The 135,000-nt window shown below is 40.0% G+C and overlaps 6 protein-coding genes across 9 annotated transcripts in view; 3 read left to right on the top strand and 3 right to left on the bottom strand.

The window, feature by feature from the left end:
* Positions 1-53,215: 53,215 nt before the first annotated feature.
* efcab14 (EF-hand calcium binding domain 14) lies at positions 53,216-62,787 on the top strand. Its single transcript, XM_017713593.2, has 8 exons — positions 53,216-54,065; positions 57,692-57,837; positions 58,145-58,290; positions 58,520-58,618; positions 58,810-58,920; positions 59,900-59,975; positions 60,091-60,216; positions 60,610-62,787. The coding sequence occupies exons 1-8, from the start codon at positions 53,890-53,892 to the stop codon at positions 60,783-60,785; spliced, it is 1,056 nt and encodes a 351-aa protein (XP_017569082.1). The 5' UTR covers positions 53,216-53,889; the 3' UTR covers positions 60,786-62,787.
* Positions 62,788-66,984: 4,197 nt separating this feature from the next.
* On the bottom strand, positions 66,985-68,754 carry znf830 (zinc finger protein 830). Its single transcript, XM_017713595.1, has one exon. The coding sequence runs from the start codon at positions 68,609-68,611 to the stop codon at positions 67,601-67,603; it is 1,011 nt and encodes a 336-aa protein (XP_017569084.1). The 5' UTR covers positions 68,612-68,754; the 3' UTR covers positions 66,985-67,600.
* Positions 68,755-74,790: 6,036 nt separating this feature from the next.
* LOC108436872 (ankyrin repeat domain-containing protein 13C-like) lies at positions 74,791-93,343 on the top strand. The gene is made up of 13 exons (XM_017713596.2): positions 74,791-75,463; positions 77,073-77,114; positions 77,362-77,466; positions 82,087-82,172; positions 82,375-82,420; positions 83,465-83,531; positions 83,642-83,786; positions 84,951-85,082; positions 86,939-87,100; positions 88,146-88,225; positions 88,464-88,562; positions 89,730-89,830; positions 90,032-93,343. Exons 1-13 carry the CDS (start codon positions 75,172-75,174, stop codon positions 90,160-90,162), a joined length of 1,488 nt encoding a protein of 495 aa, XP_017569085.1. The 5' UTR covers positions 74,791-75,171; the 3' UTR covers positions 90,163-93,343.
* Positions 93,344-96,424: 3,081 nt separating this feature from the next.
* Positions 96,425-108,337, bottom strand: LOC108436873 (serine/arginine-rich splicing factor 11-like). 4 transcript variants are annotated; one of them, XM_017713597.2, is made up of 12 exons: positions 108,041-108,337; positions 106,444-106,577; positions 103,503-103,612; positions 102,994-103,080; positions 102,803-102,852; positions 102,510-102,631; positions 101,779-101,866; positions 100,833-100,952; positions 99,103-99,192; positions 98,375-98,452; positions 98,050-98,218; positions 96,425-97,314 (listed from the first exon to the last, which is right to left on the bottom strand). In XM_017713597.2, the coding sequence occupies exons 1-12, from the start codon at positions 108,160-108,162 to the stop codon at positions 97,123-97,125; spliced, it is 1,362 nt and encodes a 453-aa protein (XP_017569086.1). In that variant the 5' UTR covers positions 108,163-108,337; the 3' UTR covers positions 96,425-97,122. The 4 variants fall into 4 exon arrangements, with proteins under 4 accessions (XP_017569086.1, XP_017569087.1, XP_017569088.1 ...); XM_017713598.2 differs by having other exon boundaries at positions 98,062-98,218; XM_017713599.2 differs by having other exon boundaries at positions 102,994-103,062.
* Positions 108,338-112,802: 4,465 nt separating this feature from the next.
* rpe65a (retinoid isomerohydrolase RPE65 a) lies at positions 112,803-124,505 on the top strand. Its single transcript, XM_017713573.1, has 14 exons — positions 112,803-112,910; positions 113,764-113,846; positions 114,080-114,230; positions 116,065-116,172; positions 116,730-116,871; positions 117,302-117,449; positions 118,161-118,242; positions 118,388-118,520; positions 118,736-118,875; positions 119,825-119,954; positions 120,175-120,289; positions 122,038-122,132; positions 122,374-122,485; positions 123,999-124,505. The coding sequence occupies exons 1-14, from the start codon at positions 112,900-112,902 to the stop codon at positions 124,142-124,144; spliced, it is 1,596 nt and encodes a 531-aa protein (XP_017569062.1). The 5' UTR covers positions 112,803-112,899; the 3' UTR covers positions 124,145-124,505.
* A 3,488-nt stretch (positions 124,506-127,993) lies between these two features.
* Positions 127,994-135,000, bottom strand: part of LOC108436874 (RING finger protein 11-like) — a 7,324-nt gene continuing 317 nt past the window's right edge. Inside the window, exons 1-3 of the mRNA XM_017713601.2 lie at positions 134,717-135,000; positions 132,355-132,524; positions 127,994-131,150 (exon numbers count right to left, since the gene is read on the bottom strand). The exon at positions 134,717-135,000 is cut by the window's right edge and continues 317 nt beyond it. Of these exons, the coding sequence (XP_017569090.1) occupies positions 130,979-131,150; positions 132,355-132,524; positions 134,717-134,839 (465 nt within the window). The 5' untranslated portion in view covers positions 134,840-135,000 and the 3' untranslated portion in view covers positions 127,994-130,978. The remainder of the gene's footprint in view (positions 131,151-132,354; positions 132,525-134,716) is intronic.

Below are 135,000 nucleotides of genomic sequence, written 5' to 3'. Positions count from 1 at the left end.
CTGTTTCTTTTCACCGGAGGATGCTGCTGTGCTTCTCCAGGCTCCTTTTCCCTTTTCTCCTCTCGCCATGCTTTTTTCTCTCTCCTCCCCTCCGTTCCCTGTGTGGACCTTCTACTCTTGGAACCTATTATCCCATCCCTTTCAGACCTGACAAAAAAAAAAGTCCGCACGCCTTCTAGCACTCAGAGCTGGACTCAGACTGAGCCTGATCTCAACCACAGCAGCTCAGACACAGCACATAAAAACACTGTAACTCACCCAGGAATCTAATCACGATCAGGTGGGAACGTCGGCTCATCCTCTGCTCTTAATGATGGTGCAGAGCCATAATCATATTCTTTAAGCTCTGCGTTTATAACAGCTCCTTCTGTTAGTATCAGTATTATAACCATCATATAAATCCATATAAACTAAATCAAACTCAATTCTCTGTTTAATACAAGCTGAACTCAACTCAACAGAGACAGCACTAAACTCATCCCTCACCCTCAGCCACGCAGGCAGTACAGAAACCCTCCACGCTCTCTTTCCTTCCTTTCTTTTTCTTTCCTTCTTTTCATTATTTTTCTCTCTTTTCCCCTTTTCTATTTCTTTTTGTACTGTTTATTTAAAGTCGTTTTCTTTCTTGCTTGTTTTTCACTTTCCTTCAGTTTCCCTTTCCCCTCAATTCACATTCCTACATTCTTTCATTTTTTCTTCTCTTTGTCTTTCTTTCTTTCGCCTCCAATTTTCTTTCCTTTTCTATAGCCCTTCTCTTTCTTTCCTTCTTGTTTCCTTGTTTCTTCATTCATTATGTCCTATTTGCTCTGCCACTTTATTTCACTCTTCCTTCTTATTTTATTGCTTTATTTCCTTTTCTCTTTCTTTATTTCTTCCTTTCCTATTCCTTTCTTCATTTAATTTGGCCTTCTGATTTTTTTTTCTTTCTTCCTTTTTTCCTAATTTATTACTTTCCTCATCTTTTTTATCCCTATCTTATCTTTCTTTCTTTCTCTCCTTCTTTCTCTCTTTCCTCTTCCTTTCCCCTTCCTGTCCCTCTTTCATCCTTTCATTTACCTCCTTTACCCTTTCTTGTCCATCTTTTTACTTTTATCTTTTTGTTTCCTTTCATCTTTTTTCCTTTCATATACATCTTTCTTCCTTTCTTTTTTGTCCTCTTCCTTCCTTTCATGTCCCTCTTTTTTGCCTGTCTATTCCTTCTTTTTTGTTTGTTTCCTTTTCTCATCTTTTCCCTTTCCTGTCCTTTTTTTGTTCTTCTTTTTCCGTATCTTTCCTTCATTCCCTTTTCTTGTCCCTCATTCTTTCCTTTCTTTCTTTTTTCTTTTTGTTTCCTTTCCCTTTGCTGAACCTCTTTCTTTCTTTCTTTCTCTCTTTCTTTCTTTCTTTCTTTCCTTCTCGTTTCTTTTCGTGTCATTTCCTCTTCCTTTCCCTTTCTTGTCCATTTCTTTCTTTCTTTCTTTCTTTCTTTCTTTCTTTCTTTCTTTCTTTCTTTCTTTCTTTCTTTCTTTTCTGTCATCTTTCTTCTTTACACTTTCTTGTGACATTTTCCCTTGCTTTCTTTCCTCTCCTCCTCTTCCCCCTTTCATGTCCATCCTGCTTTCTTTCCTTCCCTTTTCTTGTCCCTCTTTCTTCCTCTCCTTCCTGTCTTTTGTTTGCTTTCCTCTTCTTTCCCCTTTCCTGTACCTCCTTCCTTCCTAGTTTTAAAGTTCATTTCAGGCTTTGGCTGAAAGTTTCTTCTCTTCTTCTTCTTGTTCTTCTTTCCATTACTCAGTTTCTCTCACTCTCAGTCTCACCTCATCTCTGTCTTGTTAATGGGCGTCGTCTGTCTGCTCTGCAGTGAGTTTCGGTCTTGAGGCGTCCCCTTAACACCTCATCCTCCACCTCAACCCGCACGCCGCACACCCGCCACTCTGACGCTCCCCACATTCAGCACTGCATATGGTTTGAATACTTCACCCAAAATCTTCATACACCAAAAATAATCCTCACTGATTCAAACTACACATCGTTCACTCCAAACTGTCAAAACTTTTCCTTTTCCGATCGAGTCGTGCAGCCAGTTTAATGAAGGTCAATCACTCAGCTGATGTTCTACAGTAATAGAGTAATAAGTAATAAGTAATAAGACAGACATGCGGGTAATGTTTACTCAGAAACAGTGGTAAATTACTGCATTTACTGGGAGATATTCATATGGAGCACTGTTTTTTTTGGCCGTTAGCGTCACTCCCTAACTCCTAAATCCCTTTCTGAAACTGTCCCAACAGCAAACCGCCTCAGACGAGTCGCACTGTTTCAGATGCAGTCCTGTTGTTTAACTCTGACGGATCATAAACCTACACAGGCATGAATTATAGAGCAGAGCGGGAGGGAGGCAGGATTTCCAGCTGCCACTCAAGTCTTTCCTACGGCAAAATGCATGTGACTCCAAGCGAGATTTCCAGCACGAAATTGGCAAAGACGTTTTTCAAAATAATAGTCAGTTTTGCAAAAGAAATTGCCGCTGTTGTTGAAGGTGACAATTTTGCTTAATTTCAGTGTTTGTCAGGACCAAAACTAGTGATGATTATAATAATAACAGAATATTCTTCTTACGATTATTATTTTATTTTTACTTTTTTATGATCAGTGATCATTATGGGTTATTTTTTTGTGTATTATTCTCTATTGCCCACATAGACACTTTTTTTTTTTAGGGACATCTGGACTTGGTGCTGTTTTACCATAAAACCGTGAAGCTCAGCAGACTGAAACTGGAAAATCTACTGACTATCTGCAGTCAATTCCACCTCCTCATGCCTCTCAGGCTATTAGAATTGTGAGGAGCACTTGAAACATTAATTCAGTGGTGTAAAAAGTCCAGGAGATGCACGAGGCTTCAGCTATCCGCTCCTTCACATGAGCCATCATAACTCATTTACTGAGTCCCTTCAGAGCCTGACAAGTTTGTCACTTTAGATGACCGAAGCACTCTTCACCCAGGTCGACATGCTGGCTTAGGGTCAGTGGAGGAAAACACTACTTTGGACCTTTATTATTTCACCTTCCTGTGGTTTTCAGTTGTGGTACATCTGTCCAATTTTCAGTAACATCATTTCCACATTTTCTGTTTTTTTATTCTAAAGTTCTATTTCTCAGCCTTTTTAATCATTTTCAGTTTTTAGAATTGCTCACATTTTTATATTCCCACCACTTTTCTTTAACCCAAAGAAGTCACCTAGGGTAGCAAAAGCACAGTGTAACTTTATACCAATTATTTCTCTGTCACAACTCATTGAAACAACCTGAGACATTTTATCAGAAGTGCGGATTCTAAGCTTCAATACCACAGCTGTGCTTGTAAGCAGAAGAGTATATATTTAATGACTTGAAATTGATGAAAATGTGCACAGTAATGTCCTGATATTAGGTTTCCACTTTTACTAGATTTTTCTCATCGACATCGAAGCAGAAAAAAGTTGATAGAGAATGTAAATGAAATGCAAATATCATTTTTGCTGAGCTCACTATGTGCTCATTAAACTATCAGGAAGGGGCCGATCATTTCAGATTAGTCTACATCGCGCTGTGCCATGCCTGCACTTTCCGAATTCACAATCAGTTTGGAGTTTGCTGTCTCTTGGCACCTAGTTAGAATTCCACTTATCCATGCCAGTTCCAGCTGTATCCTTAAGCATGGGGTTCATTCCTGCATCCACACAGCCTGACAAAAGTCACGGAAGAGAACCACTGCATAAAAAGTCTATACAGTCTAGCTAATTAAGATGCTATGACAAAATCTATAAAGGCTTTCACGGCTTAATACATCTTGCACGTGCTTTATAAATGTGCAGAGACAGACTGAAACAAGGCTTTTTAAATTTTAATGCAGTTGTTTCTAGAAATATAACTTTCAATACTGTTTACAGAAAAAAGCACTTTTAATGCTGCTTTCAGCTAAAATGGTCTTCAGAGAATCAATAATTATCATCACTCTTTTCATAAACTGTATTAACTCATTCTCAACGCTGTTTTCATAAACTGTATTAACTCGTTCTCATTGCTGTTTTCATAAACTGTATTAACTCATTCTCAACGCTGTTTTCATAAACTGTATTAACTCGTTCTCAACGCTGTTTTCATAAACTGTATTAACTCGTTCTCAACGCTGTTTTCATAAACTGTATTAACTCATTCTCAACGCTGTTTTCATAAACTGTATTAACTCATTCTCAACACTGTTTTCATAAACTGTATTAACTCATTCTCAACGCTGTTTTCATAAACTGTATTAACTCGTTCTCAACGCTGTTTTCATAAACTGTATTAACTCGTTCTCAACGCTGTTTTCATAAACTGTATTAACTCGTTCTCAACGCTGTTTTCATAAACTGTATTAACTCGTTCTCAACGCTGTTTTCATAAACTGTATTAACTCATTCTCAACGCTGTTTTCATAAACTGTATTAACTCATTCTCAACACTGTTTTCATAAACTGTATTAACTCGTTCTCATTGCTGTTTTCATAAACTGTATTAACTCGTTCTCATTGCTGTTTTCATAAACTGTATTAACTCGTTCTCAACGCTGTTTTCATAAACTGTATTAACTCGTTCTCAACGCTGTTTTCATAAACTGTATTAACTCATTCTCAACGCTGTTTTCATAAACTGTATTAACTCGTTCTCAACGCTGTTTTCATAAACTGTATTAACTCGTTCTCAACGCTGTTTTCATAAACTGTATTAACTCATTCTCAACGCTGTTTTCATAAACTGTATTAACTCGTTCTCAACGCTGTTTTCATAAACTGTATTAACTCGTTCTCATTGCTGTTTTCATAAACTGTATTAACTCATTCTCAACGCTGTTTTCATAAACTGTATTAACTCATTCTCAACGCTGTTTTCATAAACTGTATTAACTCGTTCTCAACGCTGTTTTCATAAACTGTATTAACTCGTTCTCATTGCTGTTTTCATAAACTGTATTAACTCGTTCTCAACGCTGTTTTCATAAACTGTATTAACTCGTTCTCAACGCTGTTTTCTGAAAAAATCTTTTCAATGCTGCTTTTAGGAACTACAGTTTTCAGAGCAGTTTTAGAAAAGATCATTTCAATACAGATTTTAGACGTCAGTTTTCAGCGCTGTTTTCAGAAAAGACCGTTTTCAGCGCTGCTTTCAGAAAAGACCGTTTTCAGCGCTGCTTTCAGAAAAGACCGTTTTCAGCGCTGCTTTCAGAAAAGACAGTTTTCAGCGCTGCTTTCAGAAAAGACCGTTTTCAGCGCTGTTTTCAAAAAAGACTATTTTCAATGCTGCTTTCAGAAAAGACCGTTTTCAGCACTGCTTTCAGAAAGACAGTTTTCAATGCTGCTTTCAGAAAAGACCGTTTTCAGCACTGCTTTCAGAAAAGACCGTTTTCAATGCTGCTTTCAGAAAAGACCGTTTTCAGCGCTGCTTTCAAAAAAGACCGTTTTCAATGCTGCTTTCAGAAAAGACCGTTTTCAGCGCTGCTTTCAGAAAAGACCATTTTCAATGCTGCTTTCAGAAAAGACCATTTTCAGCGCTGCTTTCAGAAAAGACCGTTTTCAATGCTGCTTTCAGAAAAGACCATTTTCAGCGCTGCTTTCAGAAAAGACCGTTTTCAGCGCTGCTTTCAGAAAAGACCGTTTTCAGCGCTGCTTTCAGAAAAGACCGTTTTCAGCGCTGCTTTCAGAAAAGACAGTTTTCAGCGCTGCTTTCAGAAAAGACCGTTTTCAATGCTGCTTTCAGAAAAGACCGTCTTCAGCGCTGCTTTCAGAAAAGACCGTCTTCAGCGCTGCTTTCAGAAAAGACCGTTTTCAATGCTGCTTTCAGAAAAGACCATCTTCAGCGCTGCTTTCAGAAAAGACCGTTTTCAGCACTGCTTTCAGAAAAGACCATTTTCAGCGCTGCTTTCAGAAAAGACCGTTTTCAGCGCTGCTTTCAGAAAAGACTGTGTTCAATGCTGCTTTCAGAAAAGACCGTTTTCAGCGCTGCTTTCAGAAAAGACTGTGTTCAATGCTGCTTTCAGAAAAGACCGTTTTCAGCGCTGCTTTCAGAAAAGACAGTTTTCAATGCTGCTTTCAGAAAAGACCGTTTTCAGCACTGCTTTCAAAACAGACCGTTTTCAGCACTGCTTTCAGAAAAGACCGTTTTCAATGCTGCTTTCAGAAAAGACTGTTTTCAGCGCTGCTTTCAGAAAAGACTGTTTTCAGCGCTGCTTTCAGAAAGACAGTTTTCAATGCTGCTTTCAGAAAAGACCGTTTTCAGCACTGCTTTCAAAACAGACCGTTTTCAGCACTGCTTTCAGAAAAGACCGTTTTCAATGCTGCTTTCAGAAAAGACCGTTTTCAGCACTGCTTTCAAAACAGACCGTTTTCAGCACTGCTTTCAGAAAAGACCGTTTTCAGCACTGCTTTCAGAAAAGACCGTTTTCAATGCTGCTTTCAGAAAAGACCGTTTTCAATGCTGCTTTCAGAAAAGACCGTCTTCAGCGCTGCTTTCAGAAAAGACCGTCTTCAGCGCTGCTTTCAGAAAAGACCGTCTTCAGCGCTGCTTTCAGAAAAGACCGTTTTCAATGCTGCTTTCAGAAAAGACCATCTTCAGCGCTGCTTTCAGAAAAGACCGTTTTCAGCGCTGCTTTCAGAAAAGACTGTGTTCAATGCTGCTTTCAGAAAAGACCGTTTTCAGCGCTGCTTTCAGAAAAGACAGTTTTCAATGCTGCTTTCAGAAAAGACTGTTTTCAATGCTGCTTTCAGAAAAGACCGTCTTCAGCACTGCTTTCAGAAAAGACCATTTTCAGCGCTGCTTTCAAAAAAGACCGTTTTCAGCGCTGCTTTCAGAAAAGACTGTGTTCAATGCTGCTTTCAGAAAAGACCGTTTTCAGCGCTGCTTTCAGAAAAGACAGTTTTCAATGCTGCTTTCAGAAAAGACCGTTTTCAGCACTGCTTTCAAAACAGACCGTTTTCAGCACTGCTTTCAGAAAAGACCGTTTTCAATGCTGCTTTCAGAAAAGACTGTTTTCAGCGCTGCTTTCAGAAAAGACTGTTTTCAGCGCTGCTTTCAGAAAGACAGTTTTCAATGCTGCTTTCAGAAAAGACCGTTTTCAGCACTGCTTTCAAAACAGACCGTTTTCAGCACTGCTTTCAGAAAAGACCGTTTTCAATGCTGCTTTCAGAAAAGACCGTTTTCAGCACTGCTTTCAAAACAGACCGTTTTCAGCACTGCTTTCAGAAAAGACCGTTTTCAGCACTGCTTTCAGAAAAGACCGTTTTCAATGCTGCTTTCAGAAAAGACTGTTTTCAGCGCTGCTTTCAGAAAGACAGTTTTCAATGCTGCTTTCAGAAAAGACCGTTTTCAGCACTGCTTTCAAAACAGACCGTTTTCAGCACTGCTTTCAGAAAAGACCATTTTCAATGCTGCTTTCAAAAAAGACCGTTTTCAGCGCTGCTTTCAGAAAAGACCGTTTTCAGCACTGCTTTCAGAAAAGACCGTCTTCAGTGCTGCTTTCAGAAAAGACTGTGTTCAATGCTGCTTTCAGAAAAGACCGTTTTCAGCGCTGCTTTCAGAAAAGACTGTTTTCAATGCTGCTTTCAGAAAAGACCGTCTTCAGCACTGCTTTCAGAAAAGACCATTTTCAGCGCTGCTTTCAAAAAAGACCGTTTTCAGCGCTGCTTTCAGAAAAGACTGTGTTCAATGCTGCTTTCAGAAAAGACCGTTTTCAGCGCTGCTTTCAGAAAAGACAGTTTTCAATGCTGCTTTCAGAAAAGACCGTTTTCAGCACTGCTTTCAAAACAGACCGTTTTCAGCACTGCTTTCAGAAAAGACCGTTTTCAATGCTGCTTTCAGAAAAGACTGTTTTCAGCGCTGCTTTCAGAAAGACAGTTTTCAATGCTGCTTTCAGAAAAGACCGTTTTCAGCACTGCTTTCAAAACAGACCGTTTTCAGCACTGCTTTCAGAAAAGACCGTTTTCAATGCTGCTTTCAGAAAGACAGTTTTCAATGCTGCTTTCAGAAAAGACCGTTTTCAGCACTGCTTTCAAAACAGACCGTTTTCAGCACTGCTTTCAGAAAAGACCGTTTTCAATGCTGCTTTCAGAAAAGACTGTTTTCAGCGCTGCTTTCAGAAAGACAGTTTTCAATGCTGCTTTCAGAAAAGACCGTTTTCAGCACTGCTTTCAAAACAGACCGTTTTCAGCACTGCTTTCAGAAAAGACCATTTTCAATGCTGCTTTCAAAAAAGACCGTTTTCAGCGCTGCTTTCAGAAAAGACCGTTTTCAGCACTGCTTTCTGAATTGATCATTCCGTGTTTTCAGCAAGACCATGTGCACAAAAGTGAAAAGATCCACAACTCAGATGGCCTTCAGAAAATAGTTCTCAAAAGGGCTACAATGGTAGGGAAGAAAAAAGGCAAACAAAAGTTGAAATCCCTGTGTGCTGGTGAAAAGGAAGTTACGGAGGATTCGTGTTATCTTACGGGTCGTCTCGCTTGGTCGCTGGACAATAAAAAAAGAAAAAAAAGCCTTGTCCACTCTGAGATGCAGCTGTGGACGGCGTGTAAAATGGGCTCTAAAGTTCTCCAAATCCGGAGCTTTGAGATATGCATTTGGGCTTTTGAAATAAATGTCACGCCGACATTTTAGGTGCGGCGTCGAGGTCCTGTGTGCTTTTGCTTCCACAAAATGGCGCCCGAAAAAAAAACTCCTGTCACTGCGGCAAGACATCTGCATGTGTGCAGCAGTCTGACAGGATTTGTTGGACTTTCTAAATCGCTCCTTTTCCCCACGCATTGTTATGCGAGCCCATCTCCCAAACAGACTTGACAGAGAGCTTGACGCTAATGTCAGTCAATTGGACGTTTTGTTTTGACATCCTCGCTGCGGTTGTTCTGTTTAGCATCCCGCTTACGTCTAGTCACTTCTCGTTTCTTGCCCTTGTTCACGCCGCTTGCCAAGTGTGCCTTGTGTTTGGAGCGATGTTGTGGTAAACTGCTGTTTTGCCAGCAATATCGTAATTGCGCTATTGACAGCTGTATTTACATGAAGCCCTGGTACTGCGAGTGTTTATCTAAAAACCCGTGGCGGGGCTGAGGAGCGCTGGGAGGTGGCAGGGCGCAAGCTGACAGGCAGATTACGTCTCTGAGAGGCGAGCGTAGTGGGGTGGGTGGTGGTGGTGGTGGTGGTGGTGCTGGGGAGGGCAACATTGCCTAAGCATGAGGGTGCAGGCAAATTACACAGCAGCCGGGCAGCGAGTGACAGGAACAAGCTGTGGAGGGACGCCTTCGATTCCCGGGCCAGTCCCCATACAAGACAGGATCAGTGTCAGGAAGAATTTGACTCACAATTATTGTGTTTTGGTCACCGTCTCCATGGCCCGCAGGCGTCTCCTCAGCCCAACATATGGAGCCATCTTATTGTGTATATGCAAATGTTTGGAGAGGGTAAATTCTGAAGCTGGCACCTAAATTTCTCAAGGAGCGCGAGAGCAGGTGTCACTTTGGCTCGTCGACACCCCATTAGCCTTGTCCTCCAGGTTTTACCCCCGTTTCCTAGTTTCGTACACTTACCGAGACGTGCATCCTCTGGGGCCCAAACTTGAAATGCGTTTCTGTTGTGAAAGTTGAAAACATTCCTTCATTAACTCAGTCAACAGAAACTTCTGTGAATATATTCCTGCAGTGCTTACTACGTTATAATGATTGAGGACTAAGTGCCGATAAAATAGTTAGATAAAAAAGTAGTTAGAATCAAAGATTATCATGTGCCAATGTTGAACACCCTGGTCAAATTTCTCATTATTTTTATTATGCATTGATTTTTTAAGTGAAAGTGTTACATACGTGAATAAAAGTGTTATTTTTTAGCTTTCGGTGTTAGATTTGTGAATAAATTGAAACGTGCCTGTTTACACCCGTTTGAGGGGTCATATCCTACCTACTATTCACTTTTTGACCACTTTAACTCACTGAACTCTACTTTCAGAGCAGCTGGGCTGTATTCAAGTCCATGTTGCCCACAGTAAAATGGATCAGTATGTGGAATTGGAGCTCTTGCTGCACTAGTATGTTTCCCATCACTGCGTAAAAGAAGCTCCATGCTGCCTTTAGTGGTGGATGCACTGCAAAAGTTTTTAAACTAGTTTGTGCACACATTCAGAACACATTCACATCAGTATGGAAAAGCATACTATTGATTTGTTTAATCTGCACAATAAAAGGTGATATTTCTACTCATGTTATTGTGCTCAAATATAAACTTACAAACGAAATAAAATGTAATGTCAAATAAATACGGTGCAAGCAATGAGAAATCACATCATTAAAGGAGAAGAGTCGATTAGACTGATAGTGGCTTTAAAAGTTCATCAGAGTAGCCTTGGCTTTGAATGGCTAAAGGAAAGATGACCTGTAGGTGACCAGATCACTGATTAACATCTTTACTTTTATATCTTGCCACAGGGCAGAGGATGCCAGCACTTTAGTCTACTAGTGGATTAGTACACTCTATATTCACGTTAGCATGCTTAATATGTTTGTGCTCAAAAATGACAAAGTAAAACAAAAATGAAAATGTTCACCTTTGAGAGAGTTTGTGTCCTTCAGATATAAAAAAAATAATTCAACACTGAACGCAAATGGACAAAGCGCTGGGAAATCACATTATTAAAGAAAAGTAGATTAAAAGGCAGAAACGGCTTTGTATATTAATATATTAGTACATTCCTGTTTATGTTAGCACTCTCAAACTTCACAAGCTCAAACAAAATAGAGATTTCCAGCATTATTAGATTTTTTTAGATAACAAAATAAACGCAACACTGAGAGCAAATAATGCAAAGCATTGAGAAATCACAGTGGAGAGTATTGGAAGCCAGAAACACCCACACAGCAATAAAGGAAATAGGCTTGGCATGAAAGGGCTAAAGGAAAGATGACCTGTAGGTGACCAGACAACTGATTAATGTCCTCTTCCTTTTTATCTCTTGCAGCAGAGTGGAGGATGCCAGTACTTCCGTCTGCTAGTATGTTTCACTCTTAGAAATAAAGGTACGAAACTGTCAGTGGGGCAGAACCTCTCTTCTCACTGTGGTGGTACCCTCAAGGGCACATCTCAGGACATATAAATGTACCATAATCTTTAGAAATTTTGTAGTTGTATTGACCCACACACCCCGTCTCGTCTCCAGGCTTTTTATTTTATTGTTCTGTTTTGAAACAATAGGTTATAAAAAATGCACGAATCCGTACTTTATACTGGGAAAGTTGCACCTTTGGACCTTAAAACCACGGTTGTACATTCGAGAGAACATGTTTGCACAAGAAACGCACCGGCACAGCACTTTTATTTCCAACACTCTTCTTCATACAGTATGTCAGAATGTTTGTGCTCAAAAATCGCAAAAGAAAATTAAAATTAAAATGTTCTGCTGTGAAAGATTACATTCTTTAGATATCAAAATCAATGCAACACTGGGAGCAAAAAAGAAAAAAAGAAAGCAGAAACAGCTTTGGCAGTTTTTTGTCTTGGCATTAAAGTGTGTCAGTATTTTTGTTTTGTTTGTATATTAATATATTCCCCTTCATGTGTTGGTGGGCTTAAAATCTCAAAAACAAAATAAAATAAACACCCTCTTTAGATCATGTCAAACAGATGAAAATAAATAAATAAGTGTACATAAATGCAAAGCAAAGAGAGATCGTGTTATTAAAGAATAAGCTTTTTTTGCCTTGGCAAGGTCCACTTGTGCCGGAAACAGCCATCATTTTTACATTGCCATTTTCCAGCCTGTCTTTATCCATTAGAATTAGACTGGAGGTTTTGTGTCTATGTCTTTAAGACCATGTCAACCTATGTAAAAGAGCTCTGCTCTGATTGGCTAACCTGCATTGTGCCTCATTCTAAAAACAGTCCAGGCTGAAATGCTTCTTATACATTCAGTGAGAATGGGTGGGGCTCAACAGCTGTACCCTGAATAGGCAGATGTTAGTAAATGCTTTGGAGTTTGTGACCTCACAAATACCGTAAATTCAAAGTTGGCTATTTTTATTCTTTGGTTTATGTAAAAGGACCACATGAACTCGAAAGAGAATATATTTTTACCTGGACAATATTTGCATACTTTATTTAACTCTTATTTTGGAAAAAAAAAAAAGTGAGGAAAATTCCATGTATATGTGGCGCAGAGCAGAGGGTGCCAGTGTTTCATGCTGTGTATACTGGCTCTCATACTACCCCAGCAGACCTCTCCTGACAGACAGTGCTTAGTGCCCACATCCATTATAATTTGCCTTTCACCAACATCAGCAGCTTGCTGGTCAGTTTGCGTCCAGTTTTGGCCTCAGAGCATTTGGCATCAGAGGGTTGAACAGTCAGAGGTAATTTATCAATAAATGATCTTCTCCAGACCCACGTAATTCACACAGATCCTATAATACTAAGTAGAAATTTGTTATTTAGACCTTTACAAGGTGTAGTCATCATCAAAAGCATATCGTAATTGTACATTCATTATTTCTGACTTGTAGCTCATCAAAACCATTTCTATTTAAGATATTCTGTTGAAAGTGCAGATTCTAAATGTTCATTCAGTATCATATTTGTGTTTGTATTAAGAAGAGGAGATACACTACATGTCCAAAAGTTTGTAGACACCTGCATGTCAGCTTTAAAAAAGCAAAAAGGTGCCCATAGACACCGCTACCCAAGCTCCATCTCTCCAGTGAACACGGTTCTACAGCCTAATGCTGGAGGGGCCTTATACCCCTCTAGCCAATGCTTGGCACTGGGCATGATGACCATAAGCTGCAGCTGCTCCAGAGCATCCCATTTCACTGACCAATGCTTTTTGTGTGTAGATGACATGACTGTGTGCACATTTAAGACACAGTGTTATCAGAGAGTGCATATTAAAGTGTGTCTCTATCTCTAGTGTCTCTATATCTCTATCTTTGCTGTTTTTCAGTTTTGACATAATTTGAAAATGCCTGCTGCCCTTTACATTGTGTATAAATTTCATGATGAATGGACCAAAAGAAACAGCCCAAACTGACCTGGAAGAAAGTCTGGTTCCATTGATTTACATTAAAAGTAAAGTGTGTTTTTTCCTTCTACTGTAAATTTATCACTTTGGAGACACAAGGTTTTGTTCCAGCAGCGGTATGTTGTTTTGAGTTTGATGAAGTTGTTCATCCATTAATATCTTCTGTTGTAGGAGGAAAACGTTTTATCACTTCATGTCAAATGTGTAGACTTGAACCTGTCAGTACAGAGTAAATCAAATATAAAAGTAATAATTACGGAATTATCTACATAATTCTGTAATTACATAATTGCAAATGTGACTCGAACGTGCAGGAAAACAACAGAAACACTTTAGAGGACCACTAAGGGTTAAGAACAGATTTGATATCCGCACCAGACACTCTTGCTCTGCCATCTCGTGTCATTTTAAACAGTTTCGAAATCTCTTTTCAAGATACACCAGTATAACGCCTTGCCCACTAATGAAGGGGGAGCGTGTCGTCCTGTCCCAGCGTGCAGGTTAGCGAGGAAATCTAAGTGCCATCTCATTCTCATTTTTAATCCTGTTCTCTCTCCTGCGGTGACTGCGAGAGGAACTCTTTAGTACTGCACACACAACTGTAGAGAATGTTAAGAAGCAGTAAATCTCTCTTCTGCATTCTGTTCCAGCCCAGCAAACCCTGGGCTCTGAAAGCTCAAGGCTTTGTTACGCTCATACTCACTGTTGACACAACTAAAGCCTGTGAAAATACCTGTTCCCGGCCTCATAATCCGCTGTTAGTACCGAGCCCCTACCCCTCCTTTTACACATAGAGACAATGTGCAGCGACACATTACTGAGCGCACAGTCATTATTGAATATCAGGAGTGGAAGTCCAGCCGAACACTAGTTTCTGTATTTGGAAGCTCAGAGTGCACTCAACCAGCTCAGTACAGAGCCTGAGCATGCAGAGTGCAAAAGTTCAGAGGGGAAAAAAAAAAACCAGCCTTCTGTTTCTGCTCTTCGCCTCTGGCCTAACAGGCCCGGAATAGGCCAGGAAATGGACAGTGAGGGTCAATAGAGATGCAGAAATTGCTTTTGAAATCATAAAAATATGGATAAAAGTGAAAGGTATAATTATATCCTAAAATAATAGAATTATCTCTAATATAAATGTAAATTATTTTTAGGACTGGCTCTAATAAATTGAATACTCACAAATTGCACATTTCATCAACCCCCTTAGACAGAATAGTTCTTGCTAATGTATGGAAAACATTACAAATAAATTACAGTGACAAAATGAATGTGTTCATAATGTGGTAATGTAATACATTGTTACAAATGCCACTAATTATTTTAATGCAATTACCAACATTTTCCTAGTTTAACCCTTCAAATCATCTGTAGCTCCAGCAGGATGCCCAGCCACTCATGCACTGCTGTGACAGATCTAGGGGCGCTGGCTCCAGATGAAATCTGATTGGCCCCTTAAGTGCCCCCCTCTAAGCACTCACCACCTCCAAGCATATCATTGAGAAACTCCGGTCTTTGAGTGAAATTCCTTATTTAAATGTTGCCACTCATTTGAATTGTGTAGACTGAAAGAGTTTCAGAGGTGCTGCTGAATAATATTAATTAAAAACACTGGAAATCAGGGCTTTAATTGTGCTGCTAATTGGAACATCTTTACTGCAACAGACATTCCTTGAGCAGTTTGTTACCTCTTTCTACAGTAGTTTTAGAATAGTGGGTCCAAAAAAAAGGCTGCTATGTGTAAATTATCATTGTTTGCAAACAAGACAATTAGTTACCACATCATTTTTGTCTGAAATTGATGTAGAACATTTCTATGCACTGTATTCTCAATGAGAGCTAAATCAATTATTTTCCGAGTGGCAATAATAGGGGTCCAAGCACTTTGTGCCTTAGGGAGCCCGTGTAGGTCTTTCAGCAGACAGAACAGAAAAGACAGTGAGTTTTCAGTTTTCAGAATGGTCTCTATTTATAATAACTTTTAAGGAAGGGTCACTAAAGGACATGTTTGCTACATTTCATGCACCCTGACATTAGCATGGTAAGAAATATGAAATTATATTTATATATTTAATTTATATATTTAAATGATATATAATAAATATATTAAATTATATTTATTATATAATATTTTAATTATTTTAAACAGAAAACTCAAAATACCTGGAAAATAATAGTTTCTGACTTGAATTGCCATAGCCGTTGAACTCAGTGAACTGAATCATCCTACATAAAGGACACCTAGTCCTGTTCCAAGAGATCTACTACCCTGCAGAGGTTAGCGGCAGCCCTAGAATCACCAGTGCCTGATTGAAATCATTCAATACAGCTCTTAAATGGCAAAATGTTCCATTGATGCCTCCTTTGAGGAAAGTTATTTGCCATGTTGTAAATTTATCACTCAAGCACACTGAGACTGAACTATCATTTACAAACAGAACACTGATGTGGCAATATCACTATCACTGCTAACATTAGCACTGAAGAACACCTACAGGAGACTATGCCGGACACAGTTTGTGGGAGGATGTTGGATAAATCAATAGTCAAGTTGAATTATTTAAAGTAATAAATTCATTCTGATTAAGATTATTTTGTCTACTTATATAGTTAAAGCAAAGTGCACTGCTTGCTTTTAAATGGAAAACTATTTCGAATTAGAGCAAACATGATGTGCAATTCCTTGTGATTAACTACACAAAGCCATGTGATTAATCATGATTATTATGATCATTTGACAGTTTAAAAAAAAAAAGAAATGATAGCTGTTTTCGCTGTATGCGTTCTATATTAATGCCAGCCATCCACATCTCCGCACCTCAGAGAGCAACAAACTACACCACTTGTCACACAGGTGTGTGGGAGCACTTTAAATGATAAAAATGTTCTCTGCGCAGAATCTGCAGCAAGAGGTGGGAGTACAGCTTTGATGAATCATCTCAAATATGGAAGTACAGACCTGTGCAAAAATAAATAAATAAAAATGGGGCAGGGCCAAAATTCTGATGGTTTTGGCCTGGTCAGAGTCCAGATTTAAACCCTATAGAGAATATTTGGTCTCACATGAAACACAAACTAGCTTGGTAGTGTTTTTCAACTGCCAACAGGGCTGAGTGGAACAATGTTAACTCTTCCTTCTGGCTACAGTCTGTCTACAAGTAAACATTTGCGAAATCAAAGTAAAAAATAACCCACACTAACTTTATCTATTAGTTTAATTATTGTTCATTTACTCACTACTGATCTGTTGTAAAGACTATCAAGTGCTTAATATTTTGCCATTTGGGCCCTTTTTTATACACAGTAGTGTCTAATGAGCCGAGGATCTAAGAACAGCTTGTGGTATTAAGACTATTAAAACATCATTGCTGTCTACTGGATACATTTTGAACTGCAGGAATAAACATGCTTAAAACTATTGTTAATAAAGAATAAATGAAGCGTAAACCTTTTTGTTTTTAAGGCGGGGTTTCGAGAATGAATATTTGAGCGCTCGTTCAGAAACACCAACAATTCAAAGCTTGTAAAAAAAATGCTGCTAAGTTCTTCTTGCTAGGGTCTTTCTTCCCTATTACTTATCCTTATTTGTTGTTGCCGTCTAATCAAAACGCTATCGTTTATGCCTTTTGTGAAAGAGACAGCTGAGCCAACAGAAATGGTCCAAAAATACTTTGAATAAAATTTGGTTTCATTAACATGAACATAAGATGTTTTTTTCTTTCCCATAAAGAGTCCCTGAAGCAGAGGAATAAGAGGTCCCTTAATGGTTTCCTTACCCCACATGCTCTGGCTCTCTGCATGACGAGCTGTGACCTCATCCCATTAAATAAATAAATAAATAAATAAAATAAAATAAACAAGCCCCGCACCACCACCACCACCTCCTCCAAAAAAAGAAAAATCTCCCCTTTCCTTTAGTGCCCCCTGGTGAACACCTATTTTCAATACAGTGGCAAGGACAGAAAGAAAGGAAGAAAGGAAAACATACTCACTGTAGAGCATAGCTGGAGCTCAGCTACAGCAGTGAGCGAAAGAGCCTGTCAGTCTGCCTGGAATGAAGCTACGGCTATAGCAGTACAAGTGAACAAGCTTTAAAGCATTCGAGCACATCCGGTGCCCTCTAAATACTCTTACTCTAAATATGCCCTTTTTCCAACATTGAGAAAATCCTCCTATATTTAGCAGACTGTACACTGATGGCCCGGAGCAGACTCAGTGAAAAGTCGACGGATTAAAAATCTGTCCAGAGTGCTGGAAAAGAACAGAGGAAAGTAGGCCAGCTTGATTAGCCCTACAGTGTACGTCTCCTGCTCTTGAATAAAGATTTCTCTCTCTCTCTCTCTCTCTCTCTCTTGCTCTACCTCTCCCCCTCTCTCTCTTTCTGCCACCTTTCAGAGATGGAAAGCTTTAAATGAAATATTAGAAACTCTGAATATGATGATAAAACCCAAAAAAGGAGATAAAGGGGAAAACACTCAAAAGAGAGTTGGAGACAGAAAAAAGCTCCGGCGGACCCCTTTAATCTCCACTCGACCCCGTCACGGTGGAGAGGGGTGCAGCATGCCGGTAAGGTGAGGACAAAAGGCTCTGCACACATCCAGACCCTTAGGTGCAGTAGATGCTCCGAATGATAATGTTGGTGCACAAACCTGAGAAAATGAGGCGTCACTTCTTTTTTCGGACACAGACACGCGTAATCGCAGGCGTTCACATTCCACCGTCCACAGGCCGTGAAATTGGACAAAACAAACAAGAGTTCAAACAATCAAGTGAGTAATTAGATTTGCAACACAAATGTGCAGAAAGGCGGCCAAGCAGAGAGCCGAGGCGGTAAAGCCCTACAATGCACCACATTCCTTTTCTATAAGTTCTGCAATGATATGTTCACACAAATAAAGAACGCATTTAAAAACATAACAGGAGAGGAATTTCTGCTCATATTCAGTACATTTTTCCTGATCTTTGTTTACTCTGCCTTTTGCTTCTCATGTGCAACGAATATGATCTCTATCTGCATCCCAGACACGCCATAATCTACGTTCCAAAAGCTGTTAGAGACCTAAAAGCTTGGAATCACAATCACAGTTCACAAGTTTGGAATCACTGTTTTCAGTTAAATGTTTAAAAAAAAAGTTGTTGCAGGTTTAAATATAACATGACAATAAACACTCACTGGACACTTTATTAGGTTCAATTGCTTGTTAACACAAACAGCTAATCAGCCAATCACACGGCCACAACTCAGTGCATTTAGGCATGTAGAGGTCGTCAAGACAACTTGCTGAAGTGCAGACCGAGCATCAGAACAGGGAAGAAAGGGGATTTAAGTGACTTTGAACGTGGCGTGGTTGTTGGAGCCAGACGGGCTGGTCTGAGTATTTCAGAAACTGCTGATCTGCTGGGATTTTCACTCAACCATCTCTAGGGTTTACAGAGAACGGTCCGAAAAATAGGAAATATCCAGTGAGCGGTCAGTTGTGTGGATGAAAACGCCTTGTTGATGTGAGAGGTCAGAGGAGAACGGGTAGACTGGTTCCAGATGATAGAAAGGCAACAGTAACTCAAATAACCAACCAAAATCTCTGAGGAACGTTTCCAACACCTTGTTGAAAGTCTGCCATGAAGATTTAAGGCAGTTCTGAAGGCAAAAGGGGGTCCAACCTTTTACTAATAAAGTGGCCAGTGAGTAGATTTCAAGTAATTTGTACAGATAAATAAATATCTAGGTAATCAAATCTCAAGATATTAGTGTAAGAAATGATTATAAGCAAATAATTACAGTTTAGCATTAATCACTGAATGAAGTCCTAGTGTTCCCAAACACCATGGAATATGGAAGATATTGACATATTGTATTTTATCTTATAGTATTTCAGTCTACATTCATGTGTGTAAAAGTTACTTTTTTGTTGAGTGAACATAAGTTAACACATTCTACACGGGGTACAAACTTAAAAATATGACATTTTTTGTTTTGCAAAATTTTGTGCTTCTATTTATTTTCCAACTTTAACATAAAATATAAATCGTGCAGTAACTTTTGCACTGGTCATATTTTATCTTTTATTCTTGTTCAGTATGTTAAATTCAGCTAAATTCAACAGTAATTGTGCATTAAAATGTGCAGAAGTGTGTCTCTGTAGAGGATGTGTAACTTATTTTCACTTAGAAAATCACCAAAACGTGTTATTTGACCAGAGGTGCCCAACCTTTTCCATACTATAAGCATGCTATAGAATTAGGACTGAATAAAATAAATAGGAATTATTCATATAATAAGTCATTCCAAACTTTTTAAATGGCTCTATATCAGTTGGTGGAACATATTTTGACATGAAAATCCCAAAGATTTCTCAGAATCTGCAACGTTTCTTTCAGTGAAGCATCCAGTCTTGTCAAATGAACATCTGAGATGACAAAAACTCTCTTCTTGCTGACCTGCAACTTTTCATAGAACCTGCTTACATGACAACCATCTTCTGCTCACTTCTGTTACACCAATAAACGCTGAACTGATAAACAAGAACATAAAGCACTATCATAGTGACTCTTATCAGTGTTATGGTTGGGTTTAGGATAAGTTACGTCTTTAGGTTTAGGACCAGGCTGAGGTTTAAGTTCTGGGTTAAAGTTAGTTCAAGATTTAGGGTAAATTTAAATAGGTAAATCAAATAGATAATTAGTAGAAGATATCAAGTTAAATGCAAGATAAGCATCTACATAGCATTTACAGTGGGCCGTCCAAATAAAGTGTTGCCACTAGAACATAGAAGATGCATGTGAACCTAACCTTTAGAATGAAGATAAAGTTGTAATACAAAACACTCTTCTTATATCAAGAGAACTAATTAAAAGAGTTTAAAAATAATTAAATGAGAGGTCATTAAACAGAATCCAAAAGTGCTAAGAACTCTTTGATCATTCAGAGTGTTTTTATGTTGCAATGTTTGATCGTTAATTGCTGAAAAACTTACCAGCTTTTTTACAGTGGTGGTGATATAAATTGATAAAGGTAAGAGTGTTAAATCTAAAAGGAAGGTCTATATATAAGGTCTATAAGGTATACCTTTCCTTAGAATGCTTTACATGATCCTCTCCACAATTATTGGTTGTAAAAAATACCTTTTAGGCCATTATAAAACGTGTCAGGCATAAGGCAGCATATTCACAGCCATTTAGCATAATGATGTTCTGTGAGGGAGCTTTTAAAGGCATTAAACTTTCTCAAGAACAGAGCATTTTACTTCAGACCACTAAATGATTGTTTACAGCTTAACCATTTAATTATGCAGAAATTTAAACAGTCAGTAGAATTTCACTTCAACACTTTCTGAATTGCTGACAGCTCTCGGTTTTGGAAATGTGTCCAGAGCTGATAATCTTATTTGAGAATTTATATTTGACAATTGAATATCAGCTCATTAACCTCTTATTCTCCAGGGTAAATTTTGTTGTTTCTATCTGAATTTACATGAATTTACATTTAGTAACTGCATGAAAAAAATTACTTTTTTATATTTATTATTCCCCTCAAATTGACAGAAAATATGTTTTATGACCATACACATATTGCTATGAGCTTCCAATTTACTGATGAAAGCCAAAAATCTTAGATTCTCTTTGTATTTTTTATAAAAATAATTTTTACAGAGTATAACACTGAAGAGACAGTTTATAGCTTATAGCCCAGATTTGTGGAAAAATGGTTTGACTTTCAGTAGAAAAAAAAGTGAGTTCAGTTTCTTTTAAAATTCCATTACATATCTATTTGACTGGAAAGAGGACAGTTACAGCCTCATACGACACCCACCTTTTGAATGCAGCTTATGAAATATGAACGTTATGAAGAATATGACTAAGTGCATTTTGAAACCACCAGTGGTCTCAAGAACTTAAAAAGTTTCCAAGGCACAAAGACGGGAAACCAGTAAGAACACTGGTAGTCTGGGATTCAAATGAATGGGTCATCAGTTCCCATAAAAGATGTACTAGTACTTCTGACATTTCACAGAACATGCTAGTTCTTTGCCTGTAATTTTAATTTCACATGTCACACAAGCAATATGAACTGGCATCAAGCCACAAAGCCAGTTTCTCCACAGGTGGGAAAGTGCTTTTACAGTTTTGTGAGCTCATAGTCACAATTTAATCAGAGCCCAAGCCGGATTGTTGGTCTCTTGGGGGGAAACACCAATATAAAATTTAAATTAAACTGAAAGATGTTAAAATGCTGTAAAGCCTTGCCTTGGCTGTAACCCCAACTATGTGTAACCTGAAGTGTTCATTGTACAATCTACATAATAGAAGATGCATATAGAAAAGTGATAAATGAGATCATGAAATGAGACTGTTATCATATTATTAGAAGGAATGGCCAGTAGGAGCAGTTCAGTGATAGATAATACTATAACTTCAGGAACTGGAGAGAAAATAAAGATCAACTTATTAAGAGAGACACATGTGCCTCTTGTGAGTCAATATACAATATATCTCATAATTGGGAATTGGTTTCTGGTCTCTTTGAGAAGCTCTCAAAGTTGTCTCCTTGCAGTAATATCTGCATTCTCCACTTCTGTCCTATTGGTTGGTAGATCATGTCGTGAATAGTTAACAGTTATCCCAGAGGGGAGCCTTGAAGGTTTTTGTATGCCGTCCTGTAACATCATAGCATCAAGCTGCAGCATAACAGTATAGTTGTCATTACGACTCTTAAAATGCTTCTGCCAACAAGATTGAGAGTATGTACACTAACAAGAAAGCCACATTTACATAAACCCAACCAACAGTGCAACACCCGTCTCTGTAAAGCATGCATCTGTTCACCTCAGGGTAAAGCATACTGCCACAGCAGGTATGAAAAAATGTGGACCCTTTAAATCTTACTTTTGTTGAATTTATGCTTGGAAGCAACTTTTTTAATACAAACTATTTTGTAAGTTTAGCCATGTAAATGGGGAGATAATAGCATACTCTATTCATTTGTGGCCCATGCACATCATCTGACCACAGCTAGGAGCTCTAAATTCAAAATGCATGACACACTGCTGCTCTGCTAAATAACTGAAGGCTTGACTGCAACAGTTCTTAAGCAGTGATTGTTGTACTAGTAGTATAAGTAGTAGTAGAAGATATGAATGTATTGGAAGTAGTAGTAGTAGCAGTCATGGTAGAAGTAGTAGTAATAATTATAGTGATAGGAATACTATTAGATGTATTACTTTTATTAGTAGTATTCATAGAAGTAAAAGAAGTAGTAGTAAAAGTAGCAGTAGTAGGAGTAGGAGAAGTAATAGTAATGGTAGTAATAGTAGAAATAGCAGTAGTAGAGGATTACTATCAGTAGTAGAAGAATGAGCAGTAGAAGTAGTTTCAGTAGTAGTAGGAGAGATAGTAGTAGAAATAGAAGCAATAGTAGTTGAAAAATAAAAACAGTAGTAGTACTAGTAATAGTATAAATAGTAGGAGTAGTAGTAATCATATTAGTAGTGGTAGTAGTGCACATAGAAGTAGTAGTAGAAGCACTACAATCATTAGAAAAAAAAGTAATAGTAGTTTTAGTAGTAGAAACAGAGCAAGTAGTAGGAATAGTACCAGTATTAGAAGTAGTAATAATAGGAAATAGAAGTTAGTAGTAGTAGAAGTACTAGTAGTAATAGTAAAAGAATAAGAAGTAGTGGTAGTACAAGTAAAAGTAGTAGTATTAGTAAACATAGTAGTAGTAGAAGCAGTATGAGCACGAGTATTAGCAGAGGTAGTAATTGTAGTACTAATAGTATTATAATTAGTAGTAGACGTAGATATAGTACATTGTACCACATTTACTCTCTTTTTCCTATTATACAAAAAGCTGTTTAACTTCTGATGCCCAAGCATTTTTGTCCTCCAAGAAAAAGCTTGCTTGAAAACATCTATACTATATTATCAACCATGCATTTTGTTGAATGCGCAGATGCAAATTGCAACTGCTAAGCAGTGAACTCAGTATATTGCTATAATCTCAACTATGCTATGAAAACAAGATGGTATATCAAGCAGCAGCATGAGAAAATCATATGCAGTTCGATTTACTCCCAAATTCCCCACCACTTTCAGATGCTCAACATCATTTTTTAAAATGACACTTGCCAGGGAGACCATTTCAAAGCTACGCACAATCATTGCATGGTTATACAGAGTTTTCCTCTGGATTTGCCAGCCTTTTTTTAAATTATTAATGTTGTGAATGTACTGCACCCCACTAAAACCAGCAATAGAACGAAAACAGATCCAGAGCACTGTAGATACGGGCCTTGTGATCAGGAAAAAAGGGGGCAACATCAAACTGTACAGCGTCTTTGAAAAGTATTCCAACTTCACTTTTTCTGCATTGTATTTTCTTTGGACATAAATAATAAAATAATAAAGTGAAACATTTTAAAAAGATCTATCCCCATCATGTCAAATACTTATGAAATAGTTATTTCCCTTCAATAATTATTAGAAGTGTTTTTAATACCATGACCCTGCAGACTGAGCTGCACTGCATTCAGTTTCATCTGATCGCCCTTGAGATCTTGATTGCAGTGTGCCTCGAGATCACGACCGCAGTCCACCTGTGGCAAATTCAACTGATTGAACATGAATCAGAAAGGTACACAACTGTCCGTAAATGGTCCCACAGTTCACAGTGCATGTCACAGCAAAACCAAGCAATAAAGTCCATAGAACTCTCTGCAGACCGCTGAGATAGAATTGTGTTGAGGCATGAGATCTGGGGAAGGGCTTAAAAAATTGTTAAAGCATTGATGGTTCCCAGGAGCAAACAGGGCTTCATCATTGTGAAACAGAAGAAGTTAGGAACAACCAACAGGCCACAGAGAGCAGGCCCTCTGGCCAAACTCAGTGACCAGACAAGAAAGGCCTCGGGCTACATTCACACTGCAAGTCTTATTGCTCAATTCTGATTTTTTTACTCAGCTCCAGTCCTTCTGCCTCAATGGTTTATATTCATGTAAGTGACCCACATCTGTCATTAGTGTTTAACACCTGAAAGGACCTGCACAAGTACATATTCTCAAGTTGAAGTCACTGCTGACAAACCGCAGGCACTGGATGGTGACAACAGCAGTGTAGCTGTTCTCATTGACGATGCATGGCCTTATATTAGACATGCATCCAAACTAGGGCTGTGTATGAAAGTGGCTCAAACCAGATTTTAAAAGGCTTTGAACTGGTCACATTCATATGAAATTTCAGACAGATAAACAATGTAATTTTTCATTCCTTGCAGCCCACTAGCCTATTATTTATGTCATACCAACAAAGTCCCAAATGTTTTCAGATCAACGTAATGTCTCACATGATTTCACTGACTGTGGGACTTTAGCCAGCTTGCCAGTCTATGTATTTTCAAATTGGGAATTTCCAACTCAGGGACACAGGTAGTTTGACCAGAGGAGGATGGGTCCCCCCTGGTGAGCCTGGTTCCTCCCAGGGATTCTTCCTCAGCTCTGAGGGAGTTTTTCCTTGCCACTGTTTGATTTGATTTGATTTGACACATATATGGACCAACAATGTAGGAGTGTGTAATAGAGTGGCCAGTGCGTGGACACAGTGTGTAAAACTCCAGCAGCATTACTGTGTCTTATCCACTCCAGCACAAAACACAGTAACACTACACCACCACATCAGTGTCAGTGCAGTGGTGGTGATGACCCACCACCCAGATAATACGTGTTCTGTGGTGGTTCTGTGTGGGTCCTAACCATTGATGAATGGGGCAAATATGTGTGTGTGTGTGTGTGTGTGTGTGTGTGTGTGTGTGTGTGTGTGTGTGTGTGTGTGTGTGTGTGTGCGCCCTGGATTTGTCTGTTCAGGATGATTTCTAGTCAAAGAAATTTGGACTTGTGCCAGTTCAAGCCTGCAATGCAGACTTGTTTAAGGAGGTAACCAAGAACCCAATGGCTGTTGGAGCTTGAGAGATCCTGTGCAGAGATGAAAGACCCTGCTAGAAGGATAACCATCTATGCAACAGTACATCAATCATGTCTTTATGGTAGAGTGGCTTAATAGAAAACGCTTAGGTAAAAGGTATATGACAGCCCACCTGGAGTTTACTAAATGACACTTACTCTGAAGACTCTTAAATACATTCTGTGGTCTGATGAGACAAACATTAAACACTCTAACCTGAACTGCTGTGTCTGGTAAAAGCCATGTGCCACTCATCACCTTGCTAATACATCACTGCTCCATATGGTGAAGCATCATGTTATTAGGATGCTTCTGTCCAGCAGAGACTGAAGACTGGTCAGGTTTTAGGGAATCATAATACAGAAAGCCTTTCAGAAAATGCAAATGACGAGGATTTCAGACTGGAGAAAACATTCACCTTTCAGTACAGAAATGACAAAGCACACAACGAAGGCAGCACAGAAAGGTCTGTGAATGTCCTTCAGTGGCCCAGGCAAAGCAACCCCCCACCCCTCCCTCCACAGTCTCTTGAGGCCACAGTCACTTCCCAAACAATCTAACAGAGCCTGAGAGGATCTGTGAGTCAGAATGGACAATACCTAATTCCAGATGTGCAAATGTGGTCAAGGCCTACCCAAGAAGACCCAAAGCTGTCATTTTTGCCAAAGGGAGTTAAATGAAGAGTTTGAATACTAAATGATTTTAATTAAGTCTATGACAAAACAAAGAAGTGGGAAGACATGAAGAGGTCTGAATACTTTCTGAAGCCACTGTCATCCTCCTTTTGTGATAACTAAGCCCCAAGGTAGAGTTCATGTTCCCCTGAGTATACTCAGTTTTGGCTCCTCTCTGAAAATAGAGGATTTTATATGCGGCATGATGAGTTCGTATTTGCTCAAGCTCTCATTTCTTTCCTTGCTCTCTTGCAAAGTCCCAGCCATAATCCATGCAAAGCCTTATTCTGTTCTGTACACGCAACGGCTGCCCTTCACGGCCAAAAGGAAGTTAATCTCTGTTTGATGGAGTTCAGCATCTCTGCAGTTTGTGCTCGCCAACGCAAAGCCCAGATGCCAAGCAGGGCTAACTGAGGTGATGCTAGCTGGAGATGTGTCCAAAAATGACAAAGACATCAAATAGACAATTAGGACTGCTATGTGGGAGTCGTACATTGCAGGTTGTACCAACACTTCTGGTGTCCCCGTTTGCACTCCCTTGACTGGCAAGCAAACAGAGTTATTTCCATGCTCTGTCACTTGGTGAACTCTAACTACGGTCAAAGTGGCTATGGGCTGGTTTCCCAGACACAGATTAAGCCTGGTCTTGCAGTGAATTGCAATGACAACGATGATGCTCCGTTAAAAATCCTTTTTAAGCGAGGACATGTGTTTAATCTGTGTGTGGGGAAAGAAAATGGCACATCACATTCGAACGCTATTCTAACGAGTCTACTGTGTTCAAAGCACAGCAGGATTCCTTGCTGGTCTATTTGATTCAAAACACCTTGTTCTCATGCATTCCCATCTGCTGAGGCATGCACCATGTGATTCATGTCTAAGATCATATTTATCATAAATTCTGGCTTGGCGATGGCTCCAAAGCAGATCTCACACTGACCTCAGGTGGATAACTCATCTGGTCTTGATAAAATTACTGACAAAGGCTTTCAGTGATCTCTGAAACATCCTTGTTTTTGATGACAGTGGGCTGGCGGGATGGACTGTTGTCTCTTACTAGCTAATTTTGTGGCTTTGATGACTAGGAGTTGGGCTATACGATACGGACATAAAATGTGATGTTCAGTAAAGCTGTGGCTTCACGATGACTATATGAGAAGCAATAAATTATTATTAAAATAATGTGTCTGACTGGATGGGACCCATGTACTGACATTCCTTTCTGGATGTGTTAACAGAAATACAGCCAACTTCTCTTTTAAGTAAATAGCAAAGAAACAAAATTACAAAAGCACCATTTACTACTGTGCACAATGAAACAATACTAATGCTAGAAATACTAACAGCTACTTATGTCATAACTGCAAGCACATTTTGTGCTCTAAAAAGGCAGAGAAACAGCAATACCTGAACAGCTTTTTCTCTAAAGGCTACAAAAACAAACATAGATTTGTATATAGATACACAAGAACAAATAATGTTTATTTATTTATTTATGTTTAGTTATTAACTATGTTGCGACAGTAGCCTCACTCACTTAAAACACAATGTTGGGCATGTTGACAATCCTATATTTGAAGTATTTTTAGAGGCTTGTAGTTCAGGATAGAGTAGTTTCGAGCTGTGCATGTGTGTTTTGTAATCAGCTGTTTAGCCTAATGGTTAAGTTGCTTGTCCCCCATAGAGGACAGCAGGATTCAGTCCCAGCGCACATGTTATGTCATGCAGCTCTTAATGATGTGTTTATTGCTGACGGGCATTTCATTCAAATTTATTTGAAATAATAAAAAGTATAAAATTATAGGACTCCTAAGGCTACAAGTTACTGCACACTGGACACAAGATGGAGTATCCTAAACTTCCGATTCAGCACCTCTCAGTTACTGTACTATAATAAATTAAAAAGCCATACAAAATATCCCCAGTAGATGAAGGCGACTTAAAATTTACCACGAGAAAGTCTTTAAACAGGCATGTTAAGTGTGTTTTGACCTTACACTGCATTTCACTTCCTAAATTTTACCCTAAGAAAAGTGAGATTTAGCTGATACCAAATGTGTTAAATTCAATAGATATTTGACCGAATGAGCAAACCAGTCTCCGTAGGTAAATTTATGTCCTTTCATATTTCCCCTTTATTTCAGTCCTGTTCTATCCCTGCTGTAGTCGTACAGTTCATACACATTCTCTCACCATTTTATCTGCTAATGCTACTGTTTACTTCTCACTGCAATCTCAGTGTTTGCTAGTTTGGTGCATAATCCCCTTTTACAGTTTAAGTAATGCTACTGGACTTTACATCATGATACTAGCAGCAGGATTATAACACACATTACTTACACGGGCTGCAATATGTCCTGGTCTGGGAAAAGGCCCAAGATTGGTTTGAGCTGGGATTCATACAGTCATCAATAATTAATAATTATTAGTAAGAATTAAGTAAACACGCTTGCACTGAATGTGCTATTGTGGTTTGCCATCGTTTTTCTTACAGCTCACAACCTGGTCAGAGCATATCTGACCAGGCAAGTTGTGACATTGGTGTTGAAAAATTTAATTCCATTAAATCTATACAAAAAGAATGCAAAATTAAGCTTAGCTTCTTGTTTATCGGCACTTTTCTGCAATGCTATGTGCTATAGCTTTGCTTTGTAATAGCTGCCACCTGCCAGAGACCCTCTGGTGTTGCGGCGCCATGCTTCTCTTGTGGTGTGCAGTAGCCTTTAGCCAGCGATGGCAGATTGCCAGCGCCGTGCTGTGGTGGTCTGCGTGAGTAGCAGCTTGCAGTTTTGGGAAGAGAAGAGCATCATCAAGCCAGACAGTTTTACTGGCAGCACATTTACATTTACAGCATTTAGCAGACGCTCTTATCCAGAGTGACTTACGAGAAGTGCTTTGTCTATCTAGAGAAAGAGTCTTTGCTAGTTACCAATAGCTTAGAGAAAAAGACCGTCCTGAGCTCAGATACTGCTAGAAACAAAGTCAGTGTAGATACAGAGAGAAAAAGCAACAGAGTTGAACGCAGAACTCTGTGCCATTCAATGCAATACAATTACAATACAATACAATACAATACAATAAACTACAATACAGAGTGGAATACAATAAAATATAATATATAAGTGCAGCTTATAATTCAATGCTCATTTAAGTGCTGTGTAAAGAGATGTCTTCAATCACCTCACGTGAGCCAGACAATCTCACAGCATTCACATATCAGATAGAACATTTCTTTGAAGAAAATATATTTGAATTTATACCCAGGGTCTACATCATTGGTGGCTCAGTTTCTAGCCAATTAAGTTCTGACATCAAGCTGTCAAGCTTGCGTTGGGTGATTACATTGTGTTGGGTGCCTGGCTCCAAAAATTTGCAATAATTGTTCTTTGGATAGCCACCAACTCAGGTGGTACTTGTTTTGCACAGTTTAATTAAATAAGCCCTGTTCTTTTGCTTCCTTTTCTGAAAAGGCCAAAACATAAGGCACAGGCTCTACACTGCCCTCTAGTGGAGCGCAGAGTTCAGACAGCTCATGGTTCTGAGACGAGAATTATTATTATCCCAATATATGAAAATTCTGACCCATCCCTACTGAGAATAGATATAGTCTGAAATCTTCTCATCTCTGCTCTGGTCATGGTGAGACAGCAAAGATTTCAATCTAAACACATGAATGTGAGCTACATCCAATCCAAGCGCAAACATTTGGCCAGACCTCTGACCAGCACTAACCTCATTACACATCTTCATCTCCGCTCACAATGTAGGTGATGAGTTTCCAAAAGTCCAAAAATAACAAGCACAGTAAAGGAACACTGAAGGGAGGGTTCTTTCTCCACACCTTTCGCTAGCTCAGGGCTAAACTGAAATGCTCTCTCTGCAGTGGGCCGCAGCCTGTCCGAGCGTTTGAAGTCTGAGGAGAGACCGCAGCATCTAGATTGATATGGCTGCAGAAGCTGTGAGGAGTCATGGCGAGGCCAGTTTTACAATTTCTTGGAATGATGATGTCACCGCATTTCCACTATAAAGTCTCACTCAGGCAGCCATAATGGATTTTCAGCCTCCACACTTAGCCCTCCATTCGTGTTTTTTTTTTTTTTTTTCATGATTTCTGGGCAGTGGGAAAGTGCGAGTGTGGTAGGCAGATTTTCTGATGCCGCTTTGAGTGCAATTGTGTATGGAAACGTGTGATTTCCCCTGGCAGTTTCACTGTTCACCATTGCGGCCGTGCTTTTTTTTTTTTTTCACAGGCCTTCTGGTCATTTGCATTGCTGGTCCTTTTGTACGGTCGCTCACAATGAGCTCTCAGAATTTTCTAAATCTTCCAAATCTTTTATGTCCATTACGAGCCAGTGAAGGGACTTAATCAAGCCGCTGATGATTGCAATTCTCTGGCAGTTGTGCAATGAGCCCCAACATTCATGGGAAACAGCCTCAACAGTGTGCAATAATGTGGATAAGGTAATGTTTGCAAGTTCAGTTCAGTTAAATGTCACTAAAGTGCTGTTTGTTCAACATCTCTCTGCCGCAACAGATACTGACACAAAGCCAAGAATGAGGCAAAATCAAAACCATGTCATTAGGAGTGCAACTGAGTGCATGAGCAGAGTTTTGCAAGGGACTTTAATGAACAATAAAATTAACAACATTTCATCAGCCAAAAGACCTACCTTTCCTCAAGAGAGTGTCGCTCTCTTTCTTTCTTCCTCTCCCTCTAATCACCATTTAGTTCATGCAAAGTGCTTGGTGGACCTAATTGTTATGAGGGATGGTGAAGCAGCAGAATGTTAATAAAGAGTGTAAAAATAAATAATAGGGCAGAGCCAGTTTTCTGAAAGAATTATTGGCCTAATTAAAGCGCAGCAAACAATCACTTTTACATTTTTCTCAACTCTGATTTATAGAGTCAGAGAAAGATGGTGGCTCATAAAGAGGTTTATATAGGAACTAAAGGGTTATAGTAACAGTTAAAGGGTTGGGTGTTTGTGACAGGGTGTCTCACTCACAGGACTTCATACAACAAGTCAATCTTCACCACTAGAGAAATAAACAGACATCAAACAAATACAAGTTTGGCGCACCTGGTCAAGTGACATGTTTTATTGATTTCCAAAGTGAAAACAAGTCATTTTAGCATATTGGAAAAATAACATATTGTTTTGTTTTTTTTTTCTAATATTCTCTGTGCACTGGGGTGGGACCCTCAAGGGTACATCTCAGTACCTTTAGTCAGGGAACATAATTGTACCATAATCCACTGAAATTATATATTTTTATATAAGTTGTGTTGAATCCACACCCTGTCTAATCTACAGTCTTTTTATTTTATTGTTAGATTTTAAAACATTAGGTTATGAAATGGTACAAATACAGACTTTTCACCTGGAAAAAATGTAATGTGCACAATTGGACCTTAAAACCACTGTTGTACCTTTAAAGGTACATTTACACTGGCTGTGACCCAATGAACAAGAAATGTAGCTGCGCAGAACCTTTACTTCTAACAGTGTAGAGATATTTCCACTTAGGAAATCAGCAAAACATGTAAATTGACATGTTGGAACTTACATATGACAAACAGAAAGATGTTATAATTATTGGCAGTTGTCTTTGTATTTGAAAAGAGGAATGACCTGTCAATTTTGATACTTGATATTTGTCAAAAATCAATAAAACTATGTTAAGGTGGCTGGTCATCAACGTTGTCAGACAGAAGACAAGCCAGGCCACTGATGTAGTGTAAGCATGGCTGAAAAGCCGCTAAAAAATTCCAAATAATTATGTAGATGTGTGTCACACATGCAGATATTATTTTTTTATTTGTTTACAACCCCCAGAAAATCTAATCATATATGTGTCGTGAAAGTATCGAGTATCATGATATGTTTCTTGTCATATTGGACACCGTTAATATATCGACAGCTAGATAAATGCACCTCAGTCTTACACCCGCTGTAAGCAGCCTGAAGTGCACGTGAAGTACTCTCCATGCAGGCCCAGTCATTGTGGATGTGGCTGGGCAGAAGCTTGAGGAGGGGTTCAGCTCTCCCCAGCTGGGTTTCTGGCTTTGTGTAGAATTGCCTTAGACAAGTCCAAAGCTCTAACTAATCTCTTACCCCCTGCCCTGCCAGCCACTCCGAAACCCTCGAACACGTCCGCCTCAGCGGGACAGCGCTAGCCGGCATCTATTTCTAATCCCCTCTTTATCTGTATCTTCCCCACGCGGCCTTGTATTATTGAATTATGCCAGGAGACCTTGTTGCAGCATTAGTCGGGAGGGCATGTGGTTGGCATATCTGTACATCTCCAGTGTCTTTCTGAGGATAGAAGTCATAGATTAAGTCAGGATTTTGGAGATTATGTCTTTTTATTATTGACCCTTTACACTTCTCTCAGATCAGCTCATTAGTGGTCGCAATGTTTTGCTGCATGATTGTGTTCATATTACGCTATATAATGATGCCAAACATAAGCCAGAAATATGTCATGCAAATAAGATGGTTTGGCTTCATGTTATACAACTTTATTAATCATTACTTTACACCCTGCATCACTGTAACAGCAACACTTGTGTTCTTTGGCTTGCAAAGCTTGAATTGGCTGCCATCCAGTTAACAAACAATAGCCAAGCCTATTGCAGAAAGCTAGGACAGCATCCCTGCAAAATTTTAGCATATTATTGTTCAAAGAAAAACATGTATGGGCATTTTCCTACGGCAGGTATGGGTATTTTTTCTACATCATTTGAACACAGACCAACTGAAATGCTCCAAAATGACTTGGAATAAAAACCTTTTACATTAATCTACATTAGAAATAAACAACATTTTGCCTTTTCCTGAAAAGTTGCCATTTTGGAGGATGTTGTTTTTTTTTAAACAGTGACAGTTTGCTTAATAATTCAATATTAATTAACACTTAATACAACAAAAATAAGCAAATGTGTGTTAGGCTAATTTAGACTTTGGCTAGTCAGTACTGACACCAACGGAAGATAAAATATCAACAGCACAAATAATGCAACCCATAACTTTAATACCTGAATTTTACCTCCACAATCAGGAAAACCAGAGGTTTTATACCAAAAGAGGCACGTCATGGAACATGCCTGCAATGCTTTCTCTTTTACACCAGTTGTAAGTGATAAATGTGTGAGCTTGGCGTAATAATAAACGTTAATTTTGATAGCACTTTTAATTTTAGTGGTAAAATCTTACACAGGGCTCTAAGTGAAGCATTGGAAATAAGTCATTACATTCTAAACAGGCAAAGTAAGTCACACTGCTCAAGTACAAACTAACCTAAAATGGCATAAATCTGGATTTGAAAACACCTTTCAAGCTTGCATTACTAAGATTCTCTACATGCCCAAAAAAAACCTTTCTTTAATAAAGGCAATGGTTCTATGTAGAGCCACAAATGAACCATTTCATCTATAAATGGTTATTTTCATGTTTTAATGGTTCTTCAGATTGATGGCGGATGCACTGTATATGGTTGTACATAGAACCTTTTTGAAAATGGGTTCTGCTACTGTTATGATGTCAAGCTTATAACAACACTTGCTACAGTTCTTGATGCATGTGGCTAGTATGTGGCTGAAAAGGTTACATCGATCAACATTGGAGCATGTTGCAAACATCTTGTACTGGCTGCCTTGTGAGAAGACAAATTAGCAGACAGACTTGCTGCTTTGACATTCCTTTGGTGATGTGCTGTAAGCTCATCTGTTGATGCTCTTCGTAATTTATGGCTCCTTTTGGGAAAAAAACCAGTGAGGGTCACTGCTCTAACATCAAATGATAGCTGCACTCATCTCTACAGACTGCAGACTGCAGTAATCCTGGCTAAACTATTTCGTATCTTGTGAGAAATCTTCCATTTAGGGTGTTTTCACATGAACTTCTGTTCCCTATTGTGCTTCCCCAGAGAGTTTAGAAAGATTTTACAGAATATGTATGTGTTTCACAATACCTCATCTGTTTCAAGGCTTGACTAGAAATATACATATTTCAAGGATGACTGCCAAGCATTTTAAGCTGGAAAACATACATATTTACTTATTTATGTGTTTATTCATTCATTTATTTGTTACTTCCCATAAATGTATTTTCTATTTGACCATTTTACGACCCCTGGTTGTAACATACCTTTTGTGTGCCTTGTGTTGGCATTTTGTGTTTTCCCTGTTGTGTGTCCCTTTATGTGCAGGTACATGATTGGCCAGACGTAGGCGCACAGGGGTACAAGAGGTCGCTGAGACAACATCTTGGGAGACATTTAGGGCTTTTCTGCCCTCTGACTTGACCTGGAAGAGCACCTGTCCAGACCAGCCCAGCACTCCTCACTTCTCACTTCTATCTGCTTCGCTTTCCTGCTATTGTTAAAATTGTGGCTGTTTGATTACGCTTTGAAAGCTGGGTGAACGTAGAGGACAGGTGCCATGGTGTTGTTATCTTTTCTCCTGTTTAAAGTAGGGAGTTAGGGAAGCCTGTATGCCTTTTGTTTCTTTTGTTTGTAGTTTAGTAAGTTTGAAATCATTCATTGTTTTGTTTATTTTGCCTAATGCTTGTCCCTGAAGCCATCAACCCAGCTTGTTTGAGCTTTTGAAGAAAATGAACCCATTTTCTGGTTTAAATGGTGTTCGGTGTCAGGTCTGGCAGCAGGTCTGGGGAGAGAGCCCGCTGTCATTGTCTGTTACGGCCTGACCCTAGACCGGGTCATATCAGACAATATGGGTGGAAATTGTATGGGATGTTTGGGTAATATTACAGGGTTTGTAAGGTGTGTTGCTGTCCTGATCCTGGGCAGAATGACAGAAATATGTAACACGTAAATTATCAGAGTCCATGGAGGTGATGATTTGCAAATAATTTGATCAGTGCAGAAACCCATGAAGCAAAAGGCATCTTACTGATTGGGAGGGGATTTGGTGAGATGAAATCTAAATAGACATGTGCAGATGTTAATTATGGTCTACCCTACATCATCTATCCTAATCACTTTAATAGAAACACATTTTGTACCATTTATTGGCCCCTTCATGAAATCCACCTACCTTATAGAAAAGGTGTATAGGTGTTCGATAACTGATTGTAGCCCATCTGTCTCATCTATTACCACACACCCCTCTCCCTCCCACACCACTGGTCAGTTTCTCAAAAAAAAGGCTAGTGAGTAATGAGCTTTAAAATGGACCTGAAATGTTGGAATGCAACCCAATAATTTTCTATTGTAATGCAACCCATCCCAACACGCAGCATGGCAATTTGAGCCCAAACACAGACCTGCCAAACAAGGGGAAATGTTTTGCTTAGCACAATAGTATAACACTAAAAAAACATTTATCACACAGTCATCTCCCCACTTACTGCTTTACCATCAAATTGGTTGTTTGAAAGATCTGCTGCTGTCTCCCCGTCAGTGTTATCCTTATCTGACACCATTTTAACTGTAAGGTATGCACACTCACATCTCTCAGTAACTTTTATTTCTATGGCAAGTGCACTCGCTTTTTAGTCATCCTGCAATGATTGGCTCATTATGGTTACAGGTTTGGCTGCAATAATTACGAATACAGTTCTGTGAAAAGTCTCGTTCAACAATCTGTGACACACAGACAATATACCTTAATGTTACTTTGCCAACTTAAATGCGTAAAACAAGCAAGATAACTAACATAATGTTAACTTAATGTTATTAACATTTAATATTCTCCCAAGGTTGGCAGGTCTGTGTTGAATTAGCTAACTCAATTCACAATTTCAACTTTCCACATCAACTACAGTCCATTTACCTTTGCAAAGGAGATCAAAGCTCCGTCCTCCCTGCGGAACCAGCTACCTGGAGTGAGGAAGCCGAACAAGAGGGATAAATACCATTTCATGTTGCTGTTGATTTGCAGTCTCTTGAATAGATTGAGATTATCCACTTGTCATGTTTGGTCGAGCTCTTCTTTTGTTTTCTGGATGGCTACCTGCTGCGCCCTCTTGCTGTTAGATTAGAGAACTGCACACGCACAATTGAACTTGCAGGCATCACCAGCTTTTTGCTTAGAGTGACAAATTGTATCAGCATACTTTGATGTTAAATGCGTACCTGCTACACAAAATATGCAACGGTTGGCAGGTCTGCAAACCTGACCAAAGCTCAACAAAGTTCTGTCTGAACCCAACTCGATCTGCAAGTTTTAGAGCAAAGTACCAAACAAGCTCATTATCACCAAAGTGCTATGTGAAACTTTATATTTCTAATGACAACATGGTTAAAATACTGTGTGACAACAGTAATAGCTGTCATTGGATGACAGACAAATACATATAACATATTTTATATCAAATAACAAATTCATTCATCAGACAATGCTTTTGAAAAATATCCCTAACATTTTTTGCCTAGATGAACTTTATATACTGCGCTGTTCTCTCCCAGTGCTGTGCTAACATCGCAAGATGACTTCACCACTTTAATCATTCATCTCTAACATATTGAACATACAGCATATAAAGTAATTTATAAACAACTACTTTAACGTCCTGTTGGCTGCACCAGTCTGTACTTCCTTGAACAGATTCACTGTGTTAATTTCCACATATCCACTCATTTGGACTATGATGTCTGAATTCGACCGAACCTGACGTGAGCAGTGGGGTCTTGTTGGGTTCTGGCAAACATTTTAAGCTAAACCACAGACTTTTTAGTTTTAAAGTTAGCAGTAATGAACAGTGATTGCAAAAATATTATATTATGCCGTACAGTAGTTAAACATGACATTTCAAAATACCATATGGACAGGAAACACTCGCCGGACCCTGTGAACAAAGTGCATGCCAAACAAGCTTCTACCCTAGAATGTCTGCTCTTGACAAAATGAGCTCAAGCTGCACAAAATGTACCCAGGTTTGACAGTATAAAACGGAGCAGGCCAAGGTTGCCAAGAGAGCTCAGGCTCAGTAATAATAGTCCGCAAACCGTTATAATTATTAATGAATATGAAAAGTGTAGATTACACTAGCAGCAGGGAGTTATTTGAACTTGTCATGTGGGGGAAAAAAAACTCCAAAAAGTGATTAAATGCAGCTGAATTTCAAAGGCCGTCGATGGGATTCTTCATTTATTTACGCTGTCCTATATCAGCGTTCGCTTTCTTTTGCAATTAAGTGCCCTGCATGAAACGACAGCGATGAGTGCCCTGAGTGACGTTTAAGAGAGAGAGAGAGAGACAGAGGGGAGAGAGAAATGCAATGCATTTCACCTTGGCACACTGTAACCCTTATCTCTTACACTACTTCTGTGTTTTTATGAGGCTAATGCCAGTGTGATCCAGCGTGCGGGCAAAAGGCTTTGAAGGTAATACCCAAATGTGCTGACGGCCTCCCCTGTGTATCCCCCCACATGCTCGCACTCATCCCCCGGCCTGTCAGGCAGCGAGCAGAAGAGACGCCTTTACAAAGAGAATCGCAGATCAGCCTCTGCATTAGCAAACAAGCGCACAGCACTCACCAGCCCAAAACCCTCCTCCCCATCCCTATCCAAGCCCCTAACCGTATGCCTCAACAACAACAACGAATCCAAGCCTTCCGATTGGCTGACTGCAGCTGAGAAAGTGACAAAAGGCTGATTGTGAAATCAGTTGTTCAAATCTGGTTAGAAGGGTCTGGGGTGGAGATTAAACAGAGTGGGACGTTCTGATGACAACATCTTCCAAACAGCCTCCTGAAGGGATTTCCAATTGGTTTGTCATTGATTATGAGACCTATCAAGGATTATCTCTTTGAAAGAATCAGTGGCCAAGGCAGCCCTGTGCTTTCGGGTAATAGAACAGCTATTATTCTCCAGGAATCTGCCCAGTAATTGCAGCCTTCTCCCTTGCGATTAGCAAGATGTTAAATGCTGTACATTTCATTAAGACTGAGTTTACTTTGTAAAAAAAAAGACCCTTGGTGCCTTTGTAACTTATTACATTAGAAAGGCTAGAGAAACTGTCAGTCATATCTGCCTCAGCCTATTAGCCAAGCGTATAAGGGGTCAATTAGGTTTTGGCTTGGCTGGTCTAATTAGCTGCCAGTCATTTTTCACATCTGCCAGTCATTTTGTCATTTTAAGTGACGCAAACATCAGGCATTAGACTTAAAATTGTAAGTTGTAGTCTTACATATTTTCCAGCATTTCCCCTACAATAATAAAGGCCGGGTGGCCCTTTCGGTCAAACTCATGTGCCACTTGTGTGAGAAACAGACAATAGAATATAACTGACAGGCTAATGTTTGCTTACTAGCGTTTGATTTAATGTGGTATTCATTTAATTTTGTTAATAAAATATTTTTGAAACTGCTTTGGATAATCTACTTTCAAATTTAAAGATGCACGACATTCAGATCCCGTGTACAGCATGGATCTGATTAGAGGTGAGCTGGTTTGTGCCAAGGGAGCAGCATAATCTTCTAGCATCTAGTCATCCATTATGAACCATGAACATTGACATTTACATTTACAGCATTTAGTAGGTGCTCTTATCCAGAGCAACTTACAAGAAGTGCTTTGTCTATCTAGAGAAAGTATCTTTGCTAGTTACCAATAGGTTAGAGAAAAAGCTAGTCCTGACCTCAGAAGAAACAAAAGAAACAAAAAGTCATTGTTGATACCCACAGAAAAGGAACAGAGTTGAACACAGAACAGTGCAATAAAATACAATACATCAGTGCAGTACAATGCATTACAATCAATACATAAAGCATTCAGTTATGCATGAACTCTTTGTGTATAAATTAAATTAATATAAATGAACTTCTACAATCGTGGTTGCATGTTTTGAAAATAAATGTGTACAGAATTGATAACAATGTAATCACATGTATAGTGTTTTAGAGAAACTACTTCTGCATGATAATACTACACCGTTCCCATGCAATGGATGACACTACATACTCTTGACAACACTGGCCACTGGCAGAGTCTACCACCCAGTCTGAAAAATATCTAGGAGAAACTATTTCCAATGATTATTTTTTCCATATGTTCCACAACTCATGCCATCCACAGAGTTGGCTAACCTCACTAAACTGGCAAGGCCTTGCCTTTCTTCTCTTAAACAAGCCCATCATACCCAATCAACAAGCACCACAATGGAAGGCTGCACTGTGTGGAGGTTTTGGCCGCCTCCAAATGCATCTGCATACACTATAGTCCAAGAGTCCAACTTCTTGTCCACTCTAGTTCATCGTAAAGTTTTAGACTTTTGTGGCTGAGCTGCGGTCACTGGAGAGAGGATGCAGCTTTGTGGGTAGAAGGCCTTCATATACTTACATTAAAGGAGTCCGCTGAGCTGATAAGAATGTTATGTTGAGACTTTGCAGGCAGATCCCAGGGACTCCCCTATTACTATTAGCTTATCAGGCTTTAGATTCACGACGATAGACTTCAAATGCTGTTTTGGGGGTTGAATTCAGTTTATCTTCCACATTCAAATTACATCTAATGAAATACAGATTGAACTTGAATGTGAAAGATAAACCTAATTCAACCCACAGACTTGAAACACAATCTCTGATTTATCTTTACGCTGCACTTATTTATTTATTTCACCCACCCTCCTCTAACCCCCAACCCCCCACCAGAACAGGGCTACTGAACAATCTCTTTTTTTTTTCCTTTGCCTCAGATTAAAGTCCATCTACCAGCTCAGAGACATAAAATACAATGCATTATGTGTGTATAAATAAGGTTTAATGCCTATACGTGTGGGGTGTGGGGTCAGATAGACCCATAAATATGGCTCCATAGGGAGAGTTCACAGTCTCTCAGTTGTGCCCTCAATTGCCAAGCCTCCATCAACAGAATAACCAAGAGTTCCCAGAGGTGCACTAAAGCCCATCCTCTAAACCCACTGCAACATTATGGACGATGCACTCGCAGGCGGTTTTCTGGAGGAAGCTCAGGCCTAGCCTGGTTGTGTAGCTCACATCTAACTCTCTACCTTCAGGGAACTAGCAGGTGAGAACCTGGCCTTAGCTCGTCTCAGTCTCCGACAACGCATACGATGATTGAATTTGATGTGTGTGTTCAGGGAGTTCACGGCCATGTTCAGCATGCATGTCAATTTGGATCAGGAACAATTCATCAAAGAGGAATTGCTGTAGGCTCTTACTCTTGACGCTGACATTGATGAATAAGGCATTATCGTGGGAGCAAAAATACTTTTCCTGCAAAAGGTCTAACCTAATCAGGCTGAACTGTGCAGGTCTGTTTGCCTGCAAGTCTCTTGAAGCTCCTGCCCAGAATCTTTGCAACTGGCAGGCCAGTTATTGAGTAGCATTACAACAAGTGTAACAAAATACTAGAAAACCAGCCACTAAGACACTAAGACTTTAGCGTTGTGTTGGTCATTTCTGTTTAGGGCTTATTTGTTTTTGACATGAGCTATCATTCAAACTAGGGATACGCTGATATGAGAAATGTGTGATATCTAATATTATTTGTGCATATATCTGCAGATACATAAACATTTATAAAATATCAACCTTATTTATAGAAAAATAACAAATATTTAGGGTTACAAATGCAGTAAAGTAAATAAAATGCAGCAACCCAGCGTCGCCTAGACACTCTGCTTTTACAGACACAGCCTTGCTAAAAAAATTCTACAAGCCATTAAAAGTTTCTGTTGGTCACTGATGCTGTCCAGTAATCATTAAAATGACTGGTATCTTGTGTTTTCCTGATGTGTTGCTATCACAGTGTATCGGTTTAACAGGTGTTCTGAAACCAATTCCAGACACATTTGATAGTTGATAGTAACGGAAACTAGTGATCTCTACTGATAATTATTAGGCCAAATCAACTATTACGCAAAATCCTCTGGTTTTAAACCTATTATTTCTAATAGTCTGTTTTCAGCAGGTGCTACAATGAATACATCACTAAATATCAGTTTTATAAATATCATATAGTTTTATTTTAAGCAAATAGCTTAAATTCCCATATGATTCCAAAATCATCGTGCCTCCTTAATTTGAACTAGGCATGTGCACGAGTATTCAGTTAAATTTCATGGTGCCAGCAGGCAAATACTGACGTCACCATTCAATACATGTTTCAGCACAGGAAGATGGAGAGGACATACAGGCTAAGTGTCAGTTTTAGGACTGTGAAATGACAGTGTTGTTTGTATTTGTGTGTATATTATACTTTGCTGCTATGAAAAGTGTTTTAACGTGGTCGTGTTGCCAAGGACGTGCTATTAAGGACGTGACTCGTCTAACACAAGATTCTCTTCGCTATGTATGAATAATAAAACGTGTTTTTAACTGTTTCCCACTGCGTGCTGATAAACCTTTGCGGTGCTCATTCTTTCCCTATTCTGAGGTTAAACAAATATCCATTCACTATTTATCAAACTGCATCAGACTGTGCATCCCTAATTTAACCAACACTGAAGGTTATTCAAAAGCAGCACGGAGCGTAAGGGGAAGCTAAGCAAGTAGACAGTCCAAAGAATTTGTTTGAATGTAGTCCTTCCAGGAATTTGAGATTCAAACTCATGCAAACTCAACCAACCCTCCCGATATTTGCAGAAGACTGTGATTTTTTTCCCAATGACCACATCAAATATCATGTAATGTGGAAATGATGTGTGAGGGTCGGTTGAATTTGCATGAATGTGTAATTGAAAACTGTTGAGTGTTTCACTAATAGACCACTGATTAATGTAAATATTAATTCCACGTCTTATATTTTTATGACATCATAAAAAAAAAAAAACAACAACCTAGGAAGATCAACATGTCTGTGTACTGTCAGCTGTGGAGGCATTTCATTCATCGACTCTGATCAGTGCTGTTTTATAATCATTTGATTTAATAACAGGGGGATCAGTGCTTATATTCTTTTAATTGAAATGTAACAGACCACAGTGTAATTGAATGCATGTTAACAGATGAGGCACTGAGCTGCTGGCAAGAGTGTGTACCATATTTTTCTTGCTTTCAATTTTGATTATTTAATATACATCAAATTAACGCTAAATTAATTACTCACATTGATGGTTATTTACACCCTCATCATGATGAGGCAGGTGTTATCTCACTATGCATTCCTCAAAACGTAGCAGCTGTTTAACATACAGCATTAGGCAGTTTGTCAGCACTGACACTATAGATATATAAACTGTTTAGTTTGGTTTTATTTTAACATGTGTTTTATTTTCATTGTCTAAGATTTAATAAGACCTTAATTAGTTGGATGAGTTGGAATAATCAAAAAAATAAATATAATAAAAATAAAATAAAATAAACTTCATAGAAATGGACTGACTCTGCATTCCTCCACTCTACTAATTCAATAAAGTGACTTAAAGAAACACAAACCTGATTTACACCCGCAGATATTATGATTTCAATAATTGATGCCTTGAAGTAATAACATCTCTTCAATTCAGGCATTTCGGAATGACGTTTTAGAGAATTCTATTGAGCCTACTCAGATGAGATGTGAAATTAAAATCCCCGCAGGACTTTTGATAAGAGCACCATTTATGTTTTAATTTTTCACTATGAAATGATTAAAAGGAGGCAGCGACTAGAACAATTTCAAGTGGCACATATATTTTTCATATCCATGTCCTGATTCACAGCGTCACTCTCGAGGCACAGCAGACAGAAGTTATCAGGAATCTTAACCTTTGAGAGAAAAATGAGCTCCCATTCATCTTCCTGTGGCACTCAATATCTATCTGCACTGACAGCTGAGTCAGGGAGGCGCAGTTGCTGATATCGTTTCACGTAAAGAGAGCGCCTCATGGTGGCCATCTGCAGTACTGTACCTCTCTGTGAAAGGGTGGTAGCACTTGAGGCCAGCCAAGCTGAAATGAAAGCAAAGTTTGAAGCTAATCTCAGAATCTTAGCTTCTACATTTTACTGAGACTGTAAAGATTCGGGTCAGTCAGGCATGGCTGGCTAGATTGACGAGGATAAAAGAACGCGCCCCTGAAATGTAGCCTAGGTAAACACAGGATATTGGTTTTGAAAGCATACAGTGTAGAAAAATGCAGGCAGAAGTTCTGGACTACAAAACAATGGAAGAAAAAGTCATTAAACCTGCTCCAAAACGTATAAATCATGTTTGAAAATCGACCCAAACACACAGTCCTAATGTTACTATTTAATCTTTGTTATAAAAATTCTTCGAATTAAAACAGTTTGACATTTTTCAGCAAAACAATACAATAAAAGGCCTGAAGACGAGGCAGCAGGTGTGGAGTCAATGCAACTTAAACAATGTAATCAAAATGAATTAACATAAACTTATGTTCCCCATCAAAGGTACTGAAAACCATTTAAAGTGACAGTGTAGTACTTTTTTCCTGAGAGTGTGCTCTAATCTTCATCTAGCCAGCAGATACAAAATAAAGACCTATAACACTTTTCTTCACTACTGCTATATCTCAACCAATACTGTGAAATGTCAATTTTTCCATTTGTTCTGTATCATTTATCAATTATTTATTAGTTAAGGCGTTCAGAGCAGTCTGAGAAATGTGCCATTTCATTTACTAAGTCAGAATTGTGTACGCTGGTGGTAAACCTTGTAGAATTTTCCTGCATTTTATAATATTTGCAGGATTTATATACAAAAACATGACACTAACATTTTCCAACCTCTACAGAGCCCCGCTAGTGACATGCTGTAGAAATTAAAAATAATGCATGGCCACGACTTAGTAAGGCGTGGGAATGAGATGATTAAGTCATGGCCACGACTCAGTAAAGCGTAGGAATGAGATCCTAATTGCGTGGCCATGACTAAGTAAGCCACAATCTCGTTCCCATGCCTTACTAAGTCATGGCCACGACTTAATCCTCTCATTCCCACCCCTTACTAAGTCATGGCCACACATTAGGATCACGTTCCCACATGTTAATAAGGCGTGGTCACGCATTAGTTTTATTTCTACTGGATGTCGCCAGAGGGGCTCCGTAAACCTCTCTTTTCCCTTAGTATTAAACAGGCTGTGTGTGTTACTTTAATACTGGTATATACCATGTAATTGAGTTCCATTCTCACTGCCTTGTATTGTGGCTCATTCAAAAAGCAGTCCAGGCTGAAACATTCCTTATAACGTCAGCATGAATGGGTGGAGCTAAACTACTGAACAGGTAGACATATGTGAATGCACTGATTTTCATGACAGAATTAATTAAAAATGGGCCGTTTTTGCAATGTAGTTTCCATGGGAATTCACTGAGCACTTCATTAAGTAAACCTACCTTGTGTCTACATTCATTGTCCATTTTACCAGCTCCACTTACCGTATTGGAGCGCTTTATAGTTCTACAATTACAGACTGCAGTCCATCTGTTTCTCTGCATACTTAGTTTCAATGTATTCTTCAGTGGTCAGAACCACCACAGGACCCCCACAGGACAGATATTATGTGGGCGGTGAATCGTTCTCATTCAGCACTGCAGTGACACTGATGTGGTGGTGGTGTGTTACTGTGTGTTGTGCTGACATCAGTGTCACTGCAGTGCTGAGAATAATCCACCACCCAATGTACCTGCTCTGTGGGGGTCAGAATTGTTTACACTGACCACTGAAGAACAGGGTAAAAGGGGGCTAACAAAGTATGCAGAGAAACAGATGGACCACAGTCTGTAACTGTAGAACTACAAAGTGAAAATAAGTGAAGTTGATCAAATTTTCAGATACAAGGTACCTAATGAAGTTATAGTGAATAAGTGAAGTTGATCAAATTTTCAGATACAAGGAACCTAATGAAGTTACTACTGAATATGTCAAACCTCTAAAAGCTACATCACAGAAAGCCACATACAATGGTTACAAATACATTTCATGATGCCTGAGACATTGTCTATCACCATTACTGTAAAGAAATCAGTCAAAACATTTGTCTACAATTAACCGTTTCACATCAAATCGATCTGAATGACTATTTTTACGTCTCAACCACTGAATTTTGAAAGTAACCTGTGCAAGTTATGTTAACCATCTGTGTGTCATGGGCATAAAATTGTATAAATAGCAATAAAGTCCAATGACGATGTTATGGGCCTCCCCGTGCTATGGGCCCCAGTACAGTTGCCCTGCCTGCACTGCCAGTAGTTATGCTAATGTGCTTAGAGCACTTCAAAAAGCAAAATAGCAAAGGTGACCACCCTCCAAAAGGCGGAGTCCCTGTAGGCTACTCCTGGAAAGAGGCCTCACACCACACTGGCCGCAGTAATCTGTATTCATATGACAGTGCACGTCAGATGAAAGTGTTCTAATTAGCAATCTGGTCCTCCAATTTCTATTCATCACACTGACACTCGCTCGCTTCCTCCCTCACAAGAAATGTCTGCCAACCAAAACCACAGGAATCAGTCCCGACGAGCCTAAGAGGACCCCCACAGCGAACAAAGTGTGAAAACAAGTGTTCCTGTCTAATCAGATGCCCCCGCCCCCTCACACACACAACCCCAGCCACCTTGTAGCAGGCTCGGACGAGGCAGCACTCCTTCACCCCGCCACAAATAGAACGAAGGGAAACGGTGGCAAACAGATGAAACATCATGGGTGTCTTTGAACAGGCGGAGTCCTGCTGTGGAGGCTTTGCCAGTGCCTGAAGCTTTGTTGGGTAAAATAAAAAAATAAAAAAAACATCTCAGTGAAGGCTGTCAAAGACTGGATTTGTAAAGGGCTTTCAGGAGCCATCGCCCCCACAGAGCTCTGACATATTTCAGGCAAGCCGAGATAAAGTGAGCCACTCCAGAAGCTCACAGTGGGGAGCGTTAGAGAGCACTGAACCCGAGTGAGAACGCCCGTTTAAAGGTGTATCACGAGTGTGTCACGTCCCTCCTGGCTGCATGAAAATGTCAAGTCAGGAAACTGCTGGTCATATTAAAATAAAAAGGGAACATTGGAGCAAATTCACAGCTACAGTTACAATAGGAAAGTTTTTATTAAATGCAAATGCAGTATAAAGTACAGCTCAGCAGCCTGAACCCGACCCGTACTTGCGAGTTTAAGGCCTAACCCAACCAGCCCCCATTGGTACTGCTAAATTTGAAGCTTGCGCCCGACTTGAACCCATTAACATGCACGAAAAGAGATTATTATGGAGACTGTAGTGACTGTATGAGACAGTTTACACTGTGATTACAGCAGACTTACACATTTACATAGATGTTGTTCCACGCCACTCTGGTTGTTTTAAAGGAGTGTCATAACGTGTGTCATATCTTTGGTTACACAGTGAGATTTTGGAACCAAATGTCTGACACGGCCTGAACCTCACCACAGGCAATCTTCGGTCACAGTGGTAGTAAACTGGTCACTGTGCAAAAGGTCGCACTAAAAGTTCAAAGACCACCTATTTTTACTTATGATCAAAGAATTCTTTCACAATTCACAATTTTCGTTAATAATCGTGTTGATTATCACACAGTGTAAACCTGCCTTAGTGACACTGACCAATGTTCTACATCAGGCCTGAGTGAAATCCAAAAGTAATTAGCACAATATTTTCTAGTGAAAAAAATCTCAATCGTCAGTTATACTGCTAGCCCCCAATCCCCCAAATAATGCATACAGTCTGCTGTGGCTTTCTATTGTATTCTTAACTTACACGCTTCTTTTAACATTGTTCTCATAAAAATCTTTAATAAAACTTATAAAATAATTACTACTGAAAAATCCAATATCTTGAGCTTTTTCTGTTGCAGAACCATGATGACGTGTTAATAGTGCTCCCTTCTGGAGGAACTTCAGACTGCAATAGACAATGATTTCCCCCACATGCCCATATATTTTATATATTAAAACATCTCACACCTGATGCAGCAGAGTGTTTATAATTTAACTACCAGGGCACTTAATCTGTGCAGAAAATAGTGCAAATTTTACTCAAACAGTAAATCACAGATGTTGGGGAATTTACTGTAAAGTTTTCTAATGGCTTTTAAAGGCTTTATAATAATACAATATTTTAATAGTGAACGTAAGACATTATGTTTATATTATATATATATATATATATATATATATATATATATATATATATACACACAGTGGAGGAAATAATTGTTTGATTTTGTAAATTTGCCCACTGACAAAGAAATGAACAGTCTTTAATTGTAAACAGTTTTAATGGTAAGTTTATTTTAACAGTGAGAGATAGAATATCGAAAAGAAAATCCAGAAAATCACATTATAGAAAATATGTAAATTGATTTGCATTACATTGATTGAAATAAGTATTTGATTGACTGGTTAGATACTCCTAATTTCAACTCGTCACCCGCATTAAAGACACCTGTCTCAACTTGTCACCTGTATAAAAGACACCTGTCCACAGAATCAATCAATCAATCAATCAGACTCCAACCTCTCCACCATGGGCAAGACCAAAGAACTGTCTAAAGACGTCAGGGACAAGATTGTAGACCTGCATGAGGCTGGAATGGGCTACAAAGCCATAAGCAAGAAGCTGGGTGAGAGGGAGACAACTGTTGGTGCAATTGTTTGAAAATGGAAGAAACACAAAATGACCATCAATCGACCTCAGTCTGGGGCTCAATGCAAGATCTCACCTCATGGGGTATCAATGATCATGAGAAAGGTGAGAAATCAGCCTACAACTACACGGGAGGAGCTTGTTCATGATCTCAAGGCAGCTGGGACCACAGTCACCAAGAAAACCATTGGTAACACACTACGGCGTAATGGATTAAAATCCTGCAGGGCACTCAAGAAGGCACATGTGCAGGCCTGTCTTAAGTCTGCCAGTGAACACCTGAATGATTCAGAGTGCTTGGGAGAAGGTGCTGTGGTCAGACTCGCCATGTTTGGAGGAAGAGAAAAGCTGACTGTGACCCCAGGAACACCATCCCCACCGTCAAGCATGGAGGTGGAAACGTTATGCTTTGAGGGTGTTTCTCTGCTAAGGACACAGGACAACATCACCACATCGACGGGAGGATGAACGGGGCCATGTACCATAAAGTCCTGAGTGAAAACCTCCTTCCTCACCCAGGACACTGAAAAATGGGTTGGGGATGGGTCTTCCAGCATGACAATAACCCAAAACATACAGCCACGGCAACAAAGGAGTGGCTCAAGAAGAAACACTTTAAGGTCGTGGAGTGGCCTAGCCAGTCTCTGGACTATAATCCCATAGAAAACCTGTGGAGGGAGCTGAAGGGTCGAGCTGCCAAGCGACAGCCTCGAAACCTTAAGGATTTAGAGATGATCTGTAAAAAGGAGTCGACCAAAATTCCTCCTGATATGTGTGCAAACCTGGTCATCAACTACAAGAAATGTCTGACCTCTATGCTTGCCAACAAGGGTTTTACCAGCAAGTAATAAGTCTGGTTTTGCTAGGGGATCAAATTCTCAATGAAATGCAAATCAATTTATATATTTTCTATAATGTGATTTTCTTTTTGATATTCTGTCTCTCACTGTTAAAATAAACCTACCATTAAAAGTTATAGACTGTTCATTTCTTTGCCAGTGGACAAACTTACAAAATCAGCGAGGGATGAAATGATGTCCCCCACTGTCTGTGTATATATAATATTATTTGTTATCTCTTTCTGACCCTGTTTTTTGGCCATAGACAGGGATCAGAGGGATTTCCTCTATATCTACCAGGTCCAGGTTATAGCTAACTGCTCTAGGGTAAATTTCACTTTATTTAAAAAGTCACTTTAGCTTGGTTATTTGACCCTGAGACAAGCTGGAGTTCCAAATCATGTCGTCATCTGTTTTCCATTACATACACTCAAGCTAAACTTAACATGCAGTAAGATAAGTAAAAGGTGAAGAGCCGTGGAGTAAAGCTAGCATCACAGTGCATAGCAGAAAGAGCTACCAGAGAGCTTCTTAACATCTCTCTTCACCACACAGAAAAAACTGACGCCCACACTACAGAACCTCTCTAGTTCTCTAAGAGTTTTCTTCCCCAACAGGGAGATTATCACCTTCGCCATTGGGTTACCTGACCATCACCGACAATATCTGATTACATCGCCCAGGGCTGTTCTACAGTGCAAGCAAATTGTTTGCATTCGCTCTTTCTTTTTTTAAAAATGCGACCCAAATTTAGTTTTGCACCCATTTATATTTACAGCATTTGGCTGACACGCTTATCCAGAGCGACTTACAATTTTGATCAGAGGTAGGCGAAGGCGGTGTTAGGAGTCTTGCCCAAGGACTCTTATTGGTATAGCGTAGGGTGTTTACCCAGGTGGGGATTGAACCCCAGTCTACGGCATAGAAGTTAACCACTACACTACACCAACCACTACATACACCCATATGAGAAGAGACCTGACTAGGCTACCACTTCATTATACATGATGCAGTTGTGTTCAGTGAGGCCTTGACTGCTAAATGATCACATTTACAGGGCATGATTGGGCTCATTGCACATCACAAGAAGCCTAACTACCTGCTAAATAACTAACCTGCAGAGCTGTGAAGCTTAGTTACGAACTACTGTAAGGCTCATGTCTTTTGCCTTTGCTGTGGTCTCTCAGCAGTCAATCTAAATCTCTTGGGTTAAATCTTTCAACATGTAGTGTGCAATGTGCAGAAAGGGCCTACGTCGGACCCAGCAACATATTTGCAGCGCGCTGCTCAGCGTTATTAGCTAATACAGCCCCATCTAATTAAAGCCAGGTGTGTTGATTTTCCATGCTGGCATTTAAACAGGCTACCAAAATAACCAGGAGCTAAATGGAGCTATTATGCACCAGAAAAATCTCTCAGATGGAGCATTTGATTTGATTGCATTTAGGAGTTAAAACTAGAGGGAAATGTGTTCCGTTCATAGCTGTGCTGTGAAGAATGCAGCATCAGGGCTGTTTGGAATTAAAATGCGATGGAGAGCAGCTACACACTAACACAGCTAATTATCCACGCTTGGCCCCTTTTAGTTAGTTGGATCAATTGAATCAGCTCACCAATAAGAACTGACGCTTTCAGTTTAAAAATGGCTTTTTATTGAGAAGCACTGACTTTTTTATTCCAAAATTAGCTCAGTTTGAAATATTGTCTCTCATTTCCTTTTCAACATGTCTTAGTCTGGGTTCTAATCATAAAGAATCTGCAAAAATGTTATAAAACACTTGTCAAGAAATATGAAACTGCCAAGACATTCCCAAGTAAGAAATCCTCCAGGATGCAGGACTGAAGGCCAAGCTTATAAGAACTGCTGGTACAAAGACAAACTATGTGTTGATTAGACAAGGACAGAAACAGAAGACAGAAAAACGGCAAGAGAAGAACAGAAGTCATAATAAATGAAGAGCACGACGAAGCCTTTGAGAGGATGTCTCCAGTGACAATAAGCAAAATGAAGATGTCTGGAAACAAAATGTGGTGTCTGGAATGGAGCTGAGGAAATCTCAAAGGCAAACAAATCGTACTGCAGGACTTCCTATGGAGTGCTTCAGTGCTTGCATGGCCCAGTGCTGTTCATTCTCAAGCACTAACATTTAGCAGTCAGGAGAACACACACACATTTTCCAAGCCGCTTCTCCCTCAGGGTCGCACGGGGTTGCTGGAGCCTATCCCAGCGGTCATCGGGCGGAAGGCAGGACACACCCTGGACAGCTCGCCAGTCCATCGCAGTCAGGAGAAAATAAATGAAAATCTTTTCATATTTCATGACAGTCAACAGCAGAACAGCTCAACATAAGTGCAGTAAGAATAGGGATAAGAAAATGGGCTTGGCTCAGGGCTCTAGAGGACAAAAACAACCAGAGGAATTTAATATGTGCAGTTCCGGCGTCTTATTTCTTCTTATGCATGGTCAGCATGTACAGCTGCGTTTGGTTTGACTGAGCAGCTCATGAATAAGGGAGCGTTTTGGTTGAAGGATCTGATATTTGACTGTCATTATTATTATGAAGTTCCTCCAGTTTTTAATATCGCTGAACTCTCTGCTGATTTAACAGTCGGGCAAAAAGCCAAGACATTGCTCCATCTTATGGCGGCCTTAAAAAAGGAAACAAAGGGCGGTGACCCATTTACAGTCGTGCTATTTGTGTTTAAGATTAAATGAAACTGTGATCAACAAATTAACAGATTGCTAAGAGGCCTCCATCTGCTACAGCCCAAAAAAATGTCCACAGTTCTAACTTTTCCTGCTTAAAATGGCTCTGTCTCTTCACAGGTCTCACGCAGGAATAAACCCTGCACAAAAGTGCAGTGAACAAGCAAACACAAGGTCCTCCTTTGCAGCTGTAACAGCTTAAACTCTTCTGGGAAGATTTCTACCAAGTTTCGAAGTATGTGTCTGCGGGAATTTTTGGCCTTTCATCCAGAAGAGCATTTGTGAGGTCAGACACTGATGTTGGATGAGAGGGCCTGGCTCACAATCTCTGTTCTAGTTCAAACCCAATGGGGTTGAGGTCAGGGCTCTTCTATGGGGGCCAGTCAAGTTCTTCCAATCCAAACTCACCCAGCCGTGCCTTTAAGGACCTTGCATTGTGCAGGGGCTCAGTCATGCTGGAACAGAAAAGGGTCTTCCCCCAACCTGTAACCACAAAGTTGGAGGCACAGAATTGTCCAAATTGTCTTAGTCTGCTGAAGTCTTTCCCTTCTCTGGAACTGAGGGACCTAGGCTACCTCTGAAAAACAACCCCATATCATCATCCCTCCTCTACCAAATTTTACAGTTGTCACAATGCAGTCAGACGGGTAGTGTTCTCCTGGCATTCACCAAACACAGACTTGTCCATCAGACTAAAAAAGCATAAAAGGGACAAAAATACATGTATAAAACTACATTTCAATGAATGAAAAATGTTTATTTTGATACAACAAGAATTACATTCCAGTGAAATCCAAATAATATGCAGTGAAGTGTTTCAACTTTTTCCATCGACAACTGAACTTCAGGTAACAAAGTCTGTGTATGCCAGTTGTACTCTACTATATTGAATGGAAAGGCGGTAAATACGTGGCATCATTGCATTAAGCTTATACAATGATTCATTTTTGAGTGTAAATGCCTAAAAAACACTATAAAATACAGACAACTTCATCTTGAAGCCTCAGTATGCGCTTTGAAAAGTCAAAACAGTTAAAATAAGTTATTTTATTTGAGGTTCCTTTTCAGAAACATGAAAGGAAAGACCTTAGTCTGAACTCAAAACCCAGGAGAGCTGCTGAGGGCTGGACTCATGCAGGATGTGTACTTTCAAACAAGCTTTTGAAAAATGAAGTTGCTTGGCTCCCACTGAGCGATTTAGCCAGCTGTGTTTATTCTCCTAAATGTGAGATGATGTATGCATTGAAAGATTTTTGAATAATTTAACATCTTAAGTTTTAAAAGTATTGTTTTTAATACAAAATGCTGTCTTTACGTTTCTCCTCTGCATTTTTGCACTTAAATATGCTTGTGGCCATATTTCTGAATAATGTAGTGAATTCGTCTATTTTAGCATCACCAAAGCAAGTTACTACACACTGTTACGTCCCATCTAGTTGTCCAGTTTGTCCAGTTTGTCCAGTTAATTCTGGTTGTGAGAAGAGCTTCATGATGTCACAGGTTGGGCTGAAATGCCACACACTGCTGATGTGTCAGTTACGTCACTAATTAGCTGAAACTGTGATGTTAGCAGTTTTGTTAGTTCTGCTATTTATTTAACTTCATTGGTTAGCACTGGTTTCAATGGTTCCTAATACCGGAGTCCTGGCCGCTCTTTGCTCTGCACATTTTTGTAGTTTCTGCATTCTGTCCACCTCACCCAGCCAACGAGATGCAAAGCAAAAATGTGCATAGTGTTGGGTCATCAGGAATGAGATTGGGAACACTTGGCCAAGTAGGAAAGTTGGTACGCTCAGTCCAGTTTTTGTATTGGATTTTGTAGTGACTGGTAACATTAGTTAACTATTTGATGTAACTGTCTGTGTCATACCCACAGATATAAATACAGAAAATTGTTTTGATTGTTTGAAAACACTGATGAAGGAAAAGTGTGAAAAACAAGAAAGCCCAAAGACCGGTCATTTTAGTTGACCGATTTTTATTGACTGACAAAGAACCTCAGCTACCTTTATCTTAGTTTATTTTTTTTTCCCTCTTAGCTTTTATTTTTCTGTTTACCATGGCAGTCTTTCAGCTACAGCGTATACCTTGTGTGTCTGTACACTTGCTGAGTAATAATAATAATAATAATAATAATAACACTAATAATAATAATAATAATAATAATAAAACTACTACTACTAATAATAATAATAATAACACAACTACTTCTACTACTACTACTTCTAATAATAATAATAATAACACTACTACTACTACTACTAATAATAATAATAATAATAATAATAACAATAATAATAATAATAACAATAATAATAATAATAATAATTTTCGTTTCGTTACCCGATAAGGGCTTTTATTTTAAAGCCCAGTGCCATCGTTTCAGAACGTTTTTGTGTTCCTGCGATATGTATGTCATGCGCACTCAGACTGTTGGCCGCGGTATGACTTGAAGATCAGCGAAAGTGCGACGGGTGTTTAAAATCTGCGCAGCTACTTCTGCGGCAGAAACCAAGCGCTCCTGGAGAGGAAGCGGTGCAGCAGGAGCCGATTCGCTAAGCTAACCATCTCCATTTAAGCGATTTTAATCCGTCTTCGACATGAAGGACGACTGAGGGGGTCTACAGTGAACTTCACTAAAACCCCCTTTACCGCTGAAACCTGCGGGCGGCGGACGTCATTCGGAAACGCGACGGAGTAATCCAGGCAGCCGTGCAGCTAAACTAGCTAGCGAGATTATAGCCACCGGAGCTGGTTGTGTTGTGGGAATTTAACCGAATAAGTCGGTCGTTTTGTTTGTTTTTCGGCACCTAGGTGTGAATTAGAGGTTCGTAAATGTTGACATGGCCGATAAACGTGGACTGAGGTCCGGGTTGTGTTGATAATCTGAGCGAGTTGGATCTGATTAGCTCAGTGAGCGAGATCGCCCTGAACTCTGGACCGGACTGTAAACACGCAGACGTGCCGGGCGGCCGCGCGGTCTCTGTCCGTGTAGCGGTCGGGAGTAACGCTGAACACTCAAACGCAGCGCGACCCCGTTTCGGCTCTGACTCTGACCACAACAAGCCGCCCGCCGCCCGTCAGTCAGCCCCACCAAACTGGATAAAACGTTGGATCTGGTCGGGCTTAAACCGGGGTCGGCTGGAGCGCTGACCCCTCAGAAGAAGATGAAGAAGCGCAAGGAGCTGAACGCCCTGATAGGACTGGGCGACAGCAAGAGGAAGAAGACAAAGAAAGGCTCTGGACACCGGCTGCTGCGGACCGAACCGCCCGGATCCGAGTCCGAGTCCAGCTCAGAGGACGACGAGTTCACCAGCCTCAGCGGCGCTGGAGCTTTCAGAAAGTTGGTGTCTCACTGTCGGAGACCTTCTCCACTGTGTTAGTCTGCACACTTTAAAGGGAGGTTCTTTAGTAAAGAAATTGTTCTATCTAGAACCATTCCGTGCTCAAATGGTTCTCTGCGTGGTGAAATCGTACATCAGACTGATGGGCAGTGTGTTCTTTGTGGTTCTAACAGAGCTCTTTTGAAAAGCTTGACTTTGTGACAATAGCTTAACCATTTTGAGGTTCTGTATAGAACCATTTTCAAAAAGGTTCTGTATAAAACCATATACAGCACATTCTCCATCAGTCTGAGGAACAGTTTGACCATGCATAGAACTCTTTAAGCATGAAATGGTTCTATATAGAACCTATGGCCTGACCGTGTCAGTGTATATAGAAGCCTTTTGGTTCTGTATAGAACCGTTCACTTTACTAAAGATCCCTCTTGTTTTTTAAGAGGGTAGTACACATTAGTCTTTTCTTTCTACTCTGCAAGATGGTTCTTTAAGGGTTCTTTAGTGAAGAAAATGGTCCTATATAGAACCATGAACACTCAAAGAACCGTTTGCATCCTTAAATGGTTCTCTGCATGGTAGCATGGTTCTTCAGACTGATGGACAATGTGTTGTGTGTGGTTCTATATAGAACTCTTTGAAAAAGCTTGATGTTGCAACAACAGTAGAACCCTTTTTTGTGCCATACAGAACCATGTTCGAAAATGTTCTGTATAGAACCAAATACAACACGTTCTCCATTAGTCTGAAGAACCATTTTACAATGCAGAGATCAGTTTAAGCATGATGTATAGAACCGTTCCCTTTACTAAAGACCCCTTGAAGAACCATCTTTTTTAAGAGGGTAGTACACATTTTAGTTTTTTGTCCTACTCTGCACTTTAAAAAACATGGTTCTTCAAGGGTTCTTTAGTAAAGAAAATGGTTCAGTATGGAACCGTGAACACTCAAAGAACTCTTTGCGTGATTAAAGGTGCTTTGCATCATGAAACGTTCTTCAGATTGATGAAGAATGTGCTGTAGATGGTTCTGTTTAAGCACATGAAAAGGGCTCTACTTAGCACCAAAAAGGGTTCTTCTATTGACATGGTATAAAGCCTATTACGGTAGTAGAACCCTTTTCAAAAGGGTTCTGTTTAGAAAGATATACAGCCCATTCTCCATCATTCTGAAGAACGCCATCATGATACGAAGAACCATTTAATCATGCGAAGGGTTCTTTGAGTGTTCATGCTTCTATATAGAACCTTGTTTTGACTAAAGAACCCGTGAAGAACCATCTTTTTAAGAGCGATCTGATGATTCTTCATCATTTCTGCAGAATTCAGGCGTTGAGGTGTTAGACAGTCAGTCGGAGTGGTCCGTTCTGAAGCGAAATGGCTTTATAATGGTTTTGATGGGAACCAGGAGTCGTGATGTCACAGCACAGATTCATTTTACTGGCTGCACTAAATGCTCAGCGCATCTACACAAATCTCCTGTGTGACGTTGATAACATTAGAAAAGCTTTCAAAACAATCTGGGAACTATTTCATTTTACAGAGCTCTGTATGTAATTTGTCCTGCCTACTGCCTGATGACCACTGGGTTAGGCTCCAGCACCCCCCCCCCCCTCCTCCCCAACCATTAGGGAAAGAGAGTGTGTGTGAAAGAGGCTTAGAAAGAAGAAAGAGAGAGAGAGTGTGTGTGTGTGTGTGTGTGTGTGTGTGTGTGTGTGTGTGTGTGTGTGTGTGTGAGTGTGTGTGTGTGTGTGTGTGTGTGTGTGTGTGAGTGTGTGTGAGTGTGAGTGTGTGTCTGTCTGCCCTGTGATGGACTGCCGACCTGTCCAGGGTGTTCACTCCTTCAGCTCCCCCAGCGACCCACAAGGATAAGCAGCTTTCATAGCGTGTGTGTAAATTTAGGCCTAAATGACTAAACTATCATAGACCAACGTTTGAGGCACCGGGAAACGACTTTATAACCATATAATTTAATAACTTTCTTTTTGAGGGAGCTTTTAGAGGCATTGACCTGTTTGGACGTCTATTTCCTATCGAAACAGTTCTGACTGCAGCGCTTCATTTTACGCCAAAACCCTCTGAATGACTTCGTTTACATGTTAGTGATTGAGTAAAACGGATGTTTTTAACTGCCGTTAATGCCTTGGATCAGGTTTGCTGGATGAGAGGAAACTGGAGATCAGTGGAAATTGTGGCTGAGTGTTTCAGGAATGTTTATGTTCTAGCGGTTCTTGGCCCCCGGTCTTCGATACTGCTGTTCTGCAGAGTTTTAAAGGTTCCCTCCCCAGCACACCTAGTACATCTAATAATGATGGGCTTGGTCTTTAGCTGATGAGCTTGAGGGCAGGAAATCACAGAAACCATGCAGGGAAATGACTCCCCATCACTAAAGTTGAGGACCACTCACTTTGTACGGTCTTGACTTCTGAAAGAAGTTATCAGACTAACCGTGAATTCCTGCTTATGTGCAGCCGTTCTGATCACACATGAGCTGTTGGTCGCGAAGTAAAAGTGTTGGGTTTATTCTAAGCTGTTGGAAGAAACTGGCAGTTGTTAAAACGCATCTAATATTTGAGGCCCTCTTTGTTATATTTCTTCTTTTCGTTGCAGAACATTCATAAAAGAACAAGAGAAGGAGTTACTGCCAATAACGTCATGGCTGTGATTTGGACCCAGTCGAGGAGTCGTTACCAACAAATTCGCAATAACGCAATCCCTTTGTGTTCTGTTGCTTAAGTTAGTGGTTCTTAAGCTGGTTCTCGGGACCATCAGGACAGAGAACACCTTTTTCCTCGAACACTGTGTTGCAAGTTGGGTTGGAGCGGAAATGTGAACTGCCCAGTGGCTCCGAGGACCGGGTTTGAAAACCCTTTAATAAGTGAAACGCCCCAGTCAGTTTTGTGGCTTTTCCACTCTGACACACGTCACTATTACAGCTGAACCGATCACGACTTTTTCTCTGGATTCTGATTCCAAAGTTTTTTGGCCAGTGTTTATTAGCAATTCATTTTTTTAAATAGTGAAACCTCACACTGTGTGGGTTAAATGAGTGTTTCCCTGACCTGGTCGTGTAGCCCCACCACTCTGCACAATGTACTGCTTTTCCGGCCCCGGGCTTGGCCCATTGTAATTGAAACCCTTAATTGTTATACAGCTGTTTATGCCCTCACTGAACTCAGTCAGGTGTACTGATTAGGGAAACCATGTTAGAGCTGAACAATTGGTCATCTTTATATCCAAATTACAAACTGAATTTTGGAATCGCAGGAGCTGCCGTATTAATCTTACCCAAAATGATTCATTAACATCGTCTTAACAAATGTTAAGTGGGGAAATTTAACCTTATAACGCAGAGCTTGTAAACTGACATACTACAGTCGGCATGTTCAGTCTCAAATGTGAAAAAAATGCTGATATTCATGGTGATATTCAAACGTCATAGAGCTTAATGCAAAGAAATCAATCACATTTAAACATTTTAATCGCCATATTAGTCCGAAACATTTTCCTCCCCAAATCTTTCGGGTGGACTACAGTAAATGCGCTGTTTGCTGTGCCTGTACTGTGGATGGGTTTATTGGTAATAAGTGTTGTTAAGAGTTAACATTACTGTTTTTGGGTTTTTTTTGCAGAAGTTACACCCAGTGCTGCAGCATCTGCTACCCCTTATGTGTGTTTATCATTTTGGCTGCTTGTGTCATGGCCTGTGCTGGACTGATATGGATGCAGATAGCACTTAAAGAAGATTTGGACTCCTTGAAAGAAAAGCTTCGCACCAGTAAGTTTGCACTTCTAATTCTGTACAAAATCTTGGATGTAAAACCGGCTGCGTTATCCGTTTGATACTTAATCCATAGTCCACGTCTTCTTTCGCCCAAAATAAAAGACGTCACCCTGAAACTGTACCATATGACTGCAATTTAGTTGTTAAATTATACAGCACTAAAGGTGGCAGTTATGTACTTGGGTCTGTCTAGTTCATCTCTCAAACATGTACAACAATAAGTTTGTCTTGTCCAGAATGAAGTCTGTTTTTAGTGTCTGGGTCATTGCAACCCTTCCAAGGATTTTGTTTGTATTAACAGTGGAATCGAGTCAGAAGGCTTCTTCACACGAAATACCCAAGCTTGGTGAGGAGCTGAAGGCCAAACAGCACATGTTGGAGGACATGGAGAAAGGAGACAGGGGTTTGAATAAACTGTGGTCCAATCTTACTGAAATTAACAGAAAGGTCAGCTCATCACCAGCATTTCATGTTTCCAATCATTCGTTGCATTTTATAATGTCCCCTATGCTTTGTCAGTTGTTAGTCAGTGCTGAAGACTCTGTAGCGCACAGATCTATTACAGTGCGTGTGGATTTCCCCTCACTGTAGGTTCCAGGTTGTTTACTTGCCATGAAATTGATTGATTGCCTTAGGGCTGCTTCACACGGAGTCTTTTGTCTGTCTGTCTGTGTAGATAAGTACACTGGACTCTGCTGTTAACCACCTGAAGGCAAACATTAAATCAGCATCAGATTTGATTAGTCTGCCAACAACTGTGGAAGAGCTCCAGAAGGCAAGTGTGTTCAGCAAAAAAATAATGGCGATAAAAGCTCAGGCAAATAATTTGATATTGTCAAATCAGACCAGTTCTTCAGCAGTGTTTATTATTATGTTATTATTTATTATATATTGCTTTAGAATTGTATTGTTTATGTTTGTGCTCCTAAAACTGACATTTTCATTTACTTTATTTTCTCCCTACAGAGTGTAGCTACAATTGGAAGCACGCTTACTAGTGTTCAGCATGATGTGAAGATGATTCAGACTTTTATAGAGGACCAGAAGAAAGGAGAGGACAAGCAGAAGACTCAAACGGTAAACGAGTATTCTCAAAGAGAGGGGAAAACACGTGAACGTGCACCAAGGCCGTCTTTGTTAGTCAGTTAATAGATTGAAGTTTACAGTCTCGATGAATCAGCGCCGTGAATGGCTTAAAATGTGGATCATCAAGTTTTCTGCTGGTGGTCATGAAGCAGCTTCTCCACAAGGGGGATCTGTTAGTACTCAAGTTTCTTATTTTGGCATCACTGAGAAAAGAAACTCGCAGCAGAAGGATTTCACACATGCATGTATGGTTGTAGTTACAAAGTGCATGTAAGCTAAAGATGTGCATTCCAGCACATTTTGATAATTGAGTGTCCAAAAGAGCTCATGAACTTGTATCTGGTCAACCACAGGGAAGAAAAACAGCACCACAAAATGAACTTTGGCTGAAAATGATGTAGGGCTGCAGACTTACCTTTTTACTAGTGTTGCACAGAAATATAGCAGAACACACAGAAGCGTGTTTTTTCATTCAAAAACGGCCAGGGGACAATTTTGAGTTACGCTGCCTCTTCAGATAAGCTGATAAGCTGGCAGAGATAACATGTCTCACTGGCGGCTGATGAGGACTCGTCGAGTTCCTCACATTTTCCCCTACATAAAGTTACTTCTGCCAAACTTACAGAAGCTTACTTACTTTGTCAACAGACAAAAATGACATCTGTCTTAATTTATTTTAAAAAAAACTTTTTAAGAAACGATTTAAAAGTAAAATTTCCATTGTTTTTTGTTTTGTGACATGTTTATCTGTACATGCTGTTCAACTGAAGATCAAACTGTGATGTCTCCAAATATATTATTTAAAAAATAAAAAAAAAAAGCTAAACATTTCGGGGGTGGTGCTTCTTCATATGGCTGCTTGTTTTTTACTTTAGAGATTTCTCTAGGCTTCACAAGACCAATGTATTCCACATAGAAAGTTCACTTATTATGTCTTGAAAATTTGACTGTAATCCTTTGCTGTATTTAGGACTCTTCATTGACTGTGGACCAAGATGAAAATAGCAAAAACCTCAATGAGGGGACGGAAACCAATGGCAATTCTGGTATCTATTTCAGCTTTTCCAACAGCTTTAGTCATTGCACTAGAGAAGGCTATTGGACCTTGTGCAGACTGTGTGAATGTGAATCTCACATTGTCCTCTTGTCGCAATTCCTTAGATCCCACACAACCTTCAGGTTTGCACCCCACCCGACATCCGCGGTTTCTGACTAAGAGCCGTGCCAAGAGAGAGAACTCGCCCATACGACAGCGTCTAACGTTTCCAGGGGTTACCTCCGCTGAAGGTCATTATTTTTACTTTCATATGCAGTTTGTTGTTGATTTATAACAAAAACTATAATTACACTGTGTTACACTCCTTAAAAGGGGGTTCCTTGGGGGTTCTTTTGTAAAGCCAATGCTTCTGTATGGTTAAACGGTTCTTCTCTATGATGGAAATATCAATATATATCAATATTCAATACATTCTCCATATGGTTCTCTGATGTATCTTTTAAGAAGGGTACCTCTATTGTTACAAATAAAAAAAGCATGTTTTGGGTACTGTGTAGAACCTTCAATTCATTGGTGGAAAACCTAGCCGGTGTATTTCCTGTTGTGGCGTCAGACGGAGCTGAATCTGTAGATGTAATCGAGTATTTTAATGGACATTTTTACTTTTCTCCCTTTTCCCTTAGATTTAGAGAAGCTCCTGCAAGCTCGACTGGGCTACATCTCTGAAGGCGTGTCATATGAGGACTTGAGGAAGATCTTTGGGTCGTCCACTCCAGACGCCCACCTACTCCAGCCTTATGATGTAGATCGAGACCACAGGTATACCTTGGATGAGCTCCAGGCTGCTATAGCTCTGTGAGCTGAGCCCTTGGCTTTTGTTAATGGATCAAAATTGACTTCCTGATCGTGAAACGGTCATGAAGAACATTAAGATGAAGCAAGAACACTTGAGCCCTGAATGAACAGCTGGACGACTCACTGCCTCAGTGGATACTGTTCAGGTGGTGGCACCCAATGACCGCTGCACTTTCCAATTCATTTAAATCAGTGTTTGAGAGAGTTAATTGGCTGATGGCAGACGGATCCTCTTTGCATGCCAGCAACACAGGGTACGCGTCACCAGTTGAGCCGTTTACTTTGACACTGTCTTTCGGCGACAGCAGATTTGACGCAAACGTTTACAGTGCTCTAATTGACCTCAGAAGAAACGATCTGAAGATTCTTGAGCTAAAGGTGTGTGGGTTTGTTGTAGTACATGTGAATGTGATGAAAATTAATACTTAATCAGAAGCGAATACTTATATTGCAGCTTCTTGCTGGCTGCTTTGATGCCTAAACTTAAAATAAGAGAAAAATAACCCCTAGATTTATCCTCACAAAATGTCACGCTCCCCACTTGTGATTCTCTGAATGTTTGTAGTCATGTTTTTCTATTTTTCTCTAAGTACACGATGATGCTGGAAGGACGTGTAGAGTAGGAATTGTTTTTTTTTTTTTTTTTTTTGTCTTTTTTACTCCTCCTTATTTATACCTTATTCTATTAAAATATATTCCCTTCTTATCATAATCTGAATTTACAATTTGAAGGGCTATGAAGATGAGACGCTTTCTAAATTATTTAATATAATTGTTCATTCAGCTAATGTAGCAATAACGTAATACTTTATGGGCTGGTTTCCCCAGATGCAGATTCAAAGGTGTAAACAAAGTCATTAAGAGTGGCCTGATGAAAAATGGTGGCTAATTAGTGGTAAATCTGAATGGGACTCTTGCCTCACACCACCCTGCATGCAATTTTCTGCCATGAATGTATTTAAAATAAGCCAAAATCTCGTCTCAAAACTATCAGAAAAACAATGTCTCAGGTATCAGGCAGTGTATTGATAACCATTTAATGTAGTAACGTTCCGTAAAGTAGCTTTTAAAGACCTCCAGCGTCTGGTTTCCACCGCTTTGACCAATACTGAGTTTTTCAAGAGCGCGTTTCACACAAAACCACTCTGAATGACTTTGTTCGCATCATAACCATCTAATTATACAGATATCTTCTAAAAAAAAAACTCATTGGCGTTCCCATTTAAGCCTAGACTAGACTAGATGGGATTTTAATTGAGAAACCGCATTGGCATTGCAATTTCATCTAAGTGTAAATTCAGTCCATGTCAGACAAACTCGCCCCAGAGGCTTTTATTCAGAACTGGTGTTTTACTCTGTGTTCTCCAATAACGTATTTAGGACAAGAGGGATTATCCTACACAGCTTGTCCTTTTGTGGGGGGAAGCAGGGCTAGACAGGTAGTGAAAAAACACTGCTTTGGTTTTGAGTGTAGTTTTTTTTTTTTTTTCTTGATAATGTTTCACGTACTGTCCAGTCACAGTAAACTGTCTAGTAATGTAAATATATGCAACACGGATTAGCCTGAGTATCAGCCTAATGGCACTGGCACTGCTTTTGTCCAGGCAAACTGAAGGTGCTTCATTTTTCCTCTAATATTGTCACCATTTTCATCCAGTCAGTGTTTCTAATCTAGATTACAGCATGTAGAGGAGAGGAGCCAGGGCAACACATTTTATGCTACTTTCTGTTTGTATTTTGGGTTCAGAGAAACAAACACTGGCTATAACTCGCATGACAGAATGGCTTTTTATTGTCAGACTGTTGAGGAGTAGGACGTCATGTCAGCGGCTGCTGCTCAGGCTAATTTTTAACTGCTTTATGTATTAATAAAGGTTGTTCCTCTGAAGGGGTGGGTCGGAGAACCTGATGGTGTAAAATACTCAGCATTGTACATTGTAATGAATTCAGGTTTGCTCTGCATTTTGCTTTTGACATAACATGTATAAAAACCTAATTTATCTGAATCTGCTTCCTGTGTCTCACTGTGCTGCTAAACCTTTTTTGTTGTTGTTGTTGTTTAACTAGGCCCATGTTTACCCATCCTATCAGCTATCAATATTAATGATTTGCTGGCACTGCACGTTATTATCAGGATGTTTAAATGAGTGATGTACTAGAGCCTAGACAATGTTGGTGTGACATGGTTTTATGTGTATTGGTGAGATTTTGCCAGCAGGTGTTCCCTTAGAGATCAGGGTTGTCATACCCAACCACTCAAAGGGCCACACAAAAATCTCAGCAAGTCCGTGGGTCATGATTAGTATAGCAGAAAATATGTAAAATGTATCCAAGCCTATTATTGTATTTTGTATTAGATGTCCTATTTAAATTTTTTGTACTGCACTTATTTACAAGCTAACTGGTTTGACATATTAAAATTGACATATTATGGCCATTTTCTACCAAGCAGTACGGTACAGAATAATAAGATTACAAATTAGAGCCCAGCACTATTCTTCCTTTGATCATGTCCATTTCCCATCATATAACAGAATTATGAAAGTAGCTGCGGTTCTCTTACGCTTGTAAGGTCATGTTGTCATGTGTTAACAATAAACACAACAGTAGCAACAAAGCAGGAGCATCAAGCTCTGATTGACCTTTTACTCTGCATTAGTTTTTTTGTGAAGGGTCACAGACTGTGATTCTGGCTAGCTCGTGTTTTATAGGTTGTTTTTTTTTTTTTATGCGATTATTGACTCCGTTGATAATTATGTCTGGCCAGTCAGTGGTTTGCCACATTAGCACCTCCATGTGTACGTCCCAGCTCAGCACCCTTGGTACTCTAACAAGCACATTTAGCACGGGTCATCAGGGAACGCAGAGGAACAAAATGATCACGGATTTATAACCGTACCAAACTGCAATGCCTGGGGTAAACGGGCCATTACAGATGTTCGTAAACTTGGGCCTTGAGTGGTTCTGCACTGTACATGTAATCAGCTCACGACCAAGCCCTTCATGAGATTTAAAATGTGTTAACTAAAAGGTACCGAACTGGGAAACACACTTTTGGCTCCTATGTTTATACTATATACACTCACTGGCCACTGCTTGGAAAAGGTTGGACCCCCTTTTGCCTTCAGAACTGCCTTAATTCTTCAGGGCATACTTTCAACAAGGTGTTGGAAACATTCCTCAGAGGTTTTGGTCCATATTTACATAATAGCATCACACAGTTGCTGCAGATTTGTCGGCTGCACATCTATGATGTGAATCTCCCGTTCCACCCCATCCCAAAGGTGCTGTATGGGATTGAGATCTGGTGACTGTGGAGGCCACTGGAGTACAGTGAGCTCATTGTCATGTTCAAGAAACCAGTTTGAGATGATATGAGCTTTGTGACATGGTGCATTATCCTGCTGGAAGTAGCCATCAGAAGATGGGTACACTGTGGTCATGAAGGGATGGACAAGGTCAGCAACAATACTCAGGGAGGCCGCAGCATTTAAACGATGCTCAATTGGTACTAAGGGGCCCAAAGTGTGCAAAGAAAATATCCCCCACACCATCACACCACCACCACCAGCCTGAACCATTGATACAACGCAGGATGGATCCATGCTTTCATGCTGTTTACGTCAAATTCTGACCCGACCATCTGAGTGTCTCAGCTGAAATCGAGAGTCGTCAGACCAGGCAACATTTTTCCAATCTTCTATTGTCCAATTTCGGAGATCCTGTGCAAATTGTAGTGGTCGGTGTGGTCTTCTGCTGCTGTAGCCCATCTTCTTCAAGGTTCAACGTGTTGTTCGTCCACACAACTGACCGCTCACTGGATATTTTCTCTTTTTCTGACCGTTCTCTGTAAACCCTAGAGATGGTTGAGCGTGAAAATCCCAGTAGATCAGCAGTTTCTGAAATACTCAGACCAGCCCGTCTGTCACCAACAACCACGCCACGTTCAAAGTTCCTTAAATCCCCTTTCTTCCCCGTTCTGATGCTCGGTCTGCACTTCAGCAAGTTGTCTTGACCACCTCTACATGCCTAAATGCATTGAGCTGCAGCCGTGTGATTGGCTGATTAACTATTTGTGTTAACAAGCAACTGAACAATAATAAACAGTACCTAATAAAGTGGCCGGTGAGTGTATGTCAAATACATACTAGATATAAAGCAGAAATCCCTTTATTTTACAGGCTCTACTTGACAACTCAAGTATTTCACTGACCACCAATAGGTCCAGGGCTGTCTGAGCATATAAGTAAAAGCATGGAAAACCATTTCTGGCCCACTGGACTTGGGAAATGCGCTGCAGTAAATGAGGCCTTTAACTGGTTGGTTTAAAACTCTGTAATGAACTAATGCACCACGTTTCTTTCTATCATATAGGTTGTCTTAAAGCAGTGAAATGAATGAATGAAAACTGAACATGTACATTTAAGTGAAACAGTATTAGGGAGGGTCTCTGAGGCAACTGCATTTGGGAGGCTGGAAGAGGTGAAGCATGCTCTTATTGGTTAACATTATTTTACATTTTTAAGGCAGCCAAAGGTCATTACACTTTCATGGATGATTATACAAAAATTATAGGGTGACTCGTGCTTAATATAACCATATATATATATATATATATATATATATATATATATATATATATATATATATACATACATAAAATCTATTTATTTGTGTATTTTGTGTTTATTTCCTGAGAAAAGTGTTAATATTTGAATAAACAAAATGTATAGAATATTAATTAATGATTATATATATATATATATATATATATATATATATATATATATATATATATATATATATATATATATATATATATATATATATATAATACTGATTTTCTGGATGTTAGTGTGTGTGTTTAACCATTTTCAAGCCGCTCCTCGAGGAAGCCCAGTATTACAGTATTATATGTAGTTAAAAAGCAGCTCCTGGTTTGACCAATCAGTGCTTCAGTAAATTGAGCTCATGATGTAACTGATGATATTAACAAGTCTCTGTGGCGGCTGTGAAGGTGTCAAGAAAAATATGGACCCAAGAAATTCTTGTTACTTTTTATTGTTTTTATCTTTTCTTCTTCTTTTGGCTGCTCCCTTTAGGGCTCGCCACAGTGGATCATCTGCCTCCATCTTGCCCTATCCATTGCCTCCTCTACTTTCACACCAACCATCTCCATGTCCACCTTCACTACATCCATAAACCTTCTCTGAGGTCTACCTCTTCTCCTTCTACCCGGCAGCTCCATCGCCAACATTCTTTGCCCAATATATCCACTATTCCTCCTCAACACATGTCCAAACCACCTCAACCTGGCCTCTCTGGCTTTATCTCCAAACTGCTCCACCTTCACTGTCCCTCTGATCTGCTCATTTCTAATCTTGTCCAGCCTTGTCACTCCCAACGAAAATCTCAGCATCTTCATCTCCGCCACCTCCAGCTCAGCCTCCTGTCTTTTAGACAGAGCAACAGTCTCCAAACCACACATCATAGCAGGGCGCACTACTGTCTTGTAAACCTTCCCTTTCACTCTTGCTGCTATCCTTCTGTCACACATCAGCCCTGACACCTGTCTCCACCCACTCCATCCTGCCTGCACCCTCTTCTTCACCTCTTTTCTACACTGTCCATTGCTCTGGATGGTTGACCCAAGATATTTGAAGTCATCCACCTTTACGACCTCTACTCCTTGCATCTTCACCTTTCCACCTGCCTCCCTCTCATTCACACACATGTATTCCGTCTTGTCTCTACTGACCTTCATTCCTCTCCTCTCCAGTGCAAACCTCCACCTCTCCAGATTCTTTTTTTATTGTTTTTATTTGAATTATGAATATGACTTAAGGCTGCTCTACTCTGAGTGCACCTCTCAGACCATAAGTTGGTTCACGGCTGAGCATGGCACGCCAGTAGACATGGAAAAACATCCATGTGATTTCAGAAATGGACCTTTAACTGAATTACATTTATGGCATTTGGCAGACGCTCTTATTCAGAGCGACTTGCAATTTGACTATTTTACACAGGTAGGCCAAGGTGGTGTTAGGAGTCTTGCCCAAGGACTCTCATTGGTATAGTGTAGGGTGCTTGAACCCCAGTCTACAGTGTAGAAGGCAGAGGTGTTAACCACAACACTACACCAACCAATCATTAGTATTAGGTGGAAACTCTGCATTCTTCCTATATCTTCAAAGCAAAAAGGGTTATTTATTCATTTATTTATTTTTCAGAGTTCTGAGATATGCAACAGTTCGGTTTTTTCCTGTCACAACTAATCAAACGTCAGAAAAACTAAAGACTGAGATGCATCCTGTCTATTGTGAAAATGTTATGCATCTTGATTGTTATATTTTTGCCCTCTCGCCCACCCCCTGGACTGTAACTGTGTTTTATTGGTGAAATAGTGTGAAAAAAGACAAACACAGTGTTTCGGTTTGGGTGGATGGGCTCCCCATGTGGCACTCCCCTTGTTTTCGGATTGGAAACCCACAATTAGCTTTCAAAACTTCTTGCAACGTTACATAATGAATTTTAATGGAACACAATATGAAAAATAACCCGGGGTGAAAGGATTTCTAACATCTGTGGACAACAAATAACCTTGTAATTTATACAACCAAAACAAAGGAAAAGTAACTTTCAGTATTTTGCAGAAGTCCACAGTTTCGTTCAGGGGTGTTGAAGAGTGGTCCTGGGGGGTCAGCGCAGTCTGGTGACACTCAACCTGACCGCTGAGGTGTCCTTCGAGCAGAACCACTGCTCATCAGCCTGGTGTCACTTCAGCAGTCCTTCTTCAGAGCTCAGGAGAAGCAGTGGGGGCTACGCCAGCGCTCCTTTAGCTCTCCAGTCTCTCGACAACACATGCAGCAGTTCCTCCTCATCTTCCTCGTCGTTCTCAGAGGCCTCTCGGTTCTCCTCCTCCGCCGCTGCCCTCTGCTTGGCCGTCCTGACCTGAGCAGCCTCCTGTTTGGCCCTGAGGAGTTCCACTCTGCGGAAACACTCGATCTGCTCGTCAATCTCATCGATCTGGCGCTCGATGCGGCCTTCCTCATCATCCTCGGCGACGATGGCGTCCGAGGCGCTGTTGACCTGGCGCATCTCCTTCTGGAACTCCTCCCACTCGCGGTCCATCTGTTCGCGAGGCGTGTCCACGTTGCGAACGCGTGCATCCCTCACAGGGTCATCGAAGAAGCCCTCGGGCAGCTGCAGCTCAGGCTTGGCCACGGTACCCTTCCCTTCCTCCTCCTCACCCTGCTCCTCTTCCTCCCCAGTGGTCTTGGAGGGGGTCCCACTGGGCACAGCAGACTCAAAGAAATCTGCAGGGAGCCCAGCAGCGCCACCTGGCGGCTTCGGACCAGCATTAGCATCATCACCTTTATCCTCCTCTTCATCTTCATCATCATCATCACCATACTGTCCAGCGAGAAGCCCAAGCCCAGCTGCGCCTTTGCTCTGGAAGTCACCCGCGGGCAGCCCCTTCTGACCCTTGTCTTCCTTCCCTGTTCCTTCCTGCTCCTTCTTCCTCTCCTCCTTCGCTCTCTTGCCCGCTCCCTGCTGCTCCTCCTCCTCCTTTTTCCTCTTTAGCCCCTGCTCTTGCCCCTCTTTCAGCCGCCCCACCCTCTCCTTGTGGCCCCTGCCCAGCACGTGCGCCTGCCACACCGCCTCGCTCTTCATCTGCTCTCCGCACAGCGCGCACGTCAGCCGCCCCGCGCTCGTGTACTTGGCGAAGGGGGACTGCACGCGCCGCTGCCGCTCCGCCGCGCGCTGCTTCTCCTTCATGAGGCGCCGCAGCTCCTCCTGACTCACCGCCTTCTTCCCCTTAGACGCCATGCCGCCCTGTCTCTCCGAGCTGGAGCTGAAGGCGCGCTGCAGGTGGAGCGGTGACGAAGTTTATCATGAAGGAAGGGAAGGATTTTCCTCCATGGAGCTCCGAAACACTCCGCGCAGGGACGTCACCTCCGCCAGCGCCCGGGAGGATTTTTCAGCGCTTCAAAATATCGGCGGTGTTATTTAAAACTGTCCTTTATTGGTTTAGAGTCGCTTTGTGATTCCCTGTTTAACAGTCACTGAAAAATATATAGATTTCTCTTTCGTTAGCTCGTTTTGATTAAAAAAGAAAGTTAAAACATGAAAGGGAAAATATCGCTAACGGTGATTATTGTTTACTTCAAAATAAAAGTCCCAGTTTACCAATGACCGTTTTTGCACACCCGGGCTCGCGACCACCTGCTTTTGTGAATGTGTTTTATATGGTGAGTTAATAAAAGCAACATCACTACGATAAATATTTGGATTATCGGTGCTAAACAAATCGGCGGCGGCCACTGATTCACTTCCTTGAACTCCAAAACACACACGCAGTCCGGTGTCCGGGTCCGGTGACGTCACGTGCGCCAGCCGAGGGTCCGGGAGTTTTTTCAGCGCGTATCGGCGGTTCTGCTCCAAACTGCGGGTGCGGTTATTTACACACCGACGTTTTGATAAAGATGCGGCTCTGAAAACAAAATAAATAAATAAAGGGGAAAAACGCAGACTGTGTTATTTTGTTTTCCAAAACAAAAGACCCTGTGGATGAATGCGTTCCCTTTTTCATTTCCTTGTTTTTCCCCTTCTTTTCTTTTTTCCTTCTTTTTTAAATTAGTTCTCAAAATTACAAATTACATTACACATCTAATGTACATGAGGAGTAAGGGAGTAATGTATGTGAGGAGTAAGGAAGTAATGTATGTGATGAGTACGAGAGTAATGTATGTGATGAGTAAGGGAATAATGTATGTGATGAATAAGGGAATAATGTATGTGATGAGTAAGAGAGTAATGTATGTGATGAGTAAGAGAATAATGTATGTGATGAGTAAGGGAATAATGTATGTGATGAGTAAGGGAGTAATGTATGTGATGAGTAAGAGAATAATGTATGTGATGAGTAAGGGAATAATGTATGTGATGAGTAAGAGAATAATGTATGTGATGAGTACGAGAGTAATGTATGTGATGAGTAAGGGAATAATGTATGTGATGAGTAAGGGAATAATGTATGTGATGAGTAAGGGAATAATGTATGTGATGAGTACGAGAGTAATGTATGTGATGAGTAAGGGAATAATGTATGTGATGAGTAAGGGAATAATGTATGTGATGAGTAAGAGAATAATGTATGTGATGAGTAAGGGAATAATGTATGTGATGAGTAAGAGAATAATGTATGTGATGAGTAAGAGAATAATGTATGTGATGAGTAAGGGAATAATGTATGTGATGAGTAAGAGAATAATGTATGTGATGAGTAAGAGAGTAATGTATGTGATGAGTAAGGGAATAATGTATGTGATGAGTAAGAGAATAATGTATGTGATGAGTAAGGGAGTAATGTATGTGATGAGTAAGAGAGTAATGTATGTGATGAGTAAAAGAGTAATGTATGTGATGAGTAAGGGAGTAATGTATGTGATGAGTAAGAGAATAATGTATGTGATGAGTAAGGGAATAATGTATGTGATGAGTAAAAGAGTAATGTATGTGATGAGTAAGAGAGTAATGTATGTGATGAGTAAGAGAGTAATGTATGTGATGAGCAAGAGAGTAATGTATGTGATGAGTAAGGGAGTAATGTGTGTGATGAGTAAGAGAATAATGTATGTGATGAGTAAGAGAGTAATGTATGTGATGAGTAAGGGAGTAATGTGTGTGATGAGTAAGAGAATAATGTATGTGATGAGTAAGGGAGTAATGTATGTGATGAGTAAGAGAATAATGTATGTGATGAGTAAGGGAATAATGTATGTGATGAGTAAGGGAATAATGTATGTGATGAGTAAGAGAATAATGTATGTGATGAGTAAGGGAGTAATGTATGTGATGAGTAAGAGAATAATGTATGTGATGAGTAAGGGAATAATGTATGTGATGAGTAAGAGAATAATGTATGTGATGAGTAAGAGAGTAATGTATGTGATGAGTAAGGGAATAATGTATGTGATGAGTAAGAGAATAATGTATGTGATGAGTAAGGGAGTAATGTATGTGATGAGTAAGAGAGTAATGTATGTGATGAGTAAAAGAGTAATGTATGTGATGAGTAAGGGAGTAATGTATGTGATGAGTAAGAGAATAATGTATGTGATGAGTAAGGGAATAATGTATGTGATGAGTAAAAGAGTAATGTATGTGATGAGTAAGAGAGTAATGTATGTGATGAGTAAGAGAGTAATGTATGTGATGAGTAAGAGAGTAATGTATGTGATGAGTAAGGGAGTAATGTGTGTGATGAGTAAGAGAATAATGTATGTGATGAGTAAGAGAGTAATGTATGTGATGAGTAAGGGAGTAATGTGTGTGATGAGTAAGAGAATAATGTATGTGATGAGTAAGAGAGTAATGTGTGTGATGAGTAAGGGAGTAATATATGTGATGAGTAAGGGAATAATGTATGTGATGAGTAAGAGAATAATGATTGGTGCAGACTTCAATGGACATGTTGGTGAAGGGAACAGAGGGGATGAAGAGGTGCTGGGTATGTATGGTGTGAAAGACAGAAATGCGGAAGGTCATATGGTTGTAGATTTTGCAAAGAGATTGGAAATGGCTGTGGTGAACATGTATTTTCAGAAGAGGGAAGAACAGAGGGTGACATACAGGAGTGGAGGGAGGTGCACACAGGTGGATTATATCCTTAGCAGGAGATGCCACCTAAAGGAGATTGGAGATTGTAAAGTGGTGCCAGGGGAAAGTGTAGCAAGGCAGCATAGGGTGGTTGTCTGTAGAATGAGGTTAGAAACAAAGAAGAGAACGAGAGTGAAGACAGAGCCAAAGATTAGCTGGTGGAAGCTGAAGGAGGAGGATGGTTGCAGGCAGTTCAAGGAAAAATTGCAACAGGCCCTTGGGGGCAGTGAGGAGCTACCTGAGGACTGGGAAACTACAGCTAAGGTGGTGAGAGAAACTGGCGAGAATGTGTTGGGTGTTTCGTCTGGTCAGAGGAAAGAAGACAAGGAAAGTTGGTGGTGGAATGAGGAAGTCCAGGAGAGTATTCAGAAGAAGAAGGCAGCTAAGAAAAAGTGGGATAACCAGAGAGATGAAGGAAGTAGGCAGGAGTACTGTGAGGCTAGTTGCATAGCGAACAGAATGGTGGCAAAGGCAAAGGCTCAGGCCTATGATGAGCTGTATGAGAGGCTGGACAGTAAAGAAGGAGTAAAGGACTTGTATCGTTTGGCTAAACAGAGAGCTAGAGCTGGAAAGGATGTACAGCAGGTTAGCCTGATAAAGGATAGAGAGGGAAATGTACTAGTGAGTGAACAGAGAGTGTTGAGTAGATGGAAGGAGTATTTTGAAGAACTAATGAATGAGGAAAACGAGAGAGAGAGAGGAGGACAACGGGGGGAGAGATAGTGGATCGGGAAGTGCAGAGAATTGGTAAGGTGGAAGTGAGGGCAGCTTTAAAAAGGATGAAGAATGGAAAGGCAGTTGGTCCAGATGACATACCTGTGGAGGTATGGAGATGTTCAGGAGAGAAGGCAGTGGACTTTTTAACCAGGTTGTTTAACAAAATCCTGGAGAGTGAGAGGATGCCTGATGAGTGGAGAAGCAGTGTACTGGTCCCCATTTTTAAGAACAAGGATGATGTGCAGAGCTGCAGTAACTACAGAGGTATAAAGTTGATGAGCCACACCATGAAGGTATGGGAAAGAGTTGTTGAAGCAAGGCTAAGGCGAGAGGTTCAGATCAGTGAGCAGCAGTTTGGTTTCATGCCCAGAAAGAGTACCACAGATGCAATTTTTGTGTTGAGAGTGTTGGTAGAGAAGTACAGAGAAGGTCAGAAGGAGCTACATTGTGTCTTTGTGGATCTAGAGAAGGCAGATGATAGGGTGCCGAGACAGGAACTGTGGTACTGTATGAGGAAGTCAGGTGTAGCTGAAAAGTATGTTAGGGTGGTGCAGGACATGTATGAGGATAGTGAGACAGTGGTGAGGTGTGCAGTTGGAGTGACAAATGGTTTCAAGGTGAAGGTGGGGTTACATCAGGGATCAGCTTTGAGCCCTTTCTTGTTTGCAATGGTGATGGACAGGTTGACAGATGAGGTCAGGCAGGAGGCTTCATGGACCATGATGTTTGCAGATGACATTGTAATCTGTGGTGAGAGTAGAGAGCAGGTGGAAGAGAATCTGGAGAGGTGGAGGTTTGCACGGGAGAGGAGAGGAATGAAGGTCAGTAGAGACAAGACGGAATACATGTGTGTGAATGAGAGGAAGGCAGGTGGAAAGGTGAAGATGCGAGGAGTAGTGGTCGTAAAGGTGGATGACTTCAAATATCTTGGGTCAACCATCCAGGGTGACAGTGTAGAAAAGAGGTGAAGAAGAGGGTGCAGGCAGGATGGAGTGGGTGGAGACGGGTGTCAGGGCTGATGTGTGACAGAAGGATAGCAGCAAGAGTGAAAGGGAAGGTTTACAAGACCGTAGTGCGTCCTGCTATGATGTCTGGTTTGGAGACTGTGGCTCTGTCTAAAAGACAGGAGGCTGAGCTGGAGGTGGCGGAGATGAAGATGCTGAGATTTTCGTTGGGAGTGACAAGGCTGGACAAGATTAGAAATGAGCAGATCAGAGGGACAGTGAAGGTGGAGCAGTTTGGAGATAAAGCCAGAGAGGCCAGGTTGAGGTGGTTTGGACATGTGTTGAGGAGGAATAGTGGATATATTGGGCAAAGAATGTTGGAGATGGAGCTGCCGGGTAGAAGGAGAAGAGGTAGACCTCAGAGAAGGTTTATGGATGTAGTGAAGGTGGACATGGAGATGGTTGGTGTGAAAGTAAAGGAGGCAATGGATAGGGCAAGATGGAGGCAGATGATCCGCTGTGGCGACCCTTAAAGGGAACAGCCGAAAGATGAAGACTCAGTAGCATTAATGTTAACCAACCAGCACTCAGTAGCAGTAACACTAACCAATCAGCACGCTTTAATGGTAATGTTAACCGATCACCAGTCAGTAGCAGTAATGTTAACCAATCAGCACTCAGTAGCCGTAATGTTAACCAATCAGCATTAAGTAGCAGTAATGTTAACCAATCAGCACTCAGTAGCCGTAATGTTAACCAATCAGCACTCAGTAGCAGTAATGTTAACAAATCAGCACTCAGTAGCAGTAATGTTAACCAATGAGCACTCAGTAGCAGTAATATTAACCAGTCAACACCCAGTAGCAGTAACACTAACCAATCAGCACTCAGTAGCAGTAATGTTAACAAATCAGCACTCAGTAGCAGTAATGTTAACCAATCAGCACTCAGTAGCAGTAATATTAACCAGTCAACACTCAGTAGCAGTAACACTAACCAATCAGCACTCAGTAGCAGTAATATTAACCAGTCAGCACTCAGTAGCAGTAATTTTAACCAGTCAACACTCAGTAGCAGTAACACTAACCAATCAGCACTCAGTAGCAGTAATGTTAACAAATCAGCACTCAGTAGCAGTAATGTTAACCAATCAGCACTCAGTAGCAGTAATATTAACCAGTCAACACTCAGTAGCAGTAACACTAACCAATCAGCACTCAGTAGCAGTAATGTTAACCAATCAGCACTCAGTAGCAGTAATGTTAACCAATCAGCACTCAGTAGCAGTAATGTTAACCAATCAGCACTCAGTAGCAGTAATATTAACCAATCAGCACTCAGTAGCAGTAATGTTAACCAATCAGCACTCAGTAGCAGTAATATTAACCAGTCAACACTCAGTAGCAGTAATGTTAACCAATCAGCACTCAGTAGCAGTAATGTTAACCAATCAGCACTCAGTAGCAGTAACACTAACCAACCAGCACTCAGTAGCAGTAATATTAACCAGTCAGCACTCAGTAGCAGTAATATTAACCAGTCAGCACTCAGTAGCAGTAACACTAACCAATCAGCACTCAGTAGCCGTAACACATTCTTCTACTTTCTAAAATTAAAGAAATGTCCAGGTCAAATGGTTACACGCTATTTTCACTTCTCGTTTTCAGCCCTTTTGCTCCATTCACGCCCATTCATTGAAGGCTCGCTCGCGGGCGCCCTCTGGCGTTTCTCAGCCATGTTTCGACTATAACGGGAGAAATGGGACGGGTGGGTGACTTTTATCGCCCCACCGCGGCGCTGTGTTTAATTTAATCTCCTCCAGCAGCAGCAGCGGTACGTTTTGGAAGGCACGGAGCTGCGGATCTACCATGAGGGCTGTCTGCCTCCGACTGACCGCAGAGACCGAGCTAAGGGCCAGCCGCGCATCTCCGCTCGGCGTCTGCAGTGATTAAACGGATTTCCACGCCGCAGTAACTCGCTACAGTGCACCGCGGGGATGCGTAGTGATGTCTAGTGGCCATTTGGATTAAACACAGCAGCCCGCTTTAATATCTGTGCGCTTTCGAAATGACGGGGGACACGATTTACAGCCTGCGCAGAGACACGACTCACGGCGAGAACCAGAACACACTGGAACCGCTCCAGATCTCAGCAGCAGCAGAGCGACTGAAGGGAGGCGACGACAGCCACGTCTATAACAACAACAACAACCAGTGCAGGCAGAGCAGCAAGAAGAGCCCCTCCGCCGGTCTGACTGCCTCGTCCGGATTCCCCGTTCATGAATGTGTTTATAAGGGCGACGTGCGGCGGCTCTCCTCGTTAATCCGCACCGAAAACATCGCCCAGAAAGACGTACACGGTAAGAATTTCGCTGGGCTTTCCCGTTTCACCTTAAATGGTTGTGCACTATTTAAGGTGGAACGGGAAAATGCGACCAAGGAGCTGGCGGTTGTGTTACCCTGGAAACGGCTGCAGCGGCTACACGTACAGTCAGACGTGGGGCGGTTATATAACGCCCGTCTAGCCGTTCGTGCCCTGTTTTTTTCTTGTTATAAGTTCAGTCGGAGTAAGTAAACTTGTATTAGTGCCGTTCAGATGATGGGAATGATGGAACCGGGCGTGTGAAAATGACCTCACACGTCAGATTTGACTGGGAATTGAGTTGCTACTCGTGAAAATGTAGTGCAAGAACTGGACTTGTACGTGTTAGAGTTCCCTTTTCACCAGTGGCAAATAAGTTGTGCACGCTCAAAAAAAGATGGTTCTTCGTTCTTCACTCGCAGAACCCTTTGCCCGATTGAAGCGTTCTGCGCGTCAGGTAATGGTTCTTCAGATTGACAGAGAAAGTGCTGCAGATGGTTTGAAGAGCTCCATGTAGCAGCACATAGGCTTCCTCTGTTGTTACCAAGCTTGACAGCAGAACCCTTTTTTGGTGCTTAAGGAACCCTTAAAAAAGGTTCTCTATAGAACCATCTGCAGTGAGGTCTCCATCAGTCTGAAGAACCCTTTCACGATGCAAAGAGCACTTTAATTATGCACAGGGTTCTTTGAGTGTTATGGTTCTATATAGAACAGGTTTCTTTGCTAAAAACCCTTGAAGGACGATCTGTTTAGAGAATTTATTACGATAGAAGTTTAACAAGTGAGAAATGTCATTTTTACTTGTGCAAACAGAAAAATATCACATTCATCTAATTAATATTAGTAACAGTTGTGTCTCTCATTATAATGAATCTGGAAAATCTGCATTTTCTTACTAGTGAGAACAGAAAAGGCTACAATGGCTCAAATTTCGTTTTTTACTGGTTAAATCGAGTCAAAATCTGTTCAGATGTTTTTCGAATCCCATTTATTATTAATGCCAAAACATTTTGACTTGTTCCAGTTGAATTTCAGGGGTGGTTGGTTAGTGTAGTGGTTAACACCTCCGCCTTCTATGCTGCAGACTGGGGTTCAGTCCCCACCTGGGTAAGCACCCTACTCTATACCAATAAGAGTCCTTGGGCAAGACTCCTAACACCACCTTCGCCTACCAGTGTAAAAATGATCAGACTGTAAGTCGCTGTGGATAAGAGCGTCAGCCAAATGCCGTAAATGATTTGATTAAAATCTAAAAGTGACTAATCAAAGTTTAATAGCTTTACACACTCAGGTGAGTGTTTTGGTGAAGCCAGTAGCAGCTAAATAGATTCAACTTGAAAAATAAATCATGTTCAGGCCTTTTATGTTTATGACCAGTTTATGACCACTAGTTAGATTTTCACTCCACTAGGAAAATAGCTTAGTAAACACTGGCTGTCTATTTCTATTTGAACTCCCAGCTGCTGATAACAGGTAGCTGCTCTATCTGCTGCTAAAGCGGGAAGCTGTGCTGGATGAATATGGGTTAGGTCATTCAGTGCTTGAGATGAATGTGTCTTACATCAGAGTTATCGGCAGTGTTATGATGACTCTCTCTGTTTCCACAGGAAATACACCCCTCCACCTGGCTGTGATGTTGGGCCATAAAGGTGAGTGTTCCTGCAGCAAAATAAGTCCGCAGGCTCAGAGCAGTCGTTTCATAGCCAGTTCCTACATTAAACATGTTTTTTCGTTGCTGTGCTGGTACATGTTTCTGATAGGCTGCCGTGTGTTGTACCTCATTCCACCAGCAGTCTTTCCTGAAACGTTCCTTATGAACGGGTGGTGAGAAGCTGCTGTCGGAAAGCTCGCGGTGCTGCTGTGATGATGTACTTCAATGCTTTATTTCCCCTTCAGAGTGTGCTCATCTGCTTCTGGCCCACAATGCACCTGTGAAAGTGAAGAATGCCCTCGGGTGGAGCCCCCTCGCCGAGGCCATCAGCTATGGGGACAGACAAATGAGTAAGTGGCAGGAAGACCACAGAGATGTAGCTGGGATCTAGTGCAAAAATTGGCTACAGTTAAAGGAGAATTCCACCAAATTTTCTAAATTGCTACAATGTAAACAAAGACATTCTGAGTGCTTTGATATGAAATGGCTCATTATAGAGAAACTTTTTTACAGTGGAGCTGAGAGGAACCAGGAGTCACGATGTCTGAAACACAAATATAACCATTTTTTTTATATCCACAGCCACCAGTGAACTTGTATGTGCTTTATGAGTTTTTATATGTAATGTACTGTCCTGTTTATGTTAATGATAGTAAAATTGTGGCAAAATAGTTGCTTTTAATTTAAAAAATACACTGCAGTTTGCCTGTGTACTCACTATTGGTATTGTAATAGTTAAAATATGTTATTAAGACAGCATAGCATGAATGTGGATTGTGTAAGTAGAGATATACGTTAGAGTCCCAGTGTGATTGCTCTGTCTGCCCTGGCAGTCGTTAGGCCACTGAGCCACGGCCACAGCAATGTACAGTTTATTTTTTCCCTGTTCTGACCTGCATGCTTTATCTCTTCAAGGGCTTGAGAATTAGCTAATTAATTGAATCAGCAGGTTTAAAACGGGAAAACATTAGACTGTTGTGACACTCCACGTGTGTTATTGCTTGGACACAATGCAGTGTCCACTAGACAAGCTTCATTTCAGTTCTGACTGGTGGACCTCAGCCTCGGACCTCCAATGAGGTAGTCTGGCGTAGGGCTGTAGCTAAAGATTATCGTATAATTGACTAATCCATCAACTGTTATTTGAATCACTGACCAACTGAGCCATTTGCATTCAGCCATTTCCTCTCGTTTGGCCTTCACAAAGTTCTGCCGATTTCTTCGTTATGCATCTATACCAGGGCTGCTCAAAATGGGGGCCACAAGACAATTTTGGCTTGCAAAGACTTTTGATTTGGCGTGTCTGAAAGATTTGATTTTATAAAGTACTTTATGGAAACAATACACTTAGTGTAAACTAAACTTTAATAAAAATACATTTTATTTTAAACTAAATGTAACTGAACTGAAATGTCATGTAATTAAAAGTCTAACAAGTTGCTCGGCTAGTGCGCCCAGGCACGAGCTCTGTGTCATGCTTCTGAGAGTATGAGCTCCAACACTTGCTTTATTTGGATGCAGATTGGTCTTTTTGACCCTCAGCCCACCACAAGCTTTACCATTTGCCCCCCAAGCCAAAGACTTTGGGCACCCCTAATTTAAACAATAGAATCACTGCAACCCTATCCTGTTGTATTATGTACAGAGTGCTATTTCTTTTTTAAGTGATTTACAGCAGCTACTGCAATACGTTGCAGAACAGCTTTAAATGTGTAATATGCTTCTTTGCTTTTGATGTAAGTTAATGTAAAGATCTTTAATTCCAAGCAGTTCTGGACCACATCTGTTGGTCCATTAATTATCAAAGTGGAATATTTTAGGAAATCGAAATACGGTTTTTGGACAGCTATGATATATTAATGCGCACTCACACCCTCAGCATGAGTTAGTGACCATTCCTTACACCATTGCAGTTGCTATGCAGGACGAGGAAGGAGACTCTATATTAGGATCGTGTTTCATTTGCTGACAAAGGTGTTTTAGTGTCCTCTATGGTTACCTGAGTTTGTGCCTGCGGCCGTGAGCAGTTAGTTTATTTCAAGACTGAATGAGTAGCAGGGGAGACTGGAACCCTATAACTTGCATATAGTGGCTTTCTATGACATTTTGTGATATTTCCTACAGTAGTTATTGTAACTGTGTGTGCACTAAAAGTAAGGAGTAACATACAATAAAACATCCAAAAAAGTTGGAGCTCTGTGCACAATGTGAATAAAAACAATGATGTGCAAATCATTAAAACCCTATATTTAATCCAAAAAGTACAAAGACAGCATTTCAATTGTTAAAACTGAGAAATTTTATTGCTTTTGGAAAAAAATATGCCCATTTTGAATTTGATGCCAGCAACATGCTTCAAAACGGTTGGGACAGGGGCAAGAAAAGCCTGGTAAAGTTAGTTGGTAAAGTTAAAAAAACGCTTGGTGGAACATGCCACAACTGATTAGGTTAATTGGCAACATGTCATTAACTTGATTGGTATAAAAGGTCATCCCAGGCAGGCTTTCAGAAGTAAAGATGTGGAGGGGTTCACCACTGTGTGAAAGACTACACAGGCAAATAGTGCAACAATTCAAGAATAATGTTTCTCAATGTGAATTAGCAAAGAACTTTGGTATTTCATCATCTGTGGTACATAATTTTAAAAGATTCAAAGAATCCAGAGAAATAACTGTGTGAAAGTGACAAGTCTGAAAATCAGTATTGGCTGGTTGTGATCTTCAGGCCTTCGGACAGCACTGCACACAAAAATAGAATTGATTCTGTTGTGCATGGGCTCAAGATCACTTCTGAAAACCATTGTCTGTAAACACAGTTCATCATTGCGTCCACAAATGCAAGTTAAAACTACCATGCAAAGAAGAAAACATATATAAACAGGGTGCAGAAATGCTTCCACCTTCTCTGGGCCTGAGCTCATTTAAGATGGACTGAGATGGAGTGGAAAAGTGTCCTGTGGTCCAAAGGATCAGAATGTGAGATTTGTTTCAGAAATCATGGACACCGCATCCTTCGGGCTAAAGACGAGAGGAGCCACCTGGCTTGTTATCAGTGCACAGTTCAAAAGCCAGCATCTGTGATGGTGCAGGAGTGTAGTAGTGGTAGAGTGGAGTATTTGACTTTCAAAACTACAGCGATTGGTCTTCAGTTCTCAAATTCCTACAGAGTATGGTTAAAAGAAGAGGTGATGCAACACAGTGGTAAACATGGCCTAGTCCTTCAACTCCTTTTGAAAATGTTGCTGGCACCAGATCCAAAATGGGTATATATATATATATATATATATATATATATATATATATATATATATATATATATATATATATATATACACACATATATACACTGCTCAAAACAATAAAGGGAACACTTGTGGTAGCAGGAGACGGACTCTACAATCCACACAAGTGGCTCAGGTAGTGCAGCTCATCCAGGATGGCTGTGGCAAGAAGGTTTGCTATGTCTGTAAGCGTAGTGTCCAGAGGTTAGGGTTAGACTAAGCCAACGTCGATGAAAGCAGGTTCACACTGAGCACATATGACAGACGTGACAGAGTCTGGAGACGCCGTGGAGAGCGATCTGCTGCCTGCAACATCCTTCAGCATGACCGGTTTGGCAGTGGGTCAGTAATGGTGTGGGGTGGCATTTCTTTGGAGGGCCGCACAGCCCTCCATGTGCTCACCAGAGGTAGCCTGACTGTCAATAGGTACTGAGATGAGATCATCAGACCCCTTGTGAGACCATATGCTGGTGCGGTTGGCCCTGGGTTCCTCCTAATGCAGGACAATGCTAGACCTCATGTGGCTGGAGTGTGTCAGCAGTTCCTGCAAGATGAAGGCATTGAAGCTATGGACTGGCCCACCTGTTCCCCAGACCTGAATCTGATTGAGCACATCTGGGACATCATGTCTCGTTCCATCCACCAACGCCATGTTGCACCACAGACTGTCCAGGAATTGGCAGATGCTTTAGTCCAGGTCTGGGAGGAGATGCCTCAGGAGACCATCTGCCACCTCATCAGGAGCATGTCCAGGCGTTGTAGGGAGGTCATACAGGCAGGTGGAGGCCACACACAATACTGAGCCTCATTTTGACTTGTTTTAAGGACATCACATCAAAGTTGGATCAGCCTGTCGTGTGTTTTTCCACTTTAATTTTGTGTGTGACTCCAAATCCAGGCCTCCACTGGTTAATAAATTTGATTTCCATTGATGATTTTTGTGTGATTTTGTTGTCAGCACATTCAACTTTGTACAGAACAAAGTATTCAATGAGAATATTTCATTCATTCAGATCTAGGATGTGTTATTTGAGTGTTCCCTTTATTTTTTTGAGCAGTTTATATATATATATATATATATATATATATAATATATTATATATTAATATATTATATATTTTGTTATTTTTTTGACTATATCAATAAAAAAAAATATTTTCAACATAAAATCACAAATAAAATAAGATGATATCACACAAAATCAAATTGTTTTCCGTTAAAACACTAAAAGGTTTGCTTAATTGCAAATCAAAAATATGTGCTTCAGTAGTGGCTGATCTTAATATTACAGATTTTCAGACTTTGGGACACATTTACTAAAATTAAGCTCGTGACAAATCTAAATATTTTGATGTTGCTTTAAAAAAATCTAAAAAGTTTTTTAATAGCAACATTTACAACAACGCAAAAAACTAAGTAGTGATTTGAAGTTGAAATTTAGAAGGTAGTGTTTGGAACAGACACCTCCCATTATAACATTCTATAAATGATGATGATGTATACATTTAGCTCATAATATGATTTAAGTAGAATAGATTTTTTATTTTGCCAGTAGAATGGCCAGTGGGGGTCCCTATAAAGAAGTTAAACCATCAGGAATCTACACAGTTCTCATGTCCTTAGACTGTATGTCTGTGTGTGTCGTGGGAGAGTCGTGTCCTGTATTAATGTATTCCTCTCCTTGTTCTAGTCACAGCGTTACTGCGGAAGCTGAAACAGCAGTCTAGAGAAAACGTGGAGAGCAAAAGGCCTCGGCTGCTCAAAGCACTGTGGGAGGTAAAACACATGCACAGTGTTTGACACACCAGGGTTCTGTGGTTTCAGCAGAAAATGAACAACTATACATTTTGTAAAATCAATGAAGCAGGAATTCAAGCCTGCACAGCCTAAAATACCTTAATATTTGTCTTTTCTATCCAATATCCAGTATTTATTTAAATAATATTACAAATAATGCTGTTTTTTCATAACTTCGTAGCTTGGTGACTTTTACCTGGAGCTGCACTGGGACTTTCAGAGTTGGGGTGAGTGTGGGCATGTAGTTACTTTAGAAACTTAAACCTATGAGGACATTTTCAGCACCAGATTTGACACTAACCCGCTGTTCTGCTCTGTAGGGTTTGTGGCTGTTGATTGGATGTGTATTCCATCATTTTTCCCATTGGAATGTTGCTGAGTGTATATAGTACGTTTTGCACAGTTACTAAGTTTTACTAGTTGACCAAGCATTCAAGACTAGTCGTATTACTATGTGGGACGTCAGTGAAAGTAGTTTCTTAGTAGCTTGCTAATAGGGGCTGGGCTGGCAGAGGCTGCAGTTTGAAGTGTGAGATGTGCTTTGCTGAAAGGTTTTCAGTAGGTTTCAGATTCAGGCACTATGCCTGCAGTAGTAAATCCAATGTAAAATTACAACAGCTCTCAAAATCTCACCTCTCACTGAGAATTCTAACAGGCTCTGTCTATCTGTGCTTCTGTGCACTGGTTTATGTTTTTCACATCAGACCCAGGCACTGAACCAGAAAACATTCATGTTGTCCCATTTTTTAAAAATCCTGAAATTTGTCTGAAGCTGTGGATGGAAAGTAAACAACATATATCTGTGATTGGTCATTTTGTGTGTCAGTCAAGGGGCCTTTCCCTATCAGGGACACTGATTCTTGCAACCTACAATCTCTGGCTTTCAAGCTTATTCTGTTTGCAGTGCAATTGTTTAAATTCCATGTATTATTTCACCATAAATTAAGTACTTTAGGCTTTGTGTTAAGCAGACAACTAATTTCTGTTGTGCCTACAGCGCCAACTAGTGGATTTATTAGTCAGCATATAGTGTACAGTCACATGAACCTTGCGGTCGAATCAGTTTATGTCTTGACTTTGGAACTGGTCAAGGAACAGCTTTCCTCCAGCTCTGTCTGCACAAGCATCACCTTTTAGCATGTGAAGTTGCAGTTGGATGGTTTTGTGCCATTTAGTATGAGTTCTCTGCAGCGCATCGCATGCAGAGCTCCATAATTCTGATGAATCTTTTTTGTGCTTGCCCAATTTGACTTTTCCTCTCTTCTTTTCAGTGCCTCTTCTATCGCGAATTTTGCCATCCGATGCCTGCAAAATCTACAAGCAGGGACTCAATATCAGGTAGCTCTTACTGACACTTTTGTAACACTAAAACGGGCTCTGAATACTGAATAGACCTGGTCACAAACAACTCAAGAATTGAGTATTTGAGCTGCTTGTGTGCTCTGCAGGTTAGACACCACGCTTGTGGACTTCAGTGACAGGAAGTGCCAGAGAGGCGACCTCAGCTTCATCTTTAATGGAGAAGCACCACCAGCCGAGGCCTTCGTAGTGCTTGACAACGAACACAAGGTGTATCAGAAAATTCATCATGAGGTGAGAAGTACTGAATTTCAAGGAATTTAACAGATTAACCCCTAAAATATACAGGCTTACTCTTCAGTTCCTCACTTTCATAACCTTTCATAACCTCACTTTCATAACCTTTCATAACCTTTCATAACTTCACTTTCATAACCTAGCTTCAGGGCCAGTTCTGCGTCAGTGCAAACGCATTACACACTTTGAATTTGGGCAGGTTCAGTTGAACTGAGCTAGGATCAGTGCCTATAGAGTTTAAGTGTCTCTTTTGGTATGTAGACCAGCTCTGCTGGTGTATTGTGAAGACTAATTCATCCATGTGGCACTTGGACAGCCTGAGACATTTGTGCATCCTCAGTCAACAGCAAGTTCGCGAATATCAGGGAAATTTGTCAGACATAGCTAGCACATCTGGTTTCTGTCATGGACATGCACCAGTGTTTTAGCCAGTATGTGATGGGGAGTGAGGAGGCGGACGCACATGCTGAGATAAGCGAGATGTATTAAGGGCAAATCCAAAATCAGAGTCGAGACAGTCCAGGTTCAATGAGCCAAAACAGATAGGGAGAGATCGGGACCAGACATGACATAAACCAGAATCAAACAAACAAACAAACACCAGTACAACCAACACAGCATATAACACCAACAACACAGACAGAGATTCAAACAAAGACCAGTAACCAGACCGGGGAAAACATAGCGCTTAAATAAATAAGGGTAACTAGGTACAGGTGCAAACACAGGTGGAGACAATCAGCGGTGGAGTCATGAAACAAGGGGGCAGGACTAGAAAACCAAAACAAACACACATGGACAGGACTGGGAGGGGCCAATCGTGACACAGTAATATTTGAATATCCCCAAGATATATTCACTTTGATGTAAATTGCTTTATGTGTTAGTCTCTGCAATAGAGGTGGGCGATTATGGCAAAATTTAATATCACAATGCTTCAGGAAGTTTTTTATGAAACACAATGTGTCACACGATTTATTTTTTCTGACATTCGTATTTCATTATATAAATAAACAACAGCATGTGCAGTTTATTTGTTTTCTGTATTTTCTTGTACACAAATCTGAACTTTAAAACAATTTTCAAAAGACAGGATCTCTCAGTTTCACCATATAATTTAAACTCCAGTTGAGGACTTTTCCTTTCCTGCTTTCTCTCCAGGATACGGAGATGGATACAGAGGAGGAGGTGGATATTCTGATGAGCAGCGATATCTACTCAGCCACTCTCTCCACCAAGTCCATCTCCTTTGCCCGCAGTCAGATTGGCTGGCTCTTCAGGGAGGACAAGACGGTAATCATCTCAGCCTAAATGTGTCAGCACGGTAGACCTTGGGATTCAGATTTGATTTGCAGCTTGTCATGTTGTGCAGATATAATTGCTGTGGTGGTCATGTAGTGGGAAAAGTTCCTCCTGCTATATTAAGATTTTGAACTGAATGGTAATATTTTTTAAAAGTGCATAAAGATTGCAGATTTTGTCCTTGACCTCAGTTTCAGTGCAGCAAAAAGCTGCAGTTAAAGACTTTGGATAACCCTAGATGCTAGTTAGAGCGCTTGAAAAACCCTCTATTGTTATCTCTCATACTTCTTATTCTTCTTCCACACTTTTCTGTGATTAATACAGCCCGAACTGCTTAACATACAGACTCCGTTCAAACTGCGTTTCGAAGGTCTCAGCGCTGTGACTTGTGCTATGTGTTTTTGGAGTCAATTGGATTAGGACTTTTTAATAAAATTAAGTTTAAATGTTAAAAACCTGCCATAAGAATGAATGTCGAAATGTTCAGAACTTCAAATTCCAGCTGACATCGATGACGTCACAGCAGGCCACTCAGTCTCACAGACACAGCTGATCACGCAGGGAATCTGCTTTAAAATCCTTAAACTTTCACCTAGAAACTCCAGTTTTAAATGGTAGAGTAACTTGTCCTTTCTGAAACCTCAAAATATCCCATCATTTTATCAATTAGCTTTAGAGTTATGAGCATTTATTTGCCACTAGGCACAGAAAACTGCCCCATTCACTCCCATGTAAATTTCTCAAAATCAGCATCTGCTTATTTCAAGATTTTCTCTGTGTTTAATTTGTAATAACTCAGATGTTTTCTATTCAGTACACACAACGTTACACCAAAATAATCCTCGAGGGGTCTTATCTCACACCATCTATCCGGTTAAGCGATAGAGTAAACATTTCTCGAGTTATGACTGTTTGTTTGATCAGAGGGTGCAAATCGGACTCAAACAAGGCTTCTCCACTAAGAGCTGCATAAAACAGAGTGACAGTTAATTTGAATGACCCCCCCACGCCCAAACACATACATCACTCCCTCTCACACACACCACACAGACACACACACACACACACACACATACCTAAGGAGGTGATGTTCACCTACACAGAAACACACACAAACTTGTAGCTCTTTTCAAGCACACTTGCAGTTTCTTCAGGAAACGCACATATATTTTATCTTTTGAGTTCCCAGTAATGTCACTAAGACTGTGTTTTATTACTTACCATAAGACAGTTATTAAACCTACAGGGTGCTGAGAAGTGAGCTCCTGCATTCACATCTATTAGATTAGACTACTGTAACTGTACTGTAGTATAGCTACTGTTATTGGCTGGTTGCCCTACCTGTATCTCTGAATAGTCTCCAGCTAATTCAGAAAGCAGCAACCTGTGTGCTCACAGGAAAAGAACCTCTGAGCATATTTCTCTGGACTCATTCACTCTATACTGGCTTCCTGTTCTGTGCTGATTATAAGTTCTTGTTTATAACATTCAAAGCTCTTAATGGCTGAGCTCCAGCACATCTTGCTATCAGTGTTATAAGCGGTCCAGACCGCTTAGCTCAGCTGAGGCAGGCTGAGGATCACTTACCATTCAGTTGGTGGAAGATCCTTTTCTTATATAGCTCCTAAACTTTGAGAGCATTCCTGAAAACATTAGGAATGGAAGCTTGATAGGTGTTTTTTAATCCATATTAACAGATTTGTTTAGGCTTGCATGTGCCTACATTATTTTGGCTCATTTTCTCATATTTGTAATTGTGCCGTTATTTCATTTATAATAATATATCTGTTTTTAAATAAGCCCACAGTAAGTGCCCCACTGCCTATGGACACTTTTGTGCATTGCAGGAGAAGGTAGGGAACTTCGTGGGAGATTTCTACATGGTGAAGGGTCTGGTTTTGGAGTCCAGGAAGAGGCGAGAACACCTCAGTGAGGAGGACATTCTGCGCAATAAAGCCATCATGGAGAGCCTGAGCAAAGGAGGCGCTCTGGCAGAGCAGACCTTTGAGGTGTGCTTTATATGAGCTGATAGAAGAGTGAACAGAGTGAATACACAGCTGTTGTGGAGTTAATGATGGTTTGATAGATACAACCAAGATTCATAGAGAAATGTTGTGCCATTATGTGGAAATGGATGAAAAGCAACACGTCACATGCACAAATTGTCAGAAACCTAGAGTCATTATTGCAATTTTACTATACATTATTACATAGGACTTCAGAGAAGTCTTAGCAATTTCTTCTAGCTTGTATTTAAACTCTGCAAGTGTCACAGGACTGCTGGCCTTATTGTTAAGTTTTGGATGGAAAGAAAAGGGTCAATTTCTTGAAACGCCCCAGTGGAAAATTGGCCAATCAGAAATGGGTAATTAATGAGTCCAACCAGAATCTGTAGGTCATGCTTTGATTTTTAAACGATTGGGATCAATTCTATTAGAAAAATGTGATCGTAGGCCTTCTAGAAGTCCTAGATATGTCACTGACTGACTAATTAAAGAGTTTTTAGTAACAGAAAACAGCAGCAACAGCTCTATTCAAGACTCTTTACTCAGAGTCACTGTCACCGCTACAAGGCAAACTATATGCTAATATGTAGGTCATTTGTTTAAAGTAAAATACAGAATGTCCTTTAGAAGGTTCAGATATCTGTGTTAATCTAGAACTGCCGAAACATGTTCATTGGAAGACCCATCATAGAGGTGGGCTTTGATTGAGATTTGATATTTATGGCCTGAATCGAAGCTCTAATAGTCATGGTTTTCCACTGCATAATTCTTACATAATTACATAGTTATTTACATTAGATGTATTTTTCACAAAACAAGTACACAGAACATTTTCATGTCATGAAATTTAAATTTAAATGAAATCTCCTCTTCTACTCACAGGCACTGGCAAGCATTTTCAGCTGAACTTCTCTTCTTATTTCAATGAGCAGTAATTAAACAAAATATATGAAGAGGTGATTCATGGAATGGATGGAGGGTTAAAGGAAAACACAGAAACTCCAAAAATAAAGTATATTTTGTTTTTCTGTCTGAATTCATTCCACAGCCTGTCAGAAGGCAGTCACTCTGTGCCCCTGAGCCCAACACGCTGTCCTGGGAGGAATACATCTCCGCAGAAGTGGGAAAGTAAGACCCAACACTTCGACTGTCACTAACTTAAATGATCTCTATCTTCTTGCATTGTGCTTTTTGCTGACTTTGCACAAATGGAACAGACGTCTGAACCCAGTCAGAGAGTGCAGTAGTTCACAGCACACTTTTGTGGTTTTCATGGATTGAACAAATATGTAAACATTGTAGGTTGTTTTCTTTTAGTCTTCTATTTTGTCTTCTGCAGTGTGTTATGTGCCTATGTGTGTCACAGGGCTCCTCCTCTGGGCCGAGAACAGGTGTGTAAGGAGAGCAGGAAAGGTTTCAAGGCGACCGTAGCCATGAGCCGAGACTTTCCACTGGGCATCGAATCGTAAGTGCGTTTTCTCTTGAGGGCAGTACTTCAGGGTAAAGATATACTCCGATTACAGAAAAAAGGGGTGACCTTCTATATTTAAGACTCACTTCCTGTCACTGTTGTCGGAACGAAACCTCATATTTTACAAAATGGTAACTTCTAATGAAAGTCAGTGTAACGGGACTTTTTTTAGACCATTTTTGTTCATCCATTGATCATTAAATTTAAACACAATGCACAGAGTAACTGGCATTTTCAAACTAGGGGGAAAAAGTAAAAACAAAAAAAAATAACACATAAGTGGAGCAATGATATTTAACTTCAGTTAGTAACACTTTTTTGTGATTTTAAGGTTTTTGTGTAATCATTTAAAACAGAAATAATAATAATTATAATAATAATAATAATAAATCTTGATTTATGGAGTATTTTTCATACTGGTGACAACTCCAAGTACTTCACAGACAGAGCTTAGCAAAGCAAAGGTTATAAAGCTTCTATAAAGTCTGTGAAACAGAAAAATTAAGCTATTTGTTGATTTTTTTCCACTAGCAATAACAGAACCAGAAGCAAGAATTTGCAACCCATTTGCTTTTTTTTCAATACTGGTTTTTAAACTGAAAATCTAATGAACAGAAGTTACATAGAGCTTCACATCAGGAGGTTCTCGCTCTCCCATTTCACCTCTTATTGCTCATTAGCAGGTCAACACTGTCACATCATTTCACACTCAGAGAGATAACAGTGTCCCAGTTAATCTGATAATCGAAGCATTTTATTTGGTTATGTTGTTTATAAATATCAGTTTCCCTTCTGCTGGTAGAATGGCTACTAACAGGCCTGCAGAAAGAGGCTATGTAGTAGTCAGTAGCTACAGTAGACAGTAATGTACCAGTATTAGTCAAAATGTTATACTATCAATAGAAGCTTGTTAGAATTGAGTCATTTTAAATGCTTTAAGAAATCCATACTTGACTGTTGACAGATGTGCTTGGTAAGGTTTTCTTGATTCTTTCATAAAGTCGTGGTGAACAGTGATCCATGATGATTCAACAGAAACTAAAACTCAGGAACCAAAACAAGGAACTTTTTCTGTAAAACAAAGCCTTTTTCACAAAAACAGAGACACAAAGTGCACAAAGATACGATGTGAAATTCATTGGCGTGTGCTTGCTTTTCTAGCTTGCTGAATGTATTGGAGGTCATAGCCCCCTTCAAGCACTTCAACAAACTCAGAGAATTCGTTCAGATGAAGCTTCCTCCGGGATTTCCAGTCAAACTCGGTAAGGGTTCACTCTCTGTTTGATTTGAGCCGCTTGACAGTTAATATCTGCAAGTGGGCAGCCACATCATCTCTAACACCGAAGACAGTTCTGTTCCGAGTTCCCTGCTTTTTCCAGTGACCGGTTGGGTGCTTTTGTGATTGACGTCATGTAACGAAGGAGGCATTAACTCTCTTTTTCTCCACATGTCTGACTTCTAAGACGTCCCAGTGTTTCCAACCATCACGGCCACGGTGACGTTTCAGGAGTTCCGCTACACTGAGTTTGAAGAGTCCGTCTTCACCATCCCTGCCGATTATAAAGAAGACCCCAACCGATTCCCTGACCTTTAGCCTCGTGGTTAGCAGTCTATAAGCCTGTCCCAGAAGGCACACTGAGCCCTACGGCCCTCCAAGTCCTCACTTTGGTGACGGCAACAATGTGCAGCTGTATAGCGCTAAAGACCTTAAGGACATAAGGGCACTGGGTATAAAGTGTGGATTAGAGACAGACCCATGTGATGTACAGACTGTGCATAGACTATAGGAAAGGACAGAGCTCAGATCGCCCCCTGCTGTTTGCGGTTAAAACTTAGGTTAACAATATACTGGATGCACATTAGAGCTCAGGTCAAATGCAGATTTCAAGTTCAGGTTCTCACAGCCCACCTCCCACTTTTAACTCATTTAACCTGCACTCCCCTCTTCAGTTTTTCTCTTTACTTTATTCTTCCCTTCTACTTTCGCTAGCTTAAAGTTTTTAATCTGGCAAAGCTGAAATGAATATTGATGTCCACAAAGCTCATGCTCAAGCAAAAATGGATGCAAGTTTGTTTAAAACTTGTAATCAAGTATGTAGAGAAGAGTTTAGTGCAGCCAAAAGGAAGTTTATACTTACTTATTGTGGCCAGAATATTTTATGTATGTTATGTGTAATAAAATGGAGTTTAAAGATTAAACTGTAATTAGGAATCAGGAAGCTAGTGATGTTTCAGCGTGCATGGTGTGAATAATATATATAATCAGTTAACAGCATCACTGCAGCATCATTGCATTACTAGAAACATGAGGAAAATTGTAATGTCTGTTTCGGGTAATGAGCTGGTTTGATTGAGTTTCAGACAGATTTTTGCTATATGTGGGATACAAAATGATGTGATTTAAAAAAAATCAGTATCATTAATTGACAGGAAAAGACAGAAAAAACAGTTTTTGGGAGTCCAAAATGGACTATATGGACACAGCAGGTGATGTAGGTCTGCACGTTTCCTCCCCATATCCAGCCAAAGTATGTTCGTGATCATACTTTTACTTGGTTATATGCAGTGACCCAATCCAGATTAAATATGTAACATAGCTCAACGAAAAAAAGTTTTTATCTCACCCCGTATGTCATCCGCTGTGTCATGTTGGCTGAGCAGCTGGATTGGAACCCGTATCGAGAGGAATTTTGATTAAAACACTGTTGCCAAGACTACATTGAAGCGATTTGCACCAAAGGCCGCAATATGTGCAAATGAGGACCTCAGAACTGCAGTGTGCCAACTGGGACAAGGCTTATATAGATCTTACACCACCAACTAAAACTTTATTATATATCTTTTTGATTGATTATCTCGATATAAAAGGGATAGACCTCCTAACCTCAGTCATTTGCGGTGAAACCACTCTTTATTTTTGTCATTTGCTTCAGTGAAAACTGTGAACAGTATCTGTGTGTGTGTGTGTGTGTGTGTGTGTGTGTGTGTGTGTGTGTGTGTGTGTGTGTGTGTGTGTGTGATGCGTGTGTTGTGAGGAAATGGATGGTGAACTATGCTCTGGATATTCATTATGATCTCCCTCCAGTGCCAACAGAGGAGATTGTGTGTTACTGTTCTAAAGCTCAGGACCTTTAGCTGCAGGACTGCGTCTACTCACCAGCCATAGAAAACACTCAGTACTCACAGAAGTATGAGCATATTGTGTGTCTGAAGCACTAAAGTTCTTCAGAATCAGCTCTTTTGTAGTTCCTCCATCTGATGCTGCTGCTGCGTGTTTTTGGTCAGGATTACTAGGAAACAACGCTGCTGTTTAAATTGCTCGATCATCGATTCTAACATATAAATACTAACAGTTCAGAGACGTTCAGGAGCCGAGCTCACCTTCGAGTCATCCTGTAAGTGTGGCTACGTTTTATTGCCCATGGGATGTTTCTTTGATTCATTTTTGCTTTAAATAATTACAAATAATATAGAAAAGATTTATGGAAGTCTGGAGAGGCCATGAGTTGTTGCTGTTTCTGGATTTTTATCCTGAGATCACAGATTAATTCACTTGTTTGTTTGTTTTTTTCGAGAACTGCATTTAAGAACATTCACAAACTTCTTAGTGTTCGTCTTAAGAATCTTCGCAAGATTTTTCTTATGCTTTCGTGAATCCCAATGTGGTCTCAGACTTTTGGACACGACTGTGTGTATATTTCTATAGATTTTTGTTCTTATTATCCTAAATCAATGATCACACAGTAGCGGATCTCAAACTTTAAGGCCTCCTTTGTTGGTAGTGCCCCTGCACAGCTCTCGCCCCCACTTGCTCTTTGACCTTGCTTCAGGGGTCATTAATTTCATTAAATAAACGAGGACGAGAATGAAGGCAGATGATCCGCTGGGGCGACCCCTAAAGGGAGCAGCCGAAAGAAGAAGAAGAAACGAGGACGAAAACCTTGTCCATTTTGCTGGCTTCTTCTGCATCTGTTGCTGAGCATTAAAACTCAAACTGGTGGCCATGGGGGGTCATGCAGTCCTGTACACCAGTGGTCACCAACGCTGCTCCTGGAAATCTACCTTCTTAAAGAACTCACTTCCAACCCAAAAGAAACACATCTTAGATTCGTTGGATGTGGGCCAGAGCTCAGTTCTGCAGGTAGATAAGATGTCCAGGAGCAGAAGTGGTGACCACTGCTGTGCTGAACTAAATAACATGATAGCATCTTGCAGAAACCAAACCTTTGTCTGCCTTCTGTTTTGCCAAAAAATGAACAGTGACCTTAAATTTTTCCTTAATTGTCAGGAAAGAAGTGTGACAAATAAGCATTTATTGCAAAATAGTGTTAAGTAAAGGTATGCAAGGGTTGTCATGTTATTCGGTAAGTTATACTCATGTGTTCAGATAAGAATGTAAAATATACATTTGATAAAAATGCATCAAAGAAATATCCCACAGACCTGATCGCTACCCGACAAATCTTTATTCCTTTGTAGTGTCCTGTGCTCCTTTTGAGCTCCATTCCTTCAGCTTCTACCCTACTCAAATACCCCTTCAGAAAGCAATAACCAAAACGAATGAGGTACTAATGATTAAGGTACTGTCAGGTATTGGTGAAGGTGCACGGAGTTTGTGGATCTATGCACTGATTGGCATCGCTGTATTTGAATCGAGTCTCATATAAAAGCTATTGAGCTACTGAACCAGTAAAACAAGCTGTTGAACGTATCAGCAAAAAAAGTCGAGGGCATTCTGACATATCAAAGTAAAAATCTTGCTTTTTTTTTTTTTTTTTTTTGACCTGTACTTTTAGGTTTGTGCTTCTTTCTATTTTTGCAAAATGATTTTTCTTGTTTTTTTTTTTTTTTTGTTATTGTTTTTTTTAGCTTACATGTAGTCGTACTAGAGAGGCATTCAGATGCTCAATTCATTTCTCACACTCGTGTAAAGACCACTTTACTGTTAAATACAAGATGGACTTAATGAATATACTGTGAGGACTTACACTCAAAAGCATTTGACGACCACTGAACCTGCACTGATCTGAAAAGACTTGCTCCAGAATTGATGGCCTCCTTAATAAAGGGGAATTCCAGCCAGTTTTCAAAACCTCTACATAATTAAATAATTGTCATTCAGGGTGGTTTGATGGGAGATGCTCCTTTCTAGAGAATCTTAGGCAGTGCTGGTAATAGGAACCAGATGTCTGAAGAGTTAATGCCTCTAAAAGCCCCTTCACAGAAAGTTACTACATGAAATGATTGGGAATACGCCGCCTGATGTCTCAGACATTGTTTTACGACAGTTTGGATGAAGATTTTGGCCTAAAACCATGTTTTTTGTAATCTGTTGATGATTGAGCATTATCTGCAGGGTATTGTAAGCCAAAGTACCTCCCAAAAAACTCACATTTGCCCATTTTCAACATCACATATAAGACACATACTGGTGGTTTTGGATGGTAAATAAACTGGCTATATAGAAATTATGACCCAAGTCACTCGGAATGACTTTGTTTACATCTGAACCATTGAATTATGCAGAAATTTTGAAAATTCAGTGGAATTCCCCTTCAATACTAGATGAAACGTTTATGCTTTCTAGTGTCTGAAGGACGAACTAACGCCTTCACCATTTTCCTTTTCTGTATACTTTATACAAAAACTCATTCACATGCTGCACTAAGACCTAAATGTAGCGTTTGTTGGGTGTTTTTATAGCCTGAGACGATCCTGTAGCTCAAGTATAGAAACTGTACCAGCACTACAGCTCACGATGGTAACATCCTTCTGTATTTTTATATATATATATATATATATATATATAATGTGGCAAAGTTGCGTCATTGTCTTGTGAAAACTGTTAGTCTATGCATAAAGCATTTACATTAGCATCACTGCTCAGCAGTATTCATTTTTTGCTCTGTTCTGTGTTTTGCACCATGGAACCTACCCACGTAAAAATGATGTAAAAACATATTGCAGACTGTACAGCTGGCATGGAAGCCACACAGTATTTTCCTATCAAGCAGAAATTCCAATCCAGCCTATTTATTTTCCTCACACACCGGAGTCAGGGGTTGCAGAACTCGGATCATGAGGCTCTGGTGTGTTGGGAGATGGACAGGAACAGGCTGGAGTTCCTACTGTACACCATACAGAAATAAATGTAACAGTTCAGTTTGTTTCATTGTTGTTTCTTACTATACTGAAACGATACAAGTTCACAGGGCAAACATAAGTTGTTGGTGCACCTCACTTTATGCTTTAAGTGGAATTCTGTTCTTTCAAAAAATTACAGAAATTGATCTAAACAGAGTGGTTTGATGAGAAACATCATTCTAGAGAAACTTACCCAGTCAGAATTGTTGACACCACAGTGGTGGTAATAGGAACCAGACCTCTGACTAGTGAAATGCTTTTAAAAGCTCCATCACAGCTACCTAATGCATCAGACACCGTTTTGTTTTTTGCTAATTCTGAGATCAGATTTTGACCTAAAACATACATTTTAAATCTGTTCATGGTTTAAAACTCCCAGATTTATCACCATTTTATCAACATATAAACACTCAGAAGACATGTAGATTCACTGGTCATTTTAGAGAGCCAAAAAAAAAAAAGTAAACACCACTAAAGAATTATGAACCATTTCACATCAAACCACTCCAAATGACAGTTCAATGACTGAATTAGGCAGAAATTTTGAAAAACTGGCAGAATTCCCCTTTGATGCAACCTCCCAGCATGAAATGGCATAAAATGGTTTAAGGCTGCTTGGGTTCAACAGCCAGTCTGTGGCCACTGCCCCCTCATTAGTGCTTATTGGAGTAATTGTTCTACATTCTTTATATCTGTGCAGTATGATTTGTTTAAAGACTATACTATTCAATCTTTTTCACGATTGACACCGTAAACACGAAGACAAACCACTAACTGGAGCGGTCCACCTCCTTCACTTCAGTCCCTGACTGGTCAGAAGCTCGCTCCGATTGGTCCAAGAGCTGTTTATGAACTTAAAGGCCCTGCAGCAGGTTAGACACACAGCACAAGTTGCTTATGTGGCACAGCCTGGTCACATCATATTCACTGAAGCGCACCATTGGCCAAAAACAAATTCTCAGCCTATTTTAAAATGGAAAAAAAAAAAAACCCGGAGAAATAACTTGACAGTACACTGGAGCCTAAATAGTGAATTCACCGATGAGACTAAATAAAAATCTCAGATTTCACAAATTTCACAGAGTCCGCTCTTTAAAAAAGGTATTTAAACAGAAGAGAGGTAAAGAGAGATTACGAGGCAATTCCGCTAATTTATTTTTAAGAAATAAACCGTCATTTACAGTGGTTTGATGTGAAATGCTCCATTTCACAGAAACTTGCCAGGTCACAATAGTTCACATTGGAGGTGATGGGAACCAGACTTCCGCAGTTTAATGCCTATAAAAGTTTTGAAGGTTTAGGCCTAGAATGATCTTTAAAATCTACTTGTAGTGGAGGGGTACATGCAGGGTGTTCTAAGGCAAAATAGTTTTTCATTTTCACAGATTTAATAGCATTTTTTACCAGTATCCACATTACATAGACAATCTCAGAAGACATGTAGGTTCACTGGTTGTTTTGGATTGAAAATAAAACAGCTATATCAGCGCTTTAGATATTATGACTCCCGGCTCCCCGCTGGCACCACTGATGTAAAAAATCCTAGACAGTAAGCTTTTCTACAGTGAACAATCTGTATTAAACCACTCTGAATGACCGTTTACCTTTCCCCTTTAAGACCCCTGCTACTCTGAAAAATTAACAAACCCGACAAACACATTCATGACTCGCTTCTTTGCACAGCTGTTACAGAAAAAGGCTCAGGCAACATCTTTTCCCACTCAAGTGAGTTTATTTACAGTATAAAAATTTCACTTGACACTTTTGAACTCCTGAAATCACCAACTACTGAATGATGCCTAAGGATATAAAGCACTAATCATATACATACATCATGAACGCACTATTTAAAATGACAAATGTTCCAAATCAGTATCAAAACAGATAAACTAGGGCGAGAATGTTTTCTAACACAAAAACAATACACTTCCCTGGACACCAACACCATGTCCTCTTACCTCAGGCATAGTGTGGAGAGAAAAAAAAAAAAAAAAAAAAAAAAAAAAAATTCAACCAGACCAAAATAAAGTAACTAATTTTTGTTTGACAGTCACTCGAACACTTAAAAGAAGAAGTACTGGTGGAGAGATGACAGAAAAAAAAAAAGAAAAAGAAAAGATGCACATAGAGTGCTGTCTGACCGGTTAGCAGTGAAACTGAATGCTTCCACTTCCTTCCCTTTTGTAAGGCAAATACATGTGAGAACAGAAGGAAGGAAATTCAGCCTATATCCTGTGTTCCAACAATTATTACTATTTAATCCAGTCCAGTCGCTCTAAATCAGCACGAGGGTAAGAAGGGAGGGTCAAAGAGTAACATTAAACTGTGAGGTTAATAAAGAAGATACATAGCAGACAAAAGTAATCGCCATTTTCCTCATTCAACTCAATGTTCATTCTGTTACAGGGCCTCAGTCGCTAACTTCCATGTCTTGTTCTTCATGGTGGTCGTCACCGTTCTGCTTGGACTGCTTCGGGCTGTGCTTGCCTTCACCGTCATCCGCGTAACGCGCAGGAGAAGAGCCGGAATCTTCTGAATCTTTCATCTCCCGCTCCTTCTCACTGTCGTAACCCTGTTCTTCTTCATCGTAGTCTCGGGTTACCTGAAAACAGAGCAGACAAAACGAGTTACATCACCAGAACATGCGTTCATTAAGAACAGCCACATTTTTCAATATTGATGCCAATACCTTGATTTTCATACCGATCACTGAACAATACGCCAACCTACAATACAACCCCCCACCCCCCCTTAAATTCCTTTACCTTTAAAACTACAAACTGAAAGCGGGTATGGATTAAATCAGAGATGAGTAAAGAGCTGAAATGGGTTGATCTACTAAAGCTGCAGCTTATTCAAGAAGAACCAATGAGATTTATGCCCATCAAATTTATTTCAGACAAGCAAGCAGCAGCATAGATTTTGAACGCCTACTGACAGATCTGAAGAACTGACTTACTCAGGTACCGAAATTCAGAAATTAAAACAATTTTCACAAAAATTCAATATACTGCAGCACTGAAGCAAGTCAATCAGTACCGTAATAGTACTAAATTTCAATACCCAGCTAGGATTAAGGAGTTTGTTAAATGGAGGCTGTAGATTTACTTACGTTTGAGTGTTTTCGTTACACTTTACAAGCAAATGCCTCATACATTTGTTTTGCTCTTCAATACTCAGCACACTGCACAACTAATGCAAGTCAATACATTCACTAAAATAGAACATGAGTTTGACTAAACAACAACAATTCACTCATAAAAGGAAACATACGTAAATTCGTAAATAATTTCTTTGATCCCCCTTTATTTAACGTCAGGAAACTTTTTAATAATACCTTCAATAATACCTTCACATCTCGTTTTTCACTGTCAGAGGTCCTCTCTCTCTCCTTGTCTTTGCTCTTTTTCTTCTTGCTGGAAGAGCGTTCTCTCTCCGTTCTCTTGTCCCTGTCACGCTCTCGATCCTTCTCCCTCTCACGATCCCTCTTCTTCTCCTTCTTGTGTCTGTAAGAGGTTTTAGAACATCCATAAAAATCTAGCAAAATAAACAGCACCTACAGTTCCTTCAACTAAAGCATAGATTTCCCTCATCAACAGATGCATGTTTTTACTAACTGCAGTGAAGAATTTCAACTCTTTGGCATCTTATGTAAAACCTACTTTCTTGGTGACGGGGACCTGGACACTCTCCTCTTTGGCGATCTTCGGGGAGAACGGCTAACACTCTTTCTGCGCCGTCTGCAAAAAAAAAAAAAAGAGTAAAAACTATAAACTGATGGCATGAAAAGCCAGTGAAACTAAATACCGTAGAAAATCACACTAAAAAATCTGATATTTAAGTATAATTTGCACACCTGACGTGACATTAAAATAGGCGTTTTAGTGAGGATGTCTAAGGTGGAGGTTTGAGGCTAATTTCAAAGTCAACATACAGATCTTAAGTCTTCTGAATGCTGGAAGCATCCTAAAGATGACTTTCCCAAACAACCAACCTTTTTTGCAATGTATATCTGAGTAAAAAGCAAGTGAAAAGTGAATAAGACAAATTATCAATGCTACTGTTTTGTATATAAAGACTGTAATGCCTAAAAACTCAAAGTTGTTCTAGAAGTATTTCTCTCATCATCCAAACTGTTCAGTGAGCAACTAAAACATTTAAAATATGTATTAAAACAACAGCAGCAATCAATAACACCAGCTAGTCACTTTAACCACACAAGCAGTTGCATGCGAAGTTACGTCTACTCATGCATTTACACAAAATGAAGGTGAGTGGATGGATGGATGGGTTTGGTTTCAGGTTAAGTCTATGTCTGCATGGTACTACAGCTAAAGCATGAGTCTTCCAGCTGGAGCATGGAAAAGATGGTTGAGGTTAAAACATTTACCGGCTTGTGCTTCTAGATCTCCTGGCGGTGCTGTAGCTCTTCGGAGGCGTTTTAGAGCGTTTCTTGTCTTTTTCCTCTTTCTTTCTATCCCTGAGAATAAAACAGAAGCACCTTCATGGAGGCCCTTTGTTGTACTCCCTGTACTTGACATCTCCTTCTACTCCAAATAACAGCTTGTAAGCACGATTGAATGGTAGGCATGATGCCACTGGGTTCATTTCTGCTGCATCATTGTGGATGCCACATTATTTTGGTGAACAACAGCCAGACCCCAGCCATGGCCCATGCAAATCAGCTAAACACTATAAGCCAAATCAGGGCAGAATGTGTTTCAGTTAGTAACACAAACTTACGAGAGAGAGAGAGAGAGAGAGAGAGAGAGAGAGAGAGAAGTTAACGTCTCTTAGACTACCACACTAGTGAAGTTACAATTATTAGGGATGCACTGATAAGAGAGATGTGAACAAATCCCAAAATCCAAATGTTTCTTTCAAAGTACAACATCTGTACATACAATAAACGATTCATTGAATATCAGTCCAATGGCAATTAAAATACAAAAAAATTTGGGCTTTTCTGCTAACCCCAAGATAATTGATATCATTGCTCCCCTGACAGTGTGCTTCAGCTTATGCGGCTGCAGCCTGGTACAAAGACGGACAATTACATTCAAAGGGAAGTGTATATTTCTGTCAGGCTATTTAAACCATTTCCTTATGATGCACACAATCTGCCTTCTGCTTTTACAACACACTTCACACAATGCAAACCCCAAAATAGAGATAGCTGATTTGACATTTAAGCACTTCATTCCCTCAAGTTGCCTGACACCGTCTGGCAACCAGAGTAAGCACAGTACTTGGAATAATAAGCCTGCTTTCACCTTAGAACTCAGTAAGAACGGGGAAAATATGGATGACCTTTACATTTCTGCTGTTTCCTCTCTCACCACAAAAAAGTTAGAGCTAAATCCAGATTATAGATTAGTACACCTTATTATAACACCATTAAAAATGATATTTGTACAAAGCAAAGTGGCTGCATACTACTGAGAGAAACTAAAGACACACAATGCATCAATATATTACATGACAAGGGGGGAAAAAAACAAGCAGCAATGGTACTAAATACAACTATACAGTAGATTACTAGCTAGCAGAGCATGGGGATTACATTTTCTGCAGGTACTACGGGGGAAATGCCAAAAGCGTTTTCCCCCTTTACACAACAGCATGGGAAAAAACAAAAAATAATTTCTGGTTCCCTAAAAAGCCTTTAAGCAGATGATTTTTAGAAAACCATTTTTGTAAAGGAGGTGCGAGTGTGAAGAACATTTTTAAAGTTTAAGGAACCTCCACTTCTAGAACAAACCACTGAGCTGTGAAGGTTCTTCAAACCATTACAAGTTCAGTCACACACTTCTCTTCCAAACAAAAGTGGTTCACCTGTGGCAGGGTGTCCGATCTCATCAGCAAAAGACCGGTGTGGCTGCACGTTTTCATTCCAGTTAAGCAGGAGCTCAGATCAGTTGTTTGAAAGCTGAGACCAACTAACAAAAGTGAACTCAGTTGAGCTCCTGTTTGTTTGAAATGAAAACCTGTAGTCACACTGCAGATTAGACTGGACACCACTTGGCTATGGCGACACTCAGAGCTTTTTGTGTCAGCTTTATTTTTTAACAGTGCAGTTCACAAAACAGGCCCTCACAGCTGATCATATGAGTCACTAACCTGGATCTGCTGGCGGAGCGTCGGTTCCTGTCCCTGGAGCGAGACCTCCTCCTCCTGGGGCTCCTGGAGCGCCTGCGGCTCCTGGAGCGAGAGCGCCTCCGGGACCTGCTGCTGGATCTCCTAAGGAGTAAACATCAAGAAAAAATAAATGCTACTCTAGGACCAAATTCCATCTGATCATTGATGAGGTTATCAATCTACTACCTAGTATCGCCATCAGGCTGCTAATAGCAGGGAAAACTATTTAATTCCATTCACCAACTCTAGTCCGAAATATCACTGGATTGTTAGCATTGCAAAATAAAGACAACTGCCACATGACGAATCCTAGTATCACCATAAGATTCAGAAGCAGTACGCCAAGAACTGTATTAGAATCTACACTAAAATTACAATTATTTTATTTTAAATAATTTTGCACACTAAGTAATACTCTGAGACATTTCTAGCACCTTTTAAAGGGTGAGAAACTAAACGCTGCACCCACAGACAGCTTTTAAGGTTTCAAAGTCAGTATCGGAAAAGTAAAAGTGTCCGTGTCCATCTCAAACAGGTTGAGACAAATAAAACCTTTAATATGAAATTAATGCATTACGTTAGAAACTACTGCTGGTTGTTCCCTTTAGTTTTTATATGACAAATAACTGCATTACACAAACTTCCAGTGTCGGCTCACATCACAGAGGACACTTCCTTGGATTTGCATGTAGTGTGGGAAAAGTGACACTGATGCAAATCGGACACAATCATGGAGCCAGGCCTAAAGGGGACGCGAGTACATCTGGGTATCTCGATAGTCTCAGAATTTTAGGCGCATGAAATGGCTATTTTTTGAAATAGTTTTATAGAATCGTTTTACAGCTTGGATCATGAACACAGAAAACTACATGGAACTGCCCTCTTTCGCACACCCCAACAAGTTTTACGCATCAAAGTAAGTGTGTACTTGTGTCGAGAACGGGAACGTGATCTCCTCCGTCTGGATCTGGACCTGGATCTGGAGCGGGAATACTTGCGTTTGCTGTCTTTTTTATCTGAAATAAAACACATCAACGTTAACACACCTTCACAGTCTAATAGTATATTGTTATTGTTGAAACAAAACCTCCTATTTCCATAAAAGGAACTTCACAGCTTAACAACTGAAGGCTAAATAGGCAAACCAATTTAAATGGGTTTTTTCCCCCCCTATGACATCACAAAAACAACAATCTTAGGCTGCTTTTACAAATGTTTTTACTGAATTTTCATATATGCACTGTTGGGACTGAGGAATAAATGCTGTGTTTTGAAACTTGACCTGTTCTCATGATACAGACACTTAAATTATCATAATGGCCAGAGATCCTCAGATAAACTTAAACATAAGAGCTCTTGTGTGGAGTTCTCTCTTTTTTCTTTTTTTATTTATTAAATTTTTTTTAAAACGTTGGAAAACGGTATGTTTTCAGTGTTTTCAGTGTCAAAAGAGCCAAATTCCAGTAGCAATGTCAGACTATACTAGCATGCATGTCAATCTATCTGTGACAGGAGCCTTGGACCTTTAAAACTCTTAATGGTCTTGGCTCAGTCTAGTTTCTTATACCAAGACCGTATGTGCACGTAAACCTAGTTAATGAACGAATGACAATGTAAGGGTAGATTCAGGAACTGTGTTGAACTGAGCTTCCTACTCACTGCCAGGCTCAATAGCAGCAGAGATCAGGGACTGGGCCTCTCTGACTCTCTTCATAGCTTCCTCGATCTCTTTGCTGGAAGCGTCTGCCTTCAGACCCATACTGGCAGCCATCGGGTTCATTCTGCAGGAGATGAGGAAAGAAGAACAGTGTCACTTTAGATTTGGAGGAAAATGATATTCTCCACATGATGAAAGTAGGATGAGTGAGGCCATCACTGGACAATAAATTTCCCCTTTCAAAGCACCCATCAGGCCTGAGGAAATGGATGACTCAGCAAAAGCAAAAACTCACTTGGGATCCACTGAGGACATCAACTTCAGAAGCTGCTCAGCCGAAAGAGCCTGTGAAGGACACAACAACTTAATCACCATATGATAAAGCACAAACTGAGACAGAATGAAGTGGCCAATAATGATGTCCACAAAAAAACCTACATAAATGAGATCAGTGACTACACAAGCGAAAAAAATCTGAGCACACACCTGAGGATTCATGCCAGCTCCTGGTAATATGGCAGGACCGCCAAGAGCACCCAGAGGAACACCTCCCATCTGCATAGGAAACAAAGGCTGTTTTTTTTTAAATAAAAAAAAAAAATTGTACTTATGGCAAGAGTTACAATTCAAATCTATCCACCTTAAAGTCCAAACTAAAGATTTCATTTTGTTAAGACTCTGACATTTCAACCAATAACGCTTTGAAACGTGTTCGGATTACTAACAAAATCAGATTTTCTGCAGTTATCGGATTATAAACTAGTTAGCATTATTTAAATAAATAAATTATATATATATATATATATATATATATATATATATATATATATATATATATATATATATATATATATATATATATATATATATATATATATATATATATATATATATATATATATGAAAGAAACACCAGTCCCCTCTACATTTCAGGCATTCTACAGTACATTAGCATTAGCACAGTACCGGCCACCAAAAGATAAAATAAGCATTACCGATGCTAGAGGGTTGGGTGTTGGTAGCAGCCCTCCCCCTGGAAGCAGCCCAGCGACGGCATTGGCAGGCGCCAGCAGCGACAAAGCCTTCGACTCATCCGGAATCACACCTTTAGGATCAAAAGAGCTGGAATTAAAACTCTGGGAAATCAAATCTAGGATATGCTCAAGAAAGGGGAAACAACATCAGAGAACATTCAGATCTTCAAGCAATAAACATACTTGCCCCCATGTCATTTACCACCTGCGTCTCTTTTCTCTTAATAGGTATCTTTTCATCAAAAAAAGTTGTCCAAGTCACTTATCACTCTGTGAGAAACTAAACTGGGGAAATGTCATTTAAAAAACACACTACTGCAGTTGGTACTGCCAAGATGTGATCACCTGGGCGTGTGATATTTAAGTCATGAACCAAACGTGAGCGAGCACAGTGGCTTCTCCGGGGGGGGGATGTGCTTTCAACTTTTCATTTAGACGTTTTATGAACAAGCGACTCACGTTGGCAGCTTCGCTAAAAGCACACAGAGAAAGATCGAGATACACAACACAAAAACACTTTGAGATTGTGGCGATGAACAATAATAAGTTTCAGATTTACAAAGAATATATCAATAAAGTGACAAAGCAGGTTATAACTAGGTTTTCTTTCCTCACACATCTGCAATTCTGGGCTTTTGCTGGGAACTGTCCTTACCTGATGACCCACAGGAACAATAAACTCAGCACATATAATCAGTGCTGAACAAGTGATTTTTATACATATGAAAACACCCCTAGAAATTAAAACGACACTGAAGCCGTCATACTTAAGTCCCAACAAAAGACCTAAAAACATGAGTTTTTTTTTGTCTGTGGGGGAACTTGACAATTCCACCAACATCCAGTATTATGCTTAATAAACATGTTTGAAAACAAATGTGGACAAAGAGAACACAATCACAACGCATTTAAGACAAGAACACGAGAAAGAAGGCTGCAGGAGACAAAACTGTAGGGCTGTATTTTCGGCTGGGCCTGGTAAACAGGACTGGCAGAGCCAGGGAAAAAGAACTGTAAAACACAACAACAAAACAAGAGACCACCGTTAAAGAGAGGACATCACACCTGTCTCTTACATCATGTGGATTCCACCCAGCAAATCACAAACCACATAAGTGCAAATGTCAAATATTAACCCATGTGATTATTCTTTCTGAGGCGCTTCCTTTTGTCAGTAAACAAAATTAATGCCAGGCATTAATGCAATCCCACTCAACTGAGTACATTTAAGAGCAGATTTATCATATAAAACATGGGAAAAAAAGATAATGTTTCATACGTGTATTTCTGGATCAGTCCACATGGTGACACCTCTTCCAAGCATTTGCGACAAGTTACAGTAAAGTGTTGAGATGTTGAGCGATTAAATAAATAAATAATAATAAATGCTGGCAGGTCTACAATGCTTAAGTGAGTAACTATGCATAGTAGCATGTTGGCAAACTATGCACATTAACATATTACACCTATAAAGAAATAAGAGAGACAGTAAAGAAAGAGAGAGGAAGAAAGAAGGGGAGGGGGAGGGGGGGCGCAAGGTGTGGCGGCTGGCGTTTTGTAATTGCCTACAGACGCCTGTTGGCATGGAGAGGACCACTTTCAGCCTTCAGGGAGGGGGCTCTGCGTTTGCCTTCTCCACTACAAAAACCACACACAAACAAACAACAAGAGAACATTTTAATAGGAGACAGTCTATCATGGGGAAGAACTGGTCGGAAAGGAAAAAAAAAAAAAATGATCAGTTTGTGAAAATAAACTGTTTATTTGCCTCCTGATGTTAATCTGCCTCATTCTAAGGCCCCTAATGAAGACCACTAATATTCTAATTTAGCCTGAGAGGTTGCTCTTAGAAACCTTACTCACAGTCTAGTCTCTCCTCTGCATGTGGGCTTGGTCTTCAGTTTGAAATTCTACTGGGAAACGATGGGAAAAATGCCACAGAAACACATTATAGAAACCCCAAAAAGACCCAGTGCAGCGTAGTCCTGTTTTGAGGTCTTCTTCATAAAGAAAAAAAAATTGAGGGGAAGGGAAAAAAAAAAAAAAAAAAAAAAAAACTGCACAACATTAACCTGGTCTCAAAACAACAAGGTCTGCAGACTGAAAGGTGCTCCAAGTCCTATGAATACAGAAATTTTGACCCAATTAACTCTCAATGCAAATCTTTTGTAATGCTATTAACAAAAGGACCCAGAAAAACCTACTTTACTTTTTTTTCCTCTTCATTTTACCTCCTTGATCCCATCACTAAATTATATAATCTCCAGTTATTAAAGAACAAATAAATGCTATATTTGGAACATTATAATCAGATTTTCCTTTGGTTGCTGCTTTCTATTTAAAAACCAAGATCTTCAAGAGCAGATATGGTAAGACAAACTCATTTTACTGTTTCCTCTGATCTAAAGGTCTTAGATTTGCCTAATGAATAAATCAGATAGAAGACAGTGGGGCTGTGCCCTTCTTAAACTCAATAATCATTTATTCTACCATAATTCAATGACTGACGTTGCAGGATACTCTGAACACTGTATTACATGCCTGATAATCTCAGGCAAGAACTAGCTTTGATCGACTTGGATCAAAACATACGTTTCGGACATTAAAGTATCTTTTGGAGCACAAGTCAGACAGCCGCCCAGTGGAATGTGCACAGGACTAAAGTTAATGCTTTGTTTCAAGCACCGACTGCACCACAGAACATAAGCGGTACAGCTGTGCTCTGCTATCTACACAGAGGTTTGGCTTTCAGCAGTAAGAGCCACCAATTCAATTCAATGTATAAGACCTGCGTCACAGACACTTTAATAAAATAAAAAATAATTATAATAATAATTAAAAAAAAAAAAAAGGTTTCTGCATCAGTAGGTAAGTGAAAGGCAGATACTGTTGAGTTACCAACCTTCTGCATAGGGCACAACTATAAGAGCTCTGTCCACAAACACTGTGTTGGTGAGGTGCTGGGCCACACCCACAGACTCCTGCTCCTGGAACCGAACGAAGCACACACGAGACGTCACCGGCATGGTCGAGTCACTGGACACACAAAAGAGGATTACAGTTACGTTACATTTTCGCTCGGTTTCAGTTTTGGCCAATACAGTCACTTAGATTTTGGTGCCTTGGGGGAAAAATACATTGTGGGATCTGTGGACTTAGAACGCACGACGAAAGGAAGAAAGCACATTCACACTGGTTACTAACAACATCTGTAAAAGCCCTCATCACTGGCATGGCCACACCAACTCAGGTTTCACAGCTTTGGTCACCATTTGTGATGTATAATTCAAATTTTCTGCCGTGTGGTAAACAATTTCAAGGCATATCCATAATTATATTCATGATCCTGTGATACTGAATCCACAAGTGCTGTAACTATTTCATAAGACCACTTTTGGTTTTGTCTCCCTGCACATACAGGAGCTCATTCCTGTATACGGCTGCGATTCCTTCTCTAATTCTGCCAAAAATGTTGACTTCTCTAACGATCATCTATAACCTCAATATCATCTTTAATCACTTACTTTCTCATATTTTTGATTCATTAGGCCCACATAAAGACTTCTCAAAAGAGCTGACTTACAACAAAACTATGTTTTCTCCCCAAAAAAAGAAAAAAAACTATCACAATTACTTCCGTTGGAATATTTTCTCAAAGTAACTGTTCATTCTGGCTTAATAACAGACTCGGAAACAACGTAATTTTCTCAGAAAGTCCACTCAATGCCTCGAATTTCTTATATAACGACACTTTTATAACATCATGCACAACTCGTGCTGTCGGTTAGGTCGACATAGCACGTCGGAATCCGGTTTTAACTCAAAATCCGGACGAGTCGTTGTTTCAGAGCTCAAAAATGGTGGTGAAGCCAACGAACACGCAGCACAGCAGCCGAGCGCCCCTGAAGTCGGAGCCGTCTGTCGTGTAAATTCACTAATAATTAAAACCGAAAACGCCTCGAGTTTCGCGGCCGTTAGCGTCACATGCCCAGTCACGTGAATCACCACCCAGTTACTCCGACATCCACCTGCAAACCACCCGAAACTAACGGTGCGTCTTCAGGGCGCGAGGCTGAAGGCAGCTTCTTACTCGAACATGCCCGTTCCACCTTAAAACGGTGCAGCAGTTGTTATAACGCCTAACACCAGAAAGTAACAGCTGCGCCGTTTAAGGTGGAACGGCGACAGGCGAACAAAAAAAACCTAACGTTTGGAAGCCACCTTCAGCCTCGTCTGCGGAGTCGGGATAAATGTTATTCTTTAAAACAGCCACGGATTAAAGCTGATAGACCACGGACGGCGACAAAGCCCCGGATACCTCGCTAGCTATTCCGGCTAGGCTAGGCTAGGCTAGGCTAAAAAGCGCGGCCTACTTCTCTCTGCTCGGAAAACCCGCAAGCCGACAGAAGAGAGAGCGGCATTTAAATAAGCGCAGCGCAGGCAGAGTGCTGGTGCTCGGAGAGGGAGGGAAGGAGGGAGGGAGAAGGGCCGCCACTCACTCCGGAGGGAAGAGCCGCAGCTCCTCGATGGTGCCGAGGAAGCCGAACAGGGTGCGCATCTGCTCGGACGTCGTGCTCGGGGACACGTTGGTCACCTGGACGACGTTCGTGCTGCAGTTCATTTTCGGACAGATTTCACAAACCCGGCGACTGAAATGGGCCTCTGAGCTCTAGTAAAACAGCCTCCGGAGATCTGGGGAGAGTATTTTCTCCTTTCTTTACTCAAAAGCACAGCCTCCGAGCGACGGGCCGCAGCTCGGCCATTCACCGTTCAGGGCGGAAACTCCGTACAGAAGGCGCTAAGAGCCGAGCGGAGCTGCGGGCTTTATAAAATAAAAGACCTCGGCTACAGAGGGCTTTTAAAAGAAACTTAGGGCGCAATTACACAATAATCACAACTGACTAATAATAATAATAATATGTCTTTTGTATAGAATTATTTATGTATATATATATATATATATATATATATAGTTATTTAGTTAGGGAACATGATTTTCCCGTAACTGTGTTTATTCCACTGAAATATTTTCTAAGTTGTGTTGATTCCACATGCACTCTCTTGACTACAGGCATTTATTTATCTTTTTTTCTGTTTTGAAAAATTATGTCATTAAAAAAAAACACAACTTTCTCCTGATAATAACCTATTTAAGGTACCCAGCTGGGCCTTAAAACCACAGCTGCACCTTTAAAAGCACATTTACATTGTTTGTACCTTGATGAATAAAAAAACAACAACCTTTATTTCTGACAGTTGAAATTAGTGATGTATGTCAATGTCAGTTTATTTATAGAGCACATTTTACACAAAGTGCTTCACAAATGCAAACCTTAAATGCAGTACTAGTAAAAACAATTTAAAAGAGATAAAACAAATGACATGAAAGCCATGGAATAGTAATGAGCTTTAAGACTAGATTTAAAACGTGACAGAGTGGATGCCAATCGAATCTGCAGCAGCAGCTCATTCCACAGTTTCGCGCAGCTCGGTCCCCCCTCTGTTTCAGCCTCGACTTGGGGTCCACCAGCCGAAGCTGATGGGCAGATCTTAGGGCCCGTGCCGGAACATAGGGCACAAGCAATTCAGCCAAGTAGCTGGGAGCTAACCCATGCAGAGACTTATACACTAAAAGCAAAAATTTATACTGTATTCTAAAAACAACTGGGAGCCAATGCAGTGAAGCCAAAACCAGAGTAATATGTTCTTTCAACCTAAAGGTATCAACCTAAAACGAATCAATTATGATTACATAGCTACGTTAATCATAAGAATAATAGTAAATCTTTATTTTTTTATTTGGCCCATTTTATGTAAGTTACACAATCTGAAACTATTTTACACAGGACTATAAATAAAACACTTGAAGCACTACAGCGTAAAGGAAAGAACAGCAGAATAACAGCAGGTAAAAATGAGCTTAAGTCCTTTTTTAAAGTCTGGATTTCAAACATATAATGAACTTGCATTCCTTATATTCTCTAGAATGCTATTCCTGAGTTTAGGAACTAGAAAAAGACATTCCACTAGCTGGGAAACTAAGAGTTTGCTGTAAGCCTGTAGAAAATATGCTGAATCTAGGCCATTAGGAGTTTTAAATGTCATTTATAAAGAAAAACTGATCAAATTATAATGAAACATAGAACAATTATCATGTCCAAAAAAGAAAAAGATACAACAAAGGCACATTAATGAATGTGTCACAGCTCGTTATCTGCCTTGTTGTAAATCAGTACTAAAATGCCTAATTTATTCATAAAAAAGTCAATGATCACATATACAACACACACAGTTAGATGCAGTGAGTTATAGAGCAAATATGTTCAACATGCTTCAACTTGAATTCATATGCTGCATCACCAGATGCTATTTTTGTATATTTGGATTAATGTGATTGCATTATACTTGATTACAGTTCAGTAAAGTTGTGTGTGCAGCGCAGCCGTCCCTGCTAGTAGTGCATTAATGGCCATGTTTGGCTGTGTCACTGCTGGAAAACAAACAGATCACACAAATCTGTTGAGGAATGTCACACAAAAGCAAAGCCTTCTTTTTGTGAGCTGGAACAACGGCTGCCCTTATGTTCAGAAGGCCTCAGCTGCCCTGAACCAAGTGAGGTTGCAAAACTAAGCCCAAAAATACCACTAATGTCGGATTGGAAGTTCTTGTACACGTTTTTGCTGGACGTGTGCTGAAGCTGGCATTCCTCACAGAGAAAGAGTTTTTCATTGCGATCCCGGGTTCACATATTTCGCAATATCAGCAGTTCATGCTGGATGCTTACTGGCGTCTCCAGCTGGCTTTAAACATTCAATAATGTGGTGCACAGGGTCATACAAAAACTGACCACAGTACTGGCTTTTATTCATTTTTGCTGTTGTTTATCATTTGGCATTTGTCATACCAGAACACAGACAGCCTTAAAGTGTGGATCTTCACAAGGGAAATCCACCCATCATGAAAAATCTCTGCAGAATTCAATCTTTGTCGTTCAGAGTGGTTTGATGCGATGTGGTTCACTGTAGACAAACATACCTACTAAGATTGAATTTACAGTGGTGGTGATAGGACCCAGGTGATGTATACAGCCCAAATATAGTGGTTTTATTTACTGTCCAAAATGACCAGTGAACATACACACGTCTGAGATTTCTACATGTAATTTTGATGATGGTAAAATATAAAAAAGCAAATATAAAAAAGCAAAATTTGTCTTTGCATACTGTTTCGACTTATGACGCTCTGCTTGTAATTCTAGGGTATTTTTTGTGCCTAAACACAAAATAGAAATTGCTTCTAATGGATGGCATAAAAACCTTTACAGGTCACAAAAATACAGGTTGAATTCATAGAATTATAACCATTATAGGGCCTTAAACATTTCATGTAATAGCTTTTCGTGATGTAGCTTTTACATACATTTGCATCAGGTTCCTATGACCACCGCTGTGAACAAGTCTGACTCAAGTTTGTCTAGAACAGAGCATTTCACACCAAACCACTCTTAATGACTTTGTTTACATCTTAGCAATGTGAAAATGCAGAATTAATGCAGACATTTTGCATAAAATAGGAAATTTCCCATGAAATCTATTTTGGTGGAGTGGCCGCTAGAGACACCTCATATTCAGGCTGTTCTGATTTTATGATAAGCTGAATTATAACTGATCTCTTTCCCATGGGCTCTGAGGAGACAACGTGTTGGTTGTTCCAAACGCATATCTGACATAACCTCTGAGGAGAGTGGGATTACTGCAGAGACAAGCCTTCAGAGAGGAGCCACATAACAATGACCACCTTTAGAGCAGAGGATCTGAAACGGCACCATGCTCCAGGCACATTTGGGCAATTTGGAAATATGAGGCAGTCTTGGGTTTGCGCTTGAGACAGATAATACTAATAGCCCTAGATTAATGATTAATGAATCGTTCAAATAATAGAAAATCACAGGGAAAATTGGAGAGAAGTGGTGTAGAAGTAAGAGACAAATGATTAAATCAACCTACTCAGAAAAGCCTTTTCCACGTTCCTACTATTATGAAACATATAGATTGACTTGAAAATGATGACTAGACACACGGAATTATACAGTGACCAATCAACAAATACACTGTAGCATTATTATTCACATATTCTTATTCTGTGACAACTTTTTAACATAATCTGAGTGCTTTTTTTTTTAGTTGTATGCCTTTTTTGACTCTTTGTCCGGAAAAGTTTTAAATATAAGGTTCTGTCTTCGAGCCACTCAGCACTTCAAATGCACACAATAGGACCAACCACGTTCTAGCTCAATATCTCAAAGCTGCTCAGAACACAGACAGAACCTTCTAAATCAGACTGTGGCTTGATCCCTGGTGATTCCACAGCCTTCTGTGGACACGAGTCTAGATCTCCCTCTCGCTCCCCGTCACTCAGAGACATGCAAGCCAGTGCTGGTGTCTGTTGCCCGGCTGTAAAAGAATTGGCAGTTTGCATTCTCCTGACGGGTGGTCTCTGACTTTTTCACAGATATGTACCACCATTTTCTTCATTCTGAACACCTTATTAGGAATTATAAGTGTTCAGAAAGTACTAAAGATTTAAGAATTATTCATTATTGTTGTGTGAGCATGGGTGGGAAACTTTAATGGGGTATTTGCATTGTGTACTATGAATGCATTCATGGTTGGTGTAGTGTAGTGGTTAACACCTCTGCTTTCTATGCTGTAGACTGGGGTTCAATCCCCACCTGGGTCAGCGCCCTACACTAAACCAATAAGAGTCCTTGGGCAAGACTCCTAACACCACCTTTTCCTACCTGTGTAAAATGATCAAACTGTAAGTTGCTCTGGATAAGAGCGTCTGCCAAATGCCATAAATGTAAATAATCTCAAAAAGGTAGAAAACATAAGCAAAAAATGGGACTAATTCATGTTTACTACTAGAAAATTTCCATAATTAAAAAGTAAATCATAAAAAATTCTATTATAGAGGAGTATTACAAAAAAACTTTTCAGACTGTTTTTTTCCCCCACAAACTCTTCGCTTTGTGTTGCTGTATAATACAGTCTTGTGTTTATTGTCTTATTACCACTCTATATTCTGCAGCTTTTGGCCCAAGCTGGGAAAAGCTAATCCGATTTGACATCACGCCTATTACGAGGGACCCTCGCACAAAGAGCGTGTTGTTCAGCCAACACTAATTGGCTGTATGATTAGGCAAAGTTAGCTGGGTTATAACATGTGAATGGAGGACCTCAGTATAAAAAGCCTCAAATCTCAGCAGGACCCCAAACTCCACTAACGAACACAACACACTCGGACCTTCGCACACCTGCTGGTTGTATCACAGGGCTCAACCACACGAGGAGGAAAAATGGTTAGCCGGTAAGTGCTACGTTACTTTGACTATAACACCCACAGGTTTCAGAGATACCACAAACAGCAGTGTGAGCTTTTAATTCCATAAGAAAATCAGCATCTTCACTGCAAAATTATAAAAAATAAAATAAAATGAACATTTAATTAAATTTCGTTAACATACATTTCTCATTAAGAGACTGTTGTAAGAATATTATAAAGTTACTCACCTGCTTCTCGACATTTTTAGTTTAAAGATTTCATATCTATTGGAAATGTCTGTTTTATTTCTTGAAATATGTAAAATGATCTGCCAATGGTATAAAACAATTTCACTACATAAAATGACTTAAAAACAAGTCAAACATTTAGAAATGGGTTAAAGAAATCTTTTCATTTTCTTACGATAGTCTCATAATGAGGAATATTAAGAATACTGACTAGATTTAAGATGTTTTTACATGCCAAGTTGTCGTTTTTTGCAGTCTTTTGTATAGAAATGAACATAAATGGCAAGAAAAAATGTATATGTATGATTTGCAATGAGATGTATGGTACAGATGAGTGACTGTTATAGTAAGTGAAGAGTAATGGAGATCCATCCAGTAGCTTTGGGATGAGTTGGAGAGATGTTTGTGCTTATTACATCCCAAGAGGTAGTGTTCTATGACTACATGTAAAAGAATGTAAACTGTCTTGTGCTTAAACTGAGCTATAAAAGTGTGAAATGGAGGTTTGGACCAACCAGTCACTCCCAGCCAGTTAAGAGGTTACACACTAATATTAAGATGAATTAGGTGAGAGTTGCTTAGTCCTTATGGTTGATCAATAAAAGACTATGATAAATGACAGACGTCAAGTATAAAATGTTTGCTTCTAGTTTTGAACACCCCGCTGGAGACTACAAGAAGATCTTTGAGACCGTGGAGGAGCTGAATGAACCTCTACCAGCCACAGTCACCGGTATGCCACTCAGTTTTTATATCCTATATTCGGATTACATTAGAAATGGCACAACATTTTGGATTATTCATCCAGAATTTTGTAGTGGCGTCCATCCATCCATCCATCCATCCATCCATCCATCCATCCATCCATCCATCCATCCATTCTATCCTGTAGTGCTCTCCACAGCCTCTATCTCTTTTATTCCTGGTTATATTGTATCATTAGTATAACTCGAATCTTCTGTTTAGGGCGAATCCCCTCCTTCATCAGAGGAAGTCTTCTTCGCCTCGGTCCTGGCCTCTTTGAGGTGGGATCCGAACCTTTCTACCATCTCTTCGATGGCCAAGCCCTGATGCACAAGTTTGATTTCAGCAATGGCCAGGTCACCTATTTCCGCAGGTAGGTTTACAGTGAGCGCTGTAGTAAACCAGATTTGGATAAAGTCAAGGTCTTTAGTTCTAAACAATGGCTGGCGTTTGGTACCAACACTGGGCAAATGTTTTTAGTCTCAAAGCATTAACACTTGATATCAAGGGAGACTTTGAAATGGACCACAAGCTAACAGACACACATACATTACCATTCAAAACCAAAGTTTGGAATCAATGTTCTCAAATTATACAAAACAATTTGGATGCAGACAAGTGGATAAATGATTCTAACCCACAAGTCTTGCGCAAGATTTCGAATAATTAGTAGGTACAGAATAAAAACTAAGAAATTTAGATTTGTTGTTGATATGAGTTGTACATTTTTCATTTACACGCTTGGTAGACGCTTTTATCCAGAGCAAATTACACTTCAGTCATGTTAAGGAGGTGGGCAAATGTAGAGTGAGGAGTCTTGCTGAATGGTAAAGCGTGGTGTTCCTACTGGAGTAGGGACTCAAACCCCAGTCAGGCTAAAGAAGGGCAGCAGTGTTACCTGCTACACTATACCAACCACAAGATAATTAATTTATTCTAAAATTCTGAACCTCTATATCATTCATATGTTGGTTATAATAAAATTCAGCATATTTTTAAAGTTGAGATCAAATCTTAAGGTGGATGCCTAGACAAAAAAAAAACAATATAAATACATAAATACATATATTATGTGTGACTTTTTGTTCACAGAGTTCTTGAAATATTGAATAAAACATCTACAAATTGTAATATTGTAATATTTAAGTACATACATAAATATAAGTACATAAAGACATGCATAAGCAAGCCCACTACTCAGCCCACGTCTCACTCTCTCAGCCGTCAACTCTCAACTGACTCTCGGTTATTCCTGCTCTGCACACATATCCCGAAAATGAACCCTGCCTTCACAATAAGAGTATTTATCAGAATAAACCTGTGAATAAATGTTGAAGAACTAATAACCTCAACTGACATATCAAAACAAATTCTGAACATGCTACAACTGTATTTACACAAATGATCAAAAACCGTTAACCTCATTACAGTTTTATTACACACTTCTATAACCTAAGAAAAGCTCCATTAGTTTGCATCGAAGTCCCTGTAGTTAATGAATAATAAGCCTTAGTAAGTAATAAGCCTGGAATGTTATGGGGTTATTATGGCAAGTGATTCCAAACCTTGAATGGTAGTGTGAGAAATATTGTGTTTACACAAAACACATGTAGAAAAGTGAGAAATAACAGGTCTTAGTAAATCTGTATTAGGCATGCTGCACATAACAGGAGCTGGATTAATAGCCTTATCCTGCAGCTGAGCTGTCACGCATCTTGGCTTTGGCTGTATGAGTAGCTGTAACTTTCTTGGTCAAAACAACCAGCATTTTTGTCACACGTTCAGCAAAGTAGCATATTTCTCAAAAAAGTATTCAGACGGCCTTCCTAATTAATGAATTCAGCTACTTTAAGGTGCTCCAGTGTTAACACAGGCCAATAGAATGGGATTCCCTGGAGCAGCTCCATGACAAGCATTGGCAAGAGGAGTATTAGCCCTATCTTTGGGTTATGGAGCAGTGTTCTCTGGATTGAATGGGATGAGTTGGAGTGATTCAGAACAACATCAGTACCTCATCTCACTAATGCTCTAGTAGCTGAATGCAATCAAACCGTCACAGCAATGATCCCACGTCTACTGTAAAGCCTTATCAGAAGAGTCAAGGCTGTTGCTGCAGCAAAGAGGGGCAAACGTCCGTCTTGTTATGTGTGAAAGCGGTTTTACACATGGTTTGAAACTCAACAAAGAATTTCTTTGCCTCATCCCAGGTTCATCAAGACAGATGCCTACGTGCGTGCCATAACTGAAAAACGTGTTGTGATCACTGAATTTGGAACTTGTGCCTATCCAGATCCCTGCAAGAACATCTTCTCCAGGTTTTTGTCTGCTTGTTCTACTGCGCTTATAGAGCAGAACAATTTGTCTCTGTGTCTGCACACTGTGGAATTAGACCTCTGCATTTAACCCATCCGTGCAGTGAAACACCCACATACAGTCGTGGGCTGGAGTACAGGGGGCAGTCGTGGGCTGGAGGTTAGGGAGCTGGCCCTGTAACCGGAAGGTCGCCGGTTTGATCCCCAGGGCCGACAGTCCATGACTGAGGTGTCCTTGAGCAAGACACCTAACCCCCAACTGCTCCCCGGGTGCTGTGGATAGGGCTGCCCACCGCTCCAGGCAAGTGTGCTCACTGCCCCCTAGTGTTTGTGTGTTCACTAGTGTGTATGTGGTGTTTCACTTCACGGATGGGTTAAATGCGGAGTGGAATTTCCCTGGTTTTGGGATCAAAAAAGTACACTAGAGGGCAGTGAGCACACTTGCCCGGAGCCGTGGGCAGCCCAATCCACGGCACCCGTGATTGAGTTTTTCTCCCATATATTTCATTAGTAACTGCAGATCAAGTCTGGCTTATAAATTTACTGTCTGTTTTGGGCAGGTTCTTCTCTTACTTCAAAGGTGTTGAGGTAACAGACAACTGCCTGGTGAACGTTTATCCCATTGGAGAAGACTTCTACGCTGTTACAGAGACCAACTTCATTACTAAAGTGAATGTAGATACTCTAGAGACGCTGAAAAAGGTAAAAATGAGAAGTGCATCGAGCACACATTTGATCCCTTTAGGTCCTTAATCTACATTAACAACTCCACCTAGGGCCGAACAATTAGTCATTTTTATCTAAAAGTCGCAGCAGGAAAGAGTGCAATTTTTCATTATATCCTATATTATTCAGTATGTTTAAGTGGAGAAATTGGACCTAATAGCTCGTGAAATGGCAGCATGTCACAGTTTATTCAGTGTTTAAGCCCCCAGAAATGGATGTGCTGGTCTTCTTGGTAAAATAAGGCCTGCAGCTTAATTTATTGAAACTAAAAATTGATCAGAAAAATCACAAATGGATATTTTCACCAAATTGGCCAGCCGTAGCTCCACCTCAATATACTGAAGAAACACAAAGGTGGTGTTTGGTCTCAGCCAATTCTTTTCTTCCAATGTTATCTTCCTGACAGGTTGATATGTGCGACTATGTGAACATTAATGGAGTCACAGCCCACCCCCAAATCGAAAGAGATGGCACTGTTTACAACATTGGAAACTGCATGGGGAAGGGAGCCACGCTGGCTTACAACATCGTCAAGATCCCACCCACTCAGAAAGGTAGGTGACGTTCATATTGCGCTGAGCACCACTATTCCAAATAGCAAGTATGGCCTTACTGAAACCCTGTGAAGTCCACTAAATTCTCAATGACACTGATACACTAAGCTCTGTGGGCCTGTTTTTCTTTCGGTTTAATGAAATTAAAAGCTTCACATCTCAGTAATAAGCTTAATTTGTAACATCAGTCTCAGGCCCACATTTAAAGGGGCACTTTAGCCTAAAACCAGTGTTTACTATGTTGTTTGTCATGTGATTGTGTTGCTATGCAGCGCAGCATTGTATAATTCAGCCTCATTAGTTTTCCTTCATCAATGTTCTCTCACTGCGATAGCCAGCCATCCAGAGAAAAGCAGCCGAAGCAATAAAAAGGTGTCTAGACAGACCTGCTAACTTCATTCTTCAGGGATGGTGGTCATCCTATTCAGAATCATTTCATAGCAGTCTGTCCCCAAATATCCACCCCAAAACATTTTTTCAATAATTTCTCCCACTTTGAAGATATATCACCAGGATAGTCTTTAAACTGGAAAAGAGAGAGAACTGTGGCACTGCTGAACAATGTGATTAGGCATGTTTACAACGGATGTAGCAGTGGTTATATCTATCCTTTTGGCCAAAGTGTTCCATTAAACATGGTCTTGGCAACGGCCAAGCATACAGACTTGTCTCCCCTTCACTTCGAATAAAAATGTGTTTTCTTTCTCTCAGATAAGTCAGACCCCATTGAGAAATCCAAGGTTGTGGTCCAGTTTCCCAGTGCTGAGAGGTTCAAACCATCCTATGTACACAGGTTAGCATCCAACACGTATGTCTAGCTCCAATGGGTGGAATAACATCATAATGCATCTTCCTTATATTCAGCAGTCCAAGGTCCAAGGTGCATGCGAAAAAATCGTGCCCTAATGAAGTATTCCCGTCTCTGTTACCCTGTCCAGCTTTGGAATGACAGAAAACTACTTTGTCTTCGTGGAGACGCCCGTCAAAATCAACCTGCTGAAGTTTTTGGGTGCCTGGGCTATTCGCGGCTCCAACTACATGGACTGCTTTGAATCTGATGAAGAAAAAGGAGTAAGAAAAATGCATTTGCAACTTAATCATTGAAATAACGAAGGGTCTTCAAAAAAAAGAGTGAATTGATTGTGTGCTATATCATCCCCGATAAGTTGTAAAACCAGCCTTTATCCATTAAACTTCACAGAAATCACAGAAGCTCACATTCTCATACCTTTTTCAAAGTTATCTCAATTACATTTAAGCTTGTATTGTTGTATTAACGTCAACAGACATGGATCCACATTGCTAAGAAGGACCCAGGAGAGTACATTGACTACAAATTCAGGGCTGCTGCAATGGGCCTTTTCCACCACATCAATGCATATGAAGACTCGGGCTTCGTTGTCTTTGATCTGTGTACCTGGAAAGGGTAAATGAATCAAACCAGCATAACCTAAAAATAACTTCTGCATTGTAATTACACTTGGGACATTTACCAATCTGCTTTTAAAACACCTGAAGGTAGTTTTCATTCAGCAGGCAGTGTAGTAACCAGGAGTCGGTGGGTTCTTCAGATTTTTCAGTGACAGTACTGGTGAAAGAATAGACTAATGCTGCTTTTACACATAAGAATAAATGAGTTGAAAGCAGCCTGCTTGGGTAATTAGAAGATTTAAAGGGGAATTGCACAGATTTGTAAAAAACTCAGCATAAGTTAATCATTAAGGTGTAAAGAAAGTCATTAAGAGTGCACTGTATCATTAAAAACACTATATAAATGTATCCAGTCTGATTAATTTGCAGTGTTGTGATGTCTACAAAGGAAATATAGTCATTTTATTTACTGTCCAATTCAACCACTTAATCTATGTGCTTTTATGTTTTTCTTTACAATGCTCTGCCTGGACACCTCTATTTAAAAAAAAAACATTTTAGACTGAAACTTCAACTCAAAACTATCAGGAAACATTATCCCAGGTGTGCCACAACCTATTCGTAACCATTTAATGTATTCAGTTTCTATGGGGTTGGTAACTTGGCATTAAACTCTTCAGACGTCTGGTTCCTATCAGCACCACTCTAAACAATTCTGACTCTGCAAGTTGAATGGAGTGTCCAAATTAAACCACTCTGAATGACTTTGCTTATGTCTTAACCCTTCAATTATGCAGAAATGTTCAAAATCACTTGAATTCCCCTTTAAGCATATGAGTCTATTTTAATTAGGCCAGTCTTATCCTGTAGAGTTAAAAGGCCTCGTGGAAACGACAATAGGAAATATCATAATAGAACGATGTTATAATGTTTTTGAGTACATATGAAACTTGTATATTAAACCTCTGAAAAGGTTTTAATGAGAATTCATGCTTCTGTTATAGATTTGAGTTCGTGTACAACTACCTGTGGCTGGCGAACCTTCGTGAAAACTGGGATGAGGTGAAGAAAAACGCCATGATTGCCCCTCAGCCAGAAGTGCGGAGATTTGTGATTCCACTGGACCCCTACAGGGTACAGCACAGTTTCATTCACTTCACAGTGAGGTCATTGTCTCAGAGCTAGGGAGAGATTTGTTTTCTAGTCTCATTTTTAATCATGTTTTTATCTTCTCTTCCTATGAAGGAGAGATTGCTTTGTGCTACAGATAAAGGTTTATCAGATTTCATTTCATTCTGCTTGTATCTCTTCCTCTCCAATGATTCCCTTGCTTCTCTCACCCACTCTGTCGCAGGAGGAGCAGGGAAAGAACCTGATCTCTTTGCCCTACACCACAGCCACAGCTACCATGCGCGAGGACGGAACCATCTGGCTGGAGCCCGAGGTGCTTTTCTCTGGCCCTCGACAAGGTCAGAGTCCAGTAAAGTCATCATAGTCATTTGCAAAAGTTTGAACATCCGGTCACATGACATGTTTTGTTGATTTTCTGAGTAAAATACGAACATCCTCTACAGAGAACGCACTTAAATGTGACATTCTTCTGCACATATATGGCCATTTTTATTCATCCTCTGAGTTTAACACATTGGAAAAAATAAAACTAAAGAATTTAAAATTTGCCATAACTTTTTACCATTTAAGGTTTTATTTTTCTTCCAGTATGTTCACAAATAAACGGCAATTGTGCAGTAGAATGTGCAGAAGTGTGCTCTCTGTAGAGCACATGTTCACTTTTTAATCAACTATACATATAATTCAACCGGGGGTGCCCAAAGTTTTGCATACAACTGTATATTAATGCAACCTAATCTGACATGCACATACATTTAAAGCTTATATATATTTACAATACTTATATTTCTTATTACTTATATGGGAACTTGCACCCAAGTTTTTCACTCACCTGTACTCCTGTACTCTCGTGATGTGACAATAAATCTGATTTGATTTGATTTGATTTGATTTAATAAATTGTATGAAAATGCATTGTTTGAGTTGGACAAGCCTTTCTTAAAAATAAAGATTTTTTCTACGAGCCCTGCTACATAACTTTGACATAACCATGTCATACACGTTATGGCAGATGTTATACTCTGTCATGACAGCTTTTGTTTAGTAGTATAACAGTGTCTTGTTACCATTACAGATAACGGTCATGCTATTTTTTGCTGGGTGTGCTCTAGTAGGCTGGCATGATATGAAACATTTTGACATTTGTCATGACAACTAGCAGCGACAGTGACATGACAGTGTTATATTAATGAAGTGGTGAGCCATGACTATTAGAGCAAGGCCTTCAATTTAGGCCATAAATGTCAAAACTTGGGCAAAACTCGTCTTTATAAAAGCTCATTTCTGATAGCGTCCTTATAGGATTCTAGTAGTTTGTTACCACTAAGCCGAAAGCGACTCAGGGAACATTTCTATGGTAGTTTTAAATTAAACTCAGACATTTTAGGCTTCTAAAAGACAATCCGTGTTTTGATTGAAATTTGTGACACATACATTAGCAAACATTTTATCTTGTAGTAATTTCAGAGTGACTCAGTTGAGAGCTGCTGCTGCTGTTCTCCATTTGTAGCAACCCACCGATCAGACTGATGCTCATATTCACAGTCAGTGATGTATCTTGGGCTTCCAAAAGGCCTAAAGTTATCTTTTGAATCTCTTTGAAACTTGAATTCCTAACCAATAGCAGTGCTTGCTTAGATGTATCTGGCTGGATTCCTGATTGTCCAAATCTCCACTCAAGAATTGAACCCTTTTGTTTCCTTCCAACACTTAACAATGAATCAAGAGTGGCACTGTCATGTTTGGAGAGTTTAAATACAAACACAATTCTTCTGAACTGAACTCAACTAAAAATTACACATGTATTTTTTAGTTCCCAGAAACCACAAGGCCTTTTCTGAAGGCCTAGAAGCCCCTGAGGGTTCCCTTCTATGTTAACTGGCTTAATCTGCCAGAACAGCATATGACATCTGCCATGACATGTTTATGGCTTGGCTATGTCAGTGCTATGTAGCAGTGCTCAAGCAGCATGCTATCATTTTTTGCTGTGCCAATTTCATTAAAGCACCTGTTAGATGGTCAAGTAGTTAATAATGTAGCACATTGCTTTAAGTTTCTTATTTCCTTCCTGTGCCAACCTCAACAGCTTTCGAGTTCCCGCAGATCAACTACAAAATGAACAACGGGAGGAACTACACCTACGCTTATGCACTCGGCCTTAACCACTTCATCCCAGACAGGGTGAGGATTACTCCCAGTTTGAATGAGTGTGGGCCCAAACTTCTACTACAGACTTTTATAGCCTAAAAAGTAGCTCAGCCAGTTTGAATAGCTGTAACTGAATTGTATTACACTGTAGTAACTCAATAATAAGTCTTAGTATGTAACAAGCCTGGGATTTTAAGGAGTTAAACTCTTATCAAGACAGTCAGCTAGTCTTGTCTTTGCCTGCCGCTGTAAGTGTCTTTGTGTTTGGTTACAGATTTGCAAGCTGAACGTGAGGACTAAGGAGACGTGGGTGTGGCAGGAGCCGGACTCGTACCCCTCAGAGCCTCTGTTCGTACAGAACCCTGATGGAGTTGATGAGGATGACGGTGAGTTGGGCTAATGTTCAAAATGAGCTGGGCTTATAAACCCAGATTGGACTAAATCACGCCACTGATAGGGATTCAACACTGCTTCATTTGCTCAGACAAGGAGGCTTACAAAGAAAATGAGGCATGAACATTGCTGATGCACGGACACACAGTCATATGTAAAAGTTTAGGTCTCTGTATGTTTTTATTGATTTTCTAAGTAAAACAAAGTTTTAAACTAAGCACATAGAGATACAGAGAACACACTTCTGCACATTTTGATGCACAAGTATTGTTTATGTAATAGAACAGTGCTGTGTAGAGGATGTGGTGCTTTCACTTCAATAAAATGTCATTTGAAAAGAGGCACACACACTTTTGTATATAACTGTATGTAGTAATGAGAGACTAAGAGCTATTTTAACATTTTTCAGGTTCTGGGTATTATATTGAGGTCACACTATAAATCCATATGCTAAAGTTTGAACAGACCAGGTCAAATTAAGCATTTTGTTAACTTTCTAAGTGAAAATAAGTTAACGTGTCCTCTACTGGGAGGAAACGTAAACACAGCTTTTTCTGCAAAATCTTCCAATATGTTACATTCGACAAATAAACAAATACCCAGCTATAATGGCTATGTGGCAAATACTCCCTTACAAACATAATACAGAAAATATACAAAGATGAATAAGTAAAATAAAGAAACTAGATTCGTCCATTGGTTGGTATACATTAGCATACTTTCACACATCGCAGCACAGAAGTTCTACTAATGCTGCATATACATGCTCTTATAATGATCTATCATAGACCTCTGTATAATAGTATTGTAGCGTTGTCTTACAGACTTTTTAGCATCATGTATGAACTTTGATAATTGCCTGCACAGTTCTTATGGGAATCCAATCAAACCTCCTGTCGTTATACTAATGTTGTTTCTCCACTAACGTAGATTGCTATAGATAACATTATGTACATGACACAAGCCACAAGGGCAAGTCTGTTTGAGATGGTCTGAGGCAAGTATGTATTGATGTACACTGCAAAAAATGATATTTGGCAAGTGAAATGATCTTAAATCTAGTCAATATATCTAATATTTCCCATTTTGAGATGACTGTGCACTTATTATAAGAATATTTTTATGCATTTTTGCTTGTTTTAGGTAATTGTATCAAGTAAAATTCTCTCACAGATAACGAACTCCCAATATAGCGATATAATTTTACTTAAAAATGCTTAAAAGATGTAAAAATGTCTAGAAATAAAGTAAATAATCTCAGTTTAGACGTACAACAATCTTAACATGAAAAATATTTGATTTATTGACTATATTTAAGATAACTGTGCTTGACGAGATACCACTTTGCAGTGTAGGCAGTTAGTGTCATGCTAACTGACGGGGTAGAATCCTCCATTCAGTACATTGGCCTCGTAGCTCCAGTGCAAGATTAAAGAGGCTAAATCTCAGACGTTTGGTTGATTGATTACAAAACTGTGTAAACGTGATTACTTGCTGAACCTGCAGGTGTCCTGCTGACTATCGTGGTTTGCCCTGGAGCCCAGAGACCAACGTACTGCCTGATCTTGAATGCCAAGGACCTGTCAGAGATCGCCAGGGCCGAGGTGGATGTCCTGTCGCCCGTCACCTTCCATGGGATGTACAAGCCATAGAGCGATCATAGCGGTCACATTTCAGAGCCTTCAAGAGCATTATCATCTACCATCTACACTGGGACATCTCCAGGATCAAAACGTGTCAAGAGAAATCACATTGCCTTTAATTTTTTTTCTGAATGTTGGATTTTGTGTCTATCAGTGTCATTAAGTGAGGTGTGAAAGTCTGCTATTGTATACCAGTGACCCCCCCCCCCCTTCCCATTCTCTCTCATAAGTTAAGCTGTCATTCTTATTTCTGTGATTGTGTTATTTAACTCAGGACTTAGAAGAGAACAACTGAAAAACGTATTTGTCTGTAACACCATATTTAAAGTAAAGTATCACGGAGACTCATTAAAGTTATTTTAAAACATTTCTCCGTCCTGTCCAGCCTCGATTTTTTATTTATTTATTTTTTTGCATAAAGAAATTGATCTGTTCAGTATGTATTTCCTTGAAGGGCCAATATCCTGTATTTTTCTTGTATTTTATTTTTGTCCTTGAGTTCCAGTTATGATGTTTGTGTGGGTCTAAACACCAAAATCAGTCATAATTCGTGTTACTCTCCCTGAAATATGTAAATGAGCTCTGATTGGATGCCCTGTGTTGCCCTCTTTCAAAAAGGTGTCAAGACTGAAACACTCCTTATAACTTTAGCCTGATTGGGTGGAGCTAAAACGCCACAGCTGCTGTATGGACTGGAGAGTGAATGGTGTGTTTTACAGTTTCTAAATTCTACATAAAACATTAAATTAATTAACAAAATTAATGAAAAACTAATTTTTTCATAATATTAACCCTTTAATTTACAGCTTGTGTCATTAATAAGAACACTTTTAAATCTGCATGCACTAATAACTGACTTCATCTTAAATAACAGGTTTAATATACAGATCTTTACTCCACATGAGTTCATATCATCATCATACCCAAAAGGCTAAAGTTACTTCTTTAACAAACTCATTAGTTTCCTTGCAGTCCACTACACTTTAGCAGAATAGCAGAGGAAATTCTGCTTTTCTCACAAGCTCCTCAATGAACAGGTGTAATGTGGCTAAGCAAGGCTCGATTTGCTTCGGCTGATCTGTAACAAAACATTACAGCTTACAGCAAAACATACAGAGGTCCCAGTTACAGCACAGAGAAGCACCTGACTGATTTGTGTTGGCTGGATAAAGAATGACGTAAGCACTGCATACTTTGCGGTATTAGAGCACATTCTCCAACAGACGCAGATCAAACTAGCTCACGCTTCCAGTGCTTTGCAGCAGAGTGCACAGTAACTAGTTACATTTACTAAGTACATCATGCCTTCAAGACATGTAAGTCAAATTTTAGTGGAGTGGTACTTTTCTGTGTATTTTTGAACAAAACTTGTACTGAATAATGTGATAAAATGATAAAACTACTGTACAGTGTGTTTGTGAGAAAAGTGATCTACTCAAAACTGTTACATTTTAGTCAATTAGTTACTATTAGTTACTTCTTCTTCTTCTTTCGGCTGTTCCCTTTAGGGGTCGCCACAACGGATCATCTGCCTCCATCTTACCTTATCCATTGCCTCCTCTATTTTCACACCAACCATCTCCATGTCCACCTTCACTACATCCATAAACCTTCTCTGAGGTCTACCTCTTCTCCTTCTACCCGGCAGCTCCATCTCCAACATTCTGATCCCTGATGTAACCACTATTCCTCCTCAACACATGTCCAAACCATCTCAATCCCTGATGTAACCCTACCTTCACCTTGAAACCATTTGTCACTCCAACTGCACACCTCACCACTGTCTCACTATCCTCATACATGTCCTGCACCACCCTAACATACTTTTCAGCTACACCTGACTTCCTCATACAGTACCACAGTTCCTGTCTTGGCACCCTATCATATGCCTTCTCTAGATCCACAAAGACACAATGGAGCTCCTTCTGACCTTCTCTGTACTTCTCTACCAACACTCTCAACGCAAAAACTGCATCTGTGGTACTCTTTCTGGGCATGAAACCAAACTGCTGCTCACTGATCTGAACCTCTCGCCTTAGCCTTGCTTCAACAACTCTTTCCCATACCTTCATGGTGTGGCTCATCAACTTACTATTCATCTAATAGTCAATCTATTATTATTCTATTTTATTATTATTATTATTATTATATTAATCTATTGACTAATCATCAAGTTACTATTAGTTAACATTTTTTAAATTATTATTTAAATACATTCTGTTCTGCTGTTAGATCACAAAAAAATAATAAAATAAAAAAAATGAGCCAAACTGTAGTTCCTGTTCTGACAGATGTTGGGTTTACTATGAAGTTACCCTCAAGTACTCAAGTAAAGTACTCTGTCCTTAAGTAATTTTCTTACCTGATACTTCTGTATTTTTACTGTTTCTTGAAGGTTCTTTTACTTTGACAAAGCAAATGTAACCATTTTATTTACTATCCAAATCCACCAGTGAACCTATCTTTATATGTTGACAGCGAAAAATAGTAGTAAAGCTGAAAAAAGTACTTTTAGGGGCCCTGCACTGCTCTACGTGTGCACCGTTAGTAGATAAAAATCTAATTTTAGGCCCAAACCTTGTATCATACACTCTTGGTGTAAAGATGGTGCTTCAAGGGTTCTTTAGGTACGAAAATATATAGAATCATGAACTCTCAAAGAACCCTTTACGTGATTAAAGGGTTCTTTTAATCAAGAAATGGTTTTTCAGATTGCTGGAGAACGTGCTGTAGATGGTTCTACACAAAACCTTTTTTTAGGTTCTATGTAGCACCCAAAAGTGTTCTGCTATTGCTATGGTGTCAAGCTTGTAACAATAGAAGAACCATTTTGGGTGCTGTATAGAACCTTTTTCAAAAAGCTGGTGGTGGCAGCGTTCTGGTCTGGGGAATGTTTTCATGGCATTCTCTGGGCCCATTCATCCCTGTGGAAGGCTTTCAGGTATGAATGCATCCTTGCAGATCATGTACACACACACACGCTGATTGTCTCCCCTGGGGCGGCTGGGATCTTCAAGCAAGACAATGCGACATGTCCCGTGGCTAGAAATGTCCAACATTAGCTGGAAGAGCATGACCAGGACTTCCAAGTACTACCCCAGCCCCTTAATTCCCCAGACTTGAACCCAGTTGAGCATCTATGGGACCACCTCACTTGTCATATTCGCTCTATGGATCCTCCTCCACTCACCCTCCAGCAGCTGTGGGATGCACTGCAGTCAGCATGGCTCCAGATACCTGTGACAACCTACCTGGACCTTATTGAGTTACTCCCAGCCCATCTAGCTGCTGTCCGTGCTGCACACGGTGGTTACACTGGATCTTAGCTGGAGGTCATAATAATGTGACTCAACTGTGTAATTTAATTCGATTTTTAAACAGATTTATTTTTAAAAACTGGTCTTTAAAGACTCTTCCTGCATCCCTACTCCTACCTCTTTAAAGACATGTTTTGGATACTGGACAGAAACAAGGAATAAAAGGAATATGAAAGTTCTACAACATAACTTCCAGCCATCCTGGAAAAGACAAACAGTGAAAGAACCACATAATATCAACATTTTGTAAGGGAAGCAAACAAAAGCAACGTAAAATGTCACGCATGAACAAAATGCATCAAAACCGCAGAGGGGACAGTGCTGTGACTGCCCACCTATATGTAACTGCATCTGGTCTCACTTAAATAAAAACTAAACATTTAATTTAATAAAAACTAAACATTTAATTTAATTTATACTGATGTGCTTTTAAAACTCCTTCAGTAAATTAAAGCACCACTGCACTCAACCCACTGAAAACCTTCATAGTCAATACGTGTTAAAATGTTAAAAACAACTGCAAAAATGAAAGGAGCAAAAACGAGTTCAATAGTCTGCATTTTTATTGACCATAATAGCTCAGGCTACCATGGAAACAGCATCAGTTTGGAATAAAGGCTTCATTTCGACTAATGAAGAACTGAACAACAGGAGTTTCGATACTGTCAGTTTGTGGAACAATCATGGATTTAAAAGTACTGCTCTAACTCCGAGGTACTCAGGGTATTCCGATCATTACAAATGCAAAAGAGCTATACGGTCTGCTCTATTTGCATCTGAGAAAACATAAAATCCATCATAGTCAACAGAACTATTGAAAGAAGAATTTGTACAGGAAGAGGAAAAAAAAAAAAAGAACTGGTGCAAGGATACACATAAATACGTTTTTTTTTAATAATTATTGTGTGTAAAGTGCAAATCTCTAAAGTTTAGTATATACTATTTTTCGTGTGCAAGCGTTTCTAATGAAATTTGAGACAGGTGGTTATTTGGTTCAAACCCCCCCTCCCCACGAACAATTGAGCCCTTTTATAATCGGCCAACACCTGTAAGAGTTCTGTGCCTTTGGAAACACTGATTGAGAAGACACCACCGGCAGGAACAAACATCAAGAGCCAAGGAAAGTGCAAGGATGCATTGACCCTGTAGGGTCCATTGTACAGTGTTTCAAGTACATACTTACATTGCAGTTAATATGTTTTTTTTTTTTACAGATACCATCCTTATTTTGTTGTAGGTGCTGAATTCTAAGAGAAAAAAGAAATATCATTTTGTCTAACAGTGTAACTGGAGTTCAAGGGTGCACAATGATCTCCCAAGGAGGCAATATACAGCCTTTATATATTCTGTGCAAGGTTTTAGAAAACCAGGGTCATGAAACATCAAAACCAGACTAGTGATAATGCTAAAACCAGCCTGCCACAATCATGACATTCTAGCTGATCACTAACTGCTACATAAATCACTGTGAACAATTAAAGAAGAAGCCTATTTGGGTGACGAGCCATCTTGCTTCTTAGCTGTCTTGGCAGCTCCCAACTGATGACAGAAGCTGTAACTTCTGTTGTTTTTGTGAGGCCCATGTTTCCCTCATTTTTCTTTGATTGTAAAAGCTAACAACTTCTAAAACTAAAGGTAATCACCTTAAATATTTGGGATCAGATGATTATGTAATAACTGTAACAGGCCCAGACTAAACACTGAATCACACACAAAATTAATACTACAGCAGCTGAAAGTATGATTTCACACAAAAATGAATTGAAATGTGTATGTAATCATGGTGAACTATAAAACTAAGCAATAAAAACGCATGAATTGTCCATATGAGCACTGCAAGCAACTCAAAATGAGTATGACTGTTTTGGGAGGCAAATTCATTTGCCTGATTATTGATTATTAATCAGCGTGTAATCGTTAACCGGCAAGCCTAAAATCAAGGACGCAACCAATTATAAAATCAGTCAGAAAACTAATAGTTCTGAGCTATGTATCAAGTAAAATAGATAAAATATTTAATATACAAACTTACTGAATTCTGTATTCTTAATGCACAGAGATATTAACAAGTGGTCCTTGTATGGGCTGTGGACTGTAGTATGGATCGGTGTGGCCAGGTATAAGCATGGAGATGAAGTAAACAGCCCAAAACTGTAATAAACAAATCCAGTTTTGTTTAAACTGAGAGGCTATATATAAAATGTGTTTATGATTACATAGACAAAACACTAAAACTAGAACGTTGACCAAAAGACTGGTATACACAATGATGGGCTACTGAACGTAGTACATTCTAAAGTTTTACTTAGCCTTCATTTCTCGTCCAAATTAAAAACGAAGACAAAGACCATGAGCTAGCTTTGGCTCAAATGTACCTCAGCAGCCTCTGACGGCTGTAGCCGTCCACCACGTCCATCTCTATAATTTTGCACACCAATGTATAATGTCCTTACACCACCGTGCATCACACTTTCCCTTGGTGAAAATGGACAAAATATTTGTAAATCTTATCGCTTGCAGATGCTTATTTTTGGTGTGGCACGTTGTAGCAGTTCTTAAAAAGTGGTCCCCAAAATCATTTAGCGATACACCTTATTTTTAATAGGCCTATATAATGGAACCACTTGCCTATTGCACGCTCAGGCACACAATTCAAAGCATTCCTCAACCTCAATGGTCTGCCTGCCAATTCATCTTTAAATTAGTTCAATTTAAACTGGTCAGACAAGAAAATAATGTAATAGAACAGTGCACTGAACACAACCCTATCATAGACCAATAATTCCCTTCTTCATGTTAGCAAGACGATTTGGTCTAACTGACTTGTAAGACCATCTGCACATTAATCGGGAGATCATTGCACACCTCAGAGCAAAAAATGTGTCTCTGGTCAACCTTTCGAGCTGCACCAGCTCTTTTTGCAAACAGTTGTCCATCACAAAGCTCCTCACATTTAGCTAAGATGAGAAAAACAGGGACAGGGGGTAACAGCGATGGTGACCTATACAGCACCATCAGGTCAAACCTTGAGTGGAGTCATTTGGGCTTTGTGAGTGTAACAATTGTTTATGAAGGAAAAACCTGCCAAAACCTGTCCAGGGATCATGTTATTTAAGATTGTGGTTGATATTAGGAAACACAAGATATCATAGGTGCTTAAAACCATAACCTCCTGAAGAAACATTAGCCCAGGAGTCTTCTGTCTGGTCCTCAAAGACCCCCAGTCAACCAACACTTCTTCTTCACTTTAGCTCCCAAACACATCCAAGTAGGGTGAAAGCTTTAGCACTGAAAGCTTTGCTGGAACAGAAGAAATAAAAGGTGTACTGACTGGGGATCTTCAAAGACTGACATGAACACCTCCAATCTAAACCCTTAACTGCTCAGAACAGCCCCAATAAGTAAAAGACCCTGGGTGTCTTTTTGCTCTGCAAGAAGACCTTTACTTGTTCCTTGATGGGTGGATCTTGTGGAGGGATGGAAAGGGGGAGGGGGTTTCTATAACGCACAGTTTCATGTTGTCTGGTCAGTTGGTCTCATAAGTGGAGAGAAGTGCAGCATCCACTGGTTCCATGCAGGAAGGGCAGGTGAAAGAGCGCATGAGCCAGTCATCTATACAGTCCATGTGGTAGATGTGCATGCAGGGCAGGAACCGGATGGGGTCCCCATATACAAAGTCCATCATACAAATCACACACCTGAGGAAGGAGAGGAAACACGATGAGCCAGAGTCTATAACAGTTGGGGGTTTGAGTCACACTCTGACTTGACTCTTGCCTTTAAATAATTCGAGACTCTACATTTTTTGCCAAGTTACAATCGTGCGCAGCTAATTCTGCAACGCCATTCCCCAAGAGGTCACCAGCGGCATCTGGTCCAACGTGGCTTTAAATAACAAGTCTTTCATTATAGAAAAACCTTAGAAAAACAGCAAGTACTCTAGTAAGCACAACAGCTAATGCCTTTTAGGGCAATAGGAGTAGCTGTAGTTTTACAGATCACATTCCTTTAAAACTTACTAAAACTTCAGCTGGACTAGCTTCTTTGCTAGCTAGCATAGTTGCTATACAAACTACAGACTGCCCATTCATTTTAAGTTGCCTCTTTCCTTTTAATACTGCACTTACTGCATGTAGCTCTTCAGTTCTGTCTTTAGACTGAAGGTTCATCATGAAAGGCTCATTATTTGAAGCGATGTTCAACCGGACAGATTTTTAGTAGTAATTTACTTTTGTACAATAAAATACCTGCAGCTAATAATTAGCCTAAATGAAAGTGCTCTACTAAAAACTTCACTTGCACTTCACCTGCTTACGGACTGGATTTGGACTCCACTGAGGTGACTTCTAAACATCTTTGCTATCAACAAGCCCAGTGATTCTCACACTGGTTCTCAAGGCTGCCCAGACATTCCAGATCTTTGCTCCAACACACAGGGATAGAGCAAAAATGTGGACCATCTGGGGATCCCTGGAGACCAGTGTGAGGACCACTGAACTACCAACCAAGTATTTTAGTTGTGGGGTTTTTTTTTTAATTTTTTTTTTTTAAATACTATTAGTGGGTTCTAGTGAGTAACTGTGAGCCGTAGGTGGCTTATGTTTCAATCTCAGTGCTTAGAACCCAACTTTAAACCACAAACAGAAAAACCAACTGATAGCTCACAAGAACACATAACAGCAGTGGTCATCAAACCTCTTCCTGGTGATCTGCTTTCCTGCAGAGTTTAATTCCAGTCTAACGCTCACCCTTACCTAACACTAATGCTTCTGATTCAGCCAATCAGGGACTTGCGGAGAAGATAACTGGCTGGAGCAGGTGTGTCACGTTGTGAAATCGACTCAGCAGGAAGGCAGATCTCCAGGACCAGGGTTGGTGACCACCGCATTACAGTGTACTTACTCTCTGATCTTCTTCTCTGAGCCGTTCTTGGCCCCATCAAACACTCCTCTGGGCAGATGCTGAATGAGGCCAATGCGCTGAGCGATGCGAATCTGCTCCTCCTCGGTCAGCTGACTGGCCAGACACCTTTGACTGGGCGTGGGATGGTACACAGGCATGCGGGCCTGCTCCTGCACAACACACATAACCAGCAGGCACACTTTAAAAGCAGCTTGGAACCCCAATGTCTAGTGCTCAGGCAGTTGGAGTGGGCATTGCTTTTGCATGCCACTGGTGTTTTTACAAGATACAAGACGTTCAATATGATAAGGAAAAATACTACAGACCTTTTTCTTCTTGGTCTAAAATGATAACGTTGAATAATCAAGCCTTGGATGATCTGATTATTTTTAATTGCATGTCATTTTCATACTTTTATTCAGAATAAGATTTGGATTGTCTATAATTTATAACTGTCTAATGCCATACACCAAAATACTGAAGTTAATCTGACAAATTAAGTGAGATAAAGTCGCTTGTTAGCCACCTACATTAAGCAATCTGAAAATTACCTTCATATTTGTGCTCAGGCAAGCTCAGAGAACATAAAGAAGAAAGCAACTCTTTAAAATTTCCCATGTGTAAATTAATGAGTTAAAATACAAGAACAGATCTTCAGTAAGCTTGGCTTTACAAATGGATGCAACAACGCTTCTTTTTATTAAAGTAAGAGGAATGCGGCTTAACAGGAACAAACCACGCATAAAATTTCCTCTGATGAGATGACTTACTTCTGGCAGAAATCCAGGTAATAAATAACCTTCAAGCAAAAGTATTATTAATTATCATTTGCTGATGCTGAGGCCAAGACTGCCAGCAAATATGCCTTTTTTCACCTTTTACTGAACAGTCTGTATGTTTATGCCCTTTTAAACCGCACGATCTACACTGGCCTATGGTCTTAACACACGTAGCTTTCATATTACACCACCTGATGATGAAAATGACACTGCCACAGTTCTTCACTGTAACATTTTTTTTTCTTTCACATTTCCAGTTCTGTTGCAATTGAAACGAACCAGTTGTTGCTCTAATCTTCGAGACTGAAAGTAGAGAGCTTCTATTGGGCATAACGCTACAGGACTTTGGTACTTCAATTTTTTGCCAATCCATGTAACAAACCCTGATCTTACTACTACACTCTTGATCACACAATAAATGAGACATTAGAGTGTCAGGTTCTCTTTCTAATGGATGCCACGGACAATGAACCTCTTGTGAATTTTAACTGGGTAGAGTGACTTCAGATGTTTTCTCATAATTTTCCTTCTTCATCTTGGACAGAGGTCTCTAAACTGCTATCCATGAACCAGAAACTAGCAATAAACTCCTTTTTGCTCTCCAATGAATGTATGTAGAGGTTGCTAACCGTTAGTGTCTCACTAACTAAAGATCAAGATCACCGTAACCCCTAACATTAACTGCCACAACATACTGGATCAGTTTTCCGGGGATCAAGCCTAGTCCAGTCCTACATTTTAATTTCATTGGGGAATCTTCATTCAGACTGCTATGCAGTCCCATAATAGGCTTAATCCCTGTCTTTGAAACCAAGCAATTAGATTACACATTTAAGCAAAGTACTAATTCATCCATGTGTCTGAAAGACATGGCAGCAGACTCGGCTGTAATGGTTCTGATTACCCCTTTCGCGAGGACTCTCCTCATCTGCCTGGACACTGATACAAAACGAATTCAGTAAAGACTAAGTTGTCCTGTTTAGAGCCATTATGATAAAACTGTAGAGTAAAGCTACATGGGTTTCTCAGGGAATTCATAGATGAATATTATAGGCAACTCAAGCAATCACGACAGATCCGACACAACTGTTAGTGACCACTATAGCACATAATAGTTAAAGCAGGGGTGCCCAGCTCTGCAGAGTGGTAGGTCCCCAGGACCGAGACCACCCCTGTTATAAGGCAACACTACAGTTTTTTGTAGTATTAGCTACTATAGATCTTCTTTGTAAGGAGTGTGACACTGGCAAACAGAAGACGTTTAGCTGACCACAGACAAAGGCTGAATAACTTCAAGGCATTACCCAAACATAAAAAACCTTTCTATTGACTCTAAGCTCCACTCAGCTAGACTGCAGTGGGAAAATAAGGCTGTCAACACGAAACGCTGCTGTAAATGTGCAAACAACTCCAGCTAAACATCCAGGTGAACGTAACTGGGCCTCTAGTCAGGTCCTTAGTTCCGTTCCACCTTAAACGGTGCAGCAGTTACATCCTGGCGCTAACTGCTGCACCGTTTAAGGTGGAACGGGAAAATTGGAACAAGAAGCTGGCTAAAGCTTCGTAAGCTAATGTTTACTGACCTCATACGGCGGAGGAGGCTCCAGATCTGGGTCTGTCCCGTCCCCATAACTCGCCCTGTCCGACTGGGACTCATGAAGCAGGGAGATGTCATCCGATGTGGGCGATTTGAGACAGTTGCCCATGTTTCTCTCTTCCCCAGACAACAATTAGCAGCTAACCTCACCTTATCCTTTCGTTCTGTAGCGGTTAGCTAACCTAAGCTAGCTGTCAGCTGCTGACAGCTTCACCAGCAAATCGGTTTTATGAAATATGACCAAAATAAAGCGTCTCTTTATGCTGTCGT

The sequence above is a fragment of the Pygocentrus nattereri genome, chromosome 2 (assembly GCF_015220715.1).
Source record: "Pygocentrus nattereri isolate fPygNat1 chromosome 2, fPygNat1.pri, whole genome shotgun sequence".
NCBI classification, from domain to species: Eukaryota; Metazoa; Chordata; class Actinopteri; order Characiformes; family Serrasalmidae; genus Pygocentrus; species Pygocentrus nattereri.
Note: the sequence above shows the minus strand (reverse complement) of the source record. Positions and strands in the feature narration are given on the sequence as shown.

Excerpts from the sequence above, each read along its gene's own strand:
- LOC108436873 (XM_017713597.2), bottom strand. The coding sequence starts at position 108,162 with ATGAACTGCAGCACGAACGTCGTCCAGGTGACCAACGTGTCCCCGAGC. Across the intron at positions 101,867-102,509 it reads TGCTGCTATTGAGCCTGGCA|ATAAAAAAGACAGCAAACGC; the intron begins GTGAGTAGGAAG and ends GTTTTATTTCAG. Across the intron at positions 97,315-98,049 it reads ATGTGAAGGTATTATTGAAG|GTAACCCGAGACTACGATGA; the intron begins GTATTATTAAAA and ends CTCTGTTTTCAG.
- efcab14 (XM_017713593.2), top strand. The coding sequence starts at position 53,890 with ATGAAGAAGCGCAAGGAGCTGAACGCCCTGATAGGACTGGGCGACAGC. Across the intron at positions 58,619-58,809 it reads CTGTGGAAGAGCTCCAGAAG|AGTGTAGCTACAATTGGAAG; the intron begins GCAAGTGTGTTC and ends TTCTCCCTACAG. Across the intron at positions 60,217-60,609 it reads AGGGGTTACCTCCGCTGAAG|ATTTAGAGAAGCTCCTGCAA; the intron begins GTCATTATTTTT and ends CTTTTCCCTTAG.
- LOC108436872 (XM_017713596.2), top strand. The coding sequence starts at position 75,172 with ATGACGGGGGACACGATTTACAGCCTGCGCAGAGACACGACTCACGGC. Across the intron at positions 77,115-77,361 it reads TGTGATGTTGGGCCATAAAG|AGTGTGCTCATCTGCTTCTG; the intron begins GTGAGTGTTCCT and ends TTTCCCCTTCAG. Across the intron at positions 87,101-88,145 it reads TGGCAGAGCAGACCTTTGAG|CCTGTCAGAAGGCAGTCACT; the intron begins GTGTGCTTTATA and ends TTCATTCCACAG.
- znf830 (XM_017713595.1), bottom strand. The coding sequence starts at position 68,611 with ATGGCGTCTAAGGGGAAGAAGGCGGTGAGTCAGGAGGAGCTGCGGCGC.
- rpe65a (XM_017713573.1), top strand. Across the intron at positions 113,847-114,079 it reads TCTACCAGCCACAGTCACCG|GGCGAATCCCCTCCTTCATC; the intron begins GTATGCCACTCA and ends TCTTCTGTTTAG. Across the intron at positions 122,133-122,373 it reads ACCACTTCATCCCAGACAGG|ATTTGCAAGCTGAACGTGAG; the intron begins GTGAGGATTACT and ends GTTTGGTTACAG.